The sequence below is a fragment of the Neoarius graeffei genome, chromosome 17, assembly GCF_027579695.1.
Source record: "Neoarius graeffei isolate fNeoGra1 chromosome 17, fNeoGra1.pri, whole genome shotgun sequence".
NCBI classification, from domain to species: Eukaryota; Metazoa; Chordata; class Actinopteri; order Siluriformes; family Ariidae; genus Neoarius; species Neoarius graeffei.
This window is the reverse complement of record NC_083585.1, coordinates 20,381,301-20,525,479: the sequence shown is the minus strand read 5'-3', so window position 1 is coordinate 20,525,479 and position 144,179 is coordinate 20,381,301. Positions and strand designations below refer to the sequence as shown.

At 44.0% G+C, this 144,179-nt stretch overlaps 3 protein-coding genes across 12 annotated transcripts; 2 read left to right on the top strand and 1 right to left on the bottom strand.

Moving 5' to 3' along the window:
- Positions 1 to 16,270: 16,270 nt before the first annotated feature.
- LOC132901438 (L-amino-acid oxidase-like) lies at positions 16,271 to 39,171 on the top strand. Its single transcript, XM_060943834.1, is given in 7 exon segments — positions 16,271 to 16,329; positions 18,500 to 18,714; positions 21,940 to 22,049; positions 27,723 to 27,924; positions 28,004 to 28,072; positions 28,158 to 28,291; positions 38,296 to 39,171. Coding segments are annotated over 7 exon segments (1,521 nt in total). The 5' UTR covers positions 16,271 to 16,301; the 3' UTR covers positions 39,059 to 39,171.
- Positions 39,172 to 61,011: 21,840 nt separating this feature from the next.
- Positions 61,012 to 81,787, top strand: sdhdb (succinate dehydrogenase complex, subunit D, integral membrane protein b). Its single transcript, XM_060943823.1, has 4 exons — positions 61,012 to 61,083; positions 61,487 to 61,597; positions 73,977 to 74,124; positions 80,776 to 81,787. Exons 1-4 carry the CDS (start codon positions 61,035 to 61,037, stop codon positions 80,939 to 80,941), a joined length of 474 nt encoding a protein of 157 aa, XP_060799806.1. The 5' UTR covers positions 61,012 to 61,034; the 3' UTR covers positions 80,942 to 81,787.
- On the bottom strand, positions 70,463 to 126,408 carry LOC132901436 (testis-expressed protein 12-like). 10 transcript variants are annotated; one of them, XM_060943826.1, is made up of 6 exons: positions 126,227 to 126,408; positions 125,498 to 125,573; positions 104,499 to 104,610; positions 102,887 to 102,938; positions 90,100 to 90,270; positions 70,463 to 70,514 (listed from the first exon to the last, which is right to left on the bottom strand). In XM_060943826.1, the coding sequence occupies exons 1-5, from the start codon at positions 126,304 to 126,306 to the stop codon at positions 90,126 to 90,128; spliced, it is 465 nt and encodes a 154-aa protein (XP_060799809.1). In that variant the 5' UTR covers positions 126,307 to 126,408; the 3' UTR covers positions 70,463 to 70,514; positions 90,100 to 90,125. The 10 variants fall into 10 exon arrangements, with proteins under 10 accessions (XP_060799809.1, XP_060799808.1, XP_060799811.1 ...); XM_060943825.1 differs by lacking the exon at positions 70,463 to 70,514 and adding an exon at positions 84,564 to 85,327; XM_060943828.1 differs by lacking the exon at positions 70,463 to 70,514 and having other exon boundaries at positions 89,532 to 90,270; positions 125,498 to 125,621.
- Positions 126,409 to 144,179: the final 17,771 nt, after the last annotated feature.

Genomic DNA, 144,179 nt, shown 5'->3' with positions numbered 1-144,179 from the left:
TTTATTTCATGTGAGATGTTGATAAATGTGAGCTTCAACAAAATAAGAGCACCTCTCTGTCACATTTACGCAAAAAAAAAAAAAAAAAAAAAAAAAGGTGTGCGTGCACGAGCATGGTCGCGCGCAAAAGTGTCTCAGTTTCAGACTAGGGAAATCTGGTCACCCTACGTTTTCACAAAGGTGAAATAAATCAGTTGAAATGTAGGCTGTTGGCCTATTCCCTATCATCACATCTGTTGTCTGATTTTCTTACTTTAACTGAATTGTGAGAAGTACATGTAGATTAGGGTTGGGCGGTATCCAAATTTTGATACCTTTAAACTGTCTGTGTTTTCCCGGGGTATACGGTATTACCGAGAAAAAAATATTTTTGTTTCGGCCTACTGTGTAACGTGCGCCTATGCCGGCGGACCTTGTCCAGACCTGTGCCTATGCCTCAAATGTACTATTTAAAAGCAGCATAGCGAATTATGTGCATTGTGGTATGGATTAAGCAGCAAAGCGAATTTTGTGCATTGATGAATGGATTAAGAGATATTTCAAAGCATCACGCAACTCTTCCTTCATCTTGAAAATAGCATTCAACTGTCGTTTACACGTCTGCGTTGAAACGCCATTTGCAGCACTATTTCACCTACTCCATCAAAAAAAGTACACGATGGGCAGGATCATACCCTTTCAAGCATGGGAAATAAAAAAAGAAAAGAAAAAGAATCAACCAACACCCAAGTCCGTTTAGACTGCGCGATAAACCATATTCTTCAGCGCAAATGAGGCGAACCTAATTCAAATGCGTGATAGCTGCACAAGGCAAAATCATATGGGCCCACGTCATGCCATGGCGGGGAAATTAATAATCAAATGGCCTTACCTTGCTTAAAACGTTGTCTTGATCACATAACTCCTTACAATTATTCCACTTAAATCCATACGGTTTAACACACCCAACAAAGATAGCAAGCGCATTGCTAATTCCCACCAGAAACCTAACGGTTTACGCTACGATGTTTTCTTCCGTTTCTTCAGTAGATGACATTTCAAACGTTTATTACCCACATCCCAAATGTCATACGTTATATTATTTTACCTTGTTGTTACTCATGTAACCTACTCAAAACACAACTCATTGGAGAGATCTCGTGGGAGTGGAGTACCCCAGGCTATGGTGTGCCTTAGGGGACATATTAGATTTTTTTCGATTTTGCGCAGTCGTTTACATTATTGCTGGCTCTTCCTTTTCGTTTGGTTTGAAACCAAAATACTGCCACACTGCCGATGTTGTATTTTTTTTTTTGCCACTAACTCGTTATCTTGACTTGCCATCTTTCAACCGCGGTCTCAGTCTCTTGCGAAGCTTTCTGTCAGACTCCAAATGTCACGCAGGGTTGCCATGGTAACGACATAAACAACCCTGCACGCGATGAGAACTTCTTTAGGAAATTGATAGAATTAGTGAAAATACGATCACACAGTTATTCGGGATGATCTTCAATTTATTATTTTATATTATGACCTCATGTACTCCATATTTATTTAGATATTATATATTTTTTTTAAATGACGGTAATGAGACCGATACCGTTGGTACTTTTGGATACCTCGGGATACCTTCTTACCGTAATACCGCCCAACCCTAATGTAGATAACAAGAAAATACTTGATTATTCTCTGAAATGTTGATAAAAGTGACTTCTACAAAATGATAAAAGCACCTGTCTGAGCCATGGTTTGAGCCGGCACATGTTTACATCAAAATGCGTGTGCGTGCACGAGTATCACGGTCACGCGCAAAGTGTCCCGGTTTTAGACTCGGGAAATCTGGTCACCCTATTCTGTCCGGACCCGTGGCCAATGGTAAATTCACGAGATTAAGACCCCGTTTACACGTAGCCGGGTATCTCTAAAAACGGATATTTAATTATGCGGTTGCACCCATCATTTACACGTAAACAGAGGTTTCAGTCACTGAAAACGGCTGCTTTCGAAAACTCCGGGCAAAGTGGAGATTTGTGAAAACTCCGTTTTCATGCCTGCGTGTAAACAGTGGAAACCGGAGTTTTAGCATTGTGATCTGACGGTCCCTGCTCCTTGGCTTTCAGATCTCTGGCTGGCTTTCTGTTTGTTTGACATGTTTTTGACAGCCTTCCCTGGCTGTTTTTGAGCATTGTGTAAAGGGAATTATTTCCTAGTACGGGGAGGAGAAGACCGAGGACGCCAACAGACTGAATAAACTGATCAGGAAGGCAGAGTCTGTTGTTGGCTCTAAACCGGTCACCCTGGAGGAGGTGGTGGAGGGCAGGATTCTGACAAAACATGTGGCAATCATGAACAATCCCCCTCACCCCCTCCACAAAACACTGGACAAGCTAAAGAGCAGCTTCAGCAACAGACTCATTCAACCCCGCTGCTCCAAGGAACGATACAGGAACTCATTCATCAGACTTTACAACTCCTCTACCTCTGTTAGAGCCATGATCACACATCTGGACTAATTCTACCTTTCACCCTCTGCATCACGTATAACATAGTATAATGTATATTTAGTGTTTACTATGGGACATGTGATGAGGGAATATTATCCGTATTGATATTATATAGCATATTTTTGCAATATTCGCATCCTATTGTACATTCTATGTGCATATAGTATATTATTTAAGGTATGTGTATATCTTGTGGGTTTTTTTTCCATTCTCTTGACCTCAGTACGTTATTTTAACCTTAGTACTTTATTTTATTTCATTGTATTTTTTATTGTCTTCAAATTTACCGGACTGCTATGACAATTTAATTTCCCTTTGGGGATGAATAAAGTCATCCATCCATCCATCCATCCATCCATCCATCCATCCATCCCCGTTTTCATAAATACCCGGGTATGTGTAAACGAAGTATAAGTAATTTTCATGGAGCATTATTTTGGACGGTCGTGGCTATTGACAGTGGGCGCTGATACTGAGCGTATAATTTCCTACATTAATAAATACAAAGCACTTTGTGTCTGCTGCATCTTTCAGTTCTTTTAAATTGAGGGTGAATCCTTTCTTTCTTTCTTTCTTTCTTTGCTGCTGCCTTTTATTAAATCAAATTTGAGGCTTTTGATTAATTCCTCACTCTGCACTCTAACTTTTATTCCTCTATTTTATCTGTCTTATTCTATTTTAGCTTTTTTTTCTATTCTCTTACTATTTACCTTGCCCGGGACAGAGTCCACCAGGGGGTGAGGTATTGTTTTCGGTGGGGTTTCTTTCTCTTTTTTTTTGTTCGCAACATTACAAGAAAGCAGCTGGACCAATCTTCATGAAACTTTCAGGATAGATGGGCATTGGTCTCAAATAGAACCTCCAACATTTTCAGGGTCATCCAGTCAAGGTCACCAAAAAGGTCAAAATCTTTTTTTTTCCATGATATCTTCCTTCATAGTCATCATATTTACTTCAAACCAATCTCAAAATGCTCATCTTTCAGTTCTGCTTCCATTGATGTGCTACATGACGGGGTATCTCAGTTTTGTTTTGTTTTTCTTAGCAGTTGGGGGTCAAATGTCAGGGGGGTCAAGGTCATTGCTAAAATTAGCATATTTTCCATTATAACTTGAAAACAGTTAGAGATAGAGATGTTTATCATTATCAACATCTAGGAAGTCATATGTGCTTTCATTTGGCACCATGACCTTTGACCTTGTTTGTTTGTTGTTTGTGTCTGTCTGTCTGTCAACAATCTAGAGTCTAGACAGTTGCACAGACTTCAAATTTTCAGGGTAGGTGGGCAATGGTCCGTAGATTACCTGATTAAATTTTGTGGGTAATCGGGTCAAGGTGAAGGTCAAGGTCACTGGAAAGGTCAACCTTTCGGTCAAAATAACATTTTCCATTATAACTCAAAAACAGTTGCCGATAGACAAACGTTCACTATTATGAGCATATAGCAGGGCATCACCAAATGGCGGACCTCAGTCCGGATCCGGACCCAGTGATGGTTCTGTCCGGACCCGTGACCAATGGTAAATTCACGAGATTAAGTAATTTTCATGGAGCATTATTTTGGACGGTTGTGGCTATTGACAGCGGGCGCTGCTACTCCAGTTAATATGACAATAGCTTCACTCAGTTGAGTCAATAAAATCGTTAGTTTACCCAGCACACCACAGCAGAGCAACAATCAGAGAGGAAGAGAGTTAAGTTAAGAGACAACATGGCTTGCTCCAAAAGGCGGCGGAAAGTAGACAAGGAAAATCGTTGTTTTAAAGATGAATGGACGGAGAAATATATGTGCATTCTTCCGGCAAGCAGTTCAAAACCAGTGTGCCTCATATGCTCCGAAAACGTGGCGTTAATTAAAAGCGGCAACGTGAAGCACCACTACGAAACAAAGCATGGCTCTTTTGAGCAAAGTTATCCCCTGAAGTCCGAACTGAGGGCACGCAAAATAACCCAACTGCAAGCACAGTATGACAGGTCTACCCGACTCATCTGTGAGGGAAATTTAATGGACGAACATTATTATTCTCTGTGTTTCTGTATGTTGAGTTAAAGTAGCTTAGTGTACTGAGAAAGATGTTTTTCCCATGTTGTAATCGCCTTTCTGTGGCCTTGGCTGGTGACAAGCAGGGTGCCCGAGTTCTCCATAACTACGCATCCGCCTGCACATACCAGAGCACGCCAGGTGCACGCTTTAACAAAGCTTCATAGAAAATCTTGAGCCAATCACGTGAAGATGCAAGCAGTAAGCGAATGCCTTTAGAGTATAATAGATAACCGCCACTAAAACACAACTCAGAGTGCGCGTACTCTTGGCATCATCAGAAGTGGTGTCTTCTTCTATTCTTCTCATTCCTTTCCTATTTTATATATCTTTATATGATCTACTATAATAAATAACTGAAAAGACGACTGCTAAGTGTTCTGAAGTGTTTATTGGAAATTTCCATTACACATCACACATACATTTACAGCCCAGCAACGTGCAAACGAATGTTCCTTAAAAGTAGCGTGGATTTTGGGGCAACATAAAAAAACATTTAGTGATGGGACAGTTGTGAAAAAGTGCTTAAATGCTGTTGCTGAGACTGTCAGTGCGTTTACATGCACATCCAAATCGAGCTACTGTCGGTAATCGAGCTAAGGGTCCCAGCAGGGGTGCCAGAGAAATCCAATCCTACATGCACACAAGGAAATCGAGCTATTGTGTGAGGTACATTGTGCACCCGAGCCACAGGTGGCGTTACACGCCCCATCGTGTTGGTACACTTCCGGTTGTCGTCATGAAGAGCTATTCAAGAGTATAAACAAAGTTATCAGTTCCGTGTTCACAAGAAGAACACATTATATGAGCATATACTAGACTATATGATTCAAAGCTGATGAATTTTACTTAGACCTTGTTTAAATTGCAGTGTGTGTATTTCTCATCTCACTACTGTTGTCATGCCGACCGAGGCTGTTGTGTTTCCCGCTTGTGGTCTCGTTACTCGTCACTTCCGGAAGGGGCAGTGCTGAAGTAAGTAGCTCGACTACGTAGCTCGATAGGGTTTACATGCACTAAGTAGCTCGGCTACAATCGCATAAGGTCGCGTAGCTTGATTACGAGAAATCCAGTTCGGTTCGATTTCAGCCGAGCTAAGGTGTTGACATGGCATTTAGAACTTCGATTTCAGTCAAGCAACGGCAGAAATTCGATTTTCTCTATGTGCATGTAAACACACTGATCTGCAAGGAAATGCTGCATTAAGAGAGCATTTTGAGACAACTGACCCTGCTACTTTCTGGTTACAGACTGTTTCTGAGAGTGTGTTCCCTGGTCTAACCAGAGTAGCACTGCACACCTTGACTATGTTTGGATCGACTTACAGCTGTGAGTCAGCTTTTTCCACTATGAACACTGTCAAAACCAAGTACCGTTCGAGGCTCAACAATGAACACCTACATATCTTCATGAGAATGGCACTAACTCCATTCCAACCAAGATTTAAATTACTGGCAGGTCAGCCACATGCCCATTTTTCTCATTAAGAAGAGTAGAAGAAGAATTAAAAGAGAAAAGTTCAAAGAAAAATTCTGTTTGCATTTCCCCCCTAAAAAGCCACTTGTTTTCTGAAGATGTGGACTTTTTTTTTTCTTGAAAAGTAGGCCCTCATTTTTTTAGGCTGGGACCTCCTTATTTTAAGAACAGAGAAGAGAAAATGTGAAGTCAATGCTCTGTTTGCACTTTTTAGTTAATGTTTTCCGAGTTGACTTCTTTACTTGAAGTGTAGGCCTTCAATTCTTCAGGTTGGGGCCTCTTTAATTTAAGAGAAAAAGGAGTTATTCCACTCTGTTTGCACTTTATTTATTTTATTCTGAGGTTTCTGTTTTCTTTAATCTGAAATAAAGACCTTGAATTTATTTTCCTGGGACTACTTTTATTTATGGTAAAAGAGATAGTTGTGCACTCAGTTCCTTTCCTGCATTGGAAATTAACAATAAATATTGTTGAAACCATATGAAAATGTGGACATAGGGGAAGGCTATAAGGCACAAGCTGGACTTCGGTTCGGACCTTCTACTTGGACAAAATTTAATAACTGGACCTCAGTGACTTAATTGAATACCCCTGTTATACAGTATGTCATGCATCTACACAAATGAACCGATTGTATTAAAGCTTGTAAAATGATTTACAATTTTTTTTTTTTTTAAAGACACGAATGAATTCACTCGTATTTCTGTGAAACCCCTAAATTAACTGTTAAAGTGTCCCATGGACACGCCAGGGGTGCCCTCTATCTCCATCCCTCTTTGCTTTGGCGATTGAACCTCTGTCTGTCTTAATACGTTCCTCCACATCACTAAGGGGTGTTATCCGTAATGGTGTTGAATATCGTCTGTCTCTGTATGCGGACGATTTGTTGATGTATGTTACAGATCCTGTAGCTTGCCTTCCAAATGTCTTATCCATCTTAGATAAGTTTAGCTCATTCTCAGGTTACAAGGTAAATCTTAATAAAAGTGAATGTTTCCCTATTAATGCAGCTGGTTTGCTTCTCCAACAAGCCGATTTGCCTTTTAAAAATCAGTCCTTCTGGATTTAAGTATCTTGGTGTCTGTGACTCGAACTTTTTCTGGACTCTTTTTTTCTGCTAACTTCACCCCACTTGTAGCTCAGGTTAAATCTGATCTTCAGAGATGGAATAATTTGCCTCTCTCTTTGGTAGGAAAGATTAATGTTGTGAAAATGAACGTTCTCCTGAAATTCCTTTATCTATTTCAATCAGGGCTTTGAACCAGAATTTTTTTCCTATTGGTTCGTTCCAAACAGAAACGGAATTTTAACGTTTCCGGTTTTGGGTTCCACCATTAAATAGACGTTCCCAAACCGGTTAGAACAAAAAAATTTCATTCCCGGAACGGTTAATTACGTTCCCTGTCAGCTGTTTAACAAATGGCTATAAAATTATGTCTCTGTCTCATCCAGCTTAAGCCAAATGTAGGCTAATTCTATTACAACCTTCATTAAATAAGACAAGAAATAATTCAAAACAATTATTTCAAATGTTGGCGATTTGGATTCTCAGTATGTCTTCCCATCTACACAAACAGAAAAAGTGCCAAAAATGAAAGATAATTCGTTTAGTGTGTTACCAAAGGCTAGTCAGGCCCTATAGAGGGCTACCGCATGACGTCACCGCGCCGCGAGATTTTGTTAGGTGCCATATTGGAAGACCAAGTACACATCTATGCAAGTACATACATAAAACAAACTACACCTGAAATGTAGCCAGGGCCGGTTCTGCCCTAATCTGGACCCGGGTGCAACATCGCGCAACCCCCCCCCCCAAAAAAAAACCCAAAAAAAAACAAACACAAAACACACCAGTCTAAATCAGGACAACCATCACATAACTATAAACATTTTATATCAACTATTTTAACTAAATGGGCTATAATAAATAAGCCTGGAGGCAGCCACGGCGGGCTGCCTCAGAAAAGTAACCATTTGTCCTACCTTAAAACTCGTTTTGCATTTTCTGCCTCCTTTTTTGTATTTTCGACCCTCCGTTTATTTTCTTTCCTTTTCTGAAAACCCGATTTGTGTCCAGAGGTTTTGTTCTGCTACTAACGAACTAACTCGTCAGGTCTCGTCTCTCGAGTCCACGATGATTCCCGTGGGAGGGGCAACAACTGATACATTTTTACAAACAGCCAATAGGGAGGTTGCAACGTTCAGGCTCTTCTTTCCTCAGACACTCAGTAATGCACTTACTCACTTATTATCATGTGGAGACGTGATAGTCCACCTTCCCGCTCTCTCCATTCAGTCAGCGAACGTCACACAGGAAGTGAACCCCAGCGCGTCATAGAAACTTGCGCAGGAGAAGAATGGCTTTTTTATTTGTAGGCTACGGAAACTTTGAGGAACGAAATAAAAACCGGTATTAACCGGTTACCATTATTTTTAATAAGCGTTTCTGTTCCGGAACATAAAAAATAATAAAGTTTCTGGTTTCGTTTCTGTTCCATGTGAAATAGAAAAAGTTCCCGGTTTTCGTTTTCATTCCTTGAACCGGTTCAAAGCCCTGATTTCAATCAATTCCTTTATTTTTACCTAAATATTTCTTTGACTCGGGCAGCACGGTGGTGTAGTGGTTAGCGCTGTCACCTCACAGCAAGAAGGTCCGGGTTCGAGCCCCGTGGCCAGCGAGGACCTTTCTGTGTGGAGTTTGCATGTTCTCCCCGTGTCCGCGTGGGTTTCCTCCGGGTGCTCCGGTTTCCCCCACAGTCAAAAGACATGCAGGTTAGGTTAACTGGTGACTCTAAATTGACCGTAGGTGAGTGTGAATGGTTGTCTGTGTGTCAGCCCTGTGATGACCTGGCGACTTGTCCAGGGTGTACCCCGCCTTTTGCCCGTAGTCAGCTGGGATAGGCTCCAGCTTGCCTGCGACCCTGTAGAACAGGATAAAGCGGCTAGAGATAATGAGATGAGATTTCTTTGACTCTTTAGATAAGGTAATTGGCTCCTTTATTTGGGGTGCGCGATCTCCAAGGGTCCGTAGATCATTACTAGAGAAATGCAAGTTTAGTGGGGGTCTTGCCCTGCCAGATTTTCTATTTTACTATTGGGCAACCCATATTCATAAAATACGCTGTTGGATAGATTTTCCTAATTTAATTTGGTGCAAACTAGAAGCTCAATTTTGCTCTAATTCGTCCTCTATATCTGCTCTTATTCTTCTCTTCCAGTCAAGATTTCAATGCATGTTAAAAACCCTGTTGTGCTCAATACCTTTAAGATCTGGTTTCAATTTTGGAAATATTTTAAATTTTCTGCTACATCTCCTCTGGGTCCACTATGTAATAATCACTTGTTTTCCCCCTCATGTATAGATTCTGCTTTTTCAGTATGGCATAAAAAAGGTATCCATTGTTTCCAGGATATGTATTCTGATGGTATTTTCAATAGTTTTCCCAATTTGTCATCATTGTATGGATTACCTGCAAACCACCTGTTTCTGTATTTTCAGATTACACATTTTGTCTCTAAATGTTTCTCTTCTTTCCCCTCTCTACCCCCCCAGCAATCTTGGGAAGACTTGCTTACTCTCAAGACGCCGAGTAGGGGGTTTATTTCAGTGTTATATAACCGTATACTGGGCCTCAGTGATCACTCCAACTTGAAAATTAAGGCTGCATGGGAGGAGGAGATACCGGTAGGTCTTCAAATCAATGACTGGTGGAATGGAGTGGAAGCTAAGGAGGCTAAAACAACCCCCCCCCCCCCCCCCCCCACCCAAGCTATTTATTCGCTAAGCTAAGGAGGCTAAACAAACAAACAACCCCCCTCTCCCCCAGATATTTATTGGTGAGCAGGTTGGGCACTGTCTCATCCTGTGCACGTTTGGCACTTATTCAGTTTAAAGTGATACACAGGGTGCATTTTTCTAAACTGAGTTTATCTCACATTTTCCCTGATGTACAGGATAAATGTGACCGTTGTTCAAATTCACAGCGTCATCTGAGTCATATGTTTTTCTTTTGCCCTCGCCTACACAATTATTGGTCCAGTTATTTCAGTATAATATCCACCTAAATGGGAATTGACATACAACCCTGTCTTTTTATTGCCATTTTTGGAACTCCTGTTGACCCAAGGCTATTCAATTCTGTTCAATGAGAAATTAATTTCACCTCTTTGATAGCCAAACACCGCCTCCTCCTCCAGTGGAAGTCTTCCAACCCCCCCGTCTCAGTGGTTTAAGGACACCATGTTCTTTCTCAAACTTGAGAAAATTAAATACACAGTGAGAGGGTGTACCCATAAGTTCTTTTCCAAGTGGCAACCCTTTATTTCGTATTTTAATGAGTTGCGGGTCCTGCCAGATTAGATGCTGGTTTGTTAAATATCCATGTTTGTGATTTCTGCCTCAGCCAGAGTGGGACGTGTGAATGTTGGGATTAATTTGTTGATTTTTTTTGTTTTATTCATTTTATTTTTGTGGCTGTTTTTGTTAATGTTTTCTTTATCTAGTTGTCTGTCTGTTCTTTAAAAAAAAGAGAGAAGTATTTGGTAAGTCTGTACTGCAGTTTCATCGTTCTTATTTTGCCAATAAAAATATTTTGAAAAAAACAAAGTGTCCCATGATCTCAGTTTGTGAAAGAACATACCGACACAAAAAGCATCACAGGTCAAAAAGCTGTCAAGTCCAGGACAAAAAGTTCTGGAAAAGGATGAGTCAGGATTTGGTTAGAAACCCCCCCCCCCCCCCCAAAAAAAAAAAAAAACTTCCCCAAACACAGCTGTGGAGCAGCATTATAAAAAAAAAAATTTAAAATTATAAAATGGAAGGAATATATATGTCACAACTACAACTCTGAGGCTGAAGACTGAATATCAGTGACTGAGTGGAAATCAGTCATCATGCAGTAAAAGAGTAATCATATCAATAACACTAGGGCTGTGTCCAAAATCACTCTCATTCACTACGCCCTACTCACTATCTAGGGAATTCTATATAGGGGACTATATAGTGAGCTCATTGGTAAAATGCAAAATAAACAAACAAACAAACAAACAAGGAAATGAACCCCAAATACTTTCGGACACTACTCCGCTGCGCTGTTATTTACGCCACTGCTGTCGCACAATTAAAACGTGCCGGATCAGTCGGCTGGTGGGTTTTCAAAATAATAAATCCATATTATACTGAGCGTATAATTTCCTACATTAATAAATACAAAGTACTTTGTGTCTGCTGCGTCTTTCAGTTCTTTTAATTTGAGGCTGAATCCTTTCTTCTTTGCCGCTGCCTTTTATTAAATCAAATTTGAGGCTTTTGATTAATTCCTCGCTCTGCACTCTAACTTTTATTCCTCTATTTTATCTGTCTTATTCTATTTTCGCTTTTGTTTTCTATTCTCTTACTATTTACCTTGCCCGGGACACAGTCCACCAGGGGGTGAGGTATTGTTTTCGGTGGGGTTTCTTTCTTTCTTTGTTTTTTGTTCGCAACATTACAAGAAAGCAGCTGGACCAATCTTCATGAAACTGTCAGGATAGATGGGCATTGGTCTCAAATAGAACCTCCAACATTTTCAGGGTCATCCAGTCAAGGTCACCAAAAAGGTCAAAATCGTTTTTTTTCCCACAATATCTTCCTTCATAGTCACCATATTTACTTCAAACCAATCTCAAAATGCTCATCTTTCAATTCTGCTTCCATTGATATGCTACATGACGGGGTGTATCTCAGTTTTTTTTCTTAGCAGTTGGGGGTCAAATGTCAGGGGGGTCAAGGCCATTGCTAAAATTTGCATATTTTCCATTATAACTTGAAAACAGTTAGAGATATTTATCATTATCAACATATAGGAAGTCATATGTGCTTTCATTTGGCACCATGACCTTTGACCTTGTTTGTTTGTGTCTGTCTGTTAACAATCTAGAGTCTAGACAGTTGCACCGACTTCAAATTTTCAGGGTAGGTGAGCAATGGTCCCTAGCTTACCTGATTAAATTTTGTGGGTAATCGGGTGAAGGTCAAGGTCACTGGAAAGGTCAACCTTTCGGTCAAAATAACATTTTCCATTATAACTCAAAAACAGTTGCCGATAGACAAACGTTTACTATTATGAGCATATAGGAACTCCCATATGATCTTTCATTTGGCACCATGATCTTTGACCTTGAGTGACCTTGAAAGGTCAAACTCAAGGTCACGGATTTTCAGAGGGTTGTCACTTGAAAATGATTGATGGTAGGCAGATGTTTACCATTATCAACTTCTAAGAAGTGCCATATGGGCTTTCACTTGGCACCATGACCTTTAACCTTGAATGACTGAAATGTCAAACTCAAGGTCAAGGATTTTCATAGGACAGCTGATTGAGAAATATTACCATTATCAACATATAGGTATAAAATAAGTGCTGCTGGGTGAGATTTGTTTTGCCTGGCAACACTTGTTTTCATTGTACTTGAATGTGTTTATAATGCATTTATTCCTCCATCCATTCACCCCAACACACTTTTTCTTTCAGTGTGACTGCAATGCATGATGGTATATATTGCTTGGTTAGTGACCATTGGTTGGACACTACTTTTCACGATGCATTGTGGGATACTATGAGTCCACTATATAGGGTGTAGTAGTTTTCACTATACATGCGGACAGCACTACAAAATGGCGAACTCCGTATATAGTGAGTAGTGAGTGATTTCAGACACAGGACATAAGATCACTGAAAAAAAGTTAATTTAAATGGATTTGTGGATCAGTAGGGATTCTTGGTTTCCTCGTGAGGTACATGTATTCTATTTTCCAATAGGAAAACACTTACTTATGGGTTTATACTGTACATAGAACCTTTAAGGGTTTCTTCAGAGACAAACAACTGCCAGGGGCTGATTAATGGAATAAACAAAAATGTTTATCTGACATGTATATGATGTATGGCATTTTAACCAGAGTGTATCAGTGAATGCAAACAGAAGCTGTGTTCACCAACTTTTTGTAACATGGACCCTTTATCTATAAAACAAATTCAGCAAAATCCCTTCACGAGATAAAGTTCAACAGCATAATATGTACAACTACAGTGGTACTTGAAAGTTTGTGAACCGTTTAGAATTTTCTATATTTCTGCATAAATAGGACCTAAAACATTATCAGATTTAAACACAAGTCCTAAAACTAGATCAAGAGAACCCAGTTAAACAAATGAGACAAAAATATTATACTTGGTCATTTGTTTACTGAGGAAAATGGTCCAATATTACATATCTGTGAGTGGCAAAAGTATGTGAACCTCTAGGATGAGCAGATAATTTGAAGGTGAAATTAGTCAGGTGTTTTCAATCAATGGGATGACAATCAGGGTAACTTCTAAGCAAAGGAAGGCCTCTCTCACATTGGCTAATGTTAATGTTCATGAGTCCACCATCAGGAGAACACTGAACAACAATGGTGTGCATGGCAGGGTTGCAAGGAGAAAGCCACTGCTCTCCAAAAAGAACATTGCTGCTCATCTGCAGTTTGCTAAAGATCACGTGGACAAGCCAGAAGGCTACTGGAAAAATGTTTTGCGGATGGATGAGACCAAAATAGAACTTTTTGGTTTGAATGAGAAGCGTTATGTTTGGAGAAAGGAAAACACTGCATTCCAGCATAAGAACCTTATGCCATCTGTGAAACATGGTGGTGGTGGTATCATGGTTTGGGCCTGTTTTGTTGCATCTGGGCCAGGACTGCTTGCCATCATTCATGGAACAACAAATTCTGAATTATACCAGTGAATTCTAAAGGAAAATGTCAGGACATCTGTCCATGAACTGAATCTCAAGACAAGGTGGGTCATGCAGCAAGACAATGACCCTAAGCACACAAGTCGTTCTACCAAAGAATGGTTAAAGAAGAATAAAGGTAATGTTTTGGAATGGCCAAGTCAAAATCCTGACCTTAATCCAATTGAAATGTTGTGGAAGGACCTGAAGCGAGCAGTTCATGTGAGGGAACCCACCAACATCCCAGAGTTGAAGCTGTTCTGTACGGAGGAATGGGCTAAAATTCCTCCAAGCCGGTGTGCAGGACTGATCAACAGTTACCGGAAACGTTTAGTTGCAGTTATTGCTGCACAAGGGGGTCACACCAGATACTGAAAGCGAAGGTTCACATACTTTTGCCACTCATAGATATGTAATATTGGATCCTTTTCCTAAATAAATAAAATGACCGAGTATAATATTTTTGTCTCATTTGTTTAACTGGGTTCTCTTGATCTATGGTACTTTTAAGACTTGTGTGAAAATCTGATGCTGTTTTAGGTCATATTTATGCAGAAATATAGAAAATTCTAAAGGGTTCACAAACTTTCAAGCACCACTGTACACTCACCATTCACTTTACTAGGAACACCTGTACATTTGTGCAGTTATCTAATCAGCCATCATGTGGCGGCAGCAGCACAATACAAAGAATACGTTTACAGTCATATGAAAAAGAAAGTACACCCTCTTCCAGTTACATGGTTTTACCAATCAAGACAGAACAAAAAAATCATCTGATCCTCACCAGGTCCTAAAATTATGCAAATCTAACCTCAGATGTAAAGCAACACACAGATTCCACCGTGCTATTATTTATTTAACAAAAATTAAGTGAAAATGCAGAATCGATGTGTGAAAAAGTAAGTACACCCCATGATTCAATAGCTTGGAGAACCATCTTTTGCAGCAATAACTTGAAGCAATTGTTTTCTGTATGATTTTATCAGTCTCTCACATCATTGAGGAGGAATTTTGGCCCACTCTTCTTTACAACATTGCTTCAGTTCATTCATATTTGAGGGCATTTATGCACAGCTCTCTTAAGGTCCTGCCACAGCATTTCAATTGGGTTGAGGTCTGGACTTTGACTTGGCCATTCCAACACCTTGATTCTTTTCTTTTTCAGCCATTCTGCTGTAGATTTGCTGGTGTGCTTGGGATCATTGTCCTGTTGCATGACCCAATTGTGGCCAAGCTTTAGCTGTTGGACAGATGGCTTCACATTTGCCTCTAGAATACTTTGGTGTACAGAGGAGTTCATGGTTGACTCAATGACTGCAAGGTGCCCAGGCCCTGTGGCTGCAAAACAAGCCCACATCATTACCCCTCTACCATCGTGTTTGATGGTTGGGATGAGGTGTTTGTGCTGATATGCTGTGTTTGGTTTTCACCAAACATGGCACTGTGCATTATGGCCAAACAGTTCAACTTTGGTCTCACCTGTCCAAAGGACATTGTTCCAGAAAGCTTGTGGCTTGTTCAGATGCATCTTTGCAAACCTGAGCCATGCTGCCATGTTCTTTTTTTTTTTTTTTTTTTTTTAGATAGAAGAGGCTTTCTTCTGGCAACCCTTCCAAACAAGCCATACTTGCGCAGTCTTGTTCTAATTGTATTGTCATGAACTTTAACATTTAACATGTTAACTGTGGCCTGTAGAGTCCTAGATGTAGTTCTTAGGGTTTTTTTTGCAGTTTCTCTAAGCATTGCACAGTCTGACTTTGGAGTAAATTTGCTGGGATGTCCACTCCTGGGAAGAGTGGCAACTGTCTTGAATGTTTTCCACGTCTGAATAATCTTTCTCACAGTAGAATGATGGATTTCAAATTGTTTGGAAATGGCCTTATAACCCTTCCCAGACTGATGTGCAGCAACAATTGCTTCTCTAAGATCATTGCTGAGGTCTTTCCTCCTTGGCATTGTGTTAACATACACCTGAGTGCTCCAGACCAGCAAACTGCCAAAACTTCTGATTTTTAAGAGGTGGCCGCACTTGCTGATGATCAATTAATCAAATTGATTTGATCAGCAACACCTGGCTGCTAATTCCCTTCATAATTTCTATGAAAGCAGTAAGGGTGTACTTAATTTTTTCACACATTTCTACTGCATTTTTGGCTTACTTTGTGTTAAATAATGATCGGGTGAATATGTCATGTGTTATTGGTCATCTGAGGTTGTATTTGCCTAATTTTAAGACCTGGTAAGGACCAGATGATTTTTTTTTATCATGTCCTGACACTTAAAACCTAGACTTGAAAGAGGGTGTACTTTCTTTTTCACATGACTATACATGTACACTCCATTTACAAGGTAAAAACATTCAGCAGTCCTCTGAGCACAGGCTTGGACATATTGGATCAGATAAGATCAGGGATGGGCTTAGATACTGAGGTATCATAAACTGGGACATTGATTCAGTGAAGGAAAGTAGAGTAGCAGTCGCTATCTGAAGCAACAAAGGAGACCACGGGTGCAGCTTCTACTGTGATGTTGACCAGTCGAGCATGAGATATTGGATCTATATGCCAAGTGGTATGGGATGCCTTTCAAATTATTTGAAGAAAACCAAGTAAATTACATGCTTTTCTTCATGACTGCCAAATGGAGTTTTACTAAGGACCATCAGATTGATAAAGTTAACATGGCGCAATGCTTTAAACATTTCAGTGACTGAACTGTACTAAAGTGTCACTTGGTTAGTCACACAGGGCTATATTCAGCATTGGTGACCAAAGTCAGAGACTAACGTAAAGTCCAACGGTTATGTAACTATTTTCACTGAGATGTTTGCAGGTACAGTATTATTGTTATCCATGTCTGATTCCATCCACTTACCTAGCTCCAGTAAAAATGAAAATGTTAGGATCTAACTGCTCATTTGTTCCTGTTACGCATCAGTCTAAGGTATGAAAGACACGGAGTGAGGAGACTAGGAAAAACACAATTTCCAGAAAACACTTCCTTCCAATAACAAGTTAATTAGCAGAGATGGAATAAATAGTATAAATCACCACATGACAAATAACTAAGGCAACACACAGGCCATGACTGCAGGGAGAAGTAAATGCCAAAATAAACACCCCACTACTATTCTCGACCTTCCCTCAACAAAGAAAAATGAAAAATAAATACAATTTGGAGTTTGCATGTTCTCCCTGTGTCTGGAGGGATTTCCTCTGGGTGCTCTGGTTTCCCCCAAAGTCCAAAGACATGCAGGTTAGGTTAAAGCTAGACTGCCTTTCAGATTTTTCAAGTGTACTGTAGGTCATAAAAAGAATTTTCCCTGACACACAATTATTTTTGTTTAGTGGACCGAAAGCGACTAAATTTTAATCACAGACTTCCAGTTTTATTAGGTTTTTTAAAAATAGAACAATTAATGAATTTAAGGCCACGTGGCCCTAAATTCTCCGCTATTTTTTCCTGCTTCACCATGACCCAATTCAAGATACTACATCATGCATGACATGGTGGGCTTTCCCCGTTCGCACAAGGCATTGTGGGATAGAAATTTGAAACAGGAGAGAAAAAAGGAGGATGTGAGTGTGCGAATGAAACGTGAAAGAGCGACTAAAATAACGGAAAGCGAGAAAAGACGTTCTGTTACATACGAAGGAAAGGAAACGCAGGATCAAACTAATAAATAATCGGCACTCAGCGAGCACCTCGGTGTGATCAGCTGTTCGTTTAGCGACAGAATGATGGAACTGTCAGTGCACGCTCAAAGGGAAAGCTGTAGATGGCAGTAATGCAACACTGGATGCCAGCTGCCATAAAACCCTAAAGAAGAAGGCAATGTGCACATGGACTTCCTCAGTCTGCTTGACTGCATGAAGCGAGCGATTTCATGCACATTATTTGCTTTAACCCCCTCAAATTAAATAACTTCCCAGCCACAGAATGGCCTGATATTTTGTGAGATGTTACAGAAATAAACATATATCACCATGACCACAATTCAGAGGGAACTAAATTTCACTGATTTTATGAAATCGAAATGCCGTCTAGCTTTAATTGGTAGCTTTAATTAAATTGACCGTAGGTGTGAGTGTGAATGGTTGTTTGTCTCTCTGTGTCAGCCCTGTGATGACTTGGCGACTTGTCTAGGATGTATCCTGCCTCTCACCCATAGTCAGCTGGGATAGGCTCCAGCTTGCCCGCGACCCTGCACAGAATCAGTAATTACGGATAATGGATGGATGGAGAAATAGAATTTACTTCCCTATCTCCTTACCTAAGCCAAAAACAGGAGAAAAAGACACAGTAAACAAAAAGGCACTCAAAATAATGGAAGGGATGAGGAAAACCCATAACAGTTATGAATTCAGATCAACACAATAAATAACATTTCCAAACTGATTTCGGATTCTGTAACAGTTCTATTCGTCCTGTGACTGTGGATTACAACGGATTCTAAAAGCCACACCAGACTCGCATTGTTTAGGCAAACCTAAACAAATGGCCACTATACCAATAAATCAGTAGTTTTATGGATAACAAATCAGAATTGGTCACTGAGCAATCTTTAAAAAGTTATGGAGTTGAAGTATGCTTTCCACTTGTGACATTATGCACTTGCCATTCATGTCTCACAAAATTAAGAATAAATTAAGTCAGAGTAAGTACACTACATTCTCATTACACAAACGAACACTGTTAATCGGGTCCTCCGATTTGACATTTGTATTTAACTCTTTTTCAGTATATGCTGTGATTGTGCTCTTCATCATCTCGAGCGTCAATGGACATGAAGAGGATCCGATTTCAAAATGTCTTCAAGACGAGGACTATGAAGAGCTTCTCGAAATAGTCAGGGAAGGCCTTCCTCCGTCAAAGAGCCCTCACCATGTAGCTATCGTTGGTGGGGGCATTGCTGGACTTACTGCAGCCAAGTTTCTAGAGGATGCTGGACATAAGGTAAATGTATGGAGCTTACTCCACAATCCACGGCCATGTATTCTCTTAACACAAACTAATGCAAGATTATGTACGGTAGATTAAGTTTATATGCGATTCTTATATTTAAGCTTTCCTGCATAAATTATTTGGAGAAATACCAACAATCACTTTACAATTTCCATCACCTACTGTATTGCACGATGTACATTTTGAAATAGTTTCATTTTAGATGACTGTAAAACCCTGGGAAGGCAATGACAGGAATGGAGACACTGGTGGCAGGATTTGTTATTTATTTTTTTATCAGAATCAAAAAACACAAGGCACACAGAATGTTTCTGCTCTCGATGGCCTTCTCACAATCAACATCAGCTCTTTTAGTCCTCAGCTCAGCCTCACGACAACACAAATAGCCTATAAATACACTTCATTATTAATCACGCACAGGTGCAAGCACCCACTCATTACCTGCAACTCCTTTTCCCATTCACAGATGGTTCTTGACATGCCCTGGCTGTCAATGACTTGCTCAATTTGTTGTAAGGAACAGCACACAATGTTGTAATGCTAGATATTTATTTTTTTTAAATGACAGAAAAAAATTATCTAAAAAGAGACACGAACTTATAGAAACTTAAATTAAAAAAAAAAAAAAAAAAAAAAAAAGCGCACAACACAAGAAATGAAAGCTAAGCGGCCTTTCAATTTCAGAAAATCGGTGGAATTTAGTTCCCTCTGAAATATGGTCATTGTGATAGTGGTGCTTGAAAGTTTGTGAACCCTTTAGAATTTTCTATATTTCTGCATAAATTACCTAAAACATCAGGTTTTCACACAAGTCCTAAAAGTAGATAAAGAGAACCCAGATAAACAAATGAGACAAATATTATACTTGGTCATTTATTTATTGAGGAAAATGATCCAATATTACATATCTGAGTGGCAAAAGTATGTGAACCTTTGCTTTCAGTATCTGGTGTGACCCCCTTGTGCAGCAATAACTGCAACTAAACGTTTCCGGTAACTGTTGATCAGTCCTGCACACCAGCTTCGAGGAATTTTAGCCCATTCCTCCGTACAGAACAGCTTCAACTCTGGGATGTTGGTGGGTTCCCTCACATGAACTGCTCGCTTCAGGTCCTTCCACAACATTTCGTTTGGATTAAGGTCAGGACTTTGACTTGGCCATTCCAAAACATTAACTTTATTCTTCTTTAACCATTCTTTGGTAGAATGACTTGTGTGCTTAGGGTCGTTGTCTTGCTGCATGACCCACCTTCTCTTGAGATTCAGTTCATGGACAGATGTCCTGACATTTTCCTTTAGAATTTGCTGGTATAATTCAGAATTCATTGTTCCATCAATGATGGCAATCCATCCTGGCCCAGATGCAGCAAAACAGGCCCAAACCATGATACTACCACCACCATGTTTCACAGATGGGATAAGGTTCTTATGCTGGAATGCAGTGTTTTCCTTTCTCCAAACATAACGCTTCTCATTTCAACCAAAAAGTTCTATTTTGGTCTCATCCGTCCACAAAACATTTTTTTCTGAGGTCGTCAGAAATCACCTTTGTTCGTGCCATGATACACTTCCACAAACATGTGTTGTGAAGAACAGACTTCGATAGATCCCTGTTCTTTAAATAAAAGAGGGTGCCCACTCACACCTGATTGTCATCCCATTGATTGAAAACACCTGACTCTAATTTCACCTTCAAATTAACTGCTAATCCTAGAGGTTCACATACTTTTGCCACTCACAGATATGTAATATTGGATCATTTTCCTCAATAAATAAATGACCAAGTATAATATTTTTGTCTCATTTCTTTAACTGGGCTCTTTTTATCTACTTTTAGGACTTGTGTGAAAATCTGATGATGTTTTAGGTCATATTTATGCAGAAATATAAAAAATTCTAAAGGGTTCACAAACTTAAGCATCACTGTATATGTTCATTTCTGTAATATCTCACAAAACATCAGGCCATTCTGTGGCTGGGAAGTTATTTAATTTGAGGGGATTCCCGAGCAAATAATGTGCATGAAATCGCTCGCTTCGTGCAGTCAAGCAGACAGAGGAAGTCCGTGTGTGTGTGCGCATGCGCAGGTTTCTCTTTGAGCGTGCACTGACAGTTCCATCATTCTGTCGCTAAACAAACAGCTGATCACAACGAGGTGCTTGCTGAGCACCGATATTTATTAGTTTGGTCCTGCGTTTCCTTTCCTTCACAACATAACATCTTTTCATCTCGCTTTCCGTTATTTTAGTCGCTCTTTCACGTTTCATTCGCACACTCACGTCCTCCTTTTTTCTCTCCTGTTTCAAATTTGTATCCCACAATGCCTTGCGCGAACGGGGAAAGCCCACCACGTGATGCATGACATAGTATCTTGAATTGGGTCATGGTAAAGCAGGAAAAATAGCAGAGAATTTAGGGCCACGTGGCCTTAAATTCATTAATTTTTTTTTTTAAACTAATAAAATGGGAAGTCTGTGATTCGAATTCAGTAGCTTTCAGTCCACTGAACAAAAATAACTGGGTGTCAGGGAAAATTCTTTTTATGAGCTACACTTGAACACTAGCTTTAAAAATTCTCATTTTGCAAGTGAAAGTGAGTTATTTTGAATGGAATTCCTGGGGGAACATTTTTGCCAGGGCGGCACGGTGGTGTAGTGGTTAGCGCAGTCGCCTCACAGCAACAAGGTCCGGGTTCGAGCCCCGTGGCCGGTGAGGGCCTTTCTGTGTGGAGTTTGCATGTTCTCCCCGTGGGTTTTCTCCGTGTGCTCCGGTTTCCCCCACAGTCCAAAGACACGCAGGTTAGGTTAACTGGTGACTCTAAATTGACCGTAGGTGTGAATGTGAATGGTTGTCTGTGTCTATGTGTCAGCCCTGTGATGACCTGGTGACTTGTCCAGTGTGTACCCTGCCTTTCGCCCGTAGTCAGCTGGGATAGGCTCCAGCTTGCCTGCGACCCTGTAGAACAGGATAAAGCAGCTACAGATAATGAGATGAGAACATTTTTGCCATTGTTTTTTTGATCTCCATCTTTACACTCCATATTGATTTTCCTGCTCTAATACACAACCAGCTCATGAATATCTATCACCAATTAGAAAATGTCATTATAGCCTTTATGTTTATCTGTACTACAAGCTGTATTTATCTGAATTTGTTTGGATTTAACAACAGTGTTCACATGAATGTTAATTGAATAATTATTTAATGGTTCATTAGGTTACAGTCATAGAAGCAAGTAATCGAACAGGTGGAAGAATTCATACATACAGGGATAAAGAGGGCTGGTATGCAGAATTCGGTGCCATGAGGATCCCAAACATTCACTGGTGAGTTAAAGTTCCATACCACAAGCCCTGCAGTAAATTTTTGTCTGGATCAGAACCCATTCTATTCTACACATCTCTTAAATCAGGGATTCTCAACTGGTTTTGCTTCAGGACTCACTATGTCGGACATCAAGTCGTGATCCCACACTACATTGAAGTGGTTTATCATATGGAAGTAAAAAAAAAAAAAAGTGCATCTTAATTATGAATAATAATCTTATTAATACAACTGAGAATTATCTGTTGCATAAGCCTAATAAAATGGATAATTATTTACTACCTCATATTAAAGGAAATAAATCACCTTACATACTGAGTTGTTAAGGTTGTTGTTAAGGTTTTCCTGGGATTCGAACCCGGGTCGTTGGTGTGATAATCCAGCAAACCCCCACTTGGCCACCAGGGGGATGACTCAAGTGCAAAGGCATGAGGCGAAAGTAGAGTATCAAAAAAAAAAAAATTTACACTATTTACAATCCAACGGAAAAAACAAAAAGAAAATCCATATCCAAAGGTAAAATGTCCAAAAACAAAAGGAAAGGCAAAATGCTGAAAGCTCAGAAGATCAAAAAGGTCCAAAGAAAGCAAAAATATCAAAAACACAAGGGCACAGGCAAGCTACGTGGGCCAGAGGAACCTAGCACTAGACAGCATAGCATAAAGACTCCGTGACAAGGGAACAAACAGAGGGGTATTTATACACAAACTAATTAAGGAACAGGGCGGGGCAGGAAACAGGCAATCAAGACAAACACAAAACACAGTGGCGGCCTCTAGAGGCCAAAACAAACATGACAAGATAAACATAACAGCGGTCTCTAGAGGCCAAAACAGTCCCAGTCCTAACAGTTGTACCTTATAAGTATACAATGGAAATTATAATTTTATTAAATGCAGTGCACATGCTTAAGTGCAAAATTAATTGCTCACATGACATTAATGAGAAAATGGGCCACTCTATAAATGCGTACACACAATCCTGAGTAAGTGCAATTTACCTACACTAACAAAAAAATTGGTCCCCTATGGGTCCATGTGGCTACTGCTTATAAATAAAATTGTTTTCTGATCCCATGTCCATACAGTAAATATAGCATATATATTTACTTTATGAGGCAGTAGCCACAAAAATGAAGTGTAATCCAAAAATGAACAATTTAAAAATCACAGAAGTAAAATATACCAAGTGTCTGTACTTTATACAACCCCGATTCCAAAAAAGTTGGGACAAAGTACAAATTGTAAATAAAAACGGAATGCAATGATGTGGAAGTTTCAGAATTCCATATTTTATTCAGAATAGAACATAGATGACGTATCAAATGTTTAAACTGAGAAAATGTATAATTTAAAGAGAAAAATTAGGTGATTTTAAATTTCATGACAACAACACATCTCAAAAAAGTTGGGACAAGGCCATGTTTACCACTGTGAGACATCCCCTTTTCTCTTTACAACAGTCTGTAAACGTCTGGGGACTGAGGAGACAAGTTGCTCAAGTTTAGGGATAGGAATGTTAACCCATTCTTGTCTAATGTAGGATTCTAGTTGCTCAACTGTCTTAGGTCTTTTTTGTCGTATCGTCCGTTTTATGATGTGCCAAATGTTTTCTATGGGTGAAAGATCTGGACTGCAGGCTGGCCAGTTCAGTACCCGGACCCTTCTTCTACGCAGCCATGATGCTGTAATTGATGCAGTATGTGGTTTGGCATTGTCATGTTGGAAAATGCAAGGTCTTCCCTGAAAGAGACGTCGTCTGGATGGGAGCATATGTTGCTCTAGAACCTGGATATACCTTTTAGCATTGATGGTGTCTTTCCAGATGTGTAAGCTGCCCATGCCACACGCACTAATGCAACCCCATACCATCAGAGATGCAGGCTTCTGAACTGAGCGCTGATAACAACTTGGGTCGTCCTTCTCCTCTTTAGTCCGAATGACACGGCGTCCCTGATTTCCATAAAGAACTTCAAATTTTGATTCGTCTGACCACAGAACAGTTTTCCACTTTGCCACAGTCCATTTTAAACGAGCCTTGGCCCAGAGAAGACGTCTGCGCTTCTGGATCATGTTTAGATACGGCTTCTTCTTTGAACTATAGAGTTTTAGCTGGCAACGGCGGATGGCACGGTGAATTGTGTTCACAGATAATGTTCTCTGGAAATATTCCTGAGCCCATTTTGTGATTTCCAATACAGAAGCATACCTGTATGTGATGCAGTGCCGTCTAAGGGCCCGAAGATCACGGGCACCCAGTATGGTTTTCCGGCCTTGACCCTTACGCACAGAGATTCTTCCAGATTCTCTGAATCTTTTGATGATATTATGCACTGTAGATGATGATATGTTCAAACTCTTTGCAATTTTACACTGTCTAACTCCTTTCTGATATTGCTCCACTATTTGTCAGCGCAGAATTAGGGGGATTGGTGATCCTCTTCCCATCTTTACTTCTGAGAGCCACTGCCACTCCAAGATGCTCTTTTTATAACCAGTCATGTTAATGACCTATTGCCAATTGACCTAAAGAGTTGCAATTTGGTCCTCCAGCTGTTCCTTTTTTGTACCTTTAACTTTTCCAGCCTCTTATTGCCCCTGTCCCAACTTTTTTGAGATGTGTTTCTGTCATGAAATTTCAAATGAGCCAATATTTGGCATGAAATTTCAAAATGTCTCACTTTCGACATTTGATATGTTTATGTTCTATTGTGAATACAATATCAGTTTTTGAGATTTGTAAATTATTGCATTCCGTTTTTATTTACAATTTGTACTTTGTCCCAACTTTTTTGGAATCGGGGATGTATTATTCTACTCTTACCTCTTACAGTTTTCGAAACTGAAACCTCCAAACCGAGGCTGACATGCACACGCTGTCACCATGACCCAAACTCTTATTTCCCGGAAAAGGCCCGGCGCTAGAGCTCAGTGGTCTCAATACTCTTTTTGACAACTTCCAGTCACAACTCGGAAGTGCGTCACATCTACATCGCACATGGGACCACTGGCTGAAGAAGGTGAGGAAAGGGGGACGACCTGGAGTATATTTTAAAATAGGAATGCACTTTCCCTCGGTAATAAGCATAAACATGTCTGAAAGCGATCTCTTTAGTCTAGTCCATTTATTTTGAATGGTGAACCGAATTGTATCCACTCACTGGCCATTTTAATCGGAACCCCTGTATGCATATGCGCAGTGTGCTATTGTTACACCCATTCTTACAACAGGATGACATAGTGGCTACAGCCTCTATGAGGCAGTAGCCATAACAAACATTGAAACAAATATTAAATAACAAAAAGTGTACACTCAAAATGAAAAAAATGCACAACTATTAAACACGTATGCCTAATCATAAGAAGTAACAAGAACAGAGCTGAAATCATAGCCTGTGCAGATCAATAGGAAACCATAGGATGTGATTTCATGTTGATGAGTGTCTCAAAATCAGGATGGTGTGACTGGAAATATCTGTTGATTCACTCTGAACTGCAAAGCAGTTATATGCTGTAGCAACCAGTGGGCATGTTCGATGGCTTGTTCAGGAGACGTTGCACAAACAAGCCAGTCATCCAAGTATGGGAGTATCCTTATACACACTTTCTGAAGTGGCTCCAACACAACCTGAACACATTTTGAGAAGACCCTTGGCGCCAAGGAACGGCCGAAGGGAGGAACTCTGAACTGATAAGTGTTTCCCATTAACAAAAAATGAAGGAACCTTCTGTGTTCTGCAGTATTAGGAGTATGAAAATTGGTATCCTCCAAATTTATGGTCACAAACCAATCTTGACTTGTGGCCACTTGCAGCACCTCCATTGTGTGCAACATCCAGAAGGGAAGGGCTTTTAGAAACTGATTCTAAAAACAAAAAACATTGGCTTGCACCAAGATGCTCAAGGCAATGCCACACTAGCTGGCAATGACACCCACAGCAAGCAATGCAAGCTCAAGGACTTCTGTTACTAATGGGTCTGATGATGGCATGGTGAGCAAAGAGTGCAATACGACCAGCACGTGTGCTAGCAAGTTGGATACCTGACCAAGAAAAGTGGTGGAGTTGTAAGCATGGGAAAGGAACTCCTCCATGTGGTGACCAAGGGAGGGTGAGACCAAGTCAAGACCAGGACCAGACCAGTGGATGTGAAGGGGAGTGGGGAAGGGTGACGGCCATTAATGGTAACAAAACTTTTGATTTAGCAATGAGTCACGTTATTGGTTGCATTTGAAGCAGGAAGTTTTTCATCCAATCACAGTAATGATGTTAACAAATAAATCACACAATGTATAGGCAATTTAGTGAAATCCTCACAGTTGTGGTTTTGACCAGTCTTGAAATAAAATCCAGAGTCCTCTATGTCTAAGACCAAGACAAGATCAAGTAAAAATGCAGTCAATTCCGAGACAAGATCTTCAAAAAATGGTCTTTTTGACCAAGACTGGTCTCAAGTACTACAACGCTAACAAGTGTTGCCAGGCAAAACAAACCTCGCCCAGCAGTCTGGCCTATTCACCTTACAAGGTGAATCTGTGAGCTTCAGTTTGACATTTCAAGGTTAAGATTCATGGTGCTAAACGAAAGCTCATATGGGACTACCTATATGTTGATAATGGTAATATTTCTCAATGATCAGCTGTCAGGTTATAGTCCTATGAACATCCATGACCTTGAGTTTGACATTTCAAAGTCATTCAAGGTCAAAGGTCGTGGTGGCAACTGAAAGCCCATATGGGACTTTCTATATGTTGATAATAATAAGTATCTCTCTATCTTGAACCGTTTCCCAGTTATGAGCCTCTGAAAACCTGTGACCTTGGCCCCTGATATTTGACCCCCAACCAATAAGAAAACTATGAGAGATACCCCATTGTGTAGCATATCAATGGAAGCAGAATTGAAAGATGAACATTTTGGATTTGGTTTGAAGTTAATGGGATGAATATGAAGGAAGATGGGGCGGCACGGTGGTGTAGTGGTTAGCACAGTCGCCTCACAGCAAGGAGGTCCTGGGTTCGAGCCCAGCGGCCGACAAGGGCCTTTCTGTGTGGAATTTGCATGCTCTCCCCATGTCTGCGTGGGTTTCCTCCGGGTGCTCCGGTTTCCCCCACAGTCCAAAGACATGCAGGTTAGGCTAATTGGTGGCTCTAAATTGACCATAGGTGTGAGTGTGAATGGTTGTTTGTCTCTGTGTCAGCCCTGTGATGGCCTGGTGACTTGTCCAGGGTGTACCCCGCCTCTCGCCCATAGTCAGCTGGGATAGGCTCCAGCTTGCCTGCAACTCTGTAGAACAGGATAAACAGCTACAGATAATGGATGGATGGATGCATGGATGGATGAAGGAAGATATCGCAAAAAAACCCTAATTTTCACCTTTTTGGTGACCTTGACCGGAAGACCCTCAAAATGTTGGAGGTTCTATTTGAGACCAATGCCCATCTATCCTGAAAGTTTCATGAAAATTGGTCCAGCTGTTTTCTTGTAATGTTGCTAACAAAAAAACAAAGAAACAACAACAAAAAAAAGAAACCCCACCAAAACCAATACCTCGCCCCCTGGTGGACTCCGTCCCGGGCAAGGTAAAAACACCTTTAAAGTCTCTGCTTCACTTTGAGAATTGTTGGTTTACAGGTATTTCAGGTCATATTAATGCATACCTTCTTTCTGTTTCCAGGATTCTCATGAATGTCACATTAAAGCTGGGTCTGAAACTGAACAAATTCATCGAAGAAGACATAAATACTTACTATTACATCAGGGGGCTCCTTCACAAAACTTATAAAGTGAAACAGAATCCTGATGTGTTAAACTACCCCTTAAGAGAGGAGGAGAAAGGAAAATCGGCCAGTGAACTTTTCAGCGAATCCTTGTCGAAGGTCAGTAAGAAGGAGCAGATATTAACCTTTTTTTTACGTTTCATTATCTTGACTGAAAACAATTTTCATTGTTTTCTAGATACGAGAATATGTGAAATTAAATGGCTGCAATGCAATGATAGCCAAGTATGATTCATACTCCCTTAAGGTAATGAACCTATAACCTGAATTATTCAAGCTTAAGTTAAACCTAATTAGTTTGGTTATGAACAAACGTGTGTTTAATTGAACAGGAGTATTTGGTGAAAGATGTTAACATGAGTAAAGGAGCCTTGAGCATGATTGGAGACATCCTTAATGAGAACAGCTACTACTACATTTCTCTCATGGAAAGTCTGTACCGGCAGTCTGATGTAAATGATATGACGTAAGTATATTTTAATAAAATGTGCAGCAGAGGTGGACAAATCGCTAATCAGTGTGCCCAGGACATGCATATTACTTATCAGTTGCGTATCAGGTTTTTTTTTTTTTTTATTCCTATGGACACGGCGGCACGGTGGTGTAGTGGTTAGCGCTGTCGCCTCACAGCAAGAAGGTCCAGGTTCGAGTCCCGTGGCCGGTGAGGGCCTTTCTGTGCGGAGTTTGCATGTTCTCCCCGTGTCCATGCGGGTTTCCTCCGGGTGCTCCGGTTTCCCCCACAGTCCAAAGACATGCAGGTTAGGTTAACTAGTGACTCTAAATTGACCGTAGGTGTGAATGTGAGTGTGAATGGTTGTCTGTGTCTATGTGTCAGCCCTGTGATGACCTGGCGACTTGTCCAGGGTGTACCCCGCCTTTCGACCGTAGTCAGCTGGGATAGGCTCCAGCTTGCCTGAGACCCTGTAGAACAGGATAAAGTGGCTAGAGATAATGAGATGAGATGTCATACCATAGAATAAACCACCCACCAAAGTGGCTAGTGGGACTAAAGTCATTACCCGCCAAAGCCGAATTTTACCCGCATTTGGCGGGTGCTAATGTAAAGCCCTGATCTAAGTATAAAAAATATGTATCATTTTAATCATTGACAAATCACTGTAGTATAAGAGGAATAAAACCCTTAGGGACATGCTGTTAAAGGAAAATAATCAACTTCGGGGTTGTAACAATAAATCTGCTTTGCAACATTGATGGTTTTCCTAAAATAGCAACCCTCACCATGTTTTATTCTTTACATCTCAGTTACATTAGTTATCGCTAACATAGTATGGACTCACCTACTCATTTATGGAGTTTTCTGTATTTTGACTCTTTTCTACATTGTGGAACAATACTGAAGACATCAAAACTATGAAATAACATCTGGAACATACACTCACTGGCCACTTTATTAGGAACACCCATCCACCTGCTGTTTGATGCAGTTCTCTAATCAGCCGATCCCTTGACAGCAGCACGATGCATCAAATCATGCAGATACAAATCAAGAGCTTCAGTTAATGTTCACAATGTTCAAACATCAGAACGGGAAAAATTGCGATCTCAAAGCGTGACTTTCTTTCACTGTGGCATGGGTGTTGGTTTGAGCCAGATGGACTGGTTTGAGTATTTCAGAACCTGCTGATCTCCTGGGGTTTTCACACACAACAGTCTGTAGAGTTTACACAGAATGGTGAGAAAAACAAAAAACATTCAGTGAGTGAGCAACAGTTCTGTGTGTGGAAACAAATGCCTTGTTGATAAGAGAACTCGGAGGAAAATGGCAGATTGGTTCGAGCTTTTTGGCCAGGAAGGAGATAGTAACTCTTTACAACCGTGGTGAGCAGAAAAGCATCTCAGCATGCAACAGCAGAAGACGACATTGGGTTCCACTCCTGCAGCCAAGAACAGGAGTCTTAGAATCAAGAACAGGTTCCTATTAAAGTGGCCGGTGAGTGTATATGGAATTATGTGTTAGACAAAAAAGTGTGGAAAAAAAGAAAGAAAAAACATTGAATTAGAAGGTGTGTCCAAACTTTTTACTGGTACTGTAGCTGCAGATGTCACAGGTCATGAATCATCGTGTTTTGCCCTCAACAAAAAGATTAAAAGACTTTGGTTAAAATGTTGGCTATAGCTGTGGGTGGTGTCTCGTCACACACAAACCATCATCTGAAAGTGATTAGCATCTTCATTTTTGTGACTCTATGTTGTGTTGCACTGAACTGTTTTGCTCAGTCAGTTTGTAACTAATTACTATGCCGAGTAAAAATCTCACTAACAGCCAGACCATGTTCTTAGTTCCTTTGCCAAAGTCATCAGGGAGAAGATTTTTATCTTTCTCTACTAGCTGGTTCTGCAAGAGCCGACTGAACCTGCTTGTCCATAGGAATCTCATCTCATTATCTCTAGCCGCTTTATCCTGTTCTACAGGGTCACAGGCAAGCTGGAGCCTATCCCAGCTGACTACGGGCGAAAGGCAGGGTACACCCTGGACAAGTCACCAGGTCATCGCAGGGCTGACACATAGACACAGACAACCATTCACACACACATTCACACCTACGGTCAATTTAGAGTCACCAGTTAACCTAACCTGCATGTCTTTGGACTGTGGGGGAAACCGGAGCACCCGGAGGAAACCCACGCGGACACGGGGAGAACATGCAAACTCCGCACAGAAAGGCCCTCGCCGGCCGCGGGGCTCGAACCCGGCCCTTCTTGCTGTGAGGTGACAGCGCTAACCACTACACCACCGTGCCGCCCCGTTCATTAACGTCTCAGATAAAATCAGTGATACGGTAACCTGCGGTTAATGAACGAAGCAACAAAGTTGCTGACGACTGACAAGCGCACTATGTGGCGGCATATAGCTGGAGTTTCAAACCCTGCTTCTCAGGGAAAAAGGGGCAGAGATGATCAGGGTCGGAGCAGCATTTTAAAATCACCGAGGTCCATGATGCGCAAAGCACGCACCGAAAACTTTTCAACATATTTAAACGAGAGGGGTGAATTATACTGTGGCAGTGGGGGCGTGGCCAAGCAGCAGTCTGTGAATGGAGGGCAGGGTCAGGGAAGGTAAGTGGCTAGGTCATTACACCTGATGTCAATTTGTGTGTGTGTGTGTGTGTGTGTGTGTGTGTGTGTGTGTGTGTTTGTTGCAGGGATGGAGTATAAAGGGAGGGGGAGAGGAGAGAAGAGGAATTCGCTCCCTGACCACAACACATGTGTGCGTGAATGAATGAATGAATGAATGAATGAATGAAAGAAAGAAGGCAAGCTGAAAAGCTCAATAAAGTGCGTGTGTGTGAACACGAACTCTCGCCTGCCGTGCTTCTGTGCTCCACCCACATCGGGGATTACTACAGTGGTGCTGAAACCCGGGACGCACAGAAGGGAACCACCCCATGGAGTCCTCCCCGTTCAAAGAGCTCATCATTGCCCTCGCTACCGCCCAGCAGAACCAGCATCAAGAGCTGATCACCCTCCGGAAGGAGCAGCAGCAGCGCTTCGAAGCCTTGATGCTGGCCCAGCAGGAAGCTCGCCAGGCGTTCCGGCACCGGCTCACGTCAGCAGGGCTGCCGGCCACTGCTGCCGCCACCCTCACGAAGATGGGACCGCAGGACGATCCGGAAGCGTTCCTCGCTCTCTTTGAGCAAGCAGCCGAGGCGTGGGGGTGGCCGCTGGAGCAGCGTGCGGCGCGCCTCCTCCCGCTCCTGACTGGTGAGGCGTAGCTCGCAGCGCAGCAGCTCCCTGCTGACAGCCAGCTGGTCTATGCGGACCTGAGGAAAGCCATCCTGCAGCGGCTCGGCCGCTCCCCGGAGCAACACCATCAGCGCTTCCGGACGCTGACACTGGAGGAGGTTGGCCGGCCGTTTGCATTCGGCCAGCAACTCCGGGATGCCTGCCGGCGGTGGCTGAGGGTGGAAGACCGCGACGGCGATGAGATCATCGATCTGGTGGCACTGGAGCAGTTTATCTCTAATCTTCCGGAAGGAACGGCGGAATGGGTCCAGTGTCACTGCCCGGCGTCGCTGGAATGAGCCATCGAGCTGGTGGAGGACCATCTGGAGACGGCTCCGACGGCAGGCAGACGAGGCGTCTCCCCTCGATTCTCTTCTCTCTCTTCTCCCCTTGTCTCTTGTCCCCCTCCCCACCCTGTTCCCCTGCCACGGAGGCGGCGGCTGGCTCCTCCCCAGCCGGCCCGTCGCACCCGTGGTGTCCTCCCATCTCCCTCTTCTGTGTCTGTGTTGTCTCCCCCTCAGGTGAGTGACACCCATAACACCAGTTCAGAGGGAAAGCCTGGGCCGGTGTGCTGGCGCAGCGGGGAATCGGAGCGTCTCCAGAGTCAGAGCCCCGCAAGGGAGGTGGGAGCTGTCATCCGAATCCCCGACGCTCCAGAAACCGCCCCCGATCGGGCCGGAACGTATCGCGTACCAGTGAGTATTCAAGGGGATACATATCACGCTTTGGTGGATTCCGGGAGCAATCAGACCTCAATTCACCAACGCCTGGTGCAAGGTGAGGCATTGGGGGGAGCACAAGCGGTGAAGGTGTTGTGTGTGCATGGGGAAGTTCACCATTACCCTCTAGTGTCGGTCCAGATTCTATTCCGGGGCCAAACGCATAAAATGAAGGCGGCGGTTAATCCTCGCCTTACCCACTCGTTGATCTTGGGTACTGATTGGCTGGGATTTAAAGAATTAATGGAGTATTTAACACGTAGTGAGTCCTGACCTAGTAGGTCACGGGAAGATCCTGGTGTGGCATTGGCTGGAGAAGCTGTCACAGAGCCGTCTGCGTCAACACCGCGTCAGAGTGAGGAGCACCCCGCTCCTCCTCCCTCTCTCGGGGAGTCCCTTGGGGATTTCCCATGAGAGCAGTCACGAGACGAGACTCTGCGGCATGCGTTTGACCAAGTGAGAGTAATCGATGGTCAAACTCTTCAGCCAAGCGCGGCACCAACCTTCTCCTATTTTGCCATTATTAAGGATAGATTGTACCGAGTGACGCAGGACACTCAAACTAAGGAACGAGTAACCCAGTTGTTAATCCCAAAGAGCCGTAGGGAACTCGTATTCCATGCAGCTCACTTTAATCCCATGGCTGGACACTTGGGGCAAGACAAAACACTAGCCCAAATAATGGCCCGGTTCTATTGGCCAGGGATTCGCGGGGATGTCCGTCGGTGGTGTGCGGCATGCCGTGAGAATGCTAATTAGTAAATCCCGCGGCCACTCCAAAAGCGCCGTTGCGCCCTCTTCCTCTAATCGAGACCCCGTTTGAGCGAATTGGGATGGACCTCGTCGGGCCATTAAATCGGTCAGCACGGGGATATCGCTTTATTTTAGTTCTAGTGGACTATGCAACGTGATATCCGGAGGCAGTGCTTCTCTGCAATATCTCAGCACGCAGTATTGCGGAAGCGCTCTTCTGCATTATCTCCCGGGTCGGGATTCTGAAAGAAATCCTGACAGACCAAGGCACCTCGTTTATGTCACGCACACTGCGCGAGCTGTATGGGTTACTGGGGATTAAGTCTATCCGCACCAGTGTATATCACCCACAAACAGATCGATTAGTAGAGCGATTCAACCAGACACTCAAAAACATAATCCGGAAATTCGTTAGTGAAGATGCGCGTAATTGGGATAAGTGGCTCGAACCCCTGTTGTTCGCAGTACGAGAGGTCCCACAAGCCTCCACAGGGTTTTCTCCCTTTGAATTATTATATGGGCGTAAGCCGTGTGGCATTCTGGATGTGCTGCGGGAAAATTGGGAGGAGGGACCTTTACCGAGTAAAAATGAAATCCAGTACATTCTTGACCTGCGCGCAAAACTCCACACCCTCACGCAATTAACCCAGGAGAATTTACGGCAGGCACAAGAACGTCAAAGCCAGCTGTATGACAGGAGCATGCACCTTAGAGAATTCACGCCGGGAGAAAAAGTACTCGTATTATTGCCCACGTCGAGTTCTAAATTAGTCGCCAAGTGGCAAGGGCCCTTTGAGGTCACACGGCGAGTCGGGGACGTCTACTATGAGGTAAAGCGAACGGATAGGGGCGGGGCACTGCAAGTCTACCACTACAACCTTTTAAAACGCTGGAATGAGGGGGTCCCCGCGGCGTTGGTGTCGGTAGTCCTAGAGAAGGCGGAGCTGGGGCCGGAGGTAAAAAAGATAACATCTCAGGCCACTCCGGTCCCTTGTGGAGACCACCTCTCGCCGACCCAACTCACGGAGGTAGCCAAGTTGCAGAAGGAATTTTCCGACGTGTTCTCGCCCCTTCCGGGTCGTATCCACCTCATAGAACACCACATCAAAACGCCCCCGGGGGTGGTAGTGCGTAGCCGCCCTTACCGCTTGCCCGAACACAAGAAAAAGGTGGTTCGGGATGAACTCAAGGCCATGCTCGAAATGGGCATAATCGAGGAGTCCCACAGTGACTGGAGCAGCCCAATGGTCCTGGTTCTCAAGACTGATGGGTCGGTCCGGTTCTGTGTGGACTATAGAAAGGTCAACGCGGTGTCTAAATTTGACGCGTACCCAATGCCTCACATTGATGAGTTGCTTGATCGGTTAGGCGCTGCTCGGTTTTATTCGACACTGGATCTAACCAAGGGATATTGGCAGATCCCCTTGACTCCTCTATACCGAGAGAAAACGGCCTTTTCCACACCGTTTGGTTTACACCAATTTGTCATGCTCCCCTTTGGGTTATTTGGGGCGCCCGCTACGTTCCAGCGGCTTATGGACAGGGTCCTCCGCCCTCATGCTGCCTACGCGGCCGCCTATCTAGACGACATAATAATCTACAGTCATGATTGGCCGCGGCACTTGGAACACCTGAGGACTGTTCTAAAGTCGCTGAGGTGAGTGGGCCTCACAGCTAACCCGAAAAAGTGTGCAATTGGGCGGGTGGAAGTACGGTATCTGGGGTTCCACTTGGATCATGGGCAGGTGCATCCCCAAATTAACAAGACTGCAGCGATTGCAGCCTGCCCGAGGCCCAAGACCAAAAAGGAGGTGAGGCGGTTCTTGGGGCTGGCTGGCTATTATCGTAGGTTTATACCTAACTATTCAGACGTCACCAGCCCACTAACCGACCTCACTAAAAAGGGGGCTCCAGATCCAGTCCAGTGGACGGAGCAATGCCAACAGGCCTTCTCTGAGGTAAAAGCTGCACTGTGTGGGGGGGGGCACTTTTACACTCCCCTGACTTCTCTCTCCCCTTTATTTTGCAGACTGATGCATCGCACAGGGGGCTGGGGGCCGTTCTGTCCCAGGAGGTGGAGGGTGAGGAGCGCCCGGTGCTGTACATCAGCCGAAAGCTGTCGGTGCGCAAAAGCAAGTACAGCACAATTGAAAAGGAGTGTCTCGCCATCAAGTGGGCGGTCCTCGCCCTCCGATACTACCTGCTGGGATGCCCTTTCACTCTCTGTTCGGACCACGCGCCCCTCCAGTGGCTCCACCGCATGAAGGATGCCAATGCGCGGATCACCCGTTGGTATCTCGCTCTCCAGCCATTTAAGTTCGAGGTGATCCACAGGCCGGGGGCACAGATGGTGGTGGCAGACTTCCTGTCCTGTCGGGGGGGGGAGTCAGCTTCAGGCCGGATGGCTCCCCGGCCTGAGTCGGGCGGTGGGGGTATGTGGCAGCGGGGGCGTGGCCAAGCAGCAGTCTGTGAATGGAGGGTGGGGTCAGGGAAGGTAAGTGGCTAGGTCATTACACCTGATGTCAATTTGTGTGTGTGTGTGTGTGTGTGTGTTTGTTGCAGAGATGGAGTATAAAGGGAGGGGGAGAGGAGAGAAGAGGAATTCGCTTCCTGACCACAACACGTGTGCGTGCGTGAATGAATGAAAGAAAGAAAGAAAGAAAGAAAGAAAGAAAGAAAGAAAGAAAGAAAGAAAGAAAGAAAGAAAGAAAGCTCAATAAAGTGCGTGTGTGTGAACACGAACTCTCGCCTGCCGTGCTTCTGTGCTCCACTCACATCGGGGATTACTACATACACATCACACAAGAGATCTATTCCTGAAATTACTTTTAATGGTGTTTGAACTGAATATCATCAGTTTTGGAAAAAAAAAATCATGTATGTGGCAAGAGTAAGAACAATTTAAGCTTGTTTAATGGTTTGATCTGGCCCAAGCAATGAGGACAAAAGATCCCCTAACCATGTAGCCTATGGAACTAAGATACATTAACAATCTGGCATCCGTTACACCTACACACAAAAAAATTCTGGGGAAAAAAATCAGTATACACCACCATGTTTTAGGCAAAGTTATCCAAGGCAAACATAAGTTGAAACTTTCCACTCAACTTATCAACTTACGGCCTGCTGGAAGCCTCAGGTCACAAAGACCATTTTTCATGGACCATTCAGACTCATCTGATGATGAATGTAATGAGGATATTTAATGTCTCTCTCTACACATGTTCTCACACACACACACTATTAATAGATAATGCATAATATACATAATAATACTTGATAATACATAATATTTGCATATCAAAACATCAAATGTTGTTCAATGATAAATGTTTTGAATTGGACTTTTAATATTAGAATCAGTTCAGTTGTACTGAATGTTATTTTTCATATTATACGATATTTCATATTGTAAGGGGCTTGAATTTGAGTTCAATAAACAGAATACTCTATATTTTTGTCTGAATTGGTTGCATGTTTTCATATAGGGAGCTACCTAACAGCACTGAATACTTGAGTGCTACTGTAGAGATACATTATACGCTGCTATTCATAATTAAGTCTAGATCTTCCGAACTTAACGTATCATGGTGAAGAAAAAACTGCGATTTCCTGGCAACAAAATTGTGGCTAGTGAAAAGGCTGAATGGCTAGTGACTCGGGAAAACCACTAGCCACAGTGGCCGGTGAGCAAAAAAGTTAATGTAAAGCCCTGACTTAGATGATAGTTTAATGTTGAAACAAATTCCTGTTATCACTTAGACTACAGAAGCGATAAACAGCTGTTCCCTCACCAGCCTCTCTTTTTTTCCTCTTGAATTTTGGCCCTGGTCACACTACAGCTCGCGATGGGTTTGTGAACACTTGGCGATGAAAAATTGGTCGCATCGCCACCAATCGTCCGATGCACAATGAATATTCTCCAAGCTTCATGAGTTGTTTTCTGTTGTGTTTCTGCCTCGTGAGTGGCCAAAAATGTCACGAAAAATTTGTGAAATTTGGTGGCGATGTTTTCATCATCAGCGAATACTCACAGATGGGTTTGGGAATACTTCCCGAAGCTCGTGGAACCTTCGTCAAGCCTCTTGAGATGTATTTGTCTTGAATCCGTATCCCTGATGCTTGCAGGGGCTTCGGCTACACAGCAGCGAGGCATAGCCTAACCTTCCCCGAGACTTAAAGTGTATTTCCATTCAGGGATCCTTCGCTGAGGTTTGTAATTGGTTTGGCGAAGGGTTCGTGAATATTCAACAAATGTTTGGTGACGGTTGGATGATGCATTTGTGATCGTCGCTGATTGGTTGGCACTGATGCTGTAATGCATGGTTGAAATCTATTGAGCAAGGCATTGGCGATCATTCTCCTGCCAGACAAAACCCTCAATCATGCCTCCTCAGAAAAACGCCAGATCTCCTCAAACAAATATCGTCAAGTGTTCGCCTGCTGTGTGACCACAACTTTTGGTCAAAGCCCAGTTGGGATACCTGCACTTCTGAAGTGCTTCCTTGATGTGTTTTTGCTCCTTCTCTTTTCCCTCTACCGTTGTAGGAATGTTCTGAGCCCTGTGATGTAAGGTCCTAATGACCCCCAATTTGTGTTCCGGTGGGTGGTGAGAGTACTGGTCTGTGTGTGTGGGTTTCCGGTAGATGTCGATGCTAAGGTTTCTGTCTTGTTTGATGTGCACGCCACAGTCCAAAAACTTTTGGATAGCCCAAAAACTGCCTCATTTTCATCGAAAACCCATTGTAAAGGATTGCAAGCTGTAGTGTGACTGTAGGCTTAGACAAAAACGCAGCTTGTCATGTTACCAAGAAACCAGAAAGCACAAAACATCTCTGTTCTGAAGACTTTCCTGTGGTTGGGAAACTTACTGACTATTACAAAGTGCTGACACTGGAGACTCTTTCCATAAATGTTAAATAAACATCCTCCTTACCATAATCTCCTGACCATTATTAACAGTTACACAGTATGTCTTTAAGTAACACCACGTTTATTATTAGACTTAGATTATGTATTGAATGTCCTGAGTGTCTGCCGTACAAGCTCCGATGAATTAGCCATTGCTATAGAAATGATAAAGTATTAGATCAAATGAATGACTGTAAACCCGTGATTTAAATTACAACTGGCATGACTGTCAGAGCTGCTGTTATGGAAAATTAATCAACACCTTGTGACCAATCAGATTCAAGAATTCAACAGGGGTATAAATGTAAGTTTTTTTTATATTATGTTTTTTTTTTCTCTCCAGATATTATGAGATCTCGGGTGGCTTTGATAATTTAACCAACAAGTTTTCTGAACTCCTGAATGCCACAGTCCTCCTCAACTCAAAAGTCAAAAGCATCAGTCAGACAGAACGCAACGTGACTGTGTTTTATGAACAAGAGCACAAGTCATCCTTTTTGACCCAGCAAACGTTTGACTACGTCTTGGTGACAGCGACAGCCAAAGCCACTCTCTTCATCAAGTTCCAGCCTCCGCTGACATCCTTGAAGATGGAGGCCCTACGCTCAGTGCACTACTCCAGCTCCACCAAGGTTGTGCTGAGCTTTAGCCGCAGGTTCTGGGAGGAGGACGACAACATTTTTGGTGGCAGAAGCATTACAGATTTGCCCTCACGCTTCATCTACTACCCCAGCCATAGCTTCCAGGGGAAAGGATGAGCCCTCCTGGCCTCCTACACCAGCTCGGATGACTCTACGCTCTTCCAAGGAATAGCCGATGATGAGCTGAAGTCATTGGTGCTGAACGACTTGATGAAGATCCACGGAGAGCAGATCCAGGAACTCTGCACTGGAGGTGTTGTGAAGAAGTGGAGGTTGGATCCATACAGCCTTGGAGCCTTTGCTGTCTTCACCCCTTATCAACAATCTTACTATGCTAAAGCTCTGGCCATGAACGAGAACAGGATTTATTTTGCTGGGGAACATACAGACATGCCTCATGGCTGGATTGAGACTGCTATGAAATCTGCTCTCAGAGCAGCTAGGAACATAAACAATGCTGTATAACAAGAAACTCTACAAATAAGAATTTGGTTCATGTTGGCACACAAATGGTTTAAAGCAGAGGTATTTGTATTGTGCGGTGTGAAGTAAAAGGATGATTTTTGAAGGAATAGCAGTGGGGGTGGGGGGATGAGTGTGATGGAAAATATAAAAAAAAGTATATATTTAAATGAAACCTGCCAAGCTTTATATATTTTATATGCAAGAGCTCCACATTTTAACAACAGAACACAAAAATATGCCAAAACAGCAGTCTTTTTTCCCCTTATACAAAATAAAAACGCCTGACGAGCTAATAGATGTGTGATTCCAAAACGATTGAATGTTGTGCAGGTTACCCTGGTGCAAATCCTACACAGGATCCTGTAAGATCCTATAGGATCTTATTTAGGAATGGGATCCTGAATAGGATCCTATGTAGAAATAGGATCCTGCACAGGATTACATTTCTATTTAAGATCCTGTGCAGGATCCTAAATAGGATCCTAGAAGGAGTCAAAATCTTGGAAGTGATAGGATCTTGAACAGGATCCTGTATAAGATCTTGAAAAAGTATCAGAATCCTGTAAAAGATCCTAAGCAGGATCCTGAATAAGATCCTAGCTCATATGCTTCAGGATCCTAAGTAGGAGCTTGTAGGATCTTAAACAAAATCTCGAACAGGATCCTGAATAAGATCCTAACTCAAATGCTTCAGGATCCTGAGTATGATCTTGTAGGATCTTAAACAAGATCTTGAGTAGGATCCCGAATGAGATCCTAACTCGAATGCTTCAGGATCCTGAGTAGGATCTTGTAGGATCTTAAACAAGATCTTGAACAGGATCCTGAATAAGATCTTAACTGGATACCAACAGGATCCTGAGTAGGATCTTGTAGGATCTTAAACAAGGTCTTGAACAGAATCCTGAATAAGATCCTAACTCAATTGCAGCAGGATCCTGTGTAGGATCTTGTAGGATCTTAAACAAGATCTTGAACAGGATCCTAACTGGATACCAACAGGATCCTGAGTAGGTTCTTGCCGAATGAATTCCCAATACTCTGATTCAGCAAATTCAGGGTAGCATGGAAACAAGGCTTGCTAGCCCTAAATTCTTTAATAGATAGTGCATTTAAAGTTTTTTTGCGAGGTTTTTTTAAACTTAAATAAATATCCTTCTGTACAAGAGCAGAAGAGGGCTCACACATACTATATGTGATTTAGGTATTAAATATAGCTAAATATGATGACCTTTATTTCAACAAACCATAATAATGTGAATATGGAAGACAGTTTTAACTATTCCATGATAATATTTCAGAGTTACAATTTTCATTAGTTTGCTTGAATAAAGGTATAAAGAGCAGTGTTCCATATTTATTCAACTATGAAACCTAGTACAATCAACAGCATGTTTGGTTGAAAAATAACCTTCATAATAATGTGATTCATCTAAAAGTATGCATATACCTGGGTCACAGCTGATTCTTTATGAAAATGAATGCAAGCACCCTCTTAAATGTTGATTAAAACAATAATGGCTATTCAGAACACCATTTGAATAGGCTTTACTTGTTTAACCTTTTCTACCAAAAAAGAAGTCGGGTCTTACAATATGGTTAATTAATCATGTTGATAACTCTTCAAGGTGGAAGAAACATAGCCATCAATACCATCAACATCATCCTGGTACACACATACAAGTTTGGCTTCTATAGCAGAACATTTGATGAGTTTCAGCCTTCTGGTGAAGCATACACTGATAAAGTCCTGACCCAGAATACCAGATGCCCAAAACTCGTGTATTATGGGATCTCTTGGGGGACAAAGGCCAGTTGAACAAATGTTTGAGCCCAACCCTGGTGCAAATCCTGGCCAGGATCCTAGCAGGATCTTACCAGGATCCTAACCAGGATCTTGTACAGGATCTGAAATATAATCCTAAAGGATCTTGTACAAGATCCTGGTTAGGATCCTACAGGATCTTGTCCAAGATCCTACAGGATCCTGTACAAGATCCTGGTTAGGATCCTACAGGATCTTGTCCAAGATCCTAAAGGATCCTGTTCAAGATCCTGTAGGATCCTACAGGATCCGACAGGATCTTGTCCAGGATCCTGTAGGATCCTGGACAAGATCCTTTAGGATTATATTTCAGATCCTGTACAAGATCCTGGTTAGGATCCTGGTAAGATCCTGCTAGGATCCTGGCCAGGATTTGCACCAGGGTATTTGACCTCTCAGCTTGAAAGATGTGCTGATGCGTCATTTTTTAAGTTCATTGATATTATATAAAGTCGATCAATGTGGCTCCAATTTAACGATCATTACAGAAGTATAAGTAATCAGTTAAAGCGAGACGACCTTTCGATTTCATAAAATCGCTGAAATTTAGTGCCCTCTACTGTAAAATTTGGTCATTGTGATGTATGTTTATTTCTGTAATATCTCACCAAATATCAGGCCATTCTGTGGCTGGGAAGTTATTTAATTTGAGGGGATTAAAGCAAATAATGTGCATGAAATTACTCACTTTGTGCAGTCAAGCAGACAGAGGAAGTCCGTGTGCGCATGCGCAGGTTTACCTTTGATCACACCGAGGTGCTCGCTGACTGCCGATATTTATTAGTTTGGTCCTGCAGTTCCTTTCCTTCGCAACATATCGTCTTTTCTTCTCGCTTTCTGTTACTGTAGTTGGTCTTTCACGTTTTATTCGCACACCCACGTCCTCCATTTTTCTCTCCTGTTTCAAATTTGTATCCCACAATGCCTTGCATGAACAGGGAAAGCCCACCACATCATGCATGACATAGTATCTTGAATTGGGTCATGGTGAAGCAGGAAAAAATAGCAGCGAATTTAGGGCCACGTGGCCTTAAATTCATTAATTGCTCAATTTAAAAAAAACAAAAACAAATGAAATTGGAAGTCTGTGATTCGAATTCAGTAGCTTTCGGTCCACTAAACAAAAATAACTGGGTGTCGGGGAAAATTCTATGACCTACACTTGAAAAATCTAAAAGGCAGTCTAGCTTTAACTGTATTTATTACAGAGGCCACTGAAATGTTTGAGCTGAAATTTATTCAGGTTTCCCAACTGAAAGCGGAAAAAGGCTGAAAATTTTGACAAGGGGAAAAAAAAAACCACTAGGCTGACAATGTGGTGTAAAATCTCACAGTTACGAACAGCTTTGATAATCATTATACCTGGAAAGTGATTTGAAATGTTGTTTGTTTGCTTTGCTATGATGGTCAGAAAGCATTCCTGTTTCAGGAGGGACATACAGTAGACAAATGATTTGTTAAAGCATTATACTGATAATAAATGGTTATGTTTGTATTATTATTATTATTATTCTCTGCCTTATACAACTCCTCCTTAACTGGAAAATAAAGTAAACAAAACCACAGTCTTATAATACAGTAGTATTATAAAATAAAGTAAAGAAAACCACAGTCTTATAATACAGTAGTATTATAAGACTGTGATTTTGTTTACTTTATTTTATTTTCCAGTTAATAATCTTCAGTAATTTGGCATTTTTTTTCAGAGGATCTCTGGGAAGTGGGTATTATGGGGAAAAAACTTTTCAGTACGTCAGGCTTAGATCAGTGTTTATGGGCCATTCTCAGAAAATATGATGAGTAATAGTAAAGACATTTAAAAGAAAATTGTGTACACTAATTTTAGTTACAATTACTGTAAATATATTTAATAGACAAATAAAGCATATTTCATGAAGTCACAAAGGAAGAGATCTCATTAATATGAAAAAATAATGCCCAGTTGTTGTCTTTTCCATTACCCATAATGTCTTTACCGTTACCCTAGAGAGTAATGGTAAAGACAACGCTGAGTAACTGTAAAGACATCTCATGCATTTTTGGGTCACTGAGTGCAGAAAAAAAGATAAACAAATTATGCATTTATTATCCCGTCCTAACTTGCTACTTGGCTAACGAAACTTTTTCAACATGCAGCATCATTATCATTTCCCTGACATCTCGAATTTTCATACTTACCTGATCAGCATCCTGGATTCCAACATTCATGCACCAGTGATTTTTTTTTCAAAATGGCTGCTCAACATCCTGGTCCTGCCTCATGTAGCTGCACTGCCCTCTAGTGTCAAAGCCCTGAGTTACAGCATAATTTTGTCTCACCTGCTGAATAATCATCAGATGAGAATTAAAATTTGAATGTGTGATACATTTCATAAGCTCTGCACAAAACCAGATTCAACATGTCATTCATTAAGCCTTGTTTTGTATCTGGCATGGACGTCACTAGGATTGAGAGATGGGGGGGCGCTTAGCCCCAGGAGTGTGTTCAGTATTGCGCGCGCGCCAAAATTTTTTTTTATTGCTCCTACATAGGCTTCGTCAATTATTCATTATTTGAAGAACATTAATCAGAATCTGTTATCTGGATCACTTTTTTTCCTACCCTGCTATTTCTCTCCTAAGTCTTCAGGATATCTTCTTTATATTAACAAAATAAGTCTAAATCAGTTCATTAGAGGCTGGGGCTATGTTTATGAAGAAAGATGTTTGCAAATATCTCCATGTTAGGTTTATATAAGTATTATTCTTGACCAAGAAGGCAGTAATTTATTAAAATGGTGACAAAATTAAGGATTAACTTAAGGTTCAGTTAAAAATGACCTTCTGTCTCGGCTGGACATTGTTTGGGAACATTTTGTTTATTTTTTGATATGAATGTGTATTCATTCAGAGAGGTGTCTGAAAGATTCACCAAGGTCTGTTTTGGTGTCAGATCGACCCACACACACTCTGAAATGGTAGAATTAAGGTTCATGTTTATGTTAATTCATGTTTAGTTGAAACTTAGGTTTATAGCTTCTTAAAAGCTTGAAATATACTATGGTAGTGATTTGGATCCCGTAATTAATGAATGCATTCCGTGATTAATGTTAGTTTTATAGTTTTAGATTAGTTTCATAATGACATTATAATTATAGTTAAGATCTTATAATTCTAAGGGTTTTTAGTTTAAAAGCATTAACCTAATTTAATTATGAGTTTAATCCTGTTAGTTGTTTAATTGTTCTCTCTCTTTCAGACATATTCTCATTGTTCTTATGTTTAAGTTGTTCTTATTTTTATGTTTATTTTCTTATAACATTCTTTGTTTTAGCATTATTAAAGACATATTGTTATTTGTTATTTTGCTTATGTTGATGAAATCAAGATGTAATTTACTGACTTAACACACATTCATGTGTTAAGAAATTATGTTAAATTATTAGATCCTTTCTGTGCAAACCAATGTCTTTGACCTTCTCTGAATAGACTCCGTAGACTAGACATTCTGTGTTTAGACATTCCATGCTCTATGTAATGAATATTAACCATAATATTGACCATAAGCCGAGACTCTGATATCTATCTGTACCTTACTGTCATCAGAAATATGTTTTTATATTATGATTGATTCAAGATCATTACACACTTCGACATAGACGCACACCCATTACACACACACACACAAATGAAGACAAAACATAAACACAGAGATACTATAAGATGTTTCCAAGAATGTTTTCATTTCGACGAAGTGACTGTGCGAATAAACTGGCATGTGAACTCTCTGGTGTTCCCCTGTCTGTTTCTATCGACCTGTTTCATTCGTCCTCGGATCCGAGGGGGGCCCACGAAGGAATCGAGGTCTCTGACTGGGTTGAACCCCAACACTCCATCAATGCATTTGGTAAAAATTAATTAGGCTATATTCCAAATTAAGCTGATGCACTGAACAGGAGACAACATAATGGTGTGATGCTTTATTTAATTAGTTTAGTTACAACTAGCTTAGTTCAAAATCCTAGTGAAATCTGACAATACAGACAATATATGAATGTTTCTCAAACATTTATTCTGCCAAATGAGAATACAGTATACCTTAACCCTTTGGGGGACACTTAGTTTTCAGAGTAGATATCAAACAAATAAATAAGCTTAAACTGATAGTGAAGTTTAGAAAGAAAATTTGCTCACCATTTCTGTCCTATCTCAAAAACAGCTTTCATTATTTAAGTGCCAGCAAGAGCTACTTTACAAGATGGGCTAAAACACAAAGAAAAAAACTAAGGTCTTACTTGGTCTTACAACCCCGATTCCAAAAAAGTTGGGACAAAGTACAAATTGTAAATAAAAACAGAATGCAATGATGTGGAAGTTTCAAAATTCCACATTTTATTCAGAATAGAACATAGATGACATATCAAATGTTTAAACTGAGAAAATGTATCATTTAAAGAGAAAAATTAGGTGATTTTAAATTTCATGACAACAACACATCTCAAAAAAGTTGGGACAAGGCCATGTTTACCACTGTGAGACATCCCCTTTTCTCTTTACAACAGTCTGTAAACGTCTGGGGACTGAGGAGACAAGTTGCTCAAGTTTAGGGATAGGAATGTTAACCCATTCTTGTCTAATGTAGGATTCTAGTTGCTCAACTGTCTGTAGACTTCAGAGCAGGTGGGTGGAGCACAGAAGGACAGCAGGCCAGAACTGAGTTCCAAAAACTCTTTATTTTTGCACTTTTCAGTGACACACATACACTCTCCCAGCCACACGCATACACACACACATTAGACATCTGGTTCGGGAGAGAGCTCCCTTCCTCTGCCCTCTCTCTCCTTATATAGGGCGTGGTTGCTGGGAAGACACACAAACACAGGTTAATTCACATCAGGTGTAGTAATTCTGCCACTTACCTTTTTGACTCCGCCCTCCGGTCACAGATCGACGCTTGACCACGCCCCCACTGCCACATACCCCCACCGCCCGACTCAGGCCGGGCAGCCGTCCGGCCCACAGCCGACTCCCCCCCCCCCACAGGAGAGGAAGTCCGCCATGACTATCTGCGCCCCCGGCCTGTGGACCACCTTGAAGTTAAAGGGTTGGAGTGCCAGATACCAACGGGTGATTCACGCGTTGGCATCCTTCATGCAGTGGAGCCACTGGAGGGGCACGTGGTCCGAACAGAGGGTGAAAGGGCGTCCCAGCAGGTAGTAACGGAGGGCAAGGACCGCCCACTTGATGGCCAGGCACTCCTTCTCTATGGTGCTGTAGCGCCCCTCACGCACTGACAGCTTTCGACTTATGTACAGTGTAGGTACACACAGTCTCTTTAAGAAACTACAGGTCCCATCGGCCAGCTTCCGCGTTGACCTGCGTCACGGCTGGGCGGGATCACCTACATCACATCCTCCAGGAAGCCATAAGTAACCCGGAAACTCCCAGCTCGCCCTCTCTCTCTCGTCGTGGATGTCAAGCCATCCAGACACAAAGAGATACCTTGCACCAGAAAACCCAGATAAAGACATCTTTCTGGCAAGAAACAGAATTTCGCGCTTTTCTTTCGTACCCTTGGCCAAGGTAGACTCCAGAATCGTGCGATTTTTAACTCAGTCGAGTTACAACCGGTTTGTTTGTCTATTACAGTAACGTTACGAACTGCCGCCCAAAACAGTTCATTTATAGTTAGAAGCGGCCGGATCCCTTCTACTAAAGCGCTGTGCACATTGTTTGATCAGAGATTTTCTTCCCACGAACTACGAAGCATCGGACCAAGAAATTCTCTGCGTCTTCACGGAAGCGACTCACATGCTCCTGTGGACTCCAAAAGTTTCGTAACATCTCTATAATCTTGCACTGGGAGCAAGATACTGAAGTAAGAGACTGGCATTTGGGCAAAAACTAGTCTTAGGAATTAGCTTTATGAAGAAGTGTGAATTTAAACTCAGGAACGGTTTAAATGTGTACACTGTAGACCCTCAGGGTATTGAATTAATTATTGTTCTATTTTTGTCCTCTCAATTGCTTAATAGATAGGCTTTTGCATGCTTTTCTCTCTTCCTTTCTAACCCTTAATTTCATTATTACACATATTTTGACCTCATCAAGATTTCAGTGGATTTAGTAGTGTTATAAGCTAGCTTAGCTAGCAACACATGGCTAATTCTTTTGTCTCGTTAGCAAGCTAGGCTAACCTTTTGTTTAGGCCATAAGGCCTCCACCACGTGGACACACACAAACACATCTTAGCTAGCAACCAAAGCTAACTCTTTTGTTCTCCTCAAATCCCACGTGGTGACCCCCACACCTCAGATAACACACAAACACACACACACAAACACACCTCAGATAAGATCCCAATCACTCTCACACACACATAACACACACACCGTTTATGCTTGCTTATATGTATATATCTGCTGACTTTATTCATTTTTATCATTGCTATAATAAATTCAATTATTCTGTTAAACTGTGTGTTTATTTGTTGTGCCTAATATTTTTGAAGCCACACAATCTCAAAGAATTCCAAGGTACATATGAGTTATGTAATACGGTAAGTGATCATAATAATTTGGAATATACCATAATTTGGCTGTTTGGTAATTTATTATTAAGCACCAAAATTAATGGTATTAATTAATGAGACTGATTCAATGAGACTGATTCAATGAGAACAATTCAATGGTATGATTTAATAAGACTGATTTAATGATTCAATGAGACTGATTTAATTAGATTGATCACTTAAAACTAATTGCACCTACAACAGCACTGGGCTATCCTCCCCCTCCACCTCCTGGGACAAAACAGCCCCCAGCCCTCTGTCCGACGCGTCCGTCTGCAATATAAAAGGGAGAGAAAAGTCAGGGGAGTGTAACAGTGGCCCCCCCACACAGTGCAGCCTTTACCTCAGAAAAAGCCCGCTGGCATTGCTCCGTCCACTGGACCGGATCTGGTGCCCCCTTTTTAGTGAGATCAGTCAGCGGGTTGGTGACGTCCGAATAATTAGGTATAAACCTATGATGATAGCCAGCCCCAGGAACTGTCTCACCCCCTTTTTGGTCTTGGGCCTCAGCCAGGCCGCAATCGCTGCAGTTTTGTTAATTTGGGGACGCACCTGCCCATTGCCCAAGTGGAAGCCCAGATACCGTACTTCCACCCGCCCAATCGCACACTTCTTCAGGTTGGCTGTGAGACCCGCCCGCCTCAGCGACCAAAGGATGGCCCTCAGATGTTGTAGGTGCCTCGGCCAGTCATTACTATAAATAATGATGTTGTCAAGGTATGTGGCAGCATAGGTGGCGTGGGGGCGGAGGACCCTATCCATCAGCCGCTGAAACGTAGCGGGCGCCCCAAACAGCCCAAAAGGAAGTGTGACAAACTGGTGTAAGCCGAATGGTGTGGAAAAGGCCGTTTTTTCTCAGGATAATGGAGTCAAGGGGATCTGCCAATAACCCTTTGTCAAATCCAGTGTCAAGTAAAAGCGAGCCGTGCCTAGTCGATCGAGCAACTCCTCAATACGAGGCATTGGGTACGCGTCGAATTTAGACACCGCGTTGACTTTTCTATAGTCAACACAGAACCAGACCGACCCGTCGGCCTTGGGTACCAAGACCACCGGGCTGCTCCAGTCGCTGTGGGACTCCTCGACAATGCCCATTTCGAGCATGGCCTCGAGTTCTTCCCAAACCACTTTTTTCTTGTGTTCGGGTAGCCTGTAAGGGCGGCTACGCACTACCACCCCCGGGGGCGTCTCAATGTGGTGCTCTATGAGGTCAGTGCGGCCGGGCAGGGGCGAGAACACGTCCAAAAATTCGGTCTGCAACTGGGCAACCTCCACGAGTTGTGTCGGGGAGAGGTGGTCTCCACAGGGGACCGGAGAGGTACGCGATGCCAATGCTCCCTTTTGAACCTCCAACCCCAGCTCCGCCTTCTCCGGAACCACCGACACCAATGCCACAGGGACCTCCTCGTTCCAGAGTTTGAGTAGCTTGAGGTGGTAAATCTGTAGCACCCCACCCCTGTCCGTTCGCCTCACCTTGTAGTCGACGTCCCCGACTCGCCGTGTGACCTCAAAGGGTCCTTGCCACTTGGCGATTAATTTGGAGCTCGATGTGGGCAACAGTACGAGTACTTTATCTCCCGGTGTGAACTCCCTAAGGCGCGTACCCTGGTCGTACAGGCGGGTTTGTCGTTCTTGGGGCTGCCGCAAATTCTCCTGGGTTAGGTGCGTGAGTGTGTGGAGTTTTGCGTGCAGGTCAATAACGTATTGAATTTCATTTTTACTTGGTGAAGGTCCCTCCTCCCAATTTTCTCGCAGCACGTCTAAAATGCCGCGTGGCTTATGCCCATATAACAATTCGAACGGGGAGAACCCCATGGAGGCTTGTGGGACCTCTCGCACTGCAAACAACAAGGGTTCAAGCCATTTATCCCAATTACGTGCATCCTCGCTTACGAATTTCTTAATTATATTTTTGAGGGTGCGATTGAATCATTCGACTAAACCGTCCGTTTGTGGGTGATAAACGCTGGTGCGGATCGGCTTAATACCTAATAACCCATAAAGTTCGTTCAGTGTTCGTGACATAAATGAGGTGCCTTGATCAGTCAGAATCTCTTTCGGGATTCCAACTCGGGAGATGACGCGGAAGAGCGCTTCCACAATACTGTGTGCTGAGATATTGCGAAGAGGCACTGCTTCTGGGTATCGTGTTGCATAGTCCACTAGAACTAATATAAAGCGGTACCCTCGTGTTGACCAATCTAATGGCCCGACGAGATCCATCCCAATTCTTTCGAACGGGGTCTCGATTAATGGGAGAGGGCGCAAAGGCGCTTTTGGAATGGCCGCTGGATTTACTAACTGGCATTCGTGGCACGCCGTACACCACCTACGGACATCGCCACAAATCCCTGGCCAATAGAACTGGGCCATTATTCGGGCTAGTGTTTTATCCTGCCCTAAGTATCCAGCCAAGTTAAAGTGAGCCGCCTGGAATACCAATTCCCGGCGGCTTTTTGGAATAAAGAGCTGCGTGATTTGTTCTTTAGTCTGAGTGTCCTGCGTCACTCGGTATAATCTATCCTTCATAATAGAAAAATAGGGGAAGGACAGGGTGGCGTTTGGCTGGAGCATTTGACCATCGATTACTCTCGCTTGGTCAAACGCATGCCGCAGAGTCTTGTCTCGTGACTGCTCTAACGGGAAATCCGCAAGGGATTCCCCGAGAGAGAGAGGAGGAGCCGGCGGCTCCTCACTCTGACGCGGAGATGACATAGACGGCTCTGTGACAGCTGCTCCCGCCAAAGCGACACTGGGACCTCCCCTTGCTGAAATACGGCAGGACCCACTCTTTACTAAATGACTCATTAATTCCCCGAATCCCGGCCAATTAGTCCCCAAAATTATCGAGTGGGTAAGGCGAGGATTAACCGCTGCCTTTACTCTAAATTTTTCCCCTCTGAAAAAAATGTGGACTGACACTAAAGGGTAGCTGTGAACATCCCCGTGCACACACAACACCTTCACCCCCTGTACTCCCCCCAATGCCTCATCTTGCACCAGGCTTTGGTGGATTGAGGTCTGATTACAGCCAGAGTCCACCAAAGCCTGATATGTATCCCCTTGGATACTCACCGGTATGCGATACGCTCCGGCCCGATCGAGGGCGGCAGCTGGCGCATTGGGGATCCGAACCACCGCGCCCACCTCCTTTGCCGAGCATTGATGCTGGAGGTGCCCTGGCTCCACGCAGCGCCAGCAAACCAGCCCGGGCTTTCTCTCTGCACCGGTACTCTGGGCTCACTCACCTGAGGGGGGGGAGAGACAGACATGGAAGCAGGAAACAGGAGGACACCGCAGGTGCGGCGGACCAGCTGTGAGGGAGCTGGCCCCTGCCTCCACGGTGGGGGAACGGGGTGAGGACAAGACTCAGAAGGGGAGGGGGAGAGAGAGAGAGAGGAGAGAAGCAAAGAGGGGATCTGTGATCCTGCCGTGGGAACAGCCGCCAAATGATCCTCCGCCAACTCGATAGCCTGATCCAGCAACGCCGGGCGATGGCACTGGACCCACTCCGCTGTTTCTTTGGGAAGTTGCGCGATGAACTGCTCCAGTGCCACCAGGTCGACGACTCCCTTGGCGTCGCGGTTGTCAGCCCTCAGCCACCGCCTGCAGGCGTCCCGGAGTTGCTGACCAAACGCGGACGGGCAGCCGACCTCCTCTAGGCGCAGAGCACGGAAGCGCTGACGATGTTGTTCGGGGGTGCACCCCACATGCTGGAGGACGGCCCGGCGCAGGTCCGCGTAGACCAGCCGGCTGTCGGCGGGGAGCTGTAGCACGGCCAGCTGCGGCTCGCCCGTTAGCAGGGGGAGGAGGCGCGCAGCGCGCTGTTCCACCGGCCACCCCGAGACCTCTGCTGCTTGTTCAAATAGCGTGAGGAAGGCCTCGGGGTCATTGTGCGGGCCCATCTTCGTTAGGGTGAGGTGGAGTGGGCCCGCAGCGGTGGAGAGGGTGGACCCCACCGACGCGAGGAGGTGCCGGAACGCCTGTCGATCTTCCTGTTGCGCCAGCACCAGGGCCTCGAACTATTGTTCTAGCTCCTTTTGGAGGGCGAGCAGCGCCTGGTGCTAGCTCTGTTGGGCCGTGGTGAGGGTGTGGATCAGGTCTGCGAAGGGGGAGGACTCCATGGGGCTGTTCTCCTCTGTGCTCGGCTCCCGGGTTTCAGCACCACTGTAGAGGTCAGAGCGGGTGGGTGGAGCACAGAAGTATGGCAGGCCAGAACTGAGTTCCAAAAACTCTTTTTATTTGCACTTTATAGTCGCAAACATACACTCTCCCAGCCATCTGGTTTGGGAGAGTTCGCTTCCTCTGCTCTCTCTCTCCTTATATAGGGCGTGGTTGCTGGGAAGACACAAACAGGTTAATTCACCTCAGGTGTAGTGATTCTGCCACTTACCTTCCCTGACTCCGCCCTCCGGTCACAGACCGACGCTTGACCACGCCCCCACTGCCACAAATGGTTTTCTGTATGATTTTATCAGTCTCTCACATCATTGTGGAGGAATTTTGGCCCACTCTTCTTTACAACATTGCTTCAGTTCATTTATGTTTGAGGGCATTTATTGATGCACAGATCTCTTAAGGTCCCGCCACAGCATTTCAATTGGGTTGAGGTCTGGACTTTGACTTGGCCATTCCAACACCTTGATTCTTTTCTTTTTCAGCCATTCTGCTGTAGATTTGCCAAAAAAATTTGGTATGTGGTATTAAGTTAACAAAACGCAATTTTTATTTAAAATTTGTTTTACATAGACTTATATTTAGTCCAAAATATATTTTATATAAATATATGGATGTCGGTGTTTACATAAATGAGGAAGTAATTCTAATGTTTGTAAACAAATGAACTGATAATCTTTAACCTGCATCAGAAAATCTTTTTGTTTCACTTTCTACCCACTTTCTAAGTGTTTTCATAGATCACATTTTGTTAATCATTCGTTGTTGTTTGTATTAATTTCTAGTTTTGTAGTTTACTAATAAACATCAACAGGCAACTGAGATTGTAACCACATGAACATCCAGGTCAAAGGTCATATGTCATTCCTGGTAGATATTTACAACAAACTACAAAAAAAAAATTCTGAATGGAATCGAAAAATCTGTATATTTCAAGCATGTAATTGTTCATATGCTAGGAGTTTAATTCTGCTCTAATTCTATTTATTGTAATCGGATTCCAAATACTCTATAAACATTCCATTCTGTTATGAATCAGAGAAAAATTATTATAAAAAAAATTATTATAAATCACAGCACTTTTATCTTTTTAAAGTACTTCATCTACTTCAACAATGTTATACAAAGATCGATCCATAACAGTTGTAAATGTCCCTTAATTCCACAGGGTGTCGATAATGGTGGACACCGGTGAAAGTGATCACTATTATTGACACCTCACGTGACTCTCAAATGCGCGTTTAGATACAAAAAGGCGGCTGTCAACTGAAAGAGTAACCAACAAAGTAGGTTTCAACGAGGAGATCATGAAATATCGGTGAATTTGATCAGTAAAAACATGTCCATGATCTTTCCACCATGCTCACCTGCAATGATAACGTCCAGGTTATCATCAAATTGCTGATCGTGCTAAAAAAATTCCATCGCAGGTAACGAGCTGCGTCATCAGACGACAAGATCAAAAGGCGAGGCGGGTCTTCCGGTTGATTAACTAACCAATAATAACTGAAACTCACCTTTGTAAAATTGTTTTTTATTGATCTGAAAAGGTGTTGATAATTATGGACTGTCGATAATTGGAGCTGCCACTTTAGTATTGATTATTAAACTTAAATTCTGGGGAAAAACATTTCAGGATTTTTTTTTCAAAATGGCCACATGGGGAGAGTTGGGACAGTTCATGTTACAGATTTTTTCTTGTGGCTTCATCATCATCTGACATCTGGCAGGACGGTGACTTGCATAGATATCTTTGTCCAGGCCTGCCTGTCGGCCATAGTCGCCTTAAGGGGGTCATTTCACCGAGAAATCTTCCCGGAAGACCGAGCTGCGATCTCAGAGCGTGGCTTGGTCGCCGCAAGTCGTACACAGTCGACGGTTGACTGAGGGTTGGTCACGCCTTGGTCTTCCGTGGTTGTACGTGGTCGAGGAATGGTCTCCCCGACAAAGAGATCGTAGCTCGTTTTTTTGACATGTCAAAAAACTGAGCCTCGACCTAAAAGTCGCACAGAGAGCGTCGAAAGAGCGAACAAGGTCGAGGAAAGGACGCATTGGTCGAGAGACAATCGAGGCTAGAACGGGGATGAGCGATGCTCAGTCTTCTCGAGCGAGAACTGATTGCGCGCATGGTTGTGCTGCTCGGCCCGTCCTCGACACTCACTCGATCCATGCGATCTAGCTTCACTCTTTTGCGATCAAGCCTCGCTCCACGCAACCTGTCCCAGACCTTCCCTAGACCCGTACGCTCCCTATTCTTCCCATGGGCACGATTGGATTCTAAAGAGGATTAAGGTGCAACCTTCTTCAACCAAAAAAGATTGACCATCGCTTAACCTCCTAGGGCTTAGCGGTCACATGCGTGGACAGCACTTGATGGAAATTCGGAACAAGAATCCACATATGTGGACATACTTTTTCTCTAAAAGTACATCTTATCAAAAGATGATGCTTAGTTTTTATTCTAATCAGGTTCTAATAAGCCCAAAGAGCAAAGAGAAATAAAAAATGCATGTAAAAAAACAGCTTGGGCCTTAGGAGGTTAAGTTGCGACCTACTGTACCTTCGCCTAATTCTATTAAAGCTACGCGTACTAAATGTCATATAAATAGGGCGCATAAATAGGGCGCATTAAGCATAACCAGAAAGTCTTGCTACAATTGCAGGGCACGGTGCTCAGGGGTGAAAGTAAGCCGGTCCTGGCCGGTCCGGCGTACCACTAAAAGATTTGGCCATACCGGAAAGAAAAATATACTGTCTCTGCAAAAAAAATTTAAAAACTAAAAAAAAAAATTAAGCCGTACAGCGCGCGTACGGCTTAACCAGATCTTGTGCTATAACGTGGTAATAGCTGGTAATCAAAGTGTTTTAGCAGACAGACGTTAGTTGCAAAGTCTCCCAAATAAAAAGGCATATAAAGAAACATGTTAATGTTTCATGATAGACTATTTACAAATTACTTTGATCAGAATTCGTAAATCGAGTGGAAGTTGGGGCAAAGATTCGAGATTACTGTCTGGCTGGAGCGAGCAGAGGAACTAGGCTACCAATGCATGGCACGCGCACTGAGAACACACGCACTTACTGTAGAACACACACACTTTCTCAAACGTTCAAGCCTCTTTGGAATTTATTTTAAGTGTTTTACCTAAAAACTTTCACTTTTCTGTTCTGTTACACTGTTCTGTGTCCAATGTCCAAAATGAAAAGTTAGTTTTCAACTGTTCAGCTAAAAAATTTTTTATTAAATCGTGTTGTTGAAATGATGTGTTTGCAATTTACTTATAATCAAAAACTGATACAGGTGGATGAAAGAGTGATAGTGTGATAAAAAAGTACTAGTACTACTGAGTGATAAGAAGTCCTAGTGAATGCTTGATAAGTAGACAATAATAAATAATTAGGTGTATTTTCTGGCGCGCGCTGTGCGCGTGCACTATGACTCAAAATAATAGTACCGGCAAGAAATAAAGTTACTTTCACCCCTGACGGTGCTGTAATAACATAGCATGATGCAGAGCGATTGGGTCCATGTTGTCCCTTCGGAGGCTGGTCAAAAACTGATGGTCGGCCACCGATCGCCGGGCCTTTTTATACGGTTGCAGTGGGTCACACGCAAATCCGGGCGACCGTGACAAATTTGCGCGTAGCTCAGGTGAGAATCTGTCTAGAAAAGATCGAGAATTGAGCGTACAGAGCGAGGCTAGAACGTTTATATCACAGGCTAAATCGTATTAATCAAGGGTACGTTGCAACTCGTATGTAGCTAGATCGGCCAAGATTGAGCCTTGATCGGCCGAGGTCGCGCACTTGCGAGGATAGATCGCCGAGAGATCGATGCTATGTCACAGATTGGTCGAACAGAACGAGCCTTGGTCGTGTTAAGATCGCATCAGATCGAGTGGATAGACGCAAGTAGAGCGTATGTAAAGCGTCTACAGAGCGTATAGGACGCAGGTAAAGCGTACACATCGAAGGTCGAACAAGGTAACATCGAACATAGAGCGTACACAGAAAATAATGGGTTTAGGTCGCACGGATTTTGCCTGTGACTACAGAAAAACATAGCTGCGATCATAGTCCCGCGTGATTTTTCCAGATCGTACTCGGTGAAATGAGCCCCTTATACATCTTACCTTTCACTTTTGCTGGGACTTTCCTATCACAAATGACTCCCGAAATCCTTCTCCAACTGCTCCACCCTGCCTGCACTCTCTTTCTCACCTCACGATCGCAGCCCCCATTTTCCTGCACAGTTGACCCCAGGTACTTGAATTCACCAACTTTCTTTCCATCTACTCCTTGCATCAGCACTACACTCTCATCCCCATTCTCATTGATGCACATGTATTCCGTTTTGCTACGGCTCACCTTCATTCCTCTTCGTTCCAATGCATACCTCCATCTCTCCAAACCCAACTCAACCTCCTTTCTACTTTCACCACATATCACAACATCATCCGCAAACATCATGTTCCATGGCGACTCTTGCCTCACTTCGTCCGTCAAGCTATCCATCACTATGGCAAACAAGAAAGGACTCAAAGCAGATCCTTGATGGAGTCCCACCTTCACCTTGAACCATTCAGTCGTTCCAACTGCACACCTCACTGCTGTTTCACTGTTCTCATACATGTCTTGCACCGCTCTAATATACTTCTCATTCACTCCACTCTTTCTCATACAATACCATAACTCATCTCTCGGCACTCTATCGTGTGCCTTCTCCAGGTCTACAAACACACACTGTAGCTTTCTCTGGCCTTCCCTGTACTTCTCCATTAACATTCTTAAAGCAAAAATTATATCCGACGTGCTCTTCCTTGGCATAATTTACTTCCATTAAAAATAAAAATTCAAAAATCTGGTTGACGTGCATCCGATCAGATGTATAAGACAGTAGTGAGATCAGCTGTGATGTATGGATTGGAGACCGTACCCTTAACGAAGAGACAGGAGGCAAAATTGGAGATGGCGGAGTTGAGGATGTTAAGGTTTGCGATGGGAAAGCAGTCAGACCAGATGGTATCCCAATTGAGGCTTGGAGATGTTTGGGTGAGATGGCTGTGGAGTTCCTCACGAGATTGTTTAATAAGATCCTAGAGAATGAGAAAATGCCAAATGAATGGAGAAAGAGTGTGCTAGTCCCAATATACAAGAATAAGGGAGAAGTACAGAGCTGCAGTAATTACAGAGGAATAAAATTGATGAGCCACACCATGAGGTTATGGGAAAGGGTATTGGAGATGAGATTGAGAAGAGAGGTAGCAATCTGTGAACAGCAATACGGGTTTATGCCAAGGAAGAGCATGGCGGATGCAATTTTTGCTTTAAGAACGTTACTGGAGAAGTACAGAGAAGCCCAGAGAAAGCTACATTGTGTAGACCTGGAGAAGGCATACGATAGAGTGCCGAGAGATGAGTTATGGTACTGTATGAGAAAGTGTGGAGTGAGTGAGAAGTATATTAGAGTGGTGCAAGACATGTATGAGAACAGTGAAACAGCAGTGAGGTGTGCAGTTGGAACGACTGAATGGTTCAAGGTGAAGGTGGGACTCCATCAAGGATCTGCTTTGAGTCCTTTCTTGTTTGCCATCGTGATGGATAGCTTGACGGACGAAGTGAGGCAAGAGTCACCATGGAACATGATGTTTGCGGATGATATTGTGACATGTGGTGAAAGTAGAAAGGAGGTTGAGCTGGGTTTGGAGAGATGGAGGTATGCATTGGAACGACGAGGAATGAAGGTGAGCAGTAGCAAAACAGAATACATGTGCATCAATGAGAATGGGGATGAGAGTGTAGTGCTGATGCAAGGAGTAGACGGAAAGAAAGTTGGTGAATTCAAGTACCTGGGGTCGACTGTGCAGTGGGGCTGCGATCGTGAGGTGAGAAAGAGAGTGCAGGCAGGGTGGAGCAGTTGGAGAAGGATTTCGGGAGTCATTTGTGATCGGAAAGTCCCAGCAAAAGTGAAAGGTAAGATGTATAAGACAGTAGTGAGACCAGCTGTGATGTACCGTATGGATTGGAGACCGTACCCTTAACGAAGACAAAGGTGGCAGAGTTGAGGATGTTAAGGTTGGACAGGATAAGGAATGAGCACATCAGAGGGACAGCACATGTGGAGAGCTTGGGAATTAAGCTAAGACAGATGAAACTAAGGAGATGGTGGTGACCTCCTCCAGCAGCCAAAGGTAACTGGCGGCGGCTGTCACCACTATGGTCCACGGTTTTCCGGTCGAGACAGTTGAGGAATATAAATACCTGGGAACCATTCTGGACTGCCAACTGAGGTTCTCTTCCAACACAGAAGGGATCCTGAGGAAGTGCCACCAGAGGATGTACCTACGGTACTAAGAAAACTGAACTCTTTTTCTGTCAGTCAGAACATCTTGTTGACATTCTATTATACATTCATTGAAAGTGTTTTAGCTTTTTCTATATGCTGTTGGTATTACTCCATTACTGTACAGGATAGGAACCGCCTGCATAATATTGTCAAGGTGTGTTCTAAGATTATTGGACTTCCTGCTCGCCACCTGAATACTGTGTACGAGCAGCAGGCTAGCGGCCTGGCTCGTCGAATTCTTAAGGACTCGACTCATGCTTTGTTCCTGGCATTTGAGCAGCTGCCATCTGGTCGCAGGTTCCGCTGTCCGGCCTGTAAGACCCAGAGGAGGAGAGCAACCTTTGTTCCAAGTGTTATTCTCCTCCTGAACTCTAAAGGCCTCTGCATGCTCTTGCAACAAGGCTTTCGCAGATAGCTTTTCGCAGACAGTTGTAATTTATCATTGAGCGGGGAGTAATAGGCGTGCGCGATGTTATTCACCGCTACAACGCAAGGGGGCGCAAAGTCGCGAAATCGCTAGGAGTAGTTGGTGGGTGTGGTTAGTGGAGTGTTTATCCTCCGGTTACTTGACTAGAACTGGAGTCGTATAGATGTACGTACTTCCTCACTTCCTCGATCAACCGCTCTTCGTGCTGCTCCATCTTCGCTCGTGTTTTTAAAAATGGCGGTAGTGAAAACAAACCAAACCGGGAAAGTAGGGAAGTGGAAGTGCGTGTACAGCGGATGTAGAGTGAACCAATCAGAGCCCTCTTGTCTGCGACGCTGTCTGCGAGGCTTCTGCGGTGGTCACAATTTTTGGGAGGTGCGTGCAGAGCGTCTGCGAAGGTGGGGGGGGCTATGCAGACGCTATCTGCGACACCGTCTGCGAGGACTGCGTTGTCAGCATAAATTGGCCTTAAGAAGTCATAGACAGTTACAATAACTTGAGTCTTCTGTACAATATTCTAGTGCAATATCACATGTCCTGATGTGCAATATTACAATATCACCTTGTCACTTTAACTACAATGTCGCTCTAATCATATTGTCGTTTTAATTTTATCCACGCGTCATTTTATTTATTTGCCATATTTTATCTGCTGCCTTTTTTTTTTTTGCCCACCCATTTTTGTGATTTTATTCTTTTTGTGATTTTATTTTCTTGCTCCTTTAATGTACCGCTCTTCGCCTTTCTAATTGCCCTTCGGGGATGAATAAAGTTTTGTCTAAGTCTGAGATGGTATGGGCACATCCTGAGAAGAGATGCAGAGCATGTTGGAAGGAGAATGTTGAGGATGGAGCTGCCAGGCACACGAAAACGAGGAAGGCCAAAGAGGAGATACATGGATGTGGTGAGAGAGGACTAGTGTTGCCACCTGTCCCGGTTTTTCCTGATTGTCCCGGATTTTCATGGTCTGTCCCGGAAAAAAAAATCCGGGACACTGAATGTCCCGGTTTTTTGTACATGATGGGCAAAATGTGTATTTCAACTTGCGAGCCAGCTGAGAACCAGTTTGCTTTTCCATAGCTCGCTGTGCTAAGCGGAGCCACGTCATTACGTTGCTGAATACGTCATTACGTCGCTGTATACGTCACTTACGTCGCTGTATACGTCAGTTACGTCGCTACGTTTACATAAACCTTGGCGCAAATATCGAAGCAAAAACAACACGGAAGCAGCAGCAGCAACAACAATAATAATAATGGATGACTTCACGTTTGTACAGCTGCTGCTTCTCGTCGCTTAAAAATGGCGATCTTTTGCGGTCTTGTTATTGTTGTTGGTCTTAACAACTCCGCCCCCCCGCTGACATAAGCAGTTCTTTCCTCTGGCCCAGCAGAGAGTTGGTGCTAGCCTGGAACCGGTTTTTCTGGCCCCAGAGCCAGTTCTTTGTCAGTGGAAACAGAAAACCCGGTTCCAAACTAAGCACTGGCCCCGAACCAGCCCTGGAACTGCTTTGGTGGAAAAGGGGCAATGGAGGATGCTTGGACTGATAAAAGAAACAGACTCTCTGTTGCAATGGTGAAGGCTGAGCTTCAAGTCAGGCTAAACTTTCAGTTGTCCTGTACTGAGTTCAAGACATTCACTGAAAATCAGCCAGGACTCATAGCAGCAGCAAAGAAAAACACCAAATATAAATGGAAGATTAGGTAAGGTTTTGGTGAATTAAATGAAATACAAACAGTCTTATCTGCCTACTCCTGTATGTACTGTACGTGCCCAGTTATATCAGTTACATGTCCTCCTATGTATTTGTTTAGCCAAGAGCAGCAAGCAGCAGAGGCACAGGCAAGCACAAACCACACTCTAAGCAATCAGGTAAGCTGTTGGACACTACACCTTACATTGTTACATTCAGGTATTCTTAGATACAATGAAAAATTAGATTATTTATTTTTATTCCACATAAGCAAACAAACAGAACTTAATTATGTATTCCCCTTTTACCTGTGCTCACTACTGCCCCCAGGTGTCCACAACCAAAAACTGTTGGAAATAAACCAAAATAATGAAGACCTGCTATATTATGTAAAGCAATTAACTAAACAAATAACTAGCAAAAGCGTCATTTTTACTAATTAGAGCAATACAATTTCAGCATAGAAGGGCGATTTTTGTCTTGGGTTAGATGTGCGAAGGGCGCCGTTGCTTACAAGCAAAAAGGTCGATTGGATGGTCGAAATGTCCAGGATTTTCAGACACAGGTGGCAACCCTAGAGAGGACATGAAAGTGGTAGAGAAGGATGTGGAAGACAGGGAGCAATGGAGACGAAAGATCCGCTGTGGCGGCCCCTAATCAGGAGCAGCCAAAAGAAGCAGAAGATCTGGTTGACCTTTCCAAGATGGCGCTGCCGGTGTCGTGTCTGCTCCCCGCAAGACTTGTAAAGTATCGGTATGAGATCACTGAGCTTGTAGCCACTTTTAATTTTTGTCTAAGTCTCAAACTGCTGGACTAAACAGCATGTCGACCTCAATACCGCGAGTGAACTAGTCTAGTGTAAATATCACGGTGTGGCTTATCCTTTAATTTGACGACACGAGTTCTCAGAGAGTAGCAGGAACTACTTCCGGGTGAAACACTGTGACCTTGTGATTGCTATGGCGGCGCTGGTGAGGATTAGTTCAGTGTGCAGGAGAGGCGTTAGCCGTGAGTATTGGCTTTTAAACCTGTTTGTGGTGTTTTTTCCCCTCTGAAAGAAGTGATTTGATGTTAATCAGAGTTGGGTTTTTTCCCTGAAACGCGGGATTCGATCTGATATCAGTTGCCCGGTGTCGGTTAGAGAGCAGATATCAAACAGACATGAAGAGCCACAAGTCAGATATAAAACAACCAGACAGCTCGGATAATAAAGCTTTATTCTAAAGGTTATAAATATAAAATATTCTTTAGGTTTGCTGTAGGCTGTTTTGTTTGTTATAACTCTATTATACAGAGTTCTGCTCAACCAGCTCTGTTGTTCTATCAGAGATCATGTTGTTTGATTATAATGACGTATATAAACTTGTTTGTGTGCATTAACGGTCTCTTCTCCCCTGCTGTTTTCCTCCAGCTGTGTTATTCCGCACTCCTTCTCTCATCAGACCTTTGGCAGCACATAAAAAGGATGAGGATCACTTCTACTTGCTTACAGCCAAAATACGCACAACACCACCTTATTATGGTAAGCAGAATGCAAAACGCATCATTACACACCGAGTCTCAACAGGTCGGTGTGGTTTTAATCAAACTCGGCCCGAAAATCTCCTGTTCCATGCTTTTCATGGACTGCACTGGTTCCTGCTTGAGGTTTAATATAAAACAGGAGAATTACACTGATCTTGCTCCTGAATTTACCCGTGATGTGCACTTTAAGGCTCCTGTCACACTTATTCGGAATTAGCAGGATTCAAGCAGAACCAGCCGGAATGAAAGAGATTTCAAAATTCGTGCCACATTCGGATGGGAATTCCAAACTGACCGACATTCTGACAGCTTTGTAAGAACGCCGTTCGAATACTCAGAATGCGCTTCGAACCCGCCTCGGGTGATTCTGGCGCGTTCCGGGTGGATTCGCTTTCGAACGCAGTTCAGATGGAGTTTGACACATGAACATTAGCCAGAGTCAGGGTTCCCGCGGGGCCTTAAACAGCCTTAGGTGGGGTTTACATTAGACCGTATCAGCGGATCATCAGATTAACGTTTTTAAAACGATTCGCGTGCACATAGCAACGCCAATACACGGATACGCTCGGCTCCGCAGGCATCCTGCGCTCCAAATCACTCCGCCCTGAACAGCGAGTGCCCTCTGGAGGGTGCGCACTCCGGCCCTGCGCAGCTCACAGAGCGCGCGAGTATAGCGCACGAGCAGTGATTTGGGACTGAGCCGCTGTGTGTGTAATCTCAGTGCATGTCGGGCATGCGCGTCACTTACCACTTGCAAGTGGAAGGATGGCAAGCCTAAAGACAATCATAACTACACAATGGGCAGTATTTGCATCAGTATTTGCAGTATTTTCATACTTTTATACTCTTTAATGAAAGGTGATACAAGGCGGAAGTCCGCGCCGTTTTTCAGCAGTCGCGTCACATGACCAACGCCAGCGAATCAGGAAGGTGGATGTCACAGTGACGTTGTCCAATGACGACGCCAGCTAGAGCTCAGCACAGCGTATCCGCGTATTCTCAATGTTTACACAGCACCGGACCAGACACGATCTGGATTGAATACGTGGACCCTGGCGGATTCCCGTTTCCCGGCGTTTTAATGTAAACGGACAGTGCATCCGCGAAGAAAACGAGACAGATACAGTCTAATGTAAACTTGGCCTTAAATACAACTTTCGGTTTTCAAGGCCTAAAAACGTCTTAAATTGTTTGGAATGACTGGGATTTTCGAAAGGGAGGTATTAAATTTAATATTGTCCCGAACGAGTGAAATGTCTCCATCCGGGTTGGGGTATTTTTTTTTTTTTTAAACTGTAATTTTAAAAGTGACCAGCGCACCTTTTGGGGGCAGCATTGGTTCCATGGGAGTAAAGGCCAATTTATGCTGACAACGCAGTCCTCGCATAGTCTGGTTAACACCAGACCATATCACAAGTGAATATGGTCTGGAATCCGCCTATTGAATTTCTCGTAGGGGAGGTGTGGTTTACGATTGTCAACGGCCGTTTATTGGACGTTGCGAATGTCTATCATTTGGCGTATACGTAGCCCATGGCCAATCATGGCAGTTGTACCCGGTGACGTAGTTAGAGCGGCGAAGAAGAGAAGGAAGGAGAAAGAGAAGGCAAAACAAAAATAGGAAAACAATGGCACCGAACGATTACTGCCGTTTGTGCAAGACAAAGCTTGATCGAAAGTTTGGTTCGTATCGCTCTCTGCCATGTTAAATGTGATCCGTAAACAGTCCCAAATAAACTACAAGCTTCCGTTTGTCGAGTAGTACGCGTCACCGTCTTTCCACCCCTCCCCACTCTCTGATTGGCTCCCTAACTCAGGCGAGCCTTTAGACCATAGTTTCCATGCTGTCTTTTCAGATCGGAACGATTGTGCAAAGCAGCATGGGATTTCCCAGGCTAGTCCTTGCAGACGGTGTCGCAGATAGTGTCTGCGTAGCCCCCCCCCCACCTTCGCAGACGCTCTGTGCGCACCTCCCAAAAATTGTGACCACCGCAGAAGCCTCGCAGACAGCGTCACAGACAAGAGGGCTCTGATTGGTCCACTCTACATCCGCTGTACACGCACTTCCGCTTCCCTACTTTCCCGGTTTGTTTTGTTTTCACGATCGCCATTTTTAAAAACACAAGCGAAGATGGAGCAGCACGAAGAGCGGTTGATCGAGGAAGTGAGGAAGTACGTACATCTATACGACTCCAGTTCTAGTCATTATAAGTAACCGGAGGATAAACACTCCACCAACCACACCCACCAACTACTCCTAGCGATTTTGCGACTTCGCGCCCCCTTGCGTTGTAGCGGTGAATAACATCGCGCACGCCTATTACTCCCCGCTCAACGATAAATTACAACTGTCTGCGAAAGCCTTGTCGCAAGAGCATGCAGAGGCCTTAACTTTGATTTTGACATTGGTGGGGACGCAAAAGTGATCCAAGGCAGAGCTTCTGAAAGGTGTTCTGTTTTTTTTTTCCCCATTAGCAATCATAATTTCATGTCATGCAGATCTTATAGGTTATCGAGGGCAGCCGTGGCCTAATGGTTAGGGAGTTGGTCTTTGGATCCCAGGGTTGCAGGTTCAAATCCCACCCTTACCTCTCCCTACATCTCCATCCATGGCTGAAGTGCCCTTGAGCAAGGCACCTAACCCAACATTGCTCCAGGGACTGTAACCAATACCCTGTACCAAAATAGTAACAGTAAGTCACTTTGGATAAAAGCATCAGCTAAATGTAACGTCAAGGAGGCAACTTCAGAGTTCTCAACTTTACTCATGCAGCATGTTAAGGGAAATGAAAATTTCATTTATGCACTGCACTTACATTCTTGACTTTGAAGAAGAATGAACGAATGTCTCGTTTCTTGGGAGGGGGGCCGTCATCCATGATACTCAAGTCAGCATGCGAGTCGTAGGGCAAGCATGCATGGACATCGAAGTCCAGCTGACGGAGAGTGGGGGGTGCGTGGGGTAGGTCAGGTGTGTACGTGTGAGATACGGGGGGTTGATGGGCGGGTAGTCACGGCTGCTGTGGGAAGTGTGCTGCTTTGGAGTGACAGCTGGGATAGCCAACCGTGTAAGTTAGTGAGAAACAGGTAGCTAATCAGAGAATGATATCTATGTTAGAGGGGGGATTATTAGCAGTGTCATACATTTAACCCTTTGTGTGCCATATAATCATTGCTCAGGTTAGGACATCGGTTTTATTGATCGTGATTACACAGTAGCGGCTGAATACTGGTAGGGACACGTCCCTAGCGTCCCTACCCAAAATTACGCCCTAGATTGGTTCTGTGCATTCCGTAGATCAAGAGCTAACGTTAGGAGGCTACTGGAGGCAGTGTGGTGCGGTGGTTGTGAAGAGTGAGAGATGCGCGGGTAGCTTACGTGGGCGCTAGAAAGCGTTGATAATTATGGGAAGATGTCTGTTTAACGACAAGTGGTTGGGGGATGACAAATACCCCCCAAAATAAGGAGAAGAATCGTTTGCGATAAAAAGCGCTGGATCGCACAAATGTGTTTAAAGCCGGTACCGCAGCGCTGGGGACACGGCGGACTGGGAAACTGGCTTTTCACGGACACGAGACGCGTGCGTCTGTGTTAGAGGTCAAGCGCTCTGGAGTGAAACGCAGGGGGGTTCGCGCATGCGCACAAGAGTCAGGTGGAAAATGGGACTTATAGGACATAATACTACTACTACTAATAATAATGATTAGCATCATTTTTTTACATAATTAACATTGTTTATTGTACTAAGTTTAATATAAATATATAAACCTTTATTTCATAACTCAATTAAAAAGAACTCCAGAAAATTCAATAATTCTAAATATAGTACAATATAAATAATTTGTACAAAAAGTTTTTTTTAGTTTTATTACTTATTGTCTACAACAGTGTTTTTAATATAATAATAAGAATAATATTAACAACCACTAATAATAATTAGCAGTAATAGTAATTATTATTGATTATTAATCATTACTACTTATGAATTAGTGATTAATAAGTACTAGGGATTACTAAATGTTATAAAATTAAGTTATTAAAAGTTATTACAAATAATTATTAAAAAGTAGTAATTGGTAGAATACAAATACACATGGATTATAGATAATTTTTTTAAATAGTGAACACTGATATAAAATAACTGTACTACTAATAATAAACAACAATACTACTAGTAATACTTGTTGTTAATGTTATTATTATCAGTTCAATTGTTATATCAATGTTCACTATTAAAAACAAATTATCTATAATCCATGAATAATTGTATCACTACTACTACTTAATAATAATAATAATAATAATAATAATAATTACTACTTTTTTAATAATAATTTTAACTAATCTTATACTTCAATTTTATAGCATTTTAATAATCACTACTTGTTATTTATTAGTATAATTTAGTAGTTGATAATTACTACTTATTAAATTACATTTTGAAAATAACTGCTTATTAATTAAGTAGTAGTTAATAATACTGAATTATAATAATTGCTACTCTATTAATTATTAATTAATATAGCTAATAAGTAGTGGTGATTAGTGTTATAAAATTGAGTTAATTTTTTAAATTATTATTAAAAAAGTAGTTATTTGTAGTAGTAGTAGTGATACAATTATTCATGGATTATAGATAATTAATGATTATTTTTGAATAATGAACATTGATATAATTGCACTGATAATTAGTTTAGTTATTACAACACATTGATTAATATTGATAATAGAATAGAATGCCTTTATTGTACAATGAGATTAAAGCATCTCCAATAACAGTGCAAACAGCATGTAGAGTGAGAGAGAGAGAGAGAGAGAGAGATAGGAAGGTGGGGGGTGTCGGGGGGGTAAGGTGCACAGTCCTGAGGTGTATGTGTTGTGTTACACATTATGGAGTGAGGTATTGCTCATTGCACATATAAATTATTGCACAGAGAGAGTCACATTATAAATTATTGCATGAGAGATTCACATTATAAAATAAAATGTTACACATTTATGAAGTATTGCAAGGTAAGGTAGGTGCACAGACTTGAGGTGTATACGTTGTGTGTAAGGTGCACAGTCCTGAGGTGAGGTGTATGTGTTGTGTTTCACATTATGGAGTGAGGTATTGCACATTATAAAAGTATTGCACATAGAGAGTCCCTTATAAAGTACTGCACATTATAAATTATTGCATGAGGAGAGTCACATAGTAAAATAAAATAGACTATAAAGTCAGAGCATATCCAAGTTCAGGGCGGTTATGGCTTTTGGAAAGAAGCTGTTTTTGAATCGGTTTGTCTTTGTCCTGATGCACCTGTAGCGCCTCCCTGAGGGCAACAGGTCGAACAGATCAAAGCCAGGGTGGGAGCGGTCCTTGATAAAGCAAAAAAAAAAAAAGTGTGTGTGTTTCCGGTTACGTAGATTTCAAAACTAGGGTTGGTAGGCAGGCTTTTTTTTTCAAGATGGCTGCCATAACCTATATTTAGACAGGAATAATTTCACAAAATATAATGAATTTCTTTGCAGGTCACCTGAGTTACCACCTTCTGATGCAGCATGAGACACCTTTTAACATGAATTTTTCTGTAAATATAACAGCTCAATACACCATGAGAGAGAGAGCGAGCAGCCCCGCCCCTCTCTGCTCCCTGAGTGGAGCTCGTCGCCTTGGTAACGGTGCAGGGAAAAGACACAATATAACAAGCAAAGAGCGCTTTTTCTCAGAGTTCCCTCTCCTCGAACAACGCTGATTTACACGGAAACGGAAGGAGCTATTCACAAAATTCTTTCACATTGAGTGCTACAAGGCTCCCATGAACACATTTAATGTATTTTTTTGTCCCTAGTGTAAAAATTGTGGACACTAGAGCGAGTTAAAAACAAGTGACTTTTCTGATTTTGCAGTAAAAGCGCTGCCATGTTTATAATGTGAATCTATGGGAGAGCGCGGCTGTCCTCTCCTTACTTTCAGGCTTCTCATTCAAAAACTGTAAATCCTATCGCTCAGGGAGACACTTGTCTTGATTCACACAATGTGTGACTACAACTTTTGAGAAAATTGTGTGTAGAGTGAAAATTGTGGCTGAGAAAACAGTTTAAATGAGAAAGTTAGAGCTTTTTTTTTTTCAAGCTGCCTACACTCTAAACCAGGGGTGTCCAAACTGATCCATAAAGGGCCGTGTGGCTGCAGGTTTTCATTCCAGCCATGCAGCAGCACACCTGACTTGGCTCATTCAATCAACTGAACTGTCTTCACATAGTCAAATACTTGCAGCCACACCCACCCTTGATTTAAAGGGTGGGTGTGTCAGTTGATTGAATAAGCCAAATCAGGGTGCTGTTGCATGGCTGGAATGAAAACCTGCAGCCACACGGCCCTTTATGGATCAGTTTGGACACCCCTGCTCTAAACTCCTGAGCTCCACTGGTGTGTAACGCCATAGACACCCATTATAAAGCTGGAATTTCTCCAGATTTGCTCATGGTGTTTGATCTGTGACTGATCAAAAAGTATAGAACCTAGCAAAAAAGTTGAATGCCAAATCCACACAGGAGAATTTTGTCTCCGTTTTAAAGTTTGAATCATGTCTCTAGGTCAGGGGTCTTCAATCCTATCCACAAAGGGCCAGTGTGGCTGCAGGCTTTCATTCCAACCAAGCAGGAGCTACACCTGATTTCACTTGTTTAATCATTTCACCCTCGTCTCCAGTCAACAATCAAGTGAGCCTCCAATTTGGCTGTAATGAAAGCCTGCCGCTACACCGGCCCTTTGCGGATAGGATTGAAGACCCCTGCTCTAGGTGAAAGACAAAATAAGCGTTATCTCTGCTTCTGTTCCCTCTGACAGCCCCGACATACTACTGCCTCCGCCGAGTGCGCGTGCACACACCACATGCCGGGGCCGCGGATGAGTTACTCTCCCCTGATCAACGAAGTCTGCGGGGAATTTGTGGTTATTATCAGTACAAACAGCGTGAATCACAACTTAAATGAGTGCGGTTCAGTTTGACATTATTGTCAGTCCGTTAGATAAACATTTAATTTTATTAAAATCGAAAATTAATATTTAGAGCCTGTGGGCTACAAAAATAAGTCATTAAAGTAGCCGGCTGTATGGCTGGCAGCTGGCGCTTGTGGAAAGCCCTGATTTTCCCAGTGAGTGACAAAAACTTCCGGTTCACGCGGTTGGGTTATATGTAAAAGTCGCGACTGGGAAAAAAACGAAAAAAAAGTTTAGGGTCGGGCAGTACGGATTAGGGTTGGTCGGGTAACCGGAAACACACACTTTTTTTTTTTTTTTTGGCCTAATGTTTTGAGCTCTGCTAAGGCAGCGGGTGGTGTAAATTTCCATCAGGGAGGGGAGAGGGCAGCCAATGATCTTCTGTGCTGCCTTAACTACCCTCTGGAGCCTCTCCCCGTCTACAGCAGTGTAGCTGCCGTACCATACTGTAATACAGTACGTCAGCAGGCTCTCGATGGATGAGCGGTAGAAGGTCAGCAGCAGGTTGGAGTTTAGGTTGTGCTTCCTGAGGACTCTCAGGAAGTGTAGCCGCTGCTGAGCCTTCTTAATAACTGCTGTGATGTTTACTGACCAGGAAATGTCGGCGGAGATGAGGACGCCGAGAAACCGGAAGGTGTGGACCCTCTCCACATACACGTTGTTGATGTCGAGGGGGGCTACGTCGGTGCTGTGCTTCCTGAAGTCAACAATGAGCTCTTTGGTTTTCTTGGTGTTCAGAGCGAGGATATTTTCTGTACACCAGGCTGCCAACTTCAGGGCCTCCTCTCTGTAGGCTGCCTCGTCTCCCTTTGAGATGAGTCTGACCACTGTGGTGACGTCAGCAAACTTGATGACGAGGTTGTTGTTGTAGGTTGAACTACAGTCGTGGGTGTAGAGGCAGTACAGGAGAGGGCTCAGCGCACAGCCCTGTGGAGAGCCGGTGCTCAACGTGCGGGTGGAGGAGAAGTGGGGGCCAAGTCTCACAGTCTGGGGACGGTTAGTAAGAAAGTCCTTTAACCAGGCACATGTGAGGGGGGGAGGCCAAGAGTGTCCAGTTTTCTAATAAGGATGTCCGGGATTATTGTATTAAAAGCTGAACTGCAATCCACAAAGAGTATGCGGACGTAGCTCTGCTGCTGCTCCAGGTGATTTAGTGCCGAGTGGAGAGCTACAGCGATGGCATCCTCTGTGGATCTGTTTGTGCGATATGCGAGCTGGTAGGGGTCGAAGTCTGGGGGGAGGTGGTCCTTGATGTGCTGAAGAACTAGTCTCTCGAAGCACTTCATGATTACCGGAGTGAGGGCCACAGAACGGTAATCATTCAGGCTGGTGATGGGAGACTTCTTCGGCACTGGGATTATTGTTGCAGATTTTAGGCAGGGCGGGATGACTGCCTGAGCCAGGGAGAGGTTAAAGATCCTGGTGAAGGTAGGGGCAAGCTGGTGGGCACACGCTCTGAGCACCTTACCAGGTACACCATCTGGGCCGGCAGCTTTCTTGGGGTTCACTGCCAGGAGCACCCGTCTGACATCGTGCTCCTGTACAGTGAAAGGAGTGGTGTGGGAACTGTGTGGTGGTGGGGGCAGGGCAGGAGCAGTTACATAATGGTTATGAAAGGTGACAGTTGTTTTTCTGTGTTTAATGTAACGCTCTGATGATTGTATGACTGCATAAACAGGGTTATGCTGTTACCTGCTATAATGCAGAAGATATTCGAGAACTTCCTCAGCCAGCTGTATACTGTACGACACTCAGACTGATTTTGCTGTCGGACACAAAATCACACATCATCAAAGATAATCTTTGGGGATTGACATAATGCCGGCAAAGGTTGTTCAGCTGGTTCTACTTGCCGTTTATTGTTTTTGAAATGATTCATGGTTTTCTCCAGTAAACACCAGTCTTCTCCTTGCTGCTACAGTAGTTCTGCAGGCCCAAAACACACGACTTTGCTTCAGCTGTTTGCATGTCTAACAGTTGCCATTGATGCACCCTGTTGTTCACCAATTGTGTGCATTCTTCTTAAAGTTAGCAAAAAAAAAAAAACTATTGCAGAAAACAGTTTTAAGTTGTCATATTTATCATTTTCTTTGCCATGGTACAGTCTTAATTTTTCCATTTAGAGGTCTTGAAAAGGTCTTAAAAGTCTTTAAATTTGTACTTGAAAAATGTGCAGATACCTTGAAAAACGGTGCTTAAATTTTAATTGGAAGACCATTGGAAGCCTTAAATTTAATTGGAAGACAAAAATATCTATGTACTCATCATGCCAAAGGAGTTAAAAGTTTTGAGTGAGAAAAAGAAGGGTTCGATTCTTTCTTTACTGGCAGAAGGATACAGTGAGCGTCAGGTTGCTTCCATCCTCAAAATTTCAAAGACGGCAGTTCAGAAGAAAAAAGTCAAGCAGCAGACATTGGGGACAACAAAGTTACAGACTGGCAAAGGGTGAAAACGACTCTCTACTGGCCCAGCATGATTATCAACTCCTTTGAACATCACTCAACAACCATAGGATGACATCAAGTGACCTACAAAAAAAAAAAAAAGACAAATGGCAGCTGGGGTTAAGTGCACTGCAAGGATGGTTCGACACCGGCTCCTCCGACTGGGGTTGAAGTCATGCAAAACTAGAAAAAAGCTCTTCAATGAGAAGCAAAGAAGAGCCAGGCTGAGGTTTGCTAACGACCATAAGGACTGGACTATATAAGACTGGATGAAGGTTATCTTCTCTGATGTGTCCAGTTTTCAGCTTTTCCCATCACCTGGTCATCTAATAGTTAGACAAAGACCTGGAGAGTCCTACAAGCCACAGTGTCTTGCACCCATTGCGAAATTTGGTGGTGATCTGGAGGTGCTTCAGGAAGGCTGGAGTGTGGCAGATTTTTGTATGTGAGAGATACATGAATCAAGCCATGTACAAGGTTATCCTGGAAGAAAACTTGCTTCCTTCTGCTCTGATAATGTTCTGATGACTGGGTTTTCCAGCAGGACAATGCTCTGTGCTACACAGCCAGGTCAATCAAGGTGTGGATGGAGGACCACAAGCTCAAGACCCTGTCATGGCCAGGCCAATCTCCAGATCTGAACCCCATTGAAAATCTCTGGAATGTGATCAAGAGGAAGATGGAGGTCACAAGCCATCAAACAAGGCTGAGCTGATTGAATTTTTGCACCGGGAGTGGCATCAAGTCACCCAAGAGCAACATGAAATACTGGTGGCGAGGCTGCCAAGACGTAAAAAGCTGTAGCTAAATGTCAGGGTTCTTCCACCAAATACTGATTTCTGAACTCATCTTAAGTTCAAACATTAGTATTGTGGTGTTTTAAATTGAATATACGCTTGATTTTCTATGCATTACTCAAGGTCTGAAAACACTTCATCTTTCTTTATTTTGACCAGTTGTCATTTTCTGCAATTAAATGCTCAGACACAATATTTTTATGTGGAATTTGGGGGCAATATTGTCAGTAGTTTATGGAATAAAACAAAAATGTTCATATTCCTCAAATACATAGCTATAAATAGAAGGAACTGATGATAATTTTAAAACGGTCTCTTAATTTTTCCCCCAGAGTTGTAAGTTCCAGATATACAATTTTAATTTATAAATTTGTCCCTAATGAGCAAGACAGAGACACCGGAGTTTGAATTTTCAGATCTCAAAAACTGTATAATTCCAAGTGCCGACTTCCTACTTCAGAGCAGTGTTAATGGGTATAAAGAGGATTTCTGACTGAAGGTTTAAAGGTGCAGTTTGTAGTTTGTCATTTTGTAAGCGTTTCTACGCCTTGGATAATCCCATAATGTCAAAGATGCCTTTGTAAAACTGTGAAGTCACACACTGTGATGCAAAGGACTTTGCTAGTGTTTGTTTGTTAGATTTCTGTGTACTTTTTTTCCCCCCGACCTGGGAATTAGCTCTTGGCTGCAGAACCGTTGTCCCTTTTCTCAAAAGCCAACCCGCGTAGTTCCCACAAAACTTGAAGTTACCTGAGGTAAAGTGAAAGTCAGGTTTTTCACTGAAAGTGCAGGTTTGCCTTACTGGCAGCAGAGGGCACTAATAATGACTAGGGTTTTTTTTGGTTTGTTTTTTCTTTAATATAAATGCTATCAACTAAGTAATCTCCACGGAGTAACTCCCCCCCCCCAAATCTAAACTAGGATGTGGTTAATTGGTATCTTGACAATTATATTATTTACTCTGTTTTTATACCTTATCTTCATGTCTTAGTTTTCTATCTTTTCCTTTTATTTGAACATGATCTAATGCCCTTTGTAATTTGCACAGTTCTTAATGTTATTCCTTGTCCTTTAAAAATTTTTTTTTTCTGGGATGTCTTTCTTTATATTTATCATGATATAAAGCACTTTGTGCCACCTGGCTTGAAAAGCACTATAAAATAGATTTTTCAGCATAGGCGGCGTTTACCTTGACACTTTTTCCACACTATCGGCATTATCTTAACCAGCTTCATGAGGTCGTCACTTGGAATGCTTTTCAATTAACAGGTCTGTCTCGTCAAAAGTTAATTAGTGCAACTTCTTACCTTCTTAATGTGTTTGAAATCAAATAATAAAAATACAGTAAATAGCCCGATTCCACAACTGTAGTAATCCATATTATGTCAAGAACCGCTCGACTAAGTAAAGAGAAACGACATCCATCATTACTTTAAGACATGACGTGTCTTTTAATTAATAAAAAAATATTGAATTAGAAGGTGTGTCTAAACTTTTGACCTGTACTCTGTGTGTGTGTGTGTGTGTGTGTGTGTGTGTGTGTGTGTAAAAGGTAGTGGTTGTTAAAGCACAGGGTCAGTCACATTGTGGTGATTTGATAGCTGAGGGTTTTGAACGTCCAGGCATGTGTACTTGCACTCCTCCGAACCTAGAACCTTACCCGCTGACATACCATGGTCTATAATGCAGTTTAACAACTTTGTATACACAGTAAAGTGTTTTAATATCATGTCAAGTCCCTGACTACTGAACCACATATGCACCTGAGCTTGTCTTGAAAGTCTAAACCAGTAAAAATAAGAGGTCGTAGCACCTTTGGACACATCTATGTATAAAAGGATTCACATCCCACTAATCCCATCTGGATCATATGAGACGACTGAGGCTAATGACTAGTGTATGACTCCAGTGATACCATCTCTAACTACTATAAACTGCGAAATAAATACATTTTCTATGAAATAAATGATTAAATGCAAATTGGTTGAGCCACACTGATGGACATTACATTCATTAGAGATTCTCAGAGATGGAGTAGAGCACCTACAGTGGTTTTCGAGTTACCTGGTTAACCACTGAGGTACTGCACTAGGAGTTTTCGTGTTCGCTTCCTGCATGTCATTTAACCTGTTATTGATTTCCCACAGCTGGCTCTGGGTCTAGTGCCTCTCTGCACTGGACAGGAGAGCGAGTCCTGAGTGTACTTCTCCTAAGCATGGGTCCTGTCGCTTATTTCTACCCCGGCCCGGTCATGGACTATTCCCTGGCTGCAGCGCTCACTCTGCATGGCCACTGGTAAGGAAATCCCCTCTCTATATCAGTAGAGCGCTGTTATAATACGGATCACTATTATATGAAAACTGTTGTAACACGGTCAGCTCATAGCTCCCAAAATTTACATTGAGCTTTATGAAGCTACATTCGGAAACTCGACAGTCTCAGGCTCGGAAGAAGAGTTGCCTGAAAAAGGGTGAGGATGGTTTGAATGCAGCGATACTTCTGCGGCGAATGTCACGAATCTACGAAACATGCTTCGTTTCATCCGACTACAGGCCCGGACAAGATTTCAACAAACGAAAGTTAGACTTTTTTCAGTAAAACCAAGGAGTAAAATGTGCTGTGTTATGCGCTTGTTGCATAATAATCATCGTTCTAGTCTTTGAACACTTCTCGTTTACTTATTATATACAGTTAAAGCTAGATGGCCTTTTGATTTCATAAAATCAATGAAATTGAGTTCCCTCTGAAATTTGGTCATTGTGATCAGGGCTCGAAATTCTTTTTTTTTTTTTTTTCACCAGCCAGCCAGACTAGTGACCTTCCAAAGTAACTCGCCAAACAGAAAATCAACTCGCCAAAATTTGTTCATGTATGAATTTTACTTCTGTCAAAAATAACGCAAAAGAGAGTAGTTACCATTGTTCATGACTAATGTGCATTTATTTCAAGACCCGAGTATTTTGATACTGTTGTTAAATACATAAATGAGAACACAGAGCACCATAATATAATATCAACAAATAATAATATATTGGAAAACTTGGTGTATGAGTACTAGTCTGGTTAACACCAGACCATATCACAAGTGAAATATGGTCTGGAATCCGCCTATTGAATTTCTCGTAGGGGAGGTGTGGTTTATGATTGTCAACGGCCGTTTATTGGACGTTGCGAATGTCTATCATTTGGCGTATACGTAGCCCATGGCCAATCATGGCAGTTGTACCCGGTGACGTAGTTAGAGCGACGAAGAGGCGAAGAAGAGAAGGAAAGAGAAAGAGAAGGCAAAACAAAATAGGAAAATAATGGCACCGAACGATTACTGCCGTTTGTGCAAGACAAATATGAGAGAAGCTGGACCCTCCGTATTTGGACATTCAACAGACATGTTTTTGACCAAAAAAACAACAAGCATATCCGAGAGGTTAGCGCTGTTAGGAGTCCCAAATAAACTACAAGCTTCCGTTTGTCGAGTAGTACGCGTCACCGTCTTTCCACCCCTCCCCACTCTCTGATTGGCTCCCTAACTCAGGCGAGCCTTTAGACCATAGTTTCCATGCTGTCTTTTCAGATCGGAACGATTGTGCAAAGCAGCATGGGATTTCCCAGGCTATATGAGTACTGAAAGCAAATCTACTTACTATCATGACTATAGCACCCAAAATATGTCCAACATGCTTTCTGTATTTAACCATTTATGAGAGAGAAAGAATTAGGAGCTTCATATTGACTAGGAATCAACTTGAAAAAAATTAATTATTCCATAAAAATCGTATCGCAGCCAAGGCCTACCCTGCTCCCACGTTTGCTTATAAGTCCTTTGTCATTTCTCCTCTTCAGACCGAGGTCGCTTTGTCCCCGTCTCTGGCGGTTTCTGTCCACCTTTCAGAAAATTCCACATCGCAACGTAGCTTTGGCAGATGTAGATGTAAACTACAACAAAAACACGCGTTTAAAGTCCGTGTGTGTGTGCGCATGCGCAGGTTTACCTTTGAGCGTGCACTGACAGTTCCATCATTCTGTCGCTAAACGAACAGCTGATCACACTGAGGTGCTCGCTGAGCGCCGATATTTATTAGTTTGGTCCTGCGTTTCCTTTCCTTCGTATATAACAGAACGTCTTTTCTTCTCGCTTTCCGTTTCAGTCTTTCACGTTTCATTCGCACACACATGTCCTCTGTTTTTCTCTCCTGTTTCAAATTTGTATCCCACAATGCCTTGTGTGAACGGGGAAAGCCCACCACGTGATGCATGATGTATCTTGAATAGTGTCATGGTGAAGCAGGAAAAAATAGCGGAGAATTTAGGGCCAGGTGGCACTAAATTCATTAATTGTTCTATTAAAGCTAGACCGCCTTTCAGATTTTTCAAGTGTAGGTCATAAAAATAATTTTCCCCATTATTTTTGTTTAGTGGACTGAAAGCTACTGAATTTGAATCAGACTTCCAATTTTATTAGTTTTTTTTTTTTTAATGTAACAATTAATGAATTTAGGTCCACGCTGCTGTGAGTGTGGAAGCACGCAAGTGAGAGTTCGGAACATGCAGGCGCGATCGCGCGTGAATGTGACCAGCAGCAAAATGTTTTTGGCGTTAACGGCGCTCTACTGTATCTGTTTGAGTGTAAACTGAAAATTCAAGTTGGTTTGGCTGCATTGCCAAGAAAATCTTAAACTGTTTGCCCTGGGGTTCAGTCATTCAGTTTACTTTCAAAGCCAAAAAAGTTTCGAAATGATGTAATTTTTGTCAAGATGCCTACAGCTGATATGTGTAAATAATCCCTGAAGCTATTTTTACACTGAGTAGGTGAAATTTTTAGTTTAATCAGTTTAAAATCAGACTGAAATTAAGCAATAATTATTGCTTGGTTGACAAAGACAAGTTTGGGGATATATCTGTGAAGATACTCAGTCATCCAGGTACATAGTAATCTGTGGTTGGTTGAAGAGAGCAACTGGACTTGCTTGAAAAGTCTTGAAGATGTTTCGCCTCTCGTCCGAAAGGCTTCCTCAGTTCTGTCTGTCTAATAGGGAGTATCAAGTATTTATCCTCTCATGGATCATCATAGAATCCGAATCAGAATGCTGATGGCTGCATTGTAGGTGGCTGATAGATGTCATAGACACCCACCTCTGTTCAGTGATGGTCGTTCCAGGTTGACAAAAATGAACGATCCTCTCTGGCTAAGATATCTGCCAGTTTTCTGGAAGTCCTCTCATACTCCTGCACTAGTTGACATGCAGCCATCAGCATTCTGATTCGGATTCTATGATGATCCATGAGAGGATAAATACTTGATACTCCCTATTAGACAGACAGAACTGAGGATGCCTTTTGGACGAGAGGTGAAACGTCTTCAAGACTTTTCAAGCAAGTCCAGTTGCTCTCTTCTACCAACCACAGACAAGTTTGGGGATATAAAACTCCTAATGAAAGCAGTTTATCGTCAAGGAAGGCTTTGCTGGAGTAAGCTCATTTCCAATTTGTCCTTCACAGAAACACTTATTTTTAAATGATCGGAGCAGGATGGTCTACTGCAGAGGTACTCAATAGGTGGACTCCGGTCCGGATCCGGACCCAAACGCAATATTCTAATTTCATCATAGTGATCCAAGCGAGATTTCATTGGCGCGTGATTATGCACTCTATCTTCTTTTTTTTTGTTTTCCTCTACCGGATGCAATTCCAATCATGTATTTACCTCGTGCCCAATCCAATGTCCAATCAGCAGATGTATATAATAACGACACGATGACAACTCGGTGTTACCGCGAGGTCTGCGAGTGTTTTTCCCCACCGCTGTCTGTGGATCACGCAGGTCACCATTCACTACAACGCGGGCAGATTTGCGAACGGTACCTGTCTGTTTAGCAAGCAACAGACTCCAAACATGACAAAAAGCGAAAGGTGGATTCCGAAAATCGTGAATTTAAGTTAGAGTGGACCGACAAATGTGCATTTGTGCTGCCTGCGGGGAGCACGAAACCAATGTGTTTAATTTGCAATGAGACGGTTGCCCTTGTCAAAAGTGGAAACGTGAAACGTCATTACGAAACAAAACATGGCCACTTCGAGCAGAAGTCCCCACAAAACTCTGAGGTAAGGACCAGAAAGATAAGCCAAATGCGAGCATCATACCAAGCAACATGCAGTGTGATGGTCAGGTCAGCCACACAACAGGAGCGTGCAACTGAAGCCTCACTGCGAGTGGCACAAAAAAACATTCACTGACGGGGAAATCGTGAAGGAGTGCATGAATGAAGTAGCAATCGCTCCCTCTCTGATTCCACTGCAGTCAGATGAACTGAAATCCTTGCTGAGGATTTACTGGACCAAATGGAATCTGCTGTTAAAAAGGCTAAATGCATATCACTGGCTTTGGATGAAGCCACAGACAACACAGATAATGCCCAACTTCTGGTGTTTGTCAGATTTTTTGATGAAGAGAAGGGGGAATTCTTTAAAGATGTGTTGGGCCTCACAACTCTTGATAGGCACACAAGAGGGGATGACATTTATGAAGCAGTGGTGGAGATGTTGAGAGTCAGAGAGATGGACCTGAAGCATGTTGTTTCAATTGCTACTGATGGAGCCCCAAGTATGACTGGGAGAGACAGGGGATTAGTGTCCCGCTTAAAAGCTCATCACCCTGACCTCATAGCATACCACTGCATCATTCATCAGATGGTTTTGTGTGCCAGCCTTGGAGAGAAGTATTCAGAAGTCATGACAACAGTAATGAGACTTGTCAATTTTTTGAGGGCATCATCTGCTCTGCAGCATCGCTTGCTGCGGTCATTCCTCACAGAGGTTAAAGTGCATATCACGGGTAAATTCAGGAGCAAGATCAGTGTAATTCTCCTGTTTTATATTAAACTTTGGTCACATTCTGCATTTTGTGCAATTTTTTTACCTTGCGCAATACCAGAAAAATTCAGTTGAAATCGAGCCATTTGAGGTGAATTGGTCCGCCTCTGAAAAAACTTGGCATTTGGATTTCCCGGGAAACATTGATTTTCGTGACGTTGCGTGCGGGACACCTCCCTCTGAATCCTACATCAGCGCTGGTTTGTTTATGAGAAAACGACCTGGTGGTTTTCTGCAAATTTCTTCAACGTTATCGCGTAATTATTAAAATGGTTAACAGATGTATCGTAGGAGGGTGTAGCAACACCAATCTTGATGGGATTAGTACTCATCGTTTCCCAAAAGGCCGGACAATGAGAGAGAAACGGGAGCGCTTGGTCTACACAGGCTGTGCACTGAAACCGTGCAAAGCTCGCGCAGCCTGCTGGCGCTTCCGCAGGTAACGTCACGAATCTGGCTCCAGACTCCCTTGGGATTTTTCCAGATGTGTTTTATTTTATTTTTTTCTGCTGTAGACAGATGGCCTTGTGCAAAATTACCCTTCTGGATGAGTGTGTAAAGGGACATACTTTCATATAAAAAAAAAAAAAAAGAAATTGGTCCAGAATATGCACTTTAATGCAGAATTTAATGATTTGGTTCTTCACAACAATGTCAGGTGGCTTAGTAAAGGCAAAGTACTGGAGCGGTTTTGGACACTACGGAAAGAGCTAGAAATGTTTCTGTTGGATCAGAAGAGTCCAAAAGCAAAACGATTTGTGGAATTCCTGCAAAACAATGAAAAAATGGAAATTGCTGCATTTCTATCTGACATTACTTGCCACCTCAATGATCTGAATTTGAAGCTCCAGGGCAAAAACAACACAGTGTGTAACCTCATGTCAGCTATCCGTGCTTTTTCAAAGGAAACTGGAAATATTCAAAAGTGACATACAGGAGGAGGGCCTGCTTCACTTCCCAAAACTGAAAAGTCAAGCTTCAGGAAGACACCATCACAATTATGCTGAATTCCTGGACAAATTGATTGCAAATTTTGAAACTCGCTTTGGAGATTTCACTTTGGGAAAACAAGTCTTACTGTGCATTGAAAATCCATTCCTGGTAAAAAAAAAATATATATATATATATCGTAGAATTCTCAACTGAAGCCCTGAAGGTCTGCCCATGGGCTCGTGCTGCTTCCCTTCAATCAGAGCTGATTGAGCTTCAGGAAAACCTTGCACTGCAGGAATCTGTCTGTGACCCTGCCACCTTTTGGACTAAGATGGTCCCTGGAGCAGGTGTCCCCGTCTTGCAGGAAATGGCCCTTCAGATTCTCACCATGTTCCCTTCAACATACTGTTGTGAGTCTGCCTTTTCAACTATGAATATGTTGAAGAACAAATACAGGTACATTGTACAAGTGTCTACGCCTGGCCCTCACACCTTTCATGCCCAAGTTTAAAGAACTGGTGGCACAAAAAAGGTGTCACCTTTCACACTGATATGGACAGAACATATCACATGTTGTGCATAGTTCAATAAACGTTTTTGTGAATTTACTGCCTTTTTTGTTCGGAGTTCTAATTTTGGAATTAAATCGTCACTATTCCGGACCCTGGACGGATTGGAAATTTGGTGAGTGGACCTTTTGAGTTTCTAATTGAGTACCCCGGGTCTACTGTAATAAGGAAATGTATACAATTAACATTATGCTGTACTATATGTAACTGTATGCAGTGTCATGATCGTGATCAATAATTTGAATTGTACAATGGATCCTGACGTTGGACGAGGAGGCCTGGTGTGCAGCCATCAAATCCAGTTCGTCCCAAAGGTGTTCAGTGGCCCCTTCGCTAGAACCTTTAGTTCTAGTCACAGGAGATTATAATGCTGCACCGTACAGAGACACCCTGAACAATCGGTTGCTTCCAAATTTGTGGAAACGGTTTGGGGAAGGGGCACGTATGGCTGTGATGGTCAGGTTTCCACACGCTTTGAGCCGTCGAGTGGAGAATTAAGTTCACATTGTACAATTCAAATAGCACAAAATGTGTTTGGTTCTCAATCTGAACTGACTGGGTGATATTTCTCTTTCAGGGGATTGGGCCAGGTTGTGACTGACTACGTTCATGGAGATTCGAAAGTCAAGTTGGCCAGAGCAGGCCTCTTTATTCTGTCCTCTGTTACCTTTGCAGGTCTCTGTTATTTTAATTATCACGACGTTGGGATTTGTAAAGCTGTAGCTCTCCTCTGGAGTAAATAGACAGACTGTCACAAAGGGATGGGAAAGTGAATCAGGTTCTGAAGGCCCCCCCCCAGCTGATTATATACATTTGTGGGATTAAATGTAAATTATATAATTTTGATTATACAAGATGCCACATTGATGAGTGTTTATAATCGCCGTTTCCCGAAATGACTGAATTTTTTTTTTTTTCTGTTGTGGAGGGGGTGTCCGAGCCGACTTGCTATGTTTTTGTGGGTGTTAGAGCTTATATCCACACTTGCTGTATTTCATAGCTTTCGTACGGATACCAAGGGAAGAGATTAGCTTCTGATTGTTTGTCAATCATCTTCACTACTGTTCATGTCAAAACCCACATAATGCGTGTTTCATTAATTGAATTGTTTTTATACATTAAAGACACTCTCAGAGGAGAACCTGTCCTGGTTCTGCTTCACTTCCTGTTATCTTGAGCTAATCCTTTCTGTTTGCTGATGTCAAGGTTTGATTGATTTGTTTTGAGAACTGAGTCAGTGACAGCCATTAGCTATTTAATCTATTGACTTTTAAAATGTACCTTAAAATCCTGTTTTTGTTTTTTAATGGCCTTAATTCTGTTCAAATTCAGCATTTTGTGTATAAATGTTGCATGGCCTTAATCCTGTTTCAGTTGATTTATATTTTGATATTTTATCCTTCGCCTCTGGCCAGAATATTGTAAAACGTCAGACCCATGAGCTTCTGTGTAAATGTGTGTCCAAGCTAAGCCATGAACATGACTGATGCCAGTGTTTTTAATCTGCTCCATCTTATCTGAATGCACAAGTTAGCTTTGGAAAAAGTAATTTGTCTTTGGCTTCAATAAAATAAAGTCAGTTATAAGGACGGAGTGGGCTGAATCTTAAATTAACAAACTTCTGCAAAGCCTCTATTGGGTCTCACTACTGAGCGTGACTCCTCCAAATTATAATTACCATGCGAAACATGTTTTCTCATTATATTTCCTTGCAAATGCCAAAGGGGGAGCATGATGTACGCTAATTAGGATAATCTACTAATGAAGGAAGTCAGAGTATACTAGTAGGCAATAATGAGAAACTCAAAGTGTAGTGATAACATTATACACTACCGTTCAAAAGTTTGGGGTCACCCAGACAATTTTGTGTTTTCCATGAAAAGTCTCACTTTTATTTCCCACCATAAGTTGTAAAATGAATAGAAAATATAGTCCAGACATTTTTCTGGCCATTTTGAGCATTTAATCGACCCACAAATGTGATGCTCCAGAAACTCAATCTGCTCAAAGGAAGGTCAGTTTTATAGCTTCTCTAAAGAGCTCAACTGTTTTCAGCTGTGCTAACATGATTGTACAAGGGTTTTCTAATCATCCATTAGCCTTCTGAGGCAATGAGCAAACACATTGTATCATTAGAACACTGGAGTGAGAGTTGCTGGAAATGGGCCTCTATACACCTATGGAGATATTGCACCAAAAACCACACATTTGCAGCTAGAATAGTCATTTACCACATTAGCAATGTATAGAGTGGATTTCTGATTAGTTTAAAGTGATCTTCAGTGAAAAGAACAGTGCTTTTCTTTCAAAAATAAGGACATTTCAAAGTGACCCCAAACTTTTGAACGGTACTGTACATACACTGTAGCAGGTCCACCTTTGCTGCTATTATAACCTGAGAAGGCTTTCCACTAGATTTGGGAGTGTAGCTGTGGGGATTTGTGCTCATTCAGCCACAAGAGTATTACTGGGGCAGGCACAGATGTTAGGTGAGGAGGCTTGGGGTGTAGTCTGTGTTCGGTGGGGCTGAGGTCAGGGCTCTTGTGTTTTTCCACTCTGACCTTTTCATCTTGTGTCTTCCTGGACCTCATTTGTGAGCACCACAGCAGTGTCATACTGGAACAGGTTTTTCGTTCTACTCAAGGGAAAGTGTAATGTTACAGCATAGAAAGACTCGATACAACTGTGTACCTCCAGCTTTGTGGCAACAGTTTGGAGAAGACCCACCCCGGGTGTGATGGTCAGGTATCCACATACCTTTGGTCATATAAAGTAGCTCGATAGCTGTGTCTAAGACATTTAAAATGAAGGAGCCTACTAATAAAAAAATAAATGCACTATGCAATGTACGTAGTCTTGATAAACTGCTGAGAACCAATAGTGATCTTAACAAGTCAGCCTTCTATCAAGATTAAATGAGTACCGGTGTTGCAGTCGAGTCACTAAACCTTGAGTCCTCAGTGTTCAAGTCCGAATCATGAAAGAAAATTTTGAGTCGAGTCGAGAACAAGACTCCAACCGCAGCATTTGATGGTGTCTGTCGCTGCCTTTATGTGAAAGCGTCTCTGCTGCTGTGTCGGACTAACGTTACTGCTCGACTGCCACATTTTAGTTAACGGGCTACAGATAAAAAGCTTGTTCATCACTCAGCAAGCCCCGCCCACTATCAACAGGGCAATGAACATAGCGTGTCACTTCCTTCTCTGGGTGGAGTCTTACCAAATGACGATTGAAGCTCGAGGTCATCCCCGTCGTCTCTTCGGTAGTTCTTCTACGTATGGAACACAGCAGTGCATTTTTTCCCACTGCACGAGAAGTCTGTATAAGCAGACCAGACAATCCTAGCGGCGTCTCTCCAGGCATTTTAGCGCCACCTGTTCCTGAACAGGTGAACATGCATTCTCTTGCACAAAATTAGTCTCATCTCATTATCTCTAGGCACTTTATCCTGTTCTACAGGGTCGCAGGCAAGCTGGAGCCTATCCCAGCTGACTATGGGCGAAAGGCGGGGTACACCCTGGACAAGTCACCAGGTCATCACAGGGCTGACACATAGACACAGACAACCATTCACACTCACATTCACACCCACGGTCAATTTAGAGTCACCAGTTAACCTAACCTGCATGTCTTTGGACTGTGGGGGAAACCCACGGGGAGAACATACAAACTCCACACAGAAAGGCCCTCGCCGGCCACGGGGCTCAAACCCGGACCTTCTTGCTGTGAGGCGACAGCGCTAACCACTACGCCACCGTGCCACCCCACAAAATTAGTTAAAAATGAATATAGATATCAATATTTTATGTCAAATTATTATAGCATGTTACAAAAAATAAAGAAAAAATCAGAGTCCTCATCTCCAATTTACGAGTCCAAGTCAAGTCACGAGTCCTTAAAATTAGGGCATGAGTCAGACTCGAGTACTACAAGCCTGACACTCATTCACGTCTTGGAGCACTTTAGCGTTGCCTATCCACTCACTGGTATGTTTTCGGGAGGTGAGAGGAAACCAGAGAACCCTCAGGAAACCCAGACAGACATGTGGAGAACATGCACAGGAATTTCATCGAGCTGTCAGGGGGCACACTAGTCAAATTATTTCCAAAATGTTATTTTCTTATTAAATTAGCCAGTTCATTTCTATAATATTTCAAAATGGATTAATTTCCTAAATTTTCTTAACCAGTGCGGAGCTGTCTTTAGTCTCGTAGTTTCAATCTGCTTGTGTCAACACTGCTGAGCTCCTCACCGCTATAAAATGTCAGGTCCCCCACCTGCCAAGGTGACCAATGGGCTGAGGTCATTAGCATACAAAATTACCACCCACACAAAAGCTTCATTAAGGGTAAATTTTATTGCACTCTTCACAGATGTCTTTTAAAGATCACAGGGAACTGTGCTAAATTATGCAAGATAACGTCCCCTTTGAAAACCATTTCAGCATCACGCAGCCAAAGCACGAGTCGACTCACTACTCACTTTTACGCTGTTTATTAACACACCTTTACTACGCTTGAAAAGAAAGCAAGTCTAGGAAAACCCACACAAAAAAAAGTAAGAAATAGAGCAATCTACTGCATGTTGCAAATAATTGTGATATTAAGGAAATAGTTTGGACAGAAATAAATTTTTTCTAAATGCAGTAGTTAAGCTAAAACATACAGACTGGGGACCATTCCATCAGAATAGATAGAAACGTTTCCCATCATAGGGTAACGGTTAAAGCTAAATTAAATTAGAATAACTTTGTACTGACTTGCAGTGAGCCTTCTCCCTGAAAGGGGATAAGTGGACATAAATCATGCTTAATGAAATGACTCCTGCAGCATAACAGAATTACGTTAGATATAATGCAATACAACAACAGATCTAAATGACTGGCTCGAGTGAATGCCATTGAATTCATATCCTGCCACTGAACCTTTGGGGCCGTGACGTGACATTCTCGTCCTAAACAACTACTTATAGTAAGAAACGGCCCTGCTGTTCTCTCACCTGCCACAAATTATATCCCCACATGCATTTAGGGTCCGTTCAGGTGGAATCACAGCTCCATGGTTCACGATTCAATCCTGAGCTTTCTGTCTGTGCACGTTTTCCTCCTCGTTCTCTAGGTTTCCTTCCACCTGCCAAAAACATGTAGGATGTGAATGTGTGTGTGTGTGAGTCCCTGTGATGAACTGGTGTCTCATCCAGAGTGTATGTTGTACCCAGTGTTGTAGTCGAGTCACTAAACCTCGAGTCCAGTCTCGAGTCCCCAGTGTTCAAGTCCGAGTCATTAAAGAAAATTTCAAGTCGAGTCTGAGAACAAGACTCAAACCGCAGCATTTGACGGTGGCTGTTGCTGCCTTTATGTGAACAGGATATCGTGGGCAGGGCGAGAAGCCGACGTTGGAGAAAGCGAGAATATGATCAAGAATACGTGAGGTCAGGCAAACTGTGAACAGCTCGGTATGACAGGAAAGGAAACACTGAACGATACTTACAGTGGTGCTTGAAAGTTTGTGAACCTTTTAGAACTTTCTGTATTTCTGCATAAATATGACCTAAAACATCATCAGATTTTCACACAAGTCTTAAAAGCAGATAAAGAGAACCCAGTTAAACAAATGAGACAAAAATATTATACTTGGTCATTTATTTATTGAGGCGGTACAATGGTGTAGTGGTTAGCGCTGTCGCCTCACAGCAAGCAGGTCCGGGTTCGAGCCCTGCAGCCGGCGGGGGCCTTTCTGTGTGGAGTTTGCATGTTCTCCCCGTGTCCACGTGGGTTTCCTCCGGGTGCTCCGGTTTCCCCCACAGTCCAAAGACATGCAGGTTAGGTTAACTGGCGACTCTAAATTGACCGTAGGTGTGAATGTGAGTGTGAATGGTTGTCTGTGTCTATGTGTCAGCCCTGCGATGACCTGGCGACTTGTCCAGGGTGTACCCCGCCTTTCGCCCGTAGTCAGCTGGGATAGGCTCCAGCTTGCCTGCGACCCTGTAGAACAGGATAAAGCGGCTAGAGATGATGAGATTTATTTATTGAGGAAAATGATCCAATATTACATATCTGTGAGTGGCAAAAGTATGTGAACCTCTAGGATTAGCAGTTAATTTGAAGGTGAAATTAGAGTCAGGTGTTTTCAATCAGTGCGATGACAATCAGGTGTGAGTGGGCACCCTGTTTTATTTAAAGAACAGGGATCTATCAAAGTCTGATCTTCACAACACATGTTTGTGGAAGTGTATCATGGCACAAACAAAGGAGATTTCTGAGGACCTCAGAAAAAGCGTTGTTGATGCTCATCAGGCTGGAAAAGGTTACAAAACCATCTCTAAAGAGTTTGGACTCCACCAATCCACAGTCAGACAGATTGTGTACAAATGGAGGAAATTCAAGACCATTGTTATCCTCCCCAGGAGTGGTCGACCAAGAAAGATCACTCCAAGAGCAAGGCGTGTAATAGCCAGCGAGGTCACAAAGGACCCCAGGGTAACTTCTAAGCAACTGAAGGCCTCTCTCATATTGGCTAATGTTAATGTTCATGAGTCCACCATCAGGAGAACACTGAACAACAATGGTGTGCATGGCAGGGTTGCAAGGAGAAAACCACTGCTCTCCAAAAAGAACATTGCTGCTCGTCTGCAGTTTGCTAAAGATCATGTGGACAAGCCAGAAGGCTATTGGAAAAATGTTTTGTGGATGGATGAGACCAAAATAGAACTTTTTGGTTTAAATGAGAAGCGTTATGTTTGGAGAAAGGAAAACACTGCATTCCAGCATAAGAACCTTATCCCATCTGTGAAACATGGTGGTGGTAGTGTCATGGTTTGGGCCTGTTTTGCTGCATCTGGGCCAGGATGGCTTGCTGTCATTGATGGAACAATGAATTCTGAATTACACCAGCGAATGCTAAAGGAAAATGTCAGGACATCTGTCCATGAACTGAATCTCAAGAGAAAGTGGGTCATGCAGCAAGACAACGACCCTAAGCACACAAGTCGTTCTACCAAAGAATGGTTAAAGAAGAATAAAGTTAATGTTTTGGAATGGCCAAGTCAAAGTCCTGACCTTAATCCAATCAAAATGTTGTGGAAGGAGCTGAAGCGAGCAGTTCATGTAAGGAAACCCACCAACATCCCAGAGTTGAAGCTGTTCTGTACGGAGGAATGGGCTAAAATTCCTCCAAGCCGGTGTGCAGGACTGATCAACAGTTACCGGAAATGTTTCGTTGCAGTTATTGCTGCACAAGGGGGTCACACCAGATACTGAAAGCAAAGGTTCACATACTTTTGCCACTCATAGATATGTAATATTGGAATTCTAATATTTTCAATTCTAAAGGATTCACAAACTTTTAAGCACCACTGTAGCATTAGGTAAGTGTGAGTGAGGGGTTTAAACAGCTGAGACTGACTGACAGGGAAACGAGTGACACGCATAATTAATAGACAGGGGACAGAGGGCGCTGTGATCAGTGGGAAGTGTGGTTTGAAGTGTCTATATTTGTAGGCGGTTTCGAGCTAGCGCTCGCTCTCAACGCTGTTACTGACACTACAAGCCTGATGAGTACTCTAGTGAGGCTTTATATCAAACATGGGACCAACTTTGTCCAAAAATCCTACTGATAAAAGAATCCATCCAAAGACCTACTAGATTTCAGCAGTTGAAGAACCATTAACAGGTGGGAATAATGAATCTGATCTCACTCAAGATGAAGTGTCTTACTACACATCAACTGCACAGGTAACTACTGCATGTCTCCATCATTACAGATGGAGTATATAAGTGATTCTTATGTCAATATTAGGGCTGTAACAATATCATCTCATCTCATCTCATTATCTCTAGCCGCTTTATCCTTCTACAGGGTCGCAGGCAAGCTGGAGCCTATCCCAGCTGACTACGGGTGAAAGGCGGGGTACACCCTGGACAAGTCGCCAGGTCATCACAGGGCTGACACATAGACACAGACAACTATTCACACCTACGGTCAATTTAGAGTCACCAGTTAACCTAACCTGCATGTCTTTGGACTGTGGGGGAAACCGGAGCACCCGGAGGAAACCCACACGGACACGGGGAGAACATGCAAACTCCGCACAGAAAGGCCCTCACCGGCCACGGGACTCGAACCCAGGACCTTCTTGCTGTGAGGCGACAGCGCTAACCACTACACCACCGTGCCGCCCACTGTAACAATATGTGTATCGAAATCGCGATACGCAGAGCCACGATCTGTGTCAAGATACAAGAAGGCAGAATCGCGGTACACCCTTTCAAACTTCTCCTCAGCCCAAAAACAGAGGTGCTTCCAAACTTCAATTTATGAATACTTTACTTTTTATTTAAATTACATTTTAAACTTACTTACATTACTTTTATTTTTTATATCTATTAGTAAGTCGTTTTTTCGCCGACCTGTGACAATCTTCTGCTAGTCACACAACGTCCACACTCGCCACTGGCAACCATATGGCGTCCTTGGCCACCAGAGCATTCATTTCTTTTAAGCGGTCACCATTCTGGTTGCGACGCGGGGAGCGAATCTGTAAACAAGCAGCTCATTGGTTGGCTAGGTGTGCCACAAGCCAATCACAATCACCGACAAAGCTGCCTTGACTGGAAAGGCATGCAGTGTTGCCAGATTGGGCGGTTTTAGGTGCTTTTTGGCGGGTTTTGAACATATTTTGGGATGGAAAACGTCAGCAGTATCTGGCAACACTGAAGGCATGTCTGCTTGGGTGTTAGCGGCAGTTACTGCGGCAGTTACACTTTGACACGCGAGCAATGTTTCACTATAAAAATTCCGTAATTTCCATCTGTTTTCCGCGACCACAGAAAATCATTGGCCCTATGAGAGTGAGACAGTGAGAGAGCCACCCCTATACCCCCCCCCCCCCCCCCCCCCCCAAAAAATAAAAAAATCTTAACGGATTAACACGATTTGGAAAAATGACTTTTTCAGAACTGAAAAAACCAGAGCTTCCGGCTCAACGGTATTATGTTGAGAAATAAAACAATCTTTGGATATACATTTGTTCATTTTTGCATACATATTACTCATTCTCTGCAGTGGTCTGAATTATTTGTTATTAAATAGTTAATGTAAGTAAGTAAATGTTAATAAGTCAAATTTACTACTTTAAAAAAACATTTAAAAAAAAATCGTGGGTGTATCAAATCGTGGGTCAAAAATCGTGATACGAATCGAATCGTGAGTTGGGTGTATCGTTACAGCCCTAGTAAATATATGTTTTATTCCTTACATATTACTGTTATTTGAAATAATTTAATGGATTCATGCTCCTTTCATCAGATACTGTTTTGGCAATTTAACAAAGAAATTAATGCAAAAAAAGCTGTTGGATTTATTTAACCTCTGTATTGAAAACATATTACAGTAAGAGCCAAAATGGCAACATGTGCAATTCTTGTATTGTCACACCAGTCATGTGCAGGATCTACTTCTACGATTAGTTCTGATATTCAAAACAGATAAGAAAGGCATCCGATACCACGACATTCAAAGGAATTGTCAAGATCTTGCTAACGCTGATGCAAGAAAGAGAACGTCATATATCTGTTATTGTCATAAGACTCGCCCCAAGCGTTCTGCAAATGTTATAACAATAAGCTCCAAAACTGTCATAGAAGATGGCAAATCTGAACGTCTAATATCACTCAAACTGCTACTATTACAACCTGTTAAATAAAATGTGTTTGTATTGTATAAAGTTGTCCTTTTAACATCCTTTTGTCTCCATACAAAATAATATTCTCAGTAGCTTTAATACAGGGAGCATTACAAATATTATAATATAAGGATTACATAAAAATCACCATTACAACAAAATAATAAAAACTAATTTACATAAAGTTGATCAAACTTCAAATTAAATAAAGCTCCAGTACCTTAACTTAACCTATGTGTCAGCTGACTATCCCTGTAGTTTGTCTGAAATAATAGCCAAAGACCGTCTCAGGTGTTCCTTCTTCTCCTTCAGTTGTGATTCCAAGCTCATAGCTTCAGTCAGAATATTTGTCAGCTCCTGAACCTGTGATGCATCCAGTGCAGCTCTTTCCCTGCAGACACATTTAAATACAGGCAGAAATGATCAGTGAAGATCAAACGGGTGAATGTACAACATCGTTACTATAAAGTAATGAAGATACTGGAAATTATTGCACTGGACATGTGTTGGGTTTCAAATGAACTCCAAAGTGTACATGTCTATTACAGTTAAAGCCAAAGTGTACATGTTTATGTCTATGGACAGAACCATTACTACTGCAACACACAGTACCAGTCAAAAGTTTGGACACCTTCTAATTCAATGTTTTTTCTTTATTTTTATTAATTAAAATGCACTTCATGTCTTAAAGTAATGATGGATGTCGTTTCTCTTTACTTCGCTGAGTGCTTCTTGACGTAATATGGATTACTCCAGTTGTCGAATACTAGTTATTTACTATTTGATCTCAAGCGCATAAAGAAGGCAAGAAATTGCACTAATTAACTTCTGACGAGGCACACCTGTTAATTAAAAGCATTCCAGGTGACGACCTCATGAAGCTGGTTAAGATAACACTGATAGTGTGCAAAGCGTCATCAAGGTAAACGCTGGCTACTTCAAATAATCTAAATTATTTTTTTCGCGGTCCGGTTTCCATCAAATCCTGCGCTCTGATTGGCTGGCAAGCGGGTCTGTATCCTACAATATGGACCCCAGTTACGGACCCCGGATATGGACCTCTGGCGACTCGCTCATTCACAACAACAACAAACATAGTAGCAATTTTTGTCAACATTTATTTTTGCATTTCTCAGTATAATAGTATTAATTTTACATCATGGATAGCGATAACGACAGTGTTCACAGCGAAAGCGAGTTTTACTACCCTGAGGAAGACAAAATAAAACATTTCAGGAGAAAGCTTAAAACCTCTAACTGTTGCTAACGCCGAGCAAAAACATGGCTGAATCCTGAATGACTCAGTTTTGTATAAATAGGGGACTACATAGGCGGCAAAATGTAGTTTTTTTCTTGCCATGGAATTGCACTTGTATACTGAGGAGGAAGCCATTTGCATTACAGCCGTGAATGAGGATTCAAAATGGCGGCTCGGCTCGGTTTTCCCTTTCGGGCGCTCTCGTTTTCTGTTAGCATTTGGTAAAGAAAAAAAAATATATTATTTACCAGCTTAAGGTCGGTCCATATGGTGAAATACCATGACCTCGGCCTTGAATACTTTCAAGACCTCGGTCACGGTATTTCACGATACGGACCTCCCAGGTGGTAAATAACATATACATATACTAGTGCATCTCAAAAAATTAGAATACAGTATTGTGAAAAAGTTCAATATTTTCCATCAGTTATTTAAGAAAGTGAAAATGTTATATATTATAGACTCATTACACATAAACTAAAATGTTTCAAGCATTTTTCCATTTTAATCAGTATGGCATACAGTACAAAAACATAAAAAAAAAACATCTCAAAATATTAGAATATTTCATTTCGAGTTTGAGTAAAACAGTATGAACACAGTGCATCTCTCGGTCTAGTTCAGTACACACAACCACAATCATGGGGAAGACTGCTGACTTGACTGTTTTCCAGAAGATGATCACTGATGCCCTCCACAAGGAGGGTAAGCCACAAAAGGTCATTGCTGAAAAGGGTGGCTGGAAAAGGTGCACAAGCAACAGGGATGGCCGCAGTCTTGAGAGGATTGTCAAGAAAAGTTGATTCAAGAACTTGGGAGAGCTTCACAAGGAGTGGACTGAGGCTGGTGTCAGTGTATCAAGACCCATCACGAACAGACATCTTCAAGAAAGGGGATACAACTTTCACATTCCTAATATCAAGCTACTCCTGAGCCAGAGACAATGTCAGAAGTGTCTTATCTGGGCTAAGGAGAGAAAGAAATGGACTGTTGCTCAGTGGTCCAAAGTCCTCTTTTCAGATGAAAGTACATTTTGCATTTAATTTGGAAATCACGGTTCTAGAGTCTGGAGGAAGAGTGGAGAGGCACAGAATCCAAGGTATTTGAAGCCCAGTGTGAAGTTTTCACAGTCTGTGATGATTTGGGGTGCCATGTCATCTGCTGGTGTTGGTCCACTGTATTTTATCAAGTCCAAAGTCAACACAGCCATCTACCAGGAGATTTTAGAGCACTTCATGCTTCCATCTGCTGACGAGCTTTTTGGAGATGCTGATTTCCTTTTCCAGCAGGACTTAGCACCTACCCACAGTGCCAAAACTACTACCAAATGGTTTGCTGACCATGATATTACTGTGTTTGATTGGCCAGCCAACTTGCCTGACCTGAACCCCATAGAGAATCTATGTGGTATTGTCAAGAGGAAGATGAGAAACACCCGACCCAAAAATACAGATACGCTGAAGGCCACTATCAAAGCAACCTGGGCTTCAATAACACCTCAGCAGTGCCACAGACTGATCACCTCCATGCCACACCGCATTGATACAGTAATTCATGGTAAAGGAGCCCCAGCCAAGTATTGAGTGTATAAATGAATATACTTTTCAGAAGTTGGACATTTCTGTATTGTAAATCCTTTTTTTGATTGATCTTCGGGAATATTCTAATAATTTGAGATACTGGATTTCTGATTTTCATGAGCTATAAGCCATAATCATCAAAATTAAAACAAAAAAGGCTTTAAATATTTCACTTTACATGTAATGAATATAGAATATATGAAAGTTTACCTTTTTGAATTAAATTATGAAAAAAAGGAACTTTTTCATGGTATTCTAATTTTTTTAGATGCACTAGTATATATATATATATATATATATATATATATATATATATATATGTGTGTGTGTGTGTATATACACACACACACACATATATATATATATATATATATATATATATATATATATATATATATATATATATGTGTGTGTGTGTGTGTGTATATATACACACACACACACATATATATATATATATATATATATATATATATATATATATATATATATATATATATGTATGTGTGTGTATATGAAACATATTTTGTTTTTTAACAATTTTTTGTTGACCAAATAATTCCATATATGTTCCAGATGTTATTTCATAGTTTTGATGTCTTCAGTATCAGGGCTCTACACTAACTTTTTTTTTCAGGAGCACACATGCTCCTAAGTTAAAAATTTTAGGAGCACAGGGAAAAAAATGGGGGCACAAGCACAAATAGGTTTTCATTTTAAAGGTTTATTGCAGCGCAAACTTTAGACACACCAACACATGAAACTAGGGTGACCAGACGTCCCGGTTTTACCGGGACAGTCCCGATTTGGGGTTGTGTGTCCCGAGTCCCGACAAAAGTCTGTCGGGACACGGATATGTCCCGGTTTTCGCCACTCGCGACTGAGCAGCGTGGGAATCATTAGGGGAGAAATGTTTGCATTTACTATTTTGATGAATTGACAGGAATCGCAAACTTTCCTGGTTACTGCCCCCTGGCCCTGTGGCATGGGTGTTTATTTAGCCACATTATTCCAGACAACAGAACGTGTTGCCATGCAACAATAAAATAAACATTAACTGGCGCGAATGTTCTTTGTCTAGCAGCTAGCAGCAGTAATGCCGCAGCAATTATGCCGAAAAGAAAATGGACCTTTTCCAAAGATTTACAGGGCACCTACCCCTTCCTCCGAGAGGTGCAGAGCAATGCGCACGAAGCCGACTGCACACACTGTAAGTGCTTTGTTCTTGTACTGAGTTGGGTAGCCTATGCTGCAAATGCTGTGCGCTCCTGTGGGGGCTTTCCTCGGGCTGCCGCCCCTCTCCTCCTTTATTGCTGTTTTGTTTGAGTGTATATTTACGGAAGCCGCGAGAGGCCCTTCATATAATCTTTTTTTATTCAACTTGTTATCCCAAGATAACGACATAATTAATTCAGGATCTCGAGAAAACAACACAAGTAATTTGAGATCTCGAGAAAACAAGACAATTATTTCATGATCTCAGCTGGATCACTGTATCTCCGTCGGTAGAGACGAAGCCGGGCCAGTCTTCTGCGGAGGTGCCGCGGACTAATTTTGAAATGATCCCTTATTAAAAGACTTAATGCAATCTCTCCCTGTGTCAACCCCTGATCAAAATATTGCCTTATTAGGTGATCAATTATTCCAGACATTCTAATGACCAAAGTTGCGTCTATACAGAATGAGAAATAGCCCCAAAGTCAGCATATCACAAGTCTCTTGGCGCACCTGAATGAACCATTTCTCAGCTGTTTACTCGAGATCATGAAATAATTTTTTTGTTTTCTCGAGATCTCGGAATAACGGTTTTGTTTTCTCGAGATCTCGAATTAGTTGTGTTGTTTTCTCGAGATCCTGAATTAATTATGTCGTTATCTTGGAATAATGGTTTTGTTTTCTTGAGATCTCGAATTAGTTGTGTTGTTTTCTCAAGATCCTGAATTAATTATGTCGTTATCTCGGGATAACAAGGTGAATAAAAAAAAAGGATTCTGTTTAACATACCATTCTGACAGTTTGGCCATACTGCTGTGTTGAACAGCTTGTTGCACCTTCCATTAAAGTGTTCACTTTTGTACACATCTTCTTGCTTTATTCATTCAGTAGTGGGGAATGGTTAGTAAGGTTGATTCTGACCTAGGCTATGTTGAGGTCACATATCTACTTTTTAAGTTCATGCTATAGTGCATACAATTTTAGAGATATAGCCTACATGTGCATATGCATTCTTCTTGGTGTTCTCACAAACAGGTGAAATAAATCAGTTTAAATTTGGCCTATGGACATAGCCTGGCCTATTCTCAGCCATTACAAAATCTGTTGTCTGACCATAATTTAACTGATCTGTATACCACTATGCTACTAGATAACAAAATGACTGTTTGTTTTATTTCATGTGAGATGTTGATAAATGTGAGCTTCAACAAAATGATAAGAGCACCTCTGAGTGGCACGTTTACGTAAAAAAAAAAAAAAAAAAAAAAGGTGTGCGTGCACGAGCATGGTCGCGCGCAAAAGTGTCCCGGTTTCAGACTAGGGAAATCTGGTCACCCTACATAAAACGCAAAATTCAATTGAGAATGAATGAATGAACGAACGAATGAATGAACAAACAAATGAATAACGAACAACTGAATGAATGAACAAACAGTAGCTAAACAGAGAGCAGAGCTCAGCAGAGCTAACAACATCATCAAGGACAGCTCCCACCCTGGCTCTGAGTTTTTTGACTTGCTGCCCTCAGGCAGGCGTTACAGGTGCATCAAAGCAAGGACCAACAGACTCAAAAACAGTTTTTTCCCCACAGGCCATAACCACCTTGAACAATTAGCCTTTTTCACATTACGTCACTTGCAGGGGAACTCGTATCCGTTTTCAGCCTTTTGAATGGAAGAAGAGGTATACGGCGGCAACATATGTTAACAAAACTGTGTCATTCACAGATAAGATTGATAATAATATTGCGCATTGTTGTTTATCATTATGTATTGTTAGCGACCATTCCAGTCACCTATCTGCCTTGTTTTGGAAAGGAAGTTTACTGACTTTCTATGGTTGCTACTTGTTAGCCAGCAGATTAGCATGCCGCCTCTTCTTCCATTCAAAAGGCTGAAAACGGATGTGAGGTTCTTCTGCAAGTGACGTAATGTGAAAAAGGCCAATTACATGCACTGACTGATGCCACTTCTGGCAGGTGCAACAATGCACCAACAAGGACCTAAAAGGACAATATTCTCACACTTACCTGATACAGTGCAATACTTATTACAGTGCAACCTCACAGAGCAACTTTTTAGTTTTTATAGCTTTTGTATATTTTATATTTCTACACTTTTACATCCATACCCAATACAATGCAATACCAAATACAGTGCAATATCCTGAGTTTTGTAGCTGAACTGAGTTTCTATAACTAATGTGCAATTAACATCTGCAACTCAACACGCCCAGTTGTATATATATTCTTTGTTTTTCTGCTGTGTTGTGACATGCACCATTTGTATATACTGTATATTATTTGTTTTTCTGCTGTGTTGTATGTTTCCATCTAAATGTTTGCACTGGGGTGTGTGCTTTCCATCTCATTATATAATTTTCCCGCACCTTCTCCCGTCGTTCTAGCTTTCTTCACTACACTTTCTTCCTCGTCCGTTCTTTTATTTGTTTCCACCATCATTGCTTTTAAAAAAACGCCGTTATTCTCTGCATAGTGAATATATTTCTCAGCTCGGTCCGAACCAGCTCTCAGTTATCTCTCAGTTGAATGATCTGATGAATCCCTAAAAAGCACTTTTCCCACCTAATGCCACACCCACAACATACAACCGTGGGAAAGAGGGGCAATCACAGAAAGATGTGGCAGAACGGCAAAAAAAATGTAACTTTTTCACCTCCCCACCCCCCCAGCTGCCATGGGAACCACCGCAGGTGCAAGACAGAGGCAATGCATGCAACTACAGACAGGGAGCAAGGCGCAGGCAGAACACACACACACACACAACACTGAACACACACACTTACAACAATACAGGCCGTTAGTCGTTATACTATATTAGGTAGGCTATCCAGCGCTGGATTTACATACTTTGCAGTTTAACGTTTGATACATTTTAGAATGTTAAACTCGTCGCGTCTGTGCTCAGTGCTTTCCTAAATTGTCGGCCGCAAGAAGCCCTCGCACGAATGTGCGTGTTTTTTTTCGTCATTCGCATGCTGAAAAATTCACTCACAAATGCGAGTGAAATGTGCGCACTGTAGAGCCCTGTTCAGTATTGTTCTACAATGCAGAAAATAGTCAAAATACAGAAAAACCTACGAATGAGTAAAGTAGGGGTGTACAAACTTTTGATTGTTACTGTACATTGCAAAGATTGGCAGAGGACGAAGGGGTTAATGGAGTGGGTAATATCTGTACAGAAATGTGCGTGCACCACTGTGATCTTGTTTTCCAGGCAAAGGCTGAGAAAGAGAAGAATGTACACAGGAATATACTGTAGGTTGCTGACTCTCGTATGTCTTTTACCTCTCACAGGCTACTCATATTTATACCACGGTGTGTTTGAGTGATCGAATCTGATTAGTCAGAAGGCGTGCATTACTTTTGTATCACAGCACAGGTAATTTCGGCTGTAAAATAAACGATAAGTTAACATTAATGTGCTTTATTATTGTTTCTATAGTAACAGCTCATACACAGGGACTTGTACGGTGGACACGCCAAATAATCTAAGACTAATAACAAGCAGATTTAAAAACACGTTGTTGTTTCACTAATTAATTCTTATAATCATTGATGAGGTGGCACAGTGATGCAGTGCTTTGCACTGTTGCCTCACAGCAAGAAAGTTCTGGGTTCGAACCTCACAGCCGACAGGGGCCTTTCTGTGTGGAGTTTGCATGTCCTCCCCGTGTCTGTGTGGGTTTCCTCCGGGTGCTCCAGTTTCCTCCCACAGGTCAAAGACATGCATTTAGGTTAATTGGCTACTCTAAATTTTCCATGATCAGAAATAGTGCAGCCAAGAAACCCAAGTAACCCTACACTGCAAAAAACTGAATTTGAGGAGAAAATTACTTAATGCTAGTGAAATTATCTTGCTCCATGGTCAGATATTTTTACTTGATAAGACATCTGAGAATAAGTTGGTTGCAATCTAGAACTAAGTTTCTAAGGCAGAGCCTTTTCTTACAAAGCCCCACAGTTATGGAACAGCCTTCCAAGTAGTGTTCGGGAATCAGACACAGTCTCAGTGTTTAAGTCTAGGCTGAAAACATATCTGTTTAGTCAAGCCTTGTGTTAATGGTGTTTATGAGGTAAAGGAGTAGATCTGGAGGGTCCTCAGGCATAGAGTGTTTTGGTAAACTGGGATGTATGGATGCTGTCAGTCCCTCACTCGCTTGCTCACTCGAGTTTGTTGATGGTGTAGTGGCTGGCTGCTTTATGTCCCGGGGCTCCCTCATGCCTGTGTTACCTTCTGGCTCTCCCCTTTTAGTTATGCTGTCATAGTTAGTTTTGCCGGAGTCCCTGCTTGTACTCAGCGCAAAATGTATCCTGTTCCTACTTATTCAGGTAACATTGGGCATACCTAACAACCTGTGTTTTCTCTCTCTCCCCCTCCCCCCAAATCTGTCCCTCTGAGTTACATGTCAATCCTGGGATCAAGGTGCTGACTTCTTCTGCTCCTCGGACCTGCCTGATCCATCCTGGTGCCCTGTGTCTGGTTGGAGTCTCATCGCATCGCTCCTGTGGAGGACGGCCCCATGAGGACAGTTGAAAGTCACACCTGGAGGACGCTCTGGACTCTTACAGTAATGCTTTTATGGCTGACGACTACAGTTGACTTGCTAACTTTAGGACTGCAGTTGTCATGAACAGTTTAGCACTCAAGCTTCCATCAATGAAGAGTTTATAACATCAGTGAAACTGACTTCATGTTAAAACTGTTAATGTTATAGTCATGCTGTCTGTTGTTGCTCAAATGAGGATGGGTTCCCTTTTGAGTCTGGTTCCTCTTGAGGTTTCTTCCTCATGTCATCTGAGGGAGTTTTTCCTTGCCACCGTCGCCACAGGCTTGCTCATTGGGGATAGATTAGGGATAAAATTAGCTCATGTTTTAAGTCATTCAAATTGTGTAAAGCTGCTTTGCGACAATGTTTATTGTTAAAAGCGCTATACAAATAAACTTGACTTGACTAAGTTTAATAATCTCAGAATTGGTGTCTTGTATTCTTATAACAGGAAATGTTAATTGTTTCAACTATTTTCAAGATATTTTCACTTGCTAAGATATCAGTTTTTGCAGAAAAGGAAAGGGACCCAACCCAGAACACACTGGAGTGGTGAAGAAGAGGAGACTCATTGATGGGGTGTTTTTTGTTCGGAGATGTTTATTTAACATTTATAGAAATAATCCATCCATCCGTTATCTGTAGCTGTTTATCCTGTGCAGGGTCACTGGAGCCCATCCCAGCTGACTATGGGCGAGAGGCGGGGTACACCCTGGACAAGTCACCAGATCATCGCAGGGCTGCACATTGAGACAAACAACCAATCACACTCTCATTCACACCTACGGTCAATTTAGGGTCACCAGTTAACCTAACCTGCATGCCTTTGGGGGAAACCCACACAGACACGGGGAGAACATGCAAACTCCACACAGAAAGGCCCCTGTTGGCCGCTGGGCTCAAACCCAGAACCTTCTTGCTGTGAGGCAACAGTGCTAACCACTACACCACCGTGCCACCATTTATAGAAAGAGTCTCCGCTGTAAGTGCTCTTACCCAGTGTCCAAAATCCCTCCCGACTCACTATACAGTGGACTTTATAGGGAGGTCGCCATTTTGTAGCGCTGTCCGAATGTATAGTGAGAATTATTACACCCTATGTAGTGCATCCCACAAGACATCATGAAAAGTAGTGTACAACCGATGGTCACTAACCAAGCAATATGCATTGTGGTCGCGTTGAAAGAAATCAAATCAAAAGCCTCAAATTTGATTTAATAAAAGGCAGCGGGAAAGAAGAAAGGATTCAGCCTTGATTTAAAAGAACTGAAAGATGCAGCAGACACAAAGTACTTTGTATTTATTAACGTGGGAAATGCGCTCAGTATAATATGGATTTATCACAGAAATACATATATGTTATTTACCAGCTGGGAGGTCCGTATCATGAAATACCTTGACCGAGGTCTTGAAAGTACTGAGCGAGGCTCTCTGGGCCGAGGTCAGTATTCAGGGCCGAGGTCACGGTATTTCACCATACGGACCGACCTTAAGCTGGTAAATAATATATTTATTTTTTTCTTGACCAAGTTCTAACAGAAAACGAGAGCGCCCGAAAGGGAAAACCGAGCCGAGCCGCCATTTTGAATCCTCATTCACGGCTGTAATGCAAATGGCTTCCTCCTCGGTATACAAGTGCACTTCCATGGCAGGAAAAAAACTACATTTTGCCGCCTATGTAGTCCCCTATTTATACAAATAGGAGTCATTCAGGATTCAGCCATGTTTTTGCCCGGCGTTAGCAAGTTAGAGGTTTTTAGCTTTCTCCTGAAATGCTTTCTTTTATTTCGTCTTTCTCAGGGTAGTAAAACCCGCTTTCGCTGTGATAATGATAGTGTTCACTATCCATGCTGTAAAATTAACGCTATTCTCCTGAGAAATGCTGGCAAAAATTTATAAGATTTTTGATAATCTTTTAAATAAATCTTAAAAAAGATAAATGTTGACAAAAAATGCTACTATGTTTGTTGCTGTTGTGAACGAGCGAGTCGCCAGAGGTCCATAACCGGGGTCCGTAACTGAGGTCCGTACCGTAGGATACGGACCCACTCACCAGCCAATCAGAGCGCAGGATTTGGACAGCGAAAAAAATAAATGCATGGATTTATTATTTTTGAAAACCCACAAGCCGACTGATCTGGCACGTTTTAATTGTACAACAGTAATGACGTAAATAACAGTGTGGCGGACTAGTGTCCAAAAGTGTTTTTTCATTTTACCAATGTGCTCACTACATAGTCCTCTACACAGAATTCCCTAGATAGTGAGTAGGGAGTAGTGAACAAGTGAGTGATTTCTGACACAGGGTTAGTCTCAGTCAAACTTTGTTTTCTCTGTGAAATGACAGGCCACGTTTTGCTGCTGGCGAGGAATAAATGCTTATCGTAATGTACAATGGCATGCAAAAGTTTGGGCACCCTTACTGAAAATGTCTGTTACTGTGAATAGTTAAGTGAGCAGAAGATGAACTGATCACCAAAAGGCATAAAGGTAAAGATGACATTTCTTTCAGCGTTTTCTACAAGATTTGTGTATTATTTTTGTTTTGTACAATTGGAGAGTGAAAAAAGAAAAGGAACACCATGCGAAAGTTTGGGCACCTCAATACATTTGAGTTCTCAGGTAACTTTTACCAAAGTTCCAGACCTTAATTAGCTTATTGAGCTGTGGCTTGTTCAAATTCTTCGTTAGGAAAGGTCAGATGATGCAGATTTCAAAGCTGCATAAATTCTCTGACTCCTCAAACTTGTCCCTAAAATCAACAGCCATGGGCTCCTCTAAGCAACTCCCTCACATTCTGAATAATAAAATAATTGATGCTCACAAAGCAGGAGAAGGCTACAAGAACGTAGCAAAAAGTGTTTTCAGGTCGCTGTTTCCTCAGATTGTAATGTTATTAAGAAATGGCAGTTAACAGAAACGGTGGAGATCAAGGTGAGGTCTGGAAGATGAAGAAAACTTTCTGAAAGAACTGCTCGTTGGATTGCTAGAAAGGCAAATAAAAACCCCTGTTTGACTGCAAAAGACCTTCAGAAAGATTGAGCAGACCCTGGAGTGGTGGTGCACTGTTCTACTATGCAGCGACACCTGAACAAATATGACCTTCATGGAAGAGTCATCAGAAGAAAACTTTTCCTGCGTCCGAGCCACAAAATTCAGCGTCTGAAGTTTGCAAATGAACATCTAAATAAGCCTGATGCATTTTGGAAACAAGTCCTGTGGGCTGATGAAATCAAAATAGAACTTTTTGGCCACAATGTGCAAAGGTATGTTTGGAGAAAAAAGGGTGCCAAATTCCAGGAAAAGAACACCTCTCCAACTCTGAAGCATGGGTGTGGATTGATCATGCTTTGGGGTTGTGTTGCAGCCAGTGGCACAGGGCACGTTTCATTGGTCGAGGGAAGCATGGATTCGAATAAATACCAGCAAACTCTGGAAGCAAACATCACACCATCTGTAAAAAAAAAGTTGAAGTTAAAAAGAGGATGGGTCCTACAATAAGACGATGATCCTCAAAATCTACAATGGAATACCTCAAGAGGCCCAAGCTGAAGGTTTTGCCCTGGCCCTCACAGTCCCCTGACCTAAACATCATTGAAAATCTGTGGATAGATCTCAAAAGAGCAGTGCATGCAAGACAGCCCAAGAAACTTGTAGAACTGGAAGCCTTTTGCAAGGACGAATGTGCGAAAATCCCCCAGGGAAGAACTGAAAGATTATTAGCTGGCTACAAAAAGTGTTTACAAGCTGTGATACTTGCCAAAGGGGGTGTTACTGGGTACTAACCATGCAGGGTGCCCAAACTTTTGCTTTGGGCCCTTTTCCTTTTTTGTCATTTTGAAAATGCAAAAGATGGAAATAAAAAAATTGATTTTGCTTTAAATATAAAGGGAATGAGTCATCTTTAACTTTATGCCTTTTGGCAATCATTTCATCTTCAACTTGCTTAACTGTTCACAGTAACAGCAATTTTGACCAGGGGTGTGCAAACTTTTGCATACCACTGTAGGTGAGAACAGAAACTAACTTGTCTCTTGGATGTTCCACAACATTAAATCCAACTATAAATTGTTAAAGTGTATGGCGTATTGTTGAATAATACATGGTGATATAAGTGGAATGGAATCACATGCCCCAGAATGAGCTGTTGTGTGTTATTCCTTACATTCTGTATCTACTTTTACTCTATACATACATACATACAGTAAGTCACGTGTGATAGCCACTCCATTTAATTTTGTTTGAAGCGGTGGTTATTAATGTCGTGCTTCTCCTCACAAATCTTTGGTCAAGAACCCCTGCTGGTTTAAACTTCTGACGAATTTTACAAATGATTTAATAGACAGGACCGTTCACTGAGTATCTGATCATGTCTGTGCACCTACCGCAACACCTCTGAGTATTTTGTGAACAGGAGATTGATGTCTCTGACAGCACCTAAATGGAAATAAACAGACATGTTAAATAAATAAATAAATAAATAAATAAAGTGCCTTGCAAAAGTATTCATCCCCCTCGGTGTTTGTCCTGTTTTGTTGCATTGCAAGCTGGAATTAAAATGGATTTCTGGAGGGTTAGCACCATTTGATTTACACAGCACGCCTACAACTTTAAAGGTACAATTTTTCTTTTGTGACACAAACAATAATTAAGATGAAAAAACAGAAATCTAGAGTGTGCATAAGTATTCACCCCCCTTCGTATGAATAATAATAATAAACTTTATTTGCCAGGTATGTGAACGCACACGAGGAATTTGACTCCGGTTTCACTTAGTTCTCTTAGTACAAACAGATAAAAAGGGTAGACAGAAACAAAAGCTATGTACATGTAGAAGGGTAAATATATGTATAGACAGCATAGTGCAAGAATGAATTAGTAAATATAAATAGAAATATACAGTGTGTACAGAATAACGGTATGAGTGTGCAGATATTTCACAGTTGATGTTACTGATATTTGAGTCCGGTTTTAGCTGTTCATCACAGAGACAGCCTGAGGAAAAAACTGTTCTTGTGTCTGGTTGTTTTTGTGTACAGTGATCTGTAGCGTCTCCCAGAGGGGAGAGGTTTAAACAGTTTGTAACCAGGGTGTGATGGGTCTGCAGAGATGTTACCTGCCCGTTTCCTGACTCTGGACAGGTACAGGTCTTGGATGGAAGGCAGGCTGACACCAATAATTTTCTCTGCAACCCCTAAATAAGAGCTGGTCCAACCAATTCACTTCATAAGTCACATAATTAGTTGATTAATATCCACCTGTGTGCAATCAAAGTGTCACATGATCTGCCACATGATGGCAACCTGTTCTGGAAGGACCCTGACTCTGCAACACGACTAAGCAAGCAACATGAAAACCAAGGAGCCTCCAAACAGGTCAGAGACAAAGTTGTGAAGAAGGGTTGGGTTATAAAAAATATCCCAAACTTTGAATATCCCAGGGAGCTCCATTAAATCCATTATAGCAAAATGGAAAGAATATGGCATAACTTGAAGGAGTTGGAGCAGTTTTGCCTTGAGGAATGGGCAAAAGTGGCTAGATGTGCTAAGCTAATAGAGACATACCCCAAGAGACTTGCAGCTGTAATTGTAGCAGAAGGTGGCTCTATAAAGTATTGACAGGGGGTGGGTACTTATGCACACTCCAGATTTCTGTTTCTTCATCTTAATTATTGTTTGTGTCACAAAAAAAAAAACAATGTGCACCTTTAAAGTGGTAGGCTTGTTGTGTAAATCAAATGGTGCTAACCCTCCAACAATCCATTTTACGGTAATTCCAGCTTGTAATGCGACAAAACAGGACAAACACCAAGGGGGATGAATACTTTTGCAAGACACTGTATACATATAAAGACTGAGTATTGGATTGGTCATTGTGTTATTTACTCAAGCTCGTGTTCAGAAATCTACACGTATCAAAATGTTTAAGATGAAAAGAGCTAAACGTCGCAAAAACTTGCCATTAAATCTAAAAAGGAAAAGATTAAAATAACAAGACCTGAGCATGCTGTTTCAAACCCATCAGTCCCATCCACAGGGGGTGATTTGAGACAAGGCACCTTCATCTTCTTTGCTGGAGAATCATCGCAAAACCTGCCCGCATGTTCCACCTATAAGAAAACCTCATATTTAGCTCAAAACACACCAACTTGATGTGACTGTAAATGACTATTTGTCGTTTACATATTAAAATATATATAATTATTACTTAATTAAAAACTATTCTTAATTTTATCTGAGTCTTCAGGTGGTATTGTACCAACAGCAAATCTTGCTTCAGCAGAAGTATGTAGTTATTGCTAATAATCTCGATGTTAATGCCTATATCTTCCAGTGCTCATATTTTATTCATTAATTAATTCATTCATTATTCATTACTAACAGCTTTATCCTGATCTTCATCATGGCAGATCCGGAGCCTATCCCTGGAACAACGGGCTTCAAACAGGTATATATATATATATATATATATATACACACACACACACACACACACAAGTCCATCTACAAGAAATTCTACACACAGCCAATCCAGACAGAACCTCAACCTCAGGACTGACCCAGGGACCCTGGAGATGTGAGGAGGCAACGCTACACACTTTGCTCCACTAGTACACTATATGGCCTTTATATATGGACACCTTACCATCACATGTCACATGTGCTTGCTGAACATCCCATTTCGGATTTATTCCCTGTTCACTGTTATAATAACCTCTGCTCTTCTAGGAAGGCCTTCCATTAAATTTTCTAGTGTGGCTGCGGGGATTTGTACTCACTCGACCACAAGAGCGTTCATGAGGTCAGGCACTAGGCATTTCTCCTAGCTGTATTTGTGTTGTTTAGACAGCCGAAGGCACAATAATGTAAAATAGCGGGAATACACATGACTTCACCATAGGCAGAAGTAACACAGCTCTAATGCTGCGAGTACACACAAAAAGCAGCTCTAAAAATGGGAAACGGTTTGCCTGGGCCCGCCCATCCTAAGTGTGACGCAACACGATGGCCTGTTGCGAGCTTAGTCTGGCAAGGCAAGCTATCTCCAGCTCTTCCAAGCTCCCGAAAAATCGGGAGCCAATCAACTTTGAGCATCTCCAACGGCCCTGGGTAGAGGCGTGTTCAAGGCAGTGACGTAGTAGAACTGCGACCGGAAGCCATAGATTGTTTACAGAATCTATGCCGGAAGCGCTTCATTCACTAGAAACATTACGAACATGGAGCAGCGGCAAGCCTTTGACACAGCGGTAGATGCTGTATTGAAAGCATTCAACGGGAAGTTCTCATTGAAAACGGAGCAAAGAGCAGCCCTGGAGGTATTTATCTTCTTCCTGTTACTCAAGCAGTTTCTGTTGCATCACATACGTCAGAGGAAAGAGTGATGTGATTGGTTTAAGCTTCGTCACAGCCTTTTCTGGCTTCAACCAGTAGCAAACTGAGGCATTTCAGGGAGGCGGGTCAACCACGCCTTTGGAAAACGGTTGGGCTGAATATCTTTGCCAGACCAATGCTCGCAGAGCTTTGAAGTCGCGTTAGCCAGACTAGGAAACGGTTGCAGTGCGATTGACTGTACAAACAGATTTAACAAGAAATCTGAGCTCTCTTTTTCCAGACTGCTGAAAGCTAAAGAAAAGAGAAAAATGATAAGTACAGGGATTAAAGTATTCCGGCCTCCTGCCGGATTTCCGGCGTGCAGCGCTTGACTGCGGGCAAAAAATATATATTATTAGGAGAAAAAAAACGTTCGATAACCCCATGGCTTTCGAGTGTGTTCGTTCTCTGCCAATGATAGGAAAGAAGCGCAACTCTCTGGTTCTGAAACTAACAGTATTAGCCAATCAGAAGTAAAACGGGGCGGGTCTTAACACAACGTGCCTTGAGCAACTTCAGAGTAGAGAGAGCGGCATTTCATGGAGTGGGGACGATGCAGTATATGAAGCCAGGGAAAATACCCTCGCCATAGATAAAGGTCTGAAGAATAAATGGCGCTGGGCATGGCTGGAGGAGATTAGACGAGATAGCAAGCCATTTAGCAGTTGGTGTAGGAAGTTGAGGGAGCCAGGCACTTGCTTCTGCACGCTGTGCTCCAAGAAGCTCATATATGCATCCAGGGGCAAAAAGGTTCTTCCTAGACACGAGTCAGACCCTGCTCACAGAGCAGCTGTTCGTGCTGTCCCACACACGACGCGCTTACCAGGAGCAACAACAACATCTGATGTACCGGCATCCATAACTGACCGTGTGTGACTTGAAAATACGGGTGTGCGCATTTCTCGCAGAACACGACCTCTCCTTCACGCTCGCGCAACCCCTGGTCGATCTGTGTAAAAAAATAGCGGAAGACAAAATTGCATTAAGTAAAATGTCCATTTCAAATCAGCTCGCCAGCTATTTTAACACTCACGGGATAACACCTGAGTTCAAACGGCAAATTTCCACCAAACTAAAAAACAGTCCAGCCAAGACCTCCTCTGCATCAGCCTCAACTACCTCTGGAAAAAGGAAGAGTTCTGATGACTCAAAACCCACTAAAAAGAGGAAGAAATAGAGCACTTTGTGTATTTCCTTTTTGAATCTAGTTCTGATGCCTCAAACCCCATTAAAAAGCACTTTGGAGATGCAAATGGAGCACTTTGTTTGTGTATTTCTTTTTGGGAATCTAACTAATCTAACTATCTGATTTATCACTTCATGTAGAAGTTGAAGTTTTTTATGTTATTTATACACTTGACTTTCTATTTTCTATTAATATCTGTGTATTTAATTTGCCATTATTTCTGATGAACAAAGTTAAAAGTTATTGAAATGTTGAAATTGTTGAATTATTTGAATTATTAAAACTGTTTAAAAAGTAAACCACTGTCCTTTTATCTCATTCATCTCATTATCTCTAGCCGCTTTATCCTTCTACAGGGTCGCAGGCAAGCTGGAGCCTATCCCAGCTGACTACGGGTGAAAGGCGGGGTACACCCTGGACAAGTCGCCAGGTCATCACAGGGCTGACACATAGACACAGACAACCATTCACACTCACATTCACACCTACGCTCAATTTAGAGTCACCAGTTAACCTAACCTGCATGTCTTTGGACTGTGGGAGAAACCGGAGCACCCGGAGGAAACCCACGCGGACACGGGGAGAACATGCAAACTCCGCACAGAAAGGCCCTCGCCGGCCCCGGGGCTCGAACCCAGGACCTTCTTGCTGTGAGGCGACAGCGCTAACCACTACACCACCGTGCCGCCCACTGTCCTTTTAATGTACCCTAAATTAAATGGTTACAAAGATTTTATTTTTCCAATGCTAGACTGAATTTCACATACCCTTGTAACAGTTCACCTTGTGATTGTAGGTCAATTTGTAACATGTTAAGGACAAAGCTTAGCAGCAAAACTTGATATCAAAAGAAATCCTAAATGCTACATGTAGCATATTTTGATGAGGTGCACTTTTGCCATCTACTGGCCGTTTTTGGTAATGCATTTTCAAAAGTCAAACTTAGTCTGCAATCATTCGTGCAATCTTTTTGACCCTGTGAATGTGTTCATGTTGCATATTACGACCCCTGCAACCACATAAAACACACACACACACACACACACACACATATATATATATATATATATATATATATATATATATATATAGGCCTATATTGTGTGCCAACTCTTCCAACCGACCGGCCATATGGTGAATAGAGTCGCTTGCATAAGTTTAAAAAGTTCAGGCTCAGGATTTTTTTTTTGCTTTAATCCCTGTAAGTAGTAGAAATGTTCATAAAAGTTTATTAAGAAAAGGCCTGTTTGTCATTAACTTTTTCATTTTTGATAAAAGTACTATTTTAGGTACGCTATCGTATTTTATTCCAACCTTTACAAATGTGGGTAAATAATTATTGTTGGTTATTAAGAAAATGTAATAAATGTTGTTTTTTTAAATTTAACAAAATGAATATTTAAGTTGATAAACAATATGAAAATAAATGTTACTTTTTTTGGTAATAAAGTTTTCTTCATTTAACTTTTTTTTTTTCAAAAATATTGTGGGAAAATCAAATCGCGAATTGGGTGAATTGTTATATTTCTATCAGGTACTGATGTCGGTGTTTCAGTTCATCCCAAAGATGTTCAATGGGGTGGAAGTCATTTTTAACAAATCTTGTCATTCTTGTATTTTGATATAATTGACACATATGCAGCATCCTGACTCTGAAAAATGTGACTTTATATAGATCACAGAGTAGAAACACTCATTTATACATGGATCCGCACTTTGTTGTTCCTACAGGAGCAACTATCCATGCTAACATCAATCTTATTGTGTCTACTGACTCTGAAAGCATCTCACTAGTGGAAATGAAACATCATTAAATCTTGATTAAACCTCTTACAGGAGATATAATACCTCCTGAGGTGATGTAGGAGGAGTGATGGATGACAAAATAAATGATCCTTTATGTCCTGTGAATTAATAAATTTGACTTGTGGTTTGTCTGGCTGAAAATGTTTAAATCCTTATGTATAACATCGGCTGTATAGCTGGATATTCAGCGAGTACCAAAGGAAATTACAGCATCTATATGCGTTCATTTGTGGTGCAATTAGAAGGCAACATTAATTCTTATTTGTGACTCTCATTGTGGTTCCTTCCAGTGTTGCCAACTCTTTTCAAGGGAAAGTAGCTAAAACAAGCTCAACAAGTCACTTAAAATCGCTAGATGATGGCACAGACTAATTTGAATACTAGTCATTTATCATGATCAATGGCACATCAAGCTGCAAATAAGAAGGACGAAGTAAGATATTCACTTAGAATATAACAAAACAGAATTTTATCAAAATAGAAAATAACAGACTATCGTTTATTTCTTAAATAGTTTCTTATAGAAAGAAATCATCTTTGGTCATGATACCATAACGCATTTACAGGATAGTAAATGTCAAGAACGCTCTCTAAAACGCAGAAAAAAAGAAGCAGTGACAGTGAGTAGCTGTGAAGGAAAACATCTACTCACTTTTAGGACTCATAAAAAAAAGTAAGATCTCTAAAAAAGAGAGTTTAAAATGAAGAACAAAGAGGTGAGAGAGTAGGACAAGCAATGGTGAACAGTGATTGGCCGTGGGAGCATCATGGTGATCAGTGATTGGCCGTGGGGGGGATCATGGTGATCAGTGATTGGCCGTGGGGGGGATCATGGTGATCAGTGATTGGCCGTGGGGGGGATCATGGTGATCAGTGATTGGCCGTGAGGGGGATCATGATGATCAGTGATTGGCCGTGGGGGGGATCATGGTGATTGGCCGTGGAGGGTATCATGGTGATCAGTGATTGGCCGTGGGGGGCATCATGGTGATCAGTGATTGGCCGTGGGGGGCATCATGGTGATCAGTGATTGGCCGTGGGGGATCATGGTGATCAGTGATTGGCCGTGGGGGGCATCATGGTGATCAGTGATTGGCCATGGGGGATCATGGTGATCAGTGATTGGCCATGGAGGGTATCATGGTGATCAGTGATTGCCCTTGGGGGTTCATGGTGATCAGTGATTGGCCGTGTGGGGTCATGGTGATCAGTGATTGGTCGTGGGGGATCATGGTGATCAGTGATTGGTCATGGAGGGTATCATGGTGATCAGTGATTGGTCGTGGGGGATCATGGTGATCAGTGATTGGCCGTGGGGGATCATGGTGATCAGTGATTGGCCATGGGGGATCATGGTGATCAATGATTGGCCGTGGAGGGTATCATGGTGATCAGGGATTGGCCATGGGGGTTCATGGTGATCAGTGATTGGCCGTGGAGGAATCATGTTGATCAGTGATTGGCCGTGGGGGATCATGGTGATCAGTGATTGGCCGTGGGGGATCATGGTGATCAGTGATTGGCCATGGGGGGATCATGGTGATTGGCCGTGGGGGGATCGTGGTGATTGGCCGTGGGGGGATCGTGGTGATTGGCCGTGGGGGGATCGTGGTGATTGGCCGTGGGGGGATCGTGGTGATTGGCCGTGGGGGGATCGTGGTGATTGGCCGTGGGGGGATCATGGGGATTGGCCGTGGGGGGATCATGGGGATTGGTCGTGGGGGGATCATGGTGATCAGTGATTGGCCGTGGGGGATCGCGGTGATTGGCCGTGGGGGGATCGCGGTGATTGGCCGTGGGGGGATCGCGGTGATTGGCCGTGGGGGGATCATGGCGATCAGTGATTGGCCGTGGGGGGATCATGGCGATCAGTGATTGGCCGTGGGGGGGATCATGGCGACCAGTGATTGGCCGTGGGGGGGGATCATGGCGATCAGTGATTGGCCGTGGGGGGATCATGGCGATCAGTGATTGGCCGTGGGGGGATCATGGCGATCAGTGATTGGCCGTGGGGGATCATGGTGATCAGTGATTGGCCATGGGGGGATCATGGTGATTGGCCGTGGGGGGATCGTGGTGATTGGCCGTGGGGGGATCGTGGTGATTGGCCGTGGGGGGATCGTGGTGATTGGCCGTGGGGGGATCGTGGTGATTGGCCGTGGGGGGATCGTGGTGATTGGCCGTGGGGGGATCGTGGTGATTGGCCGTGGGGGGATCGTGGTGATTGGCCGTGGGGGGATCATGGGGATTGGCCGTGGGGGGATCGTGGTGATTGGCCGTGGGGGGATCGTGGTGATTGGCCGTGGGGGGATCGTGGTGATTGGCCGTGGGGGGATCGTGGTGATTGGCCGTGGGGGGATCGTGGTGATTGGCCGTGGGGGGATCGTGGTGATTGGCCGTGGGGGGATCGTGGTGATTGGCCGTGGGGGGATCATGGGGATTGGCCGTGGGGGGATCGCGGTGATTGGCCGTGGGGGGATCATGGCGATCAGTGATTGGCCGTGGGGGGATCATGGCGATCAGTGATTGGCCGTGGGGGGGATCATGGCGACCAGTGATTGGCCGTGGGGGGGGATCATGGCGATCAGTGATTGGCCGTGGGGGGATCATGGCGATCAGTGATTGGCCGTGGGGGGATCATGGCGATCAGTGATTGGCCGTGGGGGGCATCATGGTGATCAGTGATTGGCCGTGGGGGATCATGGTGATCAGTGATTGGCCGTGGGGGATCATGGTGATCAGTGATTGGCCGTGGGGGGCATCATGGTGATCAGTGATTGGCCATGAGGGATCATGGTGATCAGTGATTGGACGTGGAGGGTATCATGGTGATCAGTGATTGCCCTTGGGGGTTCATGGTGATCAGTGATTGGCCGTGTGGGATCATGGTGATCAGTGATTGGTCGTGGGGGATCATGGTGATCAGTGATTGGTCATGGAGGGTATCATGGTGATCAGTGATTGGTCGTGGGGGATCATGGTGATCAGTGATTGGTCGTGGGGGATCATGGTGATCAGTGATTGGCCATGGGGGATCATGGTGATCAATGATTGGCCGTGGAGGGTATCATGGTGATCAGGGATTGGCCATGGGGGTTCATGGTGATCAGTGATTGGCCGTGGAGGAATCATGTTGATCAGTGATTGGCCGTGGGGGATCATGGTGATCAGTGATTGGCCGTGGGGGATCATGGTGATCAGTGATTGGCCATGGGGGGATCATGGTGATTGGCCGTGGGGGGATCGCGGTGATTGGCCGTGGGGGGATCGTGGTGATTGGCCGTGGGGGGATCGTGGTGATTGGCCGTGGGGGGATCGTGGTGATTGGCCGTGGGGGGATCGTGGGGATTGGCCGTGGGGGGATCATGGGGATTGGCCGTGGGGGGATCATGGGGATTGGCCGTGGGGGGATCATGGTGATCAGTGATTGGCCGTGGGGGGATCGCGGTGATTGGCCGTGGGGGGATCGCGGTGATTGGCCGTGGGGGGATCGCGGTGATTGGCCGTGGGGGGATCGCGGTGATTGGCCGTGGGGGGATCGCGGTGATTGGCCGTGGGGGGATCATGGCGATCAGTGATTGGCCGTGGGGGGATCATGGCGATCAGTGATTGGCCGTGGGGGGGATCATGGCGACCAGTGATTGGCCGTGGGGGGGGGATCATGGCGATCAGTGATTGGCCGTGGGGGGGGATCATGGCGACCAGTGATTGGCCGTGGGGGGGGATCATGGCGATCAGTGATTGGCCGTGGAGGGGGATCATGGCGATCAGTGATTGGCCGTGGGGGGATCATGGCGATCAGTGATTGGCCGTGGGGGGATCATGGCGATCAGTGATTGGCCGTGGGGGATCATGGCGAACAGTGATTGGCCGTGGGGGGATCATGGCGATCAGTGATTGGCCGTGGGGGGATCATGGCGATCAGTGATTGGCCGTGGGGGGATCATGGCGATCAGTGATTGGCCGTGGGGGGATCATGGCGATCAGTGATTGGCCGTGGGGGGATCATGGAGACCAGTGATTGGCCGTGGGGGGATCATGGAGACCAGTGATTGGCCGTGGGGGGATCATGGCGACCAGTGATTGACCGTGGGGGGGATCATGGCGACCAGTGATTGGCCGTGGGGGGGATCATGGCGACCAGTGATTGGCCGTGGGGGGGGATCATGGCGACCAGTGATTGGCCGTGGGGGGATCATGGCGACCAGTCATTGGCCGTGGAGGGATCATGGCGATCAGTGATTGGCCGTGGGGGGATCATGGCGATCAGTGATTGGCCGTGGGGGGATCATGGCGATCAGTGATTGGCCGTGGGGGGATCATGGCGATCAGTGATTGGCCCTGGGGGGGATCATGGCGACCAGTGATTGGCCGTGGGGGGGATCATGGCGACCAGTGATTGGCCGTGGGGGGATCATGGCGACCAGTGATTGGCCGTGGGGGGATCATGGCGACCAGTGATTGGCCGTGGGGGGATCATGGCGATCAGTGATTGGCCGTGGGGGGGATCATGGCGACCAGTGATTGGCCGTGGGGGGATCATGGCGACCAGTGATTGGCCGTGGGGGGATCATGGCGACCAGTGATTGGCCGTGGGGGGATCATGGCGATCAGTGATTGGCCGTGGGGGGATCATGGCGATCAGTGATTGGCCGTGGGGGGATCATGGCGATCAGTGATTGGCCGTGGGGGGGATCATGGCGATCAGTGATTGGCCGTGGGGGGATCATGGCGATCAGTGATTGGCCGTGGGGGGATCATGGCGATCAGTGATTGGCCGTGGGGGGGATCATGGCGACCAGTGATTGGCCGTGGGGGGGATCATGGCGACCAGTGATTGGCCGTGGGGGGATCATGGCGACCAGTGATTGGCCGTGGGGGGGATCATGGCGACCAGTGATTGGCCGTGGGGGGATCATGGCGACCAGTGATTGGCCGTGGGGGGATCATGGCGACCAGTGATTGGCCGTGGGGGGATCATGGCGATCAGTGATTGGCCGTGGGGGGATCATGGCGATCAGTGATTGGCCGTGGGGGGATCATGGAGACCAGTGATTGGCCGAGGGGGATCATGGCGACCAGTGATTGGCCGTGGGGGGATCATGGCGACCAGTGATTGTCCCTGGGGGGGATCATGGCGACCAGTGATTGGCCGTGGGGGGGATCATGGCGACCAGTGATTGGCCGTGGGGGGATCATGGCGACCAGTGATTGGCCGTGGGGGGATCATGGCGACCAGTGACTGGCCGTTGGGGGATCATGGCGACCAGTGATTGGCCGTGGGGGGGATCATGGCGACCAGTGATTGGCCGTTGGGGGTTTCATGGCGACCAGTGATTGGCCGTGGGGGGATCATGGCGACCAGTGATTGGCCGTGGGGGGATCATGGCGATCAGTTATTGGCCGTGGGGGGATCATGGCGATCAGTGATTGGCCGTGGGGGGATCATGGTGATCAGTGACTGGCCGTGGGGGGATCATGGTGATCAGTGATTGGCCATGGGGGATCATGGTGATCAGTGATTGGCCGTGGGGGGGACCATGGTGATCCGTGATTGGCCGTGGGAGGATCATGGTGATGAGTGATTGGCCGTGGGGGATCATGGTGATCAGCGATTGGCCGTGTGGGGATCATGGCGATCAGTGATTGGCCGTAGGGAGGATCATGGTCATCAGTGATTGGCCGTGGGGAGATCATGGTGATTGGCCGTGGGGGGATCATGGTGATCAGTGATTGGCCGTGGGTTATCATGGCGATCAGTGATTGGCCGTGAGGGGATCATGGCGATCAGTGATTGGCCATGGGGGATCATGGCAATCAGTGATTGGCTGTGGGGGGATAATGGGGATTGGCCGTGGGGGGAACATGGGGATTGGTCGTGGGGGGATCATGGTGATCAGTGATTGGCCGTGGGGGATCGCGGTGATTGGCCGTGGGGGGATCGCGGTGATTGGCCGTGAGGGGATCGCGGTGATTGGCCGTGAGGGGATCGCGGTGATTGGCCGTGAGGGGATCGCGGTGATTGGCCGTGGGGGGATCGCGGTGATTGGCCGTGGGGGGATCGCGGTGATTGGCCGTGGGGGGATCGCGGTGATTGGCCGTGGGGGGATCGCGGTGATTGGCCGTGGGGGGATCGCGGTGATTGGCCGTGGGGGGATCGCGGTGATTGGCCGTGGGGGGATCGCGGTGATTGGCCGTGGGGGGATCGCGGTGATTGGCCGTGAGGGGATCGCGGTGATTGGCCGTGGGGGGATCGCGGTGATTGGCCGTGGGGGGATCGCGGTGATTGGCCGTGGGGGGATCGCGGTGATTGGCCGTGGGGGGATCGCGGTGATTGGCCGTGGGGGGATCATGGCGATCAGTGATTGGCCGTGGGGGGATCATGGCGATCAGTGATTGGCCATGGGGGGGATCATGGCGACCAGTGATTGGCCGTGGGGGGGGATCATGGCGATCAGTGATTGGCCGTGGGGGGATCATGGCGATCAGTGATTGGCCGTGTGGGGATCATGGCGATCAGTGATTGGCCGTGGGGGGATCATGGCGATCAGTGATTGGCCGTGGGGGGATCATGGCGATCAGTGATTGGCCGTGGGGGGATCATGGCGATCAGTGATTGGCCTTGGGGGGATCATGGCGAACAGTGATTGGCCGTGGGGGGATCATGGCGATCAGTGATTGGCCGTGGGGGGATCATGGCGATCAGTGATTGGTCATGGAGGGTATCATGGTGATCAGTGATTGGTCGTGGGGGATCATGGTGATCAGTGATTGGCCGTGGGGGATCATGGTGATCAGTGATTGGCCATGGGGGATCATGGTGATCAGTGATTGGCCGTGGAGGGTATCATGGTGATCAGTGATTGCCCTTGGGGGTTCATGGTGATCAGTGATTGGCCGTGTGGGATCATGGTGATCAGTGATTGGTCGTGGGGGATCATGGTGATCAGTGATTGGTCATGGAGGGTATCATGGTGATCAGTGATTGGTCGTGAGGGATCATGGTGATCAGTGATTGGCCGTGGGGATCATGGTGATCAGTGATTGGCCATGGGGGATCATGGTGATCAATGATTGGCCGTGGAGGGTATCATGGTGATCAGGGATTGGCCATGGGGGTTCATGGTGATCAGTGATTGGCCGTGGAGGGTATCATGGTGATTGGCCATGGGGGGGATCACGGTGATTGGCCATGGGGGGATCACGATGATTGGCCATGGGGGGATCACGGTGATTGGCCATGGGGGGGATCATGGTGATTGGCCATGGGGGGATCACGGTGATTGGCCATGGGGGGATCACGGTGATTGGCCATGGGGGGATCACGGTGATTGGCCATGGGGGGGATCACGGTGATTGGCCGTGGGGGGATCACGGTGATTGACCGTGGGGGGATCACGGTGATTGGCCGTGGGGGGATCACGGTGATTGGCCGTGGGGGGATCACGGTGATTGGCCGTGGGGGGGATTATGGTGATCAATGATTGGCCGTGGTGGGGTCGTGGTGATTGGCCGTGGGGGGATCGTGGTGATTGGCCGTAGAGGGGATCGTGGTGATTGGCCGTGGAGGGGATCATGGTGATCAGTGATTGGCCGTGGGGGATCATGGTGATGAGTGATTGGCCGTGGGGGATCATGGTGATCAGCGATTGGCCGTGTGGGGATCATGGCGATCAGTGATTGGCCGTAGGGAGGATCATGGTCATCAGTGATTGGCCGTGGGGAGATCATGGTGATTGGCCGTGGGGGGATCATGGTGATCAGTGATTGGCCGTGGGTTATCATGGCGATCAGTGATTGGCCGTGAGGGGATCATGGCGATCAGTGATTGGCCATGGGGGATCATGGCAATCAGTGATTGGCTGTGGGGGGATAATGGGGATTGGCCGTGGGGGGAACATGGGGATTGGTCGTGGGGGGATCATGGTGATCAGTGATTGGCCGTGGGGGATCGCGGTGATTGGCCGTGGGGGGATCGCGGTGATTGGCCGTGGGGGGATCGCGGTGATTGGCCGTGGGGGGATCGCGGTGATTGGCCGTGGGGGGATCGCGGTGATTGGCCGTGGGGGGATCGCGGTGATTGGCCGTGGGGGGATCGCGGTGATTGGCCGTGGGGGGATCATGGCGATCAGTGATTGGCCGTGGGGGGATCATGGCGATCAGTGATTGGCCATGGGGGGGATCATGGCGACCAGTGATTGGCCGTGGGGGGGATCATGGCGATCAGTGATTGGCCGTGGGGGGATCATGGCGATCAGTGATTGGCCGTGTGGGGATCATGGCGATCAGTGATTGGCCGTGGGGGGATCATGGCGATCAGTGATTGGCCGTGGGGGGATCATGGCGATCAGTGATTGGCCGTGGGGGGATCATGGCGAACAGTGATTGGCCGTGGGGGGATCATGGCGATCAGTGATTGGCCATGGGGGGATCATGGCGATCAGTGATTGGTCATGGAGGGTATCATGGTGATCAGTGATTGGTCGTGGGGGATCATGGTGATCAGTGATTGGCCGTGGGGGATCATGGTGATCAGTGATTGGCCATGGGGGATCATGGTGATCAGTGATTGGCCGTGGAGGGTATCATGGTGATCAGTGATTGCCCTTGGGGGTTCATGGTGATCAGTGATTGGCCGTGTGGGATCATGGTGATCAGTGATTGGTCGTGGGGGATCATGGTGATCAGTGATTGGTCATGGAGGGTATCATGGTGATCAGTGATTGGTCGTGGGGGATCATGGTGATCAGTGATTGGCCGTGGGGATCATGGTGATTGGCCATGGGGGGATCACGGTGATTGGCCATGGGGGGATCACGGTGATTGGCCATGGGGGGATCACGGTGATTGGCCATGGGGGGGATCACGGTGATTGGCCATGGGGGGGATCACGGTGATTGGCCATGGGGGGGATCACGGTGATTGGCCATGGGGGGATCACGGTGATTGGCCGTGGGGGGATCACGGTGATTGGCCATGGGGGGATCACGGTGATTGGCCATGGGGGGATCACGGTGATTGGCCATGGGGGGGATCACGGTGATTGGCCGTGGGGGGATCACGGTGATTGGCCGTGGGGGGATCACGGTGATTGGCCGTGGGGGGATCACGGTGATTGGCCGTGGGGGGATCACGGTGATTGGCCGTGGGGGGATCACGGTGATTGGCCGTGGGGGGGATTATGGTGATCAATGATTGGCCGTGGTGGGGTCGTGGTGATTGGCCGTGGGGGGATCATGGTGATTGGCCGTGGAGGGGATCATGGTGATCAGTGATTGGCCGTGGGGGATCATGGTGATTGGCCGTGGGGGGATCATGGTGATTAGCCGTGGGCGGATCATGGTGATCAGTGATTGGCCGTGGGGGGATCGTGGTGATTGGCCGTGGAGGGATCATGGCGATCAGTGATTGGCCATGGGGGATCATGGTGATCAGTGATTGGCCGTGGGGAGATCATGGTGATCAGTGATTGGCCTTATGGGGATCATGGTGATTGGCCATGGGGGGATCATGGTGATTGGCCGTGGGGGGGGATCATGGTGATCAGTGATTGGCCTTGGGGGGATCATGGTGATTGGCCGTGGGGGGGATCATGGTGATTAGCCGTGGGGGGGATCATGGTGATTAGCCGTGGGGGGGGATCATGGTGATTGGCCATGGGGGGGATCATGGTGATTGGCCATGGGGGGATCATGGTGATTGGCCGTGGGGGGATCATGGTGATTGGCTGTGGGGGGACTGTGGTGATTGGCCGTGGAGGGATCATGGTGATCAGTGATTGGCCGTGGGGGGATCATGGTGATCAGTAATTGGCCGTGGGGGGATCATGGTGATCAGTGATTGGCCGTGGAGGGGATCACGGTGATTGGCCGTGAGGAGGATCATGGTGATCAGTGATTGGCCGTGGGGGGGATCATGGTAATCAGTGATTGGCCGTGGAGGGGATCATAGTGATCAGTGATTGGCTGTGGGGGATCATGGTGATCAGTGATAGGCCGTGGGGGGATCATGGTGATTGGCCATGGGGGGATCATGGTGATTGGCCATGGGGGGATCATGGTGATTGGCCGTGGGGGGGATCATGGTGATCAGTGATTGGCCATGGGGGATCATGGTGATCAGTGATTGGCCGTGGGGGGGACCATGGTGATCAGTGATTGGCCGTGGGAGGATCACGGTGACCAGTGATTGGCCGTGGGGGATCACGGTGACCAGTGATTGGCCGTGGGGGATCATGGTGATCAGTGATTGGCCCTGGGGGGATCATGGTGATCAGTGATTGGCCGTCGGGGGATCGTGGTGATTGGCCGTGGGGGGATCATGGCGATCAGTGATTGGCTGTGGGGGGATCATGGCGATCAGTGATTGGCCGTGGGGGGATCATGGTGATCAGTGATTGGCCGTGGGTGGATCATGGCGATCAGTGATTGGCTGAGGGGGATCATGGTGATTGGCTGTGGGGGGATCATGGTGATTGGCCGTGGGGGGGATCATGGTGATTGGCCGTGGAGGGGATCATGGTGATTGGCCGTGGAGGGGATCATGGTGATTGGCCGTGGAGGGGATCATGGTGATCAGTGATTGGCCGTGGGGGATCGTGGTGATTGGCCGTGGGGGGATCATGATGATTGGCTGTGGGGGGGATCATGGTGATTAGCCGTGGGCGGATCATGGTGATCAGTGATTGGCCGTGGGGGGATCATGGTGATTGGCCGTGGAGGGATCATGGCGATCAGTGATTGGCCATGGGGGATCATGGTGATCAGTGATTGGCCGTGGGGGGATCATGGCGATCAGTGATTGGCCGTGGGGGGATCATGGTGATCAGTGATTGGCCGTGGGGGGATCACGGTGATTGGCCGTGGGGGGGGATCATGGTGAACGGTGATTGGCCGTGGGGGGATCATGGTGATCAGTGATTGGCCGTGGGGGGATCATGGTGATTGGCCGTGGGGGGGCTCATGGTGATTGGCTGTGGGGGGACTGTGGTGATTGGCCGTGGGGGGATCATGGTGATCAGTGATTGGCCGTGGGGGGATCATGGTGATCAGTGACTGGCCGTGGAGGGGATCATGGTGATTGGCCGTGAGGAGGATCATGGTGATCAGTGATTGGCCATGGGGGGGATCATGGTAATCAGTGATTGGCCGTGGGCGGATCATGGTGATCAGTGATTGGCCGTGGGGGGATCATGGTGATTGGCCGTGGAGGGATCATGGCGATCAGTGATTGGCCATGGGGGATCATGGTGATCAGTGATTGGCCGTGGGGGGATCATGGTGATCAGTGATTGGCCTTGGGGGGATCATGGTGATTGGTCGTGGGGGGGGATCATGGTGATTGGCCGTGGGGGGGATCATGGTGATTGGCCGTGGGGGGGATCATGGTGATTGGCCGTGGGGGGATCATGGTGATTGGCCATGGGGGGGATCATGGTGATTGGCCGTGGGGGGATCATGGTGATCAGTGATTGGCCGTGGAGGGATCATGGTGATCAGTGATTGGCCGTGGGGGGATCACGGTGATTGGCCGTGGGGGGGGATCATGGTGAACGGTGATTGGCCGTGGGGGGATCATGGTGATCAGTGATTGGCCGTGGGGGGATCATGGTGATTGGCCGTGGGGGGGCTCATGGTGATTGGCTGTGGGGGGACTGTGGTGATTGGCCGTGGGGGGATCATGGTGATCAGTGATTGGCCGTGGGGGGATCATGGTGATCAGTGACTGGCCGTGGAGGGGATCATGGTGATTGGCCGTGAGGAGGATCATGGTGATCAGTGATTGGCCATGGGGGGGATCATGGTAATCAGTGATTGGCCGTGGAGGGGATCATAGTGATCAGTGATTGGCTGTGGGGGATCATGGTGATCAGTGATTGGCCGTGGGGGGATCATGGTGATTGGCCATGGGGGGGGATCATGGTGATTGGCCGTGGGGGGGATCATGGTGATCAGTGATTGGCCATGGGGGATCATGGTGATCAGTGATTGGCCGTGGGGGGGACCATGGTGATCAGTGATTGGCCGTGGGAGGATCATGGTGACCAGTGATTGGCCCTGGGGGGATCATGGTGATCAGTGATTGGCCATGTGGGGATCATGCTGGTAAGTGATTGCTTGCAGCACAGTCAAGCATTACACACTGATGGTGAGTCGAGCAAACCTGCTTTCTAAACTCGTATAGCAGCAGTTGTGATGTGGGCTGGAGAACCGTAGCGAGTTCACGATGCTCACTAACTGTAAAAGGGTGAAAAAGGGTGGCACGTTGGTGTAGTGCTTAATACTGTTGCCTCACAGCAAGAAGGCTCTGGGTTTGAGCCCAGTGGCCAGTGGGGCCTTTCTGTGTGGAGTTTGCATGTTCTCTCCGTTTCTGTGTGTGTTTCCCCGGTGCTCCCTGGGTACTCCGGTTTCCCCCCACAGTCCAAAGACATGCAGTTAGTTTAACTGGCTACTCTAAATTGTCCATAGGTGTTAATCTGTGTGTGAATGGTTGTTTCCCAAGCCCGGAAATGGGAGGGTTATAGCAGGAAGGGCAGCTGGCGTAAAACTATGCTCCAATTAATATGACATGTGGATCAATAGGGTCCACATGACTTAGACACCACACGCATAATTGGGACCAGCTGGACAAAGTAAGTAAGCGTGAGACTAACATACTGAAAAAGTCACTAGATTTGTCACTGTAGTCTCTTTTTTTAATTAAAATCGTGAAGTGGTTCCTCCAATGTAAAAGAAGAAAAAGGGCAAACATTTGTTTTCTCTTCATAGTAAAGCTTGAAGGCCTTTTGATTTCATAAGCTCAGTGAAATTTAGTTCCCTCTGAAATGTGGTCGTTGTGATTTATGTTTATTTCTGTAATATCTCACAAAATATCAGGCCATTCTGTGGCTGGGAAGTTATTTCATTTGAGGGGATTAAAGCAAATAATGTGCATGAAATCGCTCGCTTCATGCAGTCAAGCAGACAGAGGAAGTCCGTGTGCACATGCACAGGTTTATCTTCTTCTTTTGGGTTTTACGGCAGGTGGCATCCACAGTGCTGCATTACTGCCATCTACAGGTTTACCTTTGACCGTGCACTGACAGTTCCATCATTCTGTCTCTAAACAAACAGTTGATCACACCGATGCGTTCGCTGAGCGCCGATATTTATTAGTTTGGTCCTGCGTTTCCTTTCCTTCGTATATAACGTCTTTTCTTCTCGCTTTCCGTTACTGTAATCGGTCTTTCACATTTCATTCGCACACTTGCGTCCTCCGTTTTTCTCTCCTGTTTCAAATTTGTATCCCACAATGCCTTGCGCGAACGGGGAAAGCCCACCACGTCATGTATGACGTAGTACTTATTGCGTCATGGTGAAGCAGGAAAAAGTAGCGGAGAATTTAGGGCCATGTGGAGATAAATTAATTAATTGTTCTATTAAAGAAAAACTAATAACATTGGAAATCACTGATTTGAATTTAGTCGTTTTCAGTCCACTAAACAAAAATAACTGGGCGTCGGGGAAAGTTCTTTTTATGGCCTACACTTGAAAAATCTGAAAGGCAGTCTAGCTTTAAAGTGCATATTCTGGACCAATATCTTTTTTTTTATATGAAAGTATGTACCTTTACACACTCATCCAGAAGGGTAATTTTGCACAAGGCCATCTGTCTACAAGCGAAAAAAATAAAATAACTAAACGCGTCTGGAAAAATCCCAAGGGAGTCTGGAGCCAGATTCGTGACGTTACCTGCGGAAGCGTGAGCAAGCTGCACGAGCTTTGCACGGTTTCAGTGCACAGCCTGTGTAGACCAAGCGCTCCCATTTCTCTCTCATTGTCCGGTCTTTTGGGAAACGATGAGTACTAATCCCATCAAGATTGGTGTTGCTACACCCTCCTACGATACATCTGTTAACCATTTTAATAATTACATGATAACGTTGAAGAAATTTGCAGAAAACCACCAGGTCGTTTTCTCATAAACAAACCAGTGCTGACGTAGGATTCAGAGGGAGGCGTCCTGCATGCGACGTCACGAAAATCAATGTTTGCCGGGAAATCCCAATGGCAAGTTTTTTCAGAGGCGGACCAATTCGCCTCAAATGGCTTGATTTTAACTGAATTTTTCTGGTATTGCGTAAGGTAAAAAATTGCACAAAATGCAGAATGTTACAGATATTTGACCAAAGTTTAATATACAACAGGAGAATTACATTGATCTTGCTCCTGAATTTACCCGTGATATGCACTTTAAGGCCCCTGTCACACTTATTCGGAATTAGCAGGATTCCGTTATGTGAATAATTTTGCTGGACTTGATAGTGAAAAAGAACTTGATGTGATTCGGGATAAAATAGTGAATCTGGCAAAAAAAACTTTCCTTGGAGTGTGAAATGGACGATGTCGAGGAGTTGCTAGACCAAGAATCTGGAGAACTTACAAATGAAGAGCTGATCGAATTGGAAGAAGAAAGAGTGGCAGAAGAAGAAAGAAGAGAAGTGGAGAAAGAAGAAGAAGAGGAGGAGCCACGAAGGATGTTCACCACTAAGGGATTATCAGAAGGTTTATCTCAACTGAATAAACTCCTTGCACATTTTGAAGCAATGGACCCAAACATAGAACGATTTGCAAGGATTGAATGGATAGTACGACGCGCTTCGTCCATATCGTGAAATTTATGAGAAAAAGAAACAAACAATTCAGACGAGGCTTACCATGTTTATGAAACGAGCAAATCCTCCCACCAGCCCGAGCGCTGCAACAGCTGATGATGACGTAGACGACCCACAGCCAAGCACCAGTAATGCCAGCGGTCACTAAATTTTGTATTTTGCTGTTTTACATTTGTATTTTGGTATGTTTCAAACTAAAATGTTTTCTATTTTTCACACCTGTATTTCATATTTTTTGTTTTGCACATAGTAAACGAATTGTACTGTAGTATGCAGTGTTTGACTTAAACCAAATAATGAGCCAAGATAATGAAATAAGAAAATGTTGATAAAATAAGACTTTAAGATGATTACAATATCATTACACATCACAATATACTTACGTTCATTTAACATAGGCTGACTTACGACCAGATCGGTTTACGACCGGTCAGTCGTAACCAAACGCAGTCGTAAAGCTAGCCGCACACTACGCCGATTTTCAGCGTACCGAGCCAACTGAAGTCGCGAGTCAGGCATAAAGACTAGTTTTCGATGGTACCGACTCATCTCACAGCCGATTTGAAAAACTAATCAGGAGCCAGACTGATCGGCGAGAGTCGCTAGCAATAGCCAATCATATCTTTCGCATATAACACGTGACATCATTAAACACAATTTCTAGCGCGAGAAATACGTGTTGGTAGCACCTAATGCAGGTATATACTGTAATTCCATAGACTGAAGCTTTATCCATAGACACAGTGGGCTGGAAAGCCACTCTGCTCAAGTTGTGTGGCTGAATTCCAAATCGCTTTAACTCCCCTATATAAGTGCACTATTTAAGGTTGGAAATAATAGCTCATGCAGCCTAGATAGTGCGCTACATATTCCATGTTGTGTCATTTGTAATTCAGCCTGTAGCATCTTCAAGTGTTGGATTTAACAGTAACTATATCCAATAGCCAATCACAAAGCTATTGTCACGTGATATTTAGCGGAATGTTTGTTATGATGCTTAGTTCGCATAATCTCGTTTGGTGTCGCTTCAATCGCGACTGCACTCGTCAACAGTCGTGAGTTAGTCGGGGATATGTGCGTGCCCTGTCGGGAGTCGGCTCTGAAATGGGTCGGTTCGGTACCGCGTGGATCGGCGTAGTGTGCGGCTAGCTTAAGTCGACGCATACCTGCATTGCGCAAGGTAAAAAAAAAAAAACACAGAGAATGCAGAATGTTACAGATATTTGACCAAAGTTTAATATAAAATAGGAGAATTACATTGATCTTGCTCCTGAATTTACCCGTGATATGCACTTTAAACCTGTGGAACATAAAAATATACACTACCGTTCAAAAGTTTGGGGTCACCCAGACAATTTTGTGTTTTCCATGAAAAGTCACACTTTTATTTACCAATATAAGTTGTAAAATGAATAGAAAATATAGTCGAGACATTTTTCTGGCCATTTTGAGCATTTAATCGACCCCACAAATGTGATGCTCCAGAAACTCAATCTGCTCAAAGGAAGGTCAGTTTTATAGCTTCTCTAAAGAGCTCAACTGTTTTCAGCTGTGCTAACATGATTGTACAAGGGTTTTCTAATCCTCCATTAGCCTTCTGAGGCAATGAGCAAACACATTGTACCATTAGAACACTGGAGTGAGAGTTGCTGGAAATGGGCCTCTATACACCTATGGAGATATTGCACCAAAAACCACACATTTGCAGCTAGAATAGTCATTTACCACATTAGCAATGTATAGAGTGCATTTCTGATTAGTTTAAAGTGACCTTCATTGAAAAGAACAGTGCTTTTCTTTCAAAAAGAAGGACATTTCAAAGTGACCCCAAACTTTTGAACGGTAGTGTAAATAACAGAATCTGTTTGGCTTCTCGTTTAAAATAAACCACTGGAATCTCAGCTCAGTTTTGTAGAAATGTAGAAGCCGTCTGCGTGTGCTGTGTGGTTTCTGATGTCTAATTGCTGATTGTGTGATTTACCTCTGGCACTTTCAGTTTAGTTCCTTTAACATCTGTCCCCCTGAGGGTCATCGGCAATCCTTTACCAGTCATTGTCCTGTTTGGGGATAAAACACCTCAAGGAAAAGGCGTTTATCAGACACTTCTTTCCAGACAATTACAAATAACATAGAATAGCATTATTACAAATAACAAAAAATAAAGGTCCCTTTCTAAATAGGATACTGATATTCTCTAAGAACTTGTGTGCTTTTATAAATCTTCTTTTATATCCTCTGAGAAGTTTTTTTTTAATCCTCTCACTTGTAATATTCATTGTTTTGTCAAACAGTTACACTTTCCTTCTTTAATTCCATATTAACTTTTATCACTCAGCAGGTCTTTCACTGGAAAAATAGCTTGTGTTTTCTCATGAATTAAATATCTTTGGATGAAGTGATAAGTGATTAAGCTAGCTAGCTAATTAGCTCGTGTTAAATTTCATGCTAGCTTGTCGGCTAACGCTCGTGTTTGTTCATGCAATTTACCTCAAAATGTCAATACCTCTGTTCGGAATTTACCTCACAATGCAAAATATTCAGTGTAAAACCGAATAAATACTGACAAAATATACTGGGAGTTAGTTATTTAGTTACTCTAGCTGGTTAACTACGCTGTAACAATAACGATAATAAAGTTTCTGTCGAAAAAGAGTGCATTAGCCTAGCATCCCGCCCTTTCCACTGACTCAGATCATTTGATTCAACTCACCGATAAGAACCGACACTCTCGCCTCCCAAACGACTCATTGCCATTTTCAGACTTTTCAATCTGCTTTGCCGATCATACATAACATTACTTCGGATTATATTTTATAAACATGTATTTACATAATCGTTAACTCAGCAAAGGACTGCATGTTCCTACATCGACAAAACAGGCTCATATGTGAGAGTCGGCTCTTCATGCTCAAATAGAAGAACCGATTCAAAGAACCGACTCGTTTGTGACTTTAAATCCGAGTTTAATGTACACGACGCTGCTTTAATTGGAGTGTCTTAATGTTAATAATATAGCTAACATTATCGACATGTGTTCTTTAGTCAAACATATCTGTTTTCGTCGCTATTTTAGTCAATAAGCTTGTGATAAATTAATTTCACGAGCGTTTGATTCGGTTCGTCGTTTCCACACGCTGTACTGCACATGACCGCTCGGGGGCGCTCTTAACCACACACCAGTCCTGTCTAATGTCCAACACAGGATTAATGGTGGTGCTGGTGAACAGTCCCTAAATAATTAAAAACTTTATGTTTCTGACTTTCAGGATTAATTTACGACTCTTCAGATCTTTTTAAACAAGTTAACATATTCTCTTTCTTATCACATATTTCTGCTTATCTCTATATGAGCAATTTATTATTGCAGTAGTTGATGTCATGGCAGAACAGTGGTGCAGTGGTTAGAAGAAGAAACCTTTATTTGTCACATGCACACTTCAAGCACAGTGAAATTCATCCTCTGCATTTAACCCATCTGAAACAGTGAACACACGCACACACACTCAGAGCAGTGGGCAGCCACACCAGAGCGCCCGGGGAGCAGTCAGGGGTCAGGTACCTTGCTCAAGGGCACCTCAGCCCAAGGCCGCCCCACGTCAACCTAACTGCATGTCTTTTGGATTGTGGGGGAAACCGGAGCACCCAGAGGAAACCCACGCAGACATGGGGAGAACATGCAAACTCCACACAGAAAGGCCCTCGCCGGCCACTGGGTTCAAACCCGGAACCTTCTTGCTGTGAGGCGACAGTGCTAACCACTACACCACCGTGCCACCCTACTGTCACCTCACAGCAAGCAGGGCTCTAGGTTCGAATGTTCTGGTCCACTGAGGCCTTTCTGTGCTGAGTTTGCATGTTCTTGTGCCTGAGTGGGTTTTCTTTGGGTGCTCTGATTTCCTCATACAGTCCAAATACATGCAGATGAGGTCAGCTGGCTGCTCTAAATTGCCCATAGGTGTGACTGTGAGTGTGAATGGTTATCTGTGTCTCTGCAGTGGCTGCGGCAAAGGGGGGCACGGTCCCCCTAAAATTACGGTATGTTGGGAGTTAAAGTTACGATGGGAGTCCTTTGGCTATTTCAAAGTCCTTCCCACGCCATGTGGCGCATAGGGCGGCGCCGATCTCCATTTCCATAGCCCTTGGCCTCTCGCCTATTACATAACTAGGGTTACAGTGTGGGGCTAGTCCTCTGGTAACCACGAGAGTTTGGCTCCCCACTCACAGACGGCAGTACGTACCATTTTTATGATGGTCTTTGGTATGACCCAACTGTGAGTAGAACTCACGATCTCCCAATCGAGAGGCGGACACGCTAACCACTAGGCCACAAGCCAGTCCTCTGACTATTTACAAGGAAGGAAAGGAGAGAGTAGTGTGAATAAACAGCCCACTGTGCGCCTTTGTTTTCCCTTATTAAATCCCGCTGCGTCCCTTCATCCCAGCGCTCCAGCAGCATCCCTTTGTAGTGTAGGTTGGTAGCACCCATTCGCACTAAAACCGATGCAAATTAGCCTGGCCCTGACGTCACCGATTGCCTCCACTTTCTGGGATTTTCCTTATTTGGCTTACGAAGAACTGCAAAACTCATCACTTTTAGTAGACAAGCTGATTTATGAATATTCTGTGGACTAATTAATCCGTTGCTGTGGCAACTGTCTAGACATGTCTGGTCTCCTTGGGTACTTGCGCCAAAGCAGGTACCCAAGCCTGTGACAGCAAGGCTATGACAGTGTTGTTACATTTGTATCTGACTGATAACTCGTGTCCTGTCCGGATGGCTAGATAGCATTCACGAGGCGTGCAAGTAGTTTTGGGCACCCAAAAACTTGATGCTGCTCGAGATCGACATGAATTCGCTTGCTGCCCTGACCAAACCCATGGTAAGAGGGTGTTATCCTCTTAACAATACTAAGTAGACGTAATTACCTTATAGTATCGTTGGTTCTGTTTCATACAGAAAAAAATACATGGACGAAATGTACTCTAATAGAGACATTAAACTTAGCTTTACTCCACCAAAATTTGCCTCTCAAAATGCGGGAAATAGCGTTTTATTTCCCGAGGGGGCATGCCCCCGGACCCCCCTAGATTTGGCGCACCTTCGCCGTGCAACACATCGCCCCCCCCATCCAAAACTTCCTGCCGCCACCTCTGTTCTGTGTATCTGTGTCTCTCTAGGGTAGATTGGCAACCTGTCCAGGGTGTAGCCTGCCTCTCACCCAATGTCAGCTGGGTTTGGCTCCAACTCACCCGCTACCTGTAATGGATAAACAGTATAGAATGAATGATCATGTCATCTTTTGGAACGTAATACTAATATTTCATTGCCATCATGCAATGAGGCTTGGATTGCCGTTAGTCTTTGGGGTTTCTTTATGACCCATATATTAGTTTTTTTACGTAAATGTATATTAACGAAGTGCATGCAACCAAGCAGCAAATACAGGAATGTGTATAACACATTAACATGTCGCTCAGTGACAGGAATAGACACTTAAACAGAACAGCAGCTTAAAGGTTAATCAAACATTTCCACAGAACTCAGTACACGTCACCTTGAGAAAATCTTAACAAAGGTTTTGCATAATTGCTTTCGAAACCTTTCCTTATTATTTTACATATGCAGTGGATATGAAATGCTTTTGTGTTTCTTAAAGAAAAGAAAGAAAGAAAAAAATCAACCCTCTTTGTGCCACAGTCAACACGACTAGGTTACTGGGTTGCACTTAAGCTCCTGGGATTGTGCTTTAAAAATCTGTTTTTGGAGAAATTCAGAGGTATTTCATGAACCATCCAGCAACTCTGAAGACAAGTGTGCTTCAGGGCCTCACTACTGAGCTGTTCATATGGCCCACAGCCATTCTTTTTTTCCCTTTACGTCTGTCAATATTTTAGGACCCAATCCATTTTGTACTAAAGGAGTTTCAGCCCTATGAGTGTTGTATTGATACGTCAATAAAATAATGGATTTTTTTTACTGGTGAATAGATAGGGTTCACATATTAAAATTAATATTTATATAAACTATTCAGTGTGGTACAACCAGGCTTGTAGCACTGGAGTCCAGGCCTTGGACTCGAGTCTGACTCGTGCCGTAATTTTAAGGACTTGACCTGGACTTGAGCACTGATGACTCGGACTTGTGCATTAACTGCATTCTGAATCATAAATTGGAGATGAGGACTCGGAATTTTTCTTTATTTTTTTGGAACATGCCATAATAATTTGATAAGATATTTATATCTACATTAATTTTTGTACTAATTTTGTGCAAGACAATGCACAATCACCTGTTCATACGTCATGTTCAGGAACAAACTAACATTAATGGCGCTAAAATGCCTGGAGAGACGCCGCTAGGATTGTCCGCTTTGCTTCTACAGACTTCTCGTGCAGTGGAAAAAATGCCCTGTTGTGTGTTCCATATGTAGAAGAACTATCGAGGAGACGACGGAGACGACCTCGAACTTCAATCGTCATTTGGTAAGACTCCACCCAGAGAAGGAAGTGACACGCTATGTTCATTGCTCTGTTGATAGTGGGCGGGGCTTGCTGAGCGATGAACTAGCTAGTGTTAACCCTCTCTCATGTTATTTGCCCTGTTGATAGTGGGCGGGGCTTGCTGAGCGATGAACTAGCTAGTGTTAACCCTCTCTCATGTTATTTGCCCTGCTGAGAGTGGGCGTGGCTTGCTGAGCGATGAAGAAGCTTTTTATCTGTAGCCTGTTAACTAAAATGGGGCAGTCGAGCAGGAACGTTAGTCCAACACAGTAGCAGAGACGCTTTCACATAAAGGCAGCAACAGCCACCGTCAAATGCCGCGGTTTGAGTCTTGTTCTCGGACTTGACTCGGATCAATAGTGGACTCAACTCAGACTCGACTTGAAATTTTCTTTAATGACTCGGACTTGAACACTGGGGACTCGAGACTGGACTCGGACTCGAGGTTTAGTGACTCGACTCCAACACTGGGTACAACATACACTCTGGATGAGACACCAGTTCATCACAGGGAATCACACACACACACACACACACACATTCACATCCTACATGTTTTTGGCAGGTGGAAGGAAACCTAGAGAACGAGGAGGAAAAGGTGCACAGACAGAACGCTCAGGATTGAATCGTGAACCATGGAGCTGTGATTCCACCTGAACGGACCCTAAATGCATGTGGGGATATAATTTGTGGCAGGTGAGAGAGCAGCAGGGCCGTTTCTTACTATAAGTAGTTGTTTAGGACGAGAATGTCACGTCACGGCCCCAAAGGTTCAGTGGCAGGATATGAATTCAATGGCATTCACTCGAGCCAGTCATTTAGATCTGTTGTTGTATTGCATTATATCTAACGTAATTCTGTTATGCTGCAGGAGTCATTTCATTAAGCATGATTTATGTCCACTTATCCCCTTTCAGGGAGAAGGCTCACTGCAAGTCAGTACAAAGTTATTCTAATTTAATTTAGCTTTAACCGTTACCCTATGATGGGAAACGTTTCTATTTATTCTGATGGAATGGTCCCCAGTCTGTATGTTTTAGCTTAACTACTGCATTTAGAAAAATTTTATTTCTGTCCAAACTATTTCCTTAATATCACAATTATTTGCAACATGCAGTAGATTGCTCTATTTCTTACTTTTTTTTGTGTGGGTTTTCCTAGACTTGCTTTCTTTTCAAGCGTAGTAAAGGTGTGTTAATAAACAGCGTAAAAGTGAGTAGTGAGTCGACTCGTGCTTTGGCTGCCTGATGCTGAAATGGTTTTCAAAGGGGACGTTATCTTGCATAATTTAGCACAGTTCCCTGTGATCTTTAAAAGACATCTGTGAAGAATGCAATAAAATTTAGCTTTTGTGTGGGTGGTAATTTTGTATGCTAATGACCTCAGCCCATTGGTCACCTTGGCAGGTGGGGGACCTGACATTTTATAGCGGTGAGGAGCTCAGCAGTGTTGACACAAGCAGATTGAAACTGAGACTAAAGACAGCTCGGCACTGGTTAAGAAAATTTAGGAAATTAATCCATTTTGAAATATTATAGAAATGAACTGGCTAATTTAATAAGAAAATAACATTTTGGAAATAATTTGACTAGTGTGCCCCCTGACAGCTCGATGAAATTCCTGTGCATGTTCTCCACATGTCTGTCTGGGTTTCCTCTCACCTCCCGAAAACATACCAGTGAGTGGATAGGCAACACTAAAGTGCTCCAAGACGTGAATGAGTGTCAGGCTTGTAGTACTCAAGTCTGACTCATGCCCTAATTTTAAGGACTCATGACTTCACTTGGACTCATAAATTGGAGACAAGGACTTGGATTTTTTCTTTATTTTTTGTAACATGCCATAATAATTTGACATAAAATATTGATATCTACAGTGGTGCTTGAAAGTTTGTGAACACTTTAGAATTTTCTATATTTCTGCATAAATATGACCCAAAACACCATCAGATTTTCACACAAGTCCTAAAAGTAGATAAAGAGAACCCAGGTAAACAAATGAGACAAAAATATTATACTTGGTCATTTATTTATTGAGGAAAATGATCCAATATTACATATCTGTGAGTGGCAAAAGTATGTGAACCTTTTGCTTTCAGTATCTGGTGTGACCCCCTTGTGCAGCAATAACTGCAACTAAACGTTTGCGGTAACTGTTGATCAGTCCTGCACACCGGCTTGGAGGAATTTTAGCCCGTTCCTCCGTACAGAACAGCTTCAACTCTGGGATGTTGGTGGGTTTCCTCGCATGAACTGCTCGCTTCAGGTCCTTCCACAACATTTCGATTGGATTAAGGTCAGGACTTTGACTTGGCCATTCCAAAACATTAACTTTATTCTTCTTTAACCATTCTTTGGTAGAATGACTTGTGTGCTTAGGGTCGTTGTCTTGCTGCATGACCCACCTTCTTTTGAGATTCAGTTCATGGACAGATGACCTGACAGTTTCCTTTAGAATTCGCTGGTATAATTCAGAATTTATTGTTCCATCAATGATGGCAAGCCGTCCTGGCCCAGATGCAGCAAAACAGGCCCAAACCATGATACTACCACCACCATGTTTCACAGATGGGATAAGGTTCTTATGCTGGAATGCAGTGTTTTCCTTTCTCCAAACATAATGCTTCTCTTTTAAACCAAAAAGTTCTATTTTGGTCTCATCCATCCACAAAACATTTTCCCAATAGCCTTCTGGCTTATCCATGTGATCTTTAGCAAACTGCAGACGAGCAGCAATATTCTTTTTGGAGAGCAGTGGCTTTGTCCTTGCAACCCTGCCATGTACACCATTGTTGTTCAGTGTTCTCCTGATGGTGGACTCATGAACATTAACATTAGCTGATGTGAGAGAGGCCTTCAGTTGCTTAGAAGTTACCTGGGGGTCCTTTGTGACCTCGCCGACCTTTGTTGGTCGACCACTCCTGGGGAGGGTAATAATGGTCTTGAATCTCCCCCATTTGTACACAATCTGTCTGACTGTGGATTGATGGAGTCCAAACTCTTTAGAGATGGTTTTGTAACCTTTTCCAGCCTGATGAGCATCAACAACGCTTTTTCTGAGGTCCTCAGAAATCTCCTTTTTTCGTGCCATGATACACTTCCACAAACATGTGTTGTGAAGATCAGACTTTGACAGATCCCTGTTCTTTAAATAAAACAGGGTGCCCACTCACACCTGATTGTCATCCCATTGATTGAAAACACCTGACTCTAATTTCACCTTCAAATTAACTGCTAATCCTAGAGGTTCACATACTTTTGCCACTCACAGATATGTAATATTGGATCATTTTCCTCAATAAATAAATGACAGAGTATAATATTTTTGTCTCATTTGTTTAACTGGGTTCTCTTAATCTACTTTTAGGACTTGTGTGAAAATTTGATGATGTTTTAGGTCATATTTATGCAGAAATATAGAAAATTCTAAAGGGTTCACAAACTTTCAAGCACCACTGTATATTACATTTTTAACTAATTTTGTGCAAGAGAATGCATATTCACCTGTTCAGGAACAGGTGGCGCTAAAAAGCCTGGAGAGACGCCCCGAGGATTGTCCGCTTTGCTTATACAGACTTCTCGTGCAGTGGGAAAAAATGCACTGCTGTGTGTTCCATATGTAGAAGAACTATCGAGGAGACGACAGGAACAACCTCGAACTTCAATCATTATTTGGTAAGACTCCACCCAGAGAAGGAAGTGACACGCTATGTTCGTTGCTGTTGATAGTGGGCGGGGCTTGCTGAGCGATCAACTAGCTAGTGTTAACCCTTTTTGCCCTGTTCATGGTGGGCGGGGCTTACTGAGCGATAAACAAGCTTTTCATCTGTAGCCTGTTAACTAAAATGTGGCAGTCGAGCAGTAACATTAGTCCAACACAGCAGCAGAGACGCTTTCACATAAAGGCAGCAACAGACACCGTCAAATGATGCGATTGGAGTCTTGTTTTCAGACTTAACTCCAAATTTTTTTTTCACTGACTCGGACTTCAACACTGAGGATTCAAGACTGGACTCGGACTCGAGGTTTAGTGACTCGACTACAACACTGATGAGTATGCAAATGAATGTTTGTACAATGGTGCTTGAAAGTTTGTGAACTCTTTAGAATTTTCTATATTTCTGCATTAATATGGCCTAAAACGTCATCAGATTTTCACACAAGTCCTAAAAGTAGATAAAGAGAACCCAGTTAAACAAATGAGACAAAAATATTATCCTTGGTCATTTATTTATTTATTGAGGAAAATGATCCAATATTACTTATCTGTGAGTGGCAAAAGTATGTGAACCTTTGCTTTCAGTATCTGGCCCCTTGTGCAGCAATAACTGCAACTAAACATTTCTGGTAACTGTTGATCAGTCCTGCACACCGGCTTGGAGGAATTTTAGCCCATTCTTCCATACAGTACAGCTTCAGCTGGGATGTTGGTGGGTTTCCTCACATGAACTGCTCACTTCAGGTCCTTCCACAACATTTCAATTGGATTTAGGTCAGGACTTTGACTTGGCCATTCCAAAACATTAACTTTATTCTTCTTTAACCATTCTTTGGTAGAATGACTTGTGTGCTTCAGGTCATTGTCTTGCTGCATGACCCACCTTCTCTTGAAATTCAGTTCATGGACAGATGCCCTGACATGTTCCTTTAGAATTTGCTGTTATAATTCAGAATTCATTGTTCCATCAATGATGGCAAGCCATCCTGGCCCAGATGCAGCAAAACAGGCCCGAACCATGATACTACCACCACCATGTTTCACAGATGGGATAAGGCTTTTATGCTGGAATGCAGTGTTTTCCTTTCTCCAAACATAATGCTTCTCATTTAAACCAAAAAGTTCTATTTTGGTCTCATCCGTCCACAAAACATTTTTCCAATAGCCCTCTGGCTTGTCCACATGATCTTTAGCAAACTGCAGACAAGCAGCAATGTTCTTTTTGGAGAGCAGTGGCTTTCTCCTTGCAACCTTGCCATGCACACCATTGTTGTTCAGTGTTCTCCTGATGGTGGACTCATGAACATTAACATTAGCCAATGTGAGAGAGGCCTTCAGTTGCTTATAAATTACCCTGGGGTCCTTTGTGACGTCGCCGACTATTACACGCCTTGCTCTTGGAGTGAACTTTGCTGGTTGACCACTCCTGGGGAGGGTAACAATGGTTTTGAATTTCCTCCATTTGTACACAATCTGTCTGACTGTGGATTGGTGGAGTCCAAACTCTTTAGAGATGGTTTTATAACCTTTTCCAGCCTGATGAGCATCAACAACGCTTCTTCTGAGGCCCTCAGAAATCTCCTTTGTTCATGCCATGATACACTTCCACAAACATGTGTTGTGAAGATCAGACTTTGATAGATCCCTGTTCTTTAAATAAAACAGGGTGCCCACTCACACCTGAATCCCATTGATTGAAAACACCTGACTCTAATTTCACCTTCAAATTAACTGCTAATCCTAGAGGTTCACAGACTTTTGCCGCTCACAGATATGTAATATTGGATCAGTTTCCTGAATATATAAATGACCAAGTATAATATTTTTGTCTCATTTGTTTAACTGGGTTCTCTTTATCTACTTTTAGGACTTTGTGTGAACATCTGATGACGTTTTAGGTCATATTAATGCAGAAATATAGAAAATTCTAAAGGGTTCACAAACTTTCAAGCACCACTGTACATAATCTCATTCAGTGTGTATTGGATGCCTCTTGATCACTTTCAAATCCACCATGACCCTGACCAGAATAAAGCTCTTACTGAAGATGAATTAATTGATGATTTTATTTAAATGCACTTTAATGTGTTAATACAAGAGTCATTTAAAAATCTGATTCTTTGAGGAGCAAAGTACGAGTAAACACTTTAATTTAATTACAGTGTTCCTACTTCTTAAATCAAGAATATTTTCATTTGCCAAAATCCTATTATGTATTTCCTGTTGGCTGGAATTTACTCTAGTTTCCTGGACACCCGTGACTTGTTTCTCGGCTTGAATGTTTCATTTATTATTAGACATTGCACATAATGCTATTTTTTGGAGATGCCCTTCATTTGACCCAAAACAAACAAACAAAAAACTCTACAAAGACAAGCATCAATTTCTATTAGACTTTATTTAATCCCTTAGCGTTAATCCAATTTAAGAGATCCAATTTAAAGCTTACATGACCACTAGATCTAATTGCTGAAATGAGATAATGGTCGGATTATTAATGTCTCTCTAAAGCAGACTGGAGCTGGTAAAGAAATCAGTCATGACATTAAAGTACACTATCTAGCCAAACGTTTGTGGACACCCACACATGCTTTTTGAACACCCCATTCCAGATTTAGGTCAGGTACTGATATTGGATGAGGAGGCCTGGTGTTCAGTCAGCATTGCAGTTTGGTGGAAGAACTACATATGGGTGGGATGGTTAGATGTCCGCAAACTTTGAGACATATAGTGTATGATGGTGATGTGAGTAGGAGTGTTCATTTGGGTGTGTGGGTACTTTTATTCATTCATTTATTTTCTATAACATTTATTCCATGCAGGTCATGTGTGACCTGGAGGCAACCCCAGCTGCCTTTGGGCGAGAGGTGGGGTTCATCTGGGACAGGTCGGCAATCTATCATGGGGATAACACAGAGAGACAGACAACTACTCACACTCATGCTAACACCTATGCATACTTGCAAACCCCCAGAGAATTAAGTAGATCAGGTTCTGTGGCACAGTCATGCCCTTCTAGGGGGGTCCGGGGGCATGCCCCTCCCAGGAAAAATTTGAAAAAAAATCCAGTGTAAAATGGTGCATTATCCTGCATTCTGAGTGCCATATTTGAAGAAACTTGATAAAAAAAAGCAGACCGACATGCTTAACAAAATGCTGCTTCTCACCTTGCCTCAATGCTTTGATGCTGGATGCTCCAATAACCAAGTCACCTTGAACTTGTTGTCACAGCGAATCTTTTTTTTTCTTCAGAGTTTTCATTGTTCATGATCACCAGAGTGTGTTTGGTTTTTACACATACTGGTGTGATTTGTTGTAACATGTGAGCTCATCACCTATTAGTATGATTCACTAAAGGGGTATGTGTGTGTGTGTTCACTACTCGAAGTAGTGAACAGATTTTGATTAAATTTTGAGGAAAGGTGTGTCATGGGCCAAGGAACAATTGAATAGATTTTGATTGCCTGGAAGTGTAATGAGAACCAACGGAATTATCGCGCCGTTCCATTGGCTCTCAGCTTCACTTAATATGACTATTTGATATGATATACTTGAATCCCTTGTGCTGAAAACAGCTGAAGCGAGATCAGAAGAGCAAATCCAACAGTGTTCGCTGATTATTTTGTAATGTGGTAGTTTTTAGAACTAAAAGCAGTAGGTGGTATTCACCTGTCAAAAGCGGTATAGTTGGCAAGTATGCCTATGCGAAATTTAGAGTAGCCAGTTGACCTAATTTGCATGTCTTTGGACTGTAGGAGGAAACCAGAGCACCTGGAGGAAACCCACACAGGAAATTGTGAGAACATATAAACTCTAAAAAGAAAAGCCCTGGTCGACTGGCTAGTTTGAATCCAGAACCTTCTAGCTGTGAGGTGACAGTGCTAACCACTGTACCACTGTGCCACCTGGGGCCTTTTATTTTAAACAAAACAAACCACCCCTAAACCTAAAACAAAAAATATTTATTTTATTTACTGAGGTTAAGGTTGGGGATAGAGTTCAGTGTAACATTAATTAGCTATAATACTAATTATGTCAGTGGACGGTATAGTAAAATCTGGCAATTTTGACCTTGTGAGGACATTCAGATAGTCCCCACAAGGAAATTGCTGTTGTGTTTTTTAAACAAAAATAAACAAATGATAAAATAGCCAAAAAGTTTCTTTTTCATTACTAAGGTTAAGTTGAGCTGCAGGCACAGCATTAATTAACTGCAATAATAATTATGTCAGAGGAAGGTCCTCACAAGGATAGTGACACAAAGGGGTGTGTTAGGGTTTTGCTGGGATTCGAACCTGGTTCGTTGGTGTGATAATCCAGCAAACCCCCACTAGGCCACCAGGGGGATGACTCAAATGCAGAGGCGTGAGGCGGAAGTAGAAAAAGAATCAAAAGGTTTATTTAAACTATATACACTATATACAGGGCAAAACAAAAGACAAAAAAAACCCAAAGAGTATAATCCAAAAGAAAAGCAAAGTGCAAAAATACAAAAGCTAAGAAGATCAAAAAACACAGTACAAAGGAAACTGGAGATAAACATAACAGCACAAAGACTCCGTGACAAGAGGACTGAACTCAGGGGTATAAATAGACAAACTAATTAAGGACACAGGTGAAGATAATTAGGCAATTAACACAAACACAAAACACAGGAACAGTGGCGGCCTCTAGAGGCCAAAATAAACACGACATGAAAAGGAAATAACAGCGGCCTCTAGAGGCCAAAACAGTCCTAGTCCTAACAGGACCCCCCCCTCTAGGAGCGTCTCCTGACGTTCCCAGGGCGATCCGGATGGGCCGAATGGAAGTCCCGACATAGTTCTTTATCAAGGACATCCCGAGCAGGAACCCAGCAGCGCTCCTCAGGACCATAGCCCTCCCAGTCCACCAGATATTGCGGACCCGGCGGGAGTCAAGCAGGCGATTCACAGTGAACACAGTCTGCCCCTGGAAGATGCGGGGGGGTGGGGGGTTCCTAGGGGCAGGGGCATACGTAGACGTCAGTACGGGCCGTAACAGGGAAACATGGAAAGTGGGGTTGATCCTCAGAGTCCGGGGCAACTGGAGCCGGTAGGAGACAGGGTTCACCCTGCGCACCACCTTGAAGGGGCCAATGTAGCGAGGAGCAAGCTTGCGGTTCTCCACCCGTAGTGGAAGGTCCTTAGTGGACAGCCAAACACGCTGCCCAGGGCGGAAAGCGTGTGCAGGTCTTCTATGGCGGTTGGCCTGAGTCTGGTTGGTTCTGGAGGTCTGTATGAGGGTCTTCCTGACCTTGCTCCAGGTCTTGCGACACCGTCTCACATATTGGTTGACCGAGGGCACCCCCGCGTCCTCCTCCTGGTCCGGGAACAGAGGTGGCTGGAACCCGAATTGGCACTGGAATGGCGACAGCTTGGTGGCCGATGACTGCAGGGTGTTGTGGGCGTACTCCGCCCATGGCAGCCAGGTGCTCCACGATGTCGGGTTATCCATAGCCAGGCCTCGCAGGGTGGTTTCCAGGTCCTGGTTGAGCCTCTCCGTCTGACCATTGGACTGTGGGTGAAACCCAGAGGAGAGGCTGGCAGTGGCTCCGATGACCTTGCAGAACCCGTGCCACACTCGGGAGGAGAACTGGGGCCCTCGGTCTGAGACGATGTCCTGTGGAAGACCAAAGACTCGGAAGACATGATTAAACAAAAGTTTCGCAGTTTCAAGAGCAGAGGGGAGTTTGCACAGTGGTATGAAGCGGCAGGCCTTGGAGAATCTGTCAACTAAGACCAAAATGACCGTGTTACCTTGTGACTCAGGGAGACCCGTGATAAAGTCGACTGCCACGTGGGACCAGGGACGCCGGGGAATGGTCAGAGGATGCAGGAGACCCTGGGGATGCTGTCGTGGGTTCTTGGTTCTGGTGCAAACCTCACAGGACAGGACAAATGACCTTACTTCCTGCTCCATGTTAGGCCACCAGAAGCGTCTTTTCAGGAAGTCCAGGGTCCTCCGAGCTCCCGGGTGGGCGGTGAGAGGGGAAGAGTGACCCCACTGGAGAACCTTGGCCCGGGCTTGATGTGGGACGTACAAGAGGCCTGGTGGCCCCGTCCCAGGACCGGGGTCCTGGCGTTGGGCTCGTCGGACAGCCTCCTCAATACCCCAGCGGACAGGGGCCACAATCCGGGACACAGGGATAATAGGCCCGACTTCATTCTCCCTGTTAGTGGCAGAGAACAGTCTGGACAGTGCGTCAGGTTTGGTGTTCTTGGAGCCGGGGCGGTATGAGAGGGTGAAGTCAAATCGACTGAAAAACAGGGCCCACCTAGCCTGTCGAGGGTTCAGTCTCTTGGCTTGCTGGAGGTACTCCAGGTTCTTGTGGTCAGTCCAAACCAGGAATGGATGTTGTGCTCCCTCCAGCCAGTGCCTCCACTCCTCAAGGGCCAGTTTGACCGCTAGCAGTTCTCGATCCCCCACATCGTACCGGGACTCAGCAGGACTCAGGCGGTGGGAGAAGTAAGCGCAGGGGTGCAGCTTTCCTTCCGAACGTTGAGAGAGCACCGCGCCGACACCACTGTCCGAGGCGTCCACCTCCACGATGAATGGTTGGGAGGTGTCCGGGAGAACCAGAATGGGTGCCGTGCAGAAGCGGTCCTTGAGGTCTTTGAACGCCTTTTCTGCCTGAGGAGACCAGCCATAAGATCCACCTGTCCCTTTGGTGAGGTCTGACATGGGTGCTGCCACAGAACTGAAGTTCCTGATGAACTTGCGGTAGAAGTTAGCGAATCCTAAGAACCGCTGAACCTCCTTAACGGACTTGGGAGTAGGCCAATCCCGGACGGCCAGGGTCTTGGCAGGGTCCATTTGGAGTTGGCCTGTCCGTACAATAAATCCCAGAAAGGAGACCTCGGGAACATGAAATTCGCATTTCTGGGCCTTGGCGAACAGATTGTTCTGTAGCAGCCTCTGGAGAACCTGGCGGACATGGTGGCGGTGCTCCTGCACGGTCTTGGAAAAGATAAGGATGTCATCGAGGTAGACAAAAACGTATAGGTTAATCATGTCCCTTAAGACGTCGTTGATTAGGGCCTGAAAAACAGCTGGTGCGTTGGTGAGTCCGAAGGGCATCACCTGGTATTCGTAGTGCCCAGACGGGGTGTTAAAGGCAGTCTTCCACTCGTCTCCCTGTCGGATACGGATGAGGTGGTATGCGTTCCGTAGGTCCAACTTGGTGAAGACGGTGGCGCCTTGGAGCAGGTCGAAAGCTGTGGACATCAGCGGAAGGGGATATCGGTTGCGCACAGTGATCTTATTCAGGCCCCTGTAATCAATACATGGTCGGAGCCCCCCATCCTTCTTGCCGACAAAGAAGAAGCCGGCTCCAGCAGGTGAAGTGGAGGGTCGAATAAACCCAGAGACCAGGGCATCTTTGAGGTATTCCTCCATGGCCTTGCGTTCTGGCTGAGAGAGTGAAAACAGTCTGCCACGAGGAGGGGTAGTCCCAGGGAGCAAGTCGATGGCACAGTCGTAGGCCCGGTGCGGAGGAAGAACGGCGGCCCTGCTCTTGCTGAATACCTCCTTGAGATCCCAGTACTCTGTGGGAACTTGAGATAACTCGGTGAGATCAGGGGGCTCGGCAGGAGACACAGGAGAGCTAGAGAGCAGACAAGAGGCATGGCATGCAGGGCCCCATTCCACAACCTGGCTTGTTACCCAGTCTATGCGAGGGTTGTGGCGAGTAAGCCAAGGAAGGCCTAGAATAACTGGGAACTCAGGTGAAGGAATCAGGTGCAGGGATATTTCTTCCTTGTGACCTTGAGACTGGAGGAAAACTGGAGAAGTAACTTGGGTGACTCTTCCATCACCTAACGCTTGGCCATCGAGGGCAGACACAGACAGTGGGACTTCAAGAGGTGCAGTCGGAATATTGATGCTTTGGGCGAAGTGAATATCCATAAAGTTCCCAGCCGCCCCTGAGTCTATCAAAGCTTGACAAGAGTGGACAGACTCACCCCAGGAGATGGAGACCGGGATGTAGATTCCTTGGCCAGGGAGTCCGGGAGAGAGAGTAGGCCCCGTCACAACCCTCCCTCGGCTGGACGGGGCGGTCCTTTTCCCAAGAGTTCGGGACATGATGCTCGGAAGTGACCAGGTTTGCCACAGTAGATGCAGCACTTGTCCCTCCTTCTGCGCTCCCTCTCAGATGCGGAGAGGCGAGTACGACCCACTTGCATGGGTTCTGGACAGTCACTGAAGGAGGTAGACGGTCTCCAGGTAGAGGTAGGGAGGCTGGGGGGGCTCAAGGCTTGGTGGCGTTCTCTCATCCTGTTGTCCAGACGAATAGCATGTGAGATGAGGGTTTCGAGGTCACTTGGGCATCCAATAGAGGCCAGACCGTCCTTGATGGGGTCAGACAGACCATGGTGGAAGGCTGACACCAGGGCAGTCTCGTTCCATCCACTTACTGCTGCGAGTGTTCGGAACGAGATGGCGTAATCTGCGACGCTTCCTCCTTGCCGGATGGACATGAGCTTTCGGGCTGCGTCGGTACTGATGTCTGCCTGATCGAAGACCCGAAGCATCTCTTCAGAAAACAGCTGGAAATCAAAGCACTCAGGTCCCTGTCTTTGCCAGATAGCAGTAGCCCAGGCTCGCGCCTTACCAGCTAATAAGGTGATCACAAAGGCAATCTTGCGGCGATCCGTAGTGTAGGTGGTAGGCTGAAGCTCAAAGGTGAGTTGACACTGGGTAAGGAACTCTCGGCACTCACTGTGCTTGCCGTCATACCTCTGTGGTGCAGGAAGGCTGGGTTCGCGAGGTGAAGAAGGCAGCATTGCAGGAGGCACTGGAGCAGGAGTGGGAGTGGGAGCTGGATCAGGAGCAGGAACTGGATCAGGAGCAGGAGATGCAGGCAGAGATGTCAGCTGTGCCAGGGTTTTCCCAATTTGCTGAAGCAGTTCCTCGTGGCGAGCGAGGGCCTCACGTTGGCTGGTGAGCGTACGTCCATGAGCGTCCATGGTTGCTCCGAAGCGTGTCAAAGCTGCCATAATTCCCTGAAGGTTGGCCGGGTAGACAGTTGAAGCAGCCTCTGCTGAGTCGGTCATGACGGAGTCTTTCTGTTAGGGTTTTGCTGGGATTCGAACCTGGTTCGTTGGTGTGATAATCCAGCAAACCCCCACTAGGCCACCAGGGGGATGACTCAAATGCAGAGGCGTGAGGCGGAAGTAGAAAAAGAATCAAAAGGTTTATTTAAACTATATACACTATATACAGGGCAAAACAAAAGACAAAAAAAAACCAAAGAGTATAATCCAAAAGAAAAGCAAAGTGCAAAAATACAAAAGCTAAGAAGATCAAAAAACACAGTACAAAGGAAACTGGAGATAAACATAACAGCACAAAGACTCCGTGACAAGAGGACTGAACTCAGGGGTATAAATAGACAAACTAATTAAGGACACAGGTGAAGATAATTAGGCAATTAACACAAACACAAAACACAGGAACAGTGGCGGCCTCTAGAGGCCAAAATAAACACGACATGAAAAGGAAATAACAGCGGCCTCTAGAGGCCAAAACAGTCCTAGTCCTAACAGGGTGCATGTGTGTGTGTTTATATACTACTGAAGAACAAATGTCCCCACAAGGATAGTAAAATCTGGCAATTTCAAGCTTGTGGGGACATTCGGATAGTCCCCACAAGGAAATTGCTGTTGTGTTTTTAAACAAATAATAAAATTGCCAAAAAGTTTTCTTCTCATTACTGAGGTTAGGATTAGGTAGAGGTGCAGGCACAGCATTAATTAACTGCAGTAGTAATTATGTCAATGGAAGGTCCTCACAAGGATAGTGAGACAAACCTCTGTGTGTGTGTGCGTGTATGTGTTTATATACTACTGAGGACCAAATGTCCCCACATGGATAGTAAAATCTGGCAATTTCGACCTTGTGAAGACATTCAGATAGTCACCACAAGGAAATTGCTGTTGTGTTTTTTAAACAAAAATTAAAAAATAATTAAAGAGCCAAAAGGTTTCCTTTCATTACCAAGGTTAAGTTGAGGTGCAGGCACAGCATTAATTAACTGCAGTAATAATCATGTCAGTGAAATGTCATCACAAGGATAGTGAGACAAGTGTGTGTGTTTTCATATTCCCCCCTTTGTGAGGACCAGATATTGACATCCCACCTGAGGGTTGTTGTGATTGTTTTGAAACAACCCTAGGAGAAAAGGTGGTCCTCACAAGGCTGTCCCATGTCAAGGTCCTCACAAGTGCACAAATATGTGTATGTGTGTGTTTCTACACCGCATTATATCCATTATATTATTGTAAAGAAGCTGTGGTAAATGCTGCTCTGATGTTTCTCTGTGTGTTTGTATGGTGTAGATGTGAAGGTGCTGTGTGTGTTTGTATGTGAAGGTTCTGTGTGTGTTTGTATGGTGAAGGGTCTGTGTGTGTGTGTGTGTGTGTGTG

Excerpts from the sequence above, each read along its gene's own strand:
- sdhdb (XM_060943823.1), top strand. The coding sequence starts at position 61,035 with ATGGCGGCGCTGGTGAGGATTAGTTCAGTGTGCAGGAGAGGCGTTAGC. Across the intron at positions 61,084-61,486 it reads GTGCAGGAGAGGCGTTAGCC|CTGTGTTATTCCGCACTCCT; the intron begins GTGAGTATTGGC and ends GTTTTCCTCCAG. Across the intron at positions 61,598-73,976 it reads CACAACACCACCTTATTATG|CTGGCTCTGGGTCTAGTGCC; the intron begins GTAAGCAGAATG and ends GATTTCCCACAG.
- LOC132901436 (XM_060943826.1), bottom strand. The coding sequence starts at position 126,306 with ATGTATGATCGGCAAAGCAGATTGAAAAGTCTGAAAATGGCAATGAGT. Across the intron at positions 125,574-126,226 it reads GAGAGTGTCGGTTCTTATCG|GACAATGACTGGTAAAGGAT; the intron begins GTGAGTTGAATC and ends ATCCCCAAACAG. Across the intron at positions 102,939-104,498 it reads GTTTGAAACAGCATGCTCAG|GTGCTGTCAGAGACATCAAT; the intron begins GTCTTGTTATTT and ends ATTTCCATTTAG.